The 144,179-nt window shown below is 44.7% G+C and overlaps 1 protein-coding gene across 1 annotated transcript; it reads left to right on the top strand.

Moving 5' to 3' along the window:
- The first annotated feature begins 7,936 nt into the window (after positions 1–7,936).
- ATP6V0D2 (ATPase H+ transporting V0 subunit d2) lies at positions 7,937–83,647 on the top strand. Its single transcript, XM_077270777.1, has 8 exons — positions 7,937–8,154; positions 45,126–45,297; positions 65,405–65,583; positions 70,292–70,371; positions 72,177–72,254; positions 80,473–80,649; positions 81,126–81,203; positions 82,016–83,647. The coding sequence occupies exons 1-8, from the start codon at positions 8,028–8,030 to the stop codon at positions 82,175–82,177; spliced, it is 1,053 nt and encodes a 350-aa protein (XP_077126892.1). The 5' UTR covers positions 7,937–8,027; the 3' UTR covers positions 82,178–83,647.
- Positions 83,648–144,179: the final 60,532 nt, after the last annotated feature.

Raw genomic sequence — 144,179 nt, forward strand, 5'->3', positions numbered from 1 at the left:
TTTATTAGTGAAAACACAATGTTATATATCTCCTGTAAGGGGGCTCGGTTAGCTCTAAAAGGGGAGTGATCGGATGTATTTCATTGGTTAGTGGGTTGGGCATGAGCAAGTCCATGGGCGGATCCATGAGGTCATCAGGGTGGGTTGGTCCGTGAGGTCATCAGGGTGGGCGTCGCTGTGGGTGGATCCATGAGGTCATCAGGGTGGGCGTCATCTTGGATACCAGAGCACACGGTCTGCTGGTACAGGAAATGGCGGCCATCTTTAGTGTCTTCATTGTTCATCTTGGATACCAGAGCACATGGATCTGATACAGGAGATGGCAGCCATCTTCAGTGTCTCACTTTGTCTGAGGAAAACTTATGTAAGGTTAAACAATACATGCTATGGGTTGCTTCTCTCAATTACCTTATGTGTTGAGGTTAATTAAGTATTTGATCTTATGGCTCTCCTCAACAGTCCCCCCTAAATACTTTATTAACCTTTTCTTTTATCTTGATCCCACCGTGGTTCCCTAACCCACCAATGTTAAGTGTTATTATGACATCAGAAGCTTCATGACAATATGGATGCTATAGACACCAGAGAATGTGTGACCAATTATGGGTATACTGCGGAGGTATATCGAAGCGCGTTACCCATGTCCTCGGGACTTCCCTACCTGCTGGATCTATTATTCTCCAATCTCCCATTTCCATGGTTACTTACAGTAAAATACACATGTGACTAACCCTGATGTACACATCCTAGATCTGACCGTCTTGCCCGGGAGGGGGAATTGGAGTTTTCACCAGTTTGAGACAAGTTTTCCCTTGTGGAAAACCTCCCTTTGTAGCTGGACTTTGACAAGCAGGTCAGATCCTACTCTGTCCCTAACTGTCTAACAAATTTATAATGTGAGAGATGGATCCAGGAGGCGCTCAGCAACCCTGACTGAAATAGGAGTAGTCAGGAGCACTTGGTAGGGACCCTCAAATCTCGACTCCAGGAATGTCTTTCTGATGAACGTCTTTACCAGCATGTAGTCACCAGGTTAGAAAGTATGGGTACCGTCACTGGAATCTGGACCTTGAATGGATGATAAAACTTGTACATGTGTTATTGACAGTTCTTTAGTAACAACAATTGCATAATTTACAAGAGTATCACTTCCTAAGGCTAGCTGTTGTGGAAAATATTGACCCAATCTTGGAGGCCCCCCAAAAAGAATCTCGTATGGTGTGAGTTTGGTGGGACCCCTTGGAGTGTTTATGACTGAGTATAAGGCAACGGGCAAAATGTCTGTCCAAGTCTGACCTCCTAACTGGCTTTCAGTATTTTATTTTTGAAGGCGTCATTCAGTCTTTCTACTTTCCCACTGCTCTGTGGGTGATATGGAGTATGTAAACCCAAATCAGCTCCCACCAATGTCCATAGTTCCTTAGTCAGAGCAGCAATGAATACGGGTACTTGGTCACTCTCAATTACTCTGGGACCCCATATCTGCAGACTACTTCAGTCATCAGTCTCTTAACAGTCACTCTGGCAGTCATGTTTGTTACTGGATAGGCTTCGGGCCACCCTGAGAACATGTCAGTCACTACCAGTACATACTCGTACTTCCCTACTTTTGGCATTCGAATGTGGTCAATCTGAAAGGGATAAAGTGGTTTAGCCAAATGTTTCTGAGTAACTTTCTGAGGCGGTGCTGGATTGCATGCTGCACACACAAGGCAGGACTTGAAATAATTTTGGGTGACAGTAGAGATCCCAGGTGCCATATAAATCTTCCAAATCAGGTCATTCATCCGATTCTTGCCTCTGTGGGTGATACCGTGTGCCCATTCTGTCACTGAGGGGTACAGATTACGGGGTAGACCTTTGTGTTCACCCTCCAGACTCCATCTTCATCCTTTTTTAGCTCCTCCTTCTTGCCATGACTTCTTTTCATCATCTGATGTCTTGTCTTGATGTAGATGGATAATCCTCATAAGAGAGGCTTTAGTCCCTTCTTCAGTGTCTTGTGACACGTACACCGCTGCTTTCTCTTTCCTAAATGGATCCACAGCATAGGTTTTTGCTGTTTTGTCAGCAAAGAAGTTCCCCCTTGCTTCTGGAGAATCCAGTCTCCGGTGAGCTTTGATCTTGATCACTGCAACCTTTGAAGGTAGATCCAGAGTGACCACAAGTTCTTGCATGGTAGCAGCATGTTTTAGATGAGTTCCACTGGACGTTAGGTATCCTCTGGCTGCCCAGATACTGCCGAAGTCATGAGCCACTCCAAAAGCGTATCTTGAATCCGTGTAGATGTTGACCACCTTCTCCGTCGCTTCCTGACAAACCAACGTCAATGCTTTAAGTTCCGCTTCTTGTGCAGACGTGCGGTGGTAGGGATCCGGCTGAGATGACCTGGTCATGTGTAACCATGGCATATCCCATATGGAACCTTCCTGTTTCATCTGAAAATCTGGAACCATCAGTGAAGAACGTCACGTCAGCATGTGGGAGTGGGTCTTCAGACACGTTTTTCTGGGAGGCTACTTCTTCATGCATTTGTTCAAGACAGTCATAATCCTCTGAGTGAGTAGAGGCATCTTCTCCGAGAGCATCAGTATCATCCACATCCCCCCTGGAAAGAGGAAGCAGCGTGGACAGTTTGAAGATGCTGCAGCGGACAAGAGTGACATTATCCGGAACCAAGAGCCAACATTGGAGTCTCATATGATGCTGCACCAACAGATGTTTAGGTTCCAACAATAGCAATTATGTCGTGTGGAGCCATTTAAGAGAACTGGATGTCCTCAGATGATATCAGGATTTGTGATTCCAAGAGCTGGTGCAGACTGTATGGCCTGTTTAAGAGCGTAGAAAGCTTCCACTGATTTTGTTCATAGTGGAAACGCTGACGTCTTGAGGTCATCGTACAATGGCTGCATCAGCTTTGAGGCATCTGGAAACCTTTTGCGACAATAATAATTGATAGGTCAGCCAACTCATCCGAGGCCCTTGTCTTAGGTTCTTGGCAGAACTCAACACCAGAGTCCCATGTCTCGTCATGCTCCTGTAGAAAGGCATCGGCTGTTTTTCTGGATCTAGAACTTGGTTCAACAGAGTAGCAGCTTGCTGGGGTGTAAACTTGACATAGATGGTGGGCTCCTCAGACATGAGCATTGGCACTGTTGGCGGTGGCACCTGAGGCGGGAGTAGAGATGGCACCGGGAGTGCAGATGTAGTCCCTTGTGTATAAGGAGCCGGAGGAGGTAACAGTCCTGGAATGAGGGGCTCTATTTGGGCAGCTCCAGTATCATGGTGTGGGCTCCAGGTGACGCAGGCAGTCTTAAAAGCTTTAACAGTCCTGTCCTCATTAATGCGAGTTATTGCTGCATGAAGTTGTTGAGCACTAACGTCTGGATGAATAGGGTCATAAGTAGGGGTCACAGTGTGTATGATCATTCTACACAGGAGATTGCCAGCTTTAGTCACCGCTATGTCCCCAACAGCTATCTGACCACGTGACTCAGCAATGATTTGACTGTCAGCTTGAATAGTCGCCCCTCCTGCTTTCACTATAGCTCTAGCTACACCTCCATTGTGTCCTAACCGAGAATTGGCAGCATTAACAATAGCATCTGTCTCCATTGTTGTTATGTCACCCTTTCCCACCACTAACAAGGGTCCCTCAGAAAGTTCTTTTTCAAAAATAGGTTGCCAATATTCCCTCCCCTTTGTGCTTCCTCTGCTAATGGTATCCCCCTCCCACATTGAGCCCCCCCTTGTTACAGTTGCCACCGTCCCATACAGGTGTGCGCTTGGCTGCGAGACAGCCTGTGAGGTACCAGGTATAGGGTTATGTAGACTGCGTGAGAGTGCTGTTGTGGAAGCATTGGGAGGAGAGGTCGCTGCTTGGAGCATCTCATGTGGGTGTGCGGCTAAATTGGCAGTGGAAGTGACAGTAGAAAGGGTAGGTGCCGGGGACGATCCAGGTGAGAGTATTGCTGGATTCCAGACAGGAGTGATAGGGGAAAGGGTCGGTGCCCCACTGGAAACCACTGAGACGGGAAACATGGGTAAAGCCTGTTCACTTCCCGAAGGAATATAGTATTGGCCATCAGTGGTCATTACTGGGTAACAAGGATTTGGTGATGTGGTGTGTAGCCTTAATCTGAGATGTTCACCACCAGGAGCAGCACATTCGCCATCCACAACATGGCTGCCGTCAGAATTACATTTGCCATCCACAACATGGCCGCCGTCAGAATTATATTTACCACCAACAAAATGGCCGCCGTCAGAATTATATTTACCACCAACAAAATGGCCGCCGTCAGAATTATATTTACCACCAACAAAATGGCCGCCGTCAGAATTATATCTACCACCAACAAAATGGCCACCGTCAGAATTATATCTACCACCAACAAAATGGCCACCGTCAGAATTATATTTACCACCAACAAAATGGCCGCCATTACATTTAGCACATGGCTCTGGGCCACCATTTTGGCTGCTATTACATTTAACACATTCACCATCAACAAAATGGCCGCCATTACATTTAGCACATGGCTCTGGGCCACCATTTTGGCTGCTATTACATTTAACACATTCGCCATCAACAAAATGGCCGCCATTACATTTAGCACATGGCTCTGGGCCACCATTATACGGTGGTGGCCGCTCACAGGATATATTTTTGTAATACACAACTCAAAACTCTATTCTTTCTATTCCTTTTCTCTTCTACCCAATTTCCAATTTTTATTTATTTTATTTATTTATTTTTTTTAAATACAGACTTTCAGAGACTCTTTCTCCTGCCCTAGCAATAGACAACAATCCATTATCTTGTAGGATACCTTTTCTTTCTTTCTTTTTTTTTTTTTTTTTTTTCTAAGACAATCTTCCACTCCAGGGGCTGTAACCATCCCCCCTCCTGGCATTCCACACAATTTCCACTAATGTGCATGAGTCTAACTTGCCATCTGAATTTGGCTTAGTGCCCATACGGCAGAACTGCATTAATTTCTCCATCTTTCTATAGATATACAGTATATCTATCTATCAAGATAACAAACACCAAACAAACAATAAGACGGGGGAGATGACTCAAACCTGAGATTCTAAAGGGAACTGAGTCTGCAGTACTCAGTTCCTATTGCTTCTTGTCACGTGGTCCCTGTCTGACTTCCGTGCTCCGTACTTTACAAACCAATTATTCCCTACTTTGTCAAATTGCTCCCTAACTTACCGGTCCCCGTGCAGAGTCACTCACTCGATGTCACGGGGCAAAAACTATAAGTTTAATTATTTGGCTCAAACTGAGTCAATCACTCCAAGTTTTTAATGAGCCGCTACACAATTTATTATGCCCGAACTGAGTCAATCACTCCAAGCTTTACCGGGCCCCCCTAGGCCGAGTCAATCACTCCAGGTCCTAGTCTCTCTTATACAGAACTGAAAATCTTATCACAGGCGACAACCGTATACCACAGACAAAAATTATTTATTTATTTATTTATTTATTTTATTTTTTTTTTTCTACTTGCTTGCTTTCCTTCTCTAAAAACAAACTTGTTTTTCCCGTCCTACCACATGCTTTTCCTTCTGTAAACACTTGCTTATTCTTTCCTAGAAACCTGTCCTGTTCCAAACACAATGCTTTTCCTAACTACCAGTCATCTCCTTCTGTAAAAACCTGTTTTTCCTGTTTATCACTTGCCTATCCCTCTGTAAGTGAAAAAAAAACAAAAAAAAAACCTTGCTTCTTTTTAACTACTAGTCATCTCCCCTCTTCACAACATGTAACAGGCAGTAGGCAACTAAAACGTGACGGTTCTTGCAATTAAATGACCAGCAGCGGAGATACCCTTTCTGCCGTCTTACAGATACCAAGAAAACCGGACACGGTCAGGCAATCTGCACAGGATACCCCGAAGGACACAGGTAAAGACTACAGATTATAAAAAATCAGCAGACTTACCGTGTTCTGTTAAGGAGGTGATCAGTCTCCAGGTTCGGGGTACTCAATGCATCCAGCCGTTCCACTCGCCGGTTCTCAGGGTTCAGGGCTCTCCTCTGCTGGCCCCAGGTTGGGCAGCCAAATATTAGGGTTGAACAATTAATAAAATGTTCAATTCTCTAGTTGCCTACTCCTGGCCTAATAGATATTGATCATGTGCACTAAAGAAATACACCAGACACAGTCAGCTGTAACTCTCCTTGATCAATGTGTGGCTCAGCTCCAAGAAGGGATTTTATTAGTGAAAACACAATGTTTTATATCTCCTGTAAGGGGGCTCGGTTAGCTCTAAAAGGGGAGTGATCGGATGTATTTCATTGGTTAGTGGGTTGGGCATGAGCAAGTCCATGGGCGGATCCATGAGGTCATCAGGGTGGGTTGGTCCGTGAGGTCATCAGGGTGGGCGTCGCTGTGGGTGGATCCATGAGGTCATCAGGGTGGGCGTCATCTTGGATACCAGAGCACACGGTCTGCTGGTACAGGAAATGGCGGCCATCTTTAGTGTCTTCATTGTTCATCTTGGATACCAGAGCACATGGATCTGATACAGGAGATGGCAGCCATCTTCAGTGTCTCACTTTGTCTGAGGAAAACTTATGTAAGGTTAAACAATACATGTTATGGGTTGCTTCTCTCAATTACCTTATGTGTTGAGGTTAATTAAGTATTTGATCTTATGGCTCTCCTCAACACTAGTGCCCCGTCCTCCAGAAGACGATTCTAGGTTATTTTATTTTGGTTTGTTACATAATTATTGTTACCCTGATACAATAAACAGAAACAATATCTCTCTACTGGTATTACCAATTGTCATCCTTATCTTCTATACAGGAAAATCTTCTGAAAATTCTTACTCACGGAATATGATTAGAATTGACAATTTGGATGGTTAATCTGACTATTTCAGGTTAGGATAGCAAAAAAGTACAACAAAGATGAAAGTGGCAAGTTGATGATTGTCAACTTACCAACACTGTCGCTAACTATCTCCATTAATGGGTTATCCAATAATACATTTATAGCCTTCCTCATTTATACACCAATCTTCCATCTTTATTGGTTATGTTACAAGCTCAAACTCGAGCACATGGACCGCCAGGACACCATTTTCCTGCCGATGACCTTATCACCACTGTATGGACATTTTCAAATCTAGCAGATTTGACCACAAAAAAGAGGAAAAATCCAACATACGCGGGAAAAATAGGTATATGTTCTCTGCATGCTTGCGTGGGGTTCCTCCTGGTACTCCGGTTTCCTCCCACACGCCAATGTAGATTGTGAGTCCTCAATAGGGACAGTGATGAATTGATGGTGCTACATATGTAAGTAAAATAGATAAAAAGAATGACTTTATTTGTGACCATTAAAAACAGACAATAAAAATTCACACGGAGATATGAAGGGGTAGTGACAAACAGACACAGGTCTACGCGTCTCTGGACTAAGAGCGGTTAGGCTTGAAACGCGTAGACCTGCGTCAATTTTTCACTGTCCCTGTATGTCTCCCATGTGAATTTTTATTGATCGCAAATAAATTAATGTTTTAATATACATACAATTCTTCCTGCGGATGCTGGATTCTTCCTTTTCCTGCAATACTCATTACCCAGAAGTCGGTCTGGGGTCCTAGTCATGGCATTTTCCTGCACTTGGTGAACTGATGACTTTTCCATTTTCTGCATATCGGAGGAGATGGCTTTATGAATACTCTCATTTTTTTTTGTATATGTTTTATTTGTGACTGATTTGTTGCATTGTGTACGTTCTTATGTTGATCTATTGGGCACCTGTCCTGATTTTATTTTATTGAATAGTCCCTTTTCGTGCTGTTCTAGAAATAACTCCAGCTGGTTAGCTGCGGATCTAAGCCTGATGTTTGCACAATAAACAACGGGGAACGGCTTTAACTGTAGTGAAACAGGAACACAGTGGTTATTATGTGTCACACTGGAAATTACAGCCTGGAAGAGTACAGTCAGTGTGTGTGACCCACCAAAGTAGGAAGAAGGACAAGGTCAGCTCCACCATGTCTGGGTCCGAGTTTAATTTCAATGTGGATTGCGGCTATTTGGAGGGATTAGTCCGAGGATTTAAGGGTGGAATCCTGAAGTCCGGGGACTACGTCAACCTGGCACAATGTGAAACCCTTGAGGGTAAATTATTATTATTTTATTTTATTGCATTTGAGACTTACAATGAACTAGCCTTGACATGTAAAATATAAATTACCTGATTCTGTTTGCTATGAACTATTTTATTACTTATTGTTTTGCCATTATATACTTTGTGCCAATTTGCCTGTGAGTTTATTAGTAGTAACACTTAGTATAATTAGTATTAATTATTATGTACATGTATACGGTGAGTGACTAGGAGTGTATAGATTCTCACGCATAGGGCTCGTACACACAATCGATTATATCGGGGAGTGCTATCTGTGGTCTTCACGTACAGCATTCATATCCTTGATATTCTACTAGGTTGAGCATATATCTGATTTTTTTCATTGGACCAAGTGGTCCAACGTAAAAGTCGGAGACGTGTCCTATTTTGATCCAAGTGTCAAATCAAAATCAACAATGCAAATCTATGGGTCAGTGAAAAACATCAGACTGCACTCAGATTACATCCAGATGTGGTGCAATTTTCACACAACGGAGAGGGTGGAAAATTCTTTTTTTTTTCTATCCACCTCCGAGAAAAACTGATGCATATGTGATCAAACTCTGACCCAGTTGTGATCAAAGTTTGATCAGAATAATCCAAGCATTTTTCTCGGAAGGAGAGAAAACTGCCGTGTGCACCTACCCATAGCTTTAGGCCTGGCAACAAATTGAAGCAATGATTCAGTTCCTATTCTCTGGTGAAAACAAGTTATCACTTACATGTCTAACCGTTGGGACCCGCATTGATCTTCATAACCAGGCCTTCTTATTCTTGATGGGCACTTTTATCCCCATTAGAGATTGGATGCCCGACCACTGCTGAGGGTTGTCAATCTGATTTTACTTTTTGTCTAGTTACGAAAAATCACGGACACCCAACCTTTTTTATGTACATATTGGAAAACCATAATAAATCAATAAGATTATAAGCGAGACATGTCTACAGCCCATAGTTCTGATATGAAGGCATTAGCTGCATTCACTGTGAACTTTAAAATGATGATAAAAAATATGAATAAGCTTCTCTAGTTTCCAAAAAATCATGTACACCTCCATTTTTTTATGGACAGAGGCAATAAGTGCCCCATTTTTACAGGCTATCCAGGAATATCTGGATGGTTGACAACCCTGTCATCACTCCATTCTTTCTCTATGGGGCTTCCAGAAAAAAGCCAAGCGAAAGAATGGAGCAGCGGTCAAGCATACGCACCGCTGTTAATTTTAATGAGTTTAAAAGTGCCCTATTCCGCCTATTCGCGCGGGTCCCAGCTGTTGCACCTCAACCTAGGTGATAACTTATTTTTACCGGACTAGTTGACCATTATAATAGTACACCCAAAATTGCCCACAGTACAGTTACGGTAACCAATGTTATGTGTACAACCTCACTATTCTACGCTGCAATGTTGCATGCCCAACCTATTTGTGCAGTTGTACATATGATGTTTAAAGCACCACTCCAGCAGGGTTTTTTTTTATTATGACGTGGAGTGGTGCTACTAATGTAATGTCCCTGCACTTAGTCTTATACTTACTTGTCGCCCCTGCTGTCAGTCTCCAGCAGTTTGTGACCTGGCGGATCACTGCAGTGTTTGCTGGTGCGAACCGAGGGTCGCTTTTCAATGAAGGTCTATGAAAGCCACATTCGGCTCCCATAGACTTGCATTGAGATCTGGTGACCGTTACCTTTAATTTCTGGTCACTCTGAAGTTGCGGTCACAAGATGACGGAGTAGCATTGGGAACAGCTGCAGGTGATGAGTATAATACTAGGTACAGGGACCTTAGCTTCCTTTCATACAAGCATAAACTGACCATTTGGGCATTAGGGTGTTACCCAAGAAATGAATGTTCAGAATATAATAAACGAGATCAATATTTCTTTACTATAACATTCAGCACTCAGCAGTGCTCCAACCATGAGAAGTTATGCTGCATACTGCACAGTGTCATGTCACCATGCCTGCTTGACCACACTTCTGTGTATCCACTCTAGTTCCTCCCATTACTGCTATACAATGTAAGCGTCATATATCAGGTCATTGTAACCAGCCAGTAGCACCGTACTCCATATTTCTATCAAATACATTGAAATTTTATTGTGACTCCAAACACAAAACCCAGAGATAAGTTACAACAGCGGTGGTAATGTCTTATCTCTCCCTTTATTTTCAGAAATATGTTATCACCAGACTACACTTTGAGGCTACATTCATCCATAAGATGAGCTAGATTTCATTTAGACTTGCACCTTTATCGCACATGACAAATTTATTGAAGATTTATGAAATCCGCCTAAAGGTTCACTCACATCAGCATATTAAAAATTGCTCCGATGTTCATACCGCAAAATTCCAAGTGGAATCCATATGGTTTACCTTTTAGTTATGCGAGTGTGCATTTATTTTTCCCGGCTTGCAACAGTATAACATCCGTATGCACTGCGTTTGACATCATATTTTACGTACTATAATGCTCTATGTAAACTTAAAGCTAGTTGGAAAAAATAATAAAACAATCATCTATAAAGTGTGACAAAGTCACTGGTAATGTAACTGGGTGTTACCGGGAGATCCTAAATTATTGTAGGTCCTGCCCACCTGCCAGATAATCACTCCCTCTACTCACATCCGAAGTCCCCTAGTTCCGTTACCTGTGATAGAGGTGATAGAGGTCCCATTTGAGAGGATTGCCATGGATCAAATGGGTCCTCTAGTTAAATCTGCACGAGGGCACCAATACATCTTAGCGGTCATGGACTATGTGACCCAGTACCCTGAATCATCACCATTAAGAAACTCCTCGGCCAAGAGTATCACCTGGGAACTTGTTAATATTTTCTCACAGAGAGGTCTGCCGAAGGAAATTTTGACAGACCAGGGAACCCCTTTCATGAGTAAGGTAGTGAGGGAGTTGTTTAAGGTCCTTCAGATTGCCCAGCTGCGAACCTCAGTCTACCATCTGCAGACAGACGGCCTAGTAGAGCGTTTCAATAAGACCTTGAAGGTGATGCTCAAGAAGGTAATTGAAAAGGATGGTCGAGACTGGGACTACGTGCTTCTGTTTCTGTTCTTCTCAATCAGAGCAGTTCCAAAAGCCTCTACTGGCTTCTCGCTGTTCGAGCCCCTGTATGGTCAACATCTGCGAGGGATCCTAGACATCTCCAAAGAAACCTGGGAAGCTGAGGTCACGCCACACCGGAGCGTCATAGAGCATGTCGCCCAGTTACAGGAGAGGATGGCGAAAGTAATGCCCTTCATGAAGTAGCATCTTCTCCATGCACAGGAGGCACAGGCAAGGGTGCATAACTGTTCAGCGAGAGTGAGGCAGTTCCAGCCTGGGGACCGCATGCTAGTGCTTATCCCCATGGTGGCGAGCAAGTTCCTAGCCAAGTAGAAAGGCCCATATGAGGAGGTGGAAAAACTGAGCAAGGTGAAATACAAGGTACACTAGCCAGGCTGAAGGAACCCGCACCAAATGTACCATGTGAACTTGCTCAAGCCATGGCGAGATCGGGAGTCGCTGGAAACCCCTTGCCTGGGAGCCAATCGCAAAGAAACAGTGGACGATGTCACCGTCGCAGAGACTTTAACGCTGGTCCAGATGCCACAGTGTCGGGAACTACTGCAGCAGAACCGTGTCCTGTTTTTGGAGTTACCAGTACACACGCAGGTGGTCAAGCATGCCATGTTGATAGATCCACAAGGGTGAACCTCAGGCCCTATAGATTTCCTGAAGCACATCATAAGGTAATAGCCAATGAGGTAAAGAGGATGTTAGACCTTTGGGTGATTGAGGAGTCAAAAAGTGGATGGCCGAATCCCATCATCTTCGACAGTGAGTGGCGATTTTGCAATGATTTCCGCAAACAAAATGAGGTATCCAAATGTGATGCATATCCTATGCCCCCTGGGGACGAACTCATTGAGAGACTGGGAACCGTGAGGTAAATTACCACCCTCGACCTGACAAAGGGCGACTGGCTAATCCCCATGTACCAGAGTGCCAAGGAGAAGACTGACTTCTCGACACCTGATGGGTGTTTTCAATAAACCACAATGTCCTTCGGACTGCAGGGGGCCCCAGCAACCTTCCAGAGGGTGATGGATCAGGTCCTGGCTCCCCATAAGAAGTATACCACAGCCTACCTAGATGACATGGTTTTCAGCCCTGACTGGGGTTGTCATCTACCAAAGGTACAGGCAGTTCTGGATGAGTTGAGGAATGCAGGGTTCACTATAAGCCCCAAACAATGTGCCATATGGAAGGAGGAGGCCTAATACCTAGGCTATGTCATTGGGAGGGGAAAAATCAAGCCCCAGATGAACAAGATTGGCAATCCATAAATGGCCACAAACGCTTTCCACGAAGCAAGTGAGGGTGTTTCTTGGAATTGTGGGTTACTCCCGGCGGTTTATCCCATGGTTTGCCATGATTGCTGCGCCGTTGACAGACCTCCTTCAAGGCACAAGATCATCATTGATTAAATGGGCTGCTGAGACTGAGATGGCTTTCAAGGAGATGAAGCAGGCTTTGTGTAAACATCCAGCTCTGGTAGCACCAGACTTGAGGAAGGAGGTTGTGGCCCAGACAGAAGTGTCAGAAGTGAACTTGGGAGCTGTGCTGTCTCTGGAAGGGAATGGGGGGAAGCATCCCATCCTGAGCCGGAAGCTCTCATGTGAGACAAACTATGCTATTGTCCAGAAAGAGTGCTTAGACATGAAATACCCTGAAGAACTACCTGCTAGGCCGTAGGTTTAAGCCGGTATCTGACCATGGCCCTCTGAGATAGTTGAGGGAAAAGAAGGGTAAAATGCTTGAGTAACTAGATGGTTCTTATGCCTCTAAGATTTCCCTTTTCACGTCAAGCATAGGCCTGGAAAGTCACATGGGAATGCAGATGCCCTGTCCAGACTCCACTGCTTAGCGAGTGAAGGTGCCAAAAACCCTGGCTTACAGAGGGGATATGTGTCACTGCGCTTAATGGCATCAGTGATATTAAACCAGAGTATTTTCCTCCAGCACGCTATGTGTTGTGATGGTTAAGTAAAATTGCATAATGGTCAGTTGAGAGCTGACATTATCAGGCTGGGAAAGTCTCTGGTTAGTGGACTCCTCCCAGCCTAAAAATACCAGCCCACAGCTGCCCCAGAAGTGGTGTATTATATTAGATATGCGAATTCTGGTGCTTCACCTTTTCTCTTCTCGATTCCCCTGGTGCAGTGACATTCGGGAGTATGGGGCTTCGGGTTGATGTCAGTTGTGATTTGTCCAAAATCACAGCTGATATCAAACCCTGGGGTGAGTAATGGAGAGGTGTCTATCAGACACCCTCTTTACTAACACAGCAATAAAAAAAAAACGTGCACACACACACAAATACTTTATGTGAATAAACACTCCCCTACACTTTCCCTGGTTCACCAATGTATATAAAAAAAAAAGCAAGCAGGTCCGATGTAGTTCAGGGAATCCAATGTAGTCCACAAAAGAATACCTGAAAAATATAAAAAGAGAAATAGAAAAACCCACTGTCCCTCTTTCAGCAATTTATTAGAAAATAAGAGTCCCACACAGGTCCAACACAGTCCAGCACTTCCCATGACATTTCCTGATTCCATCATTTAAAGCCTATAGGCTTTTAGCAGCAACCACTCCAAGTTCACGCTGCGCTCCACGAGACCCGGTGGTTCTTTAGATAAGTGACATTAACGATCTCATCAAAGCTGACTGCTTTAGCTTTTCTGGTTGCATAAAATAGGGGGGGGGGGGGGCATTTTATTTATTTATTTGGTTAAACAAGCCTAAAAACTGTAGAATAAACTCCACATGAAAGACACTAAAGGGTGCATGTTTATAATATGTAGGGGGTTGTGAAATTATCTATCTATCTATCTATCTATCTATCTATCTATCTATCTATCTATCTATCTTTCTATTCTCAAGGTTCTGGCTGTGAACTTCCTATACATGGCTGATGAAATTTTGCATTTCCTTTGAGATGTGTGCATAGAAATCAGATGGCATATGCATGGTCCTTGTGCTATCTGTTTTTTTTCTCGAACCAGTTGGCTGGCATTGTAGTGCGTCGTCCGATATACTCGTACAACTTGGCGGCAGATTGGGTCTTACTTTGGTATAAAGTTGAGTGCTTTCAGGAGTGATTAGGAGAACTTATCAAAAGTTTTCACACCAACTTCTACGTGTATATATAAATAAATATAAATACATCATGAAATCACCAGTCTGAGGTTCCCCACTCTCTTATTAAATAAGGGCACCCCCAGACTGATTGCAAGTACTCTCTAATGGGTGGGAGAAGCTTTGGATTTTTTTTTTTCATGTCATATGAGAAAAAAATTAAATAATAATATTAAAAACACGAATTAAACCGGCCCCATGAGGGAGCGAGGCCCGCCGCCCCATATTCAGCTGAAGGTGCATCCTTTCAAATGAAATGTATTGCCACGCAGAGGACCACCCGCTGCCTGCGGCAGAATATCCTGAGTGGCTGCCGTCTTCTCAGAGTCTGGCAGCTGATGTCAGCGAGCCTTCCGCATGATGTCACTTCCATGCACCGCCCCCCCACTTCCTGTGCCAGTAATTGAGAAGGAAAAGGATGCAGATTGACGCAGAAGCGAGGAAAGGTAAGAATTATAATTTTTTTTTTACGTGTAATTATGTTTCATGCAAGCGCTGGGAGGGGGATCATTATTACATGATGGGAGCCATTATCAAACAAAGGCCATAAAATGGGGGGCATTATTTCTAGATGGGGCTATGATGGGGGATGTTATTACAGAATAGGGGCCATTATTCAACATTAGGGGCTAGGATGGGAGACATTATTTCATAAGTGACCCAGGGCAGGAGGCATTAATACAGGATGGGGGCATTATTACAGGATGGGGCACAGAATGGAGGATATTTTTACAGGAAGAGAAAAGAATGGTGGACATTATTAAATAAAGGAGCCAGGATAGGGAACATCATTACAGGAAGGGACCAGGACAGAAGCCATTACTACAGGAAAGGGCCCAAGAAGGAGGACTGTACTATAGGAATGGGTCAGAATGGGGTACAGTATTAAAGAGGCCAGTACAGGAGCCATTGTTACAGGATGGTGCCAGGATGGGTGGCTTTATTACAAAACAGGGAACATTATTATAGGATGGGGCACAGTATAGGGAATATTACTACAGGATTGGGCCCAGGACAAGGGACATTATTTCAGGATGGGGGACATTAATACAGAATAGGGTACATTACTACTGGATTGGGCCCAGGACAAGGGACATTATTTCAGGATGGAGGACATTATTACAGAATATGGTACATTACTACTGGATTGGGCCCAAGACAAGGGACATTATTTCAGGATGGAGGACATTATTACAGAATAGGGTACATTACTACTGGATTGGGCCCAAGACAAGGGACATTATTACAGGATGGGGGACATTATTACAGAATAGGGTACATTACTACAGGATTGGGCCCAAGACAAGGGACATTATTACAGGATGGGGGACATTATTACAGAATAAGGTATATTACTACAGGATTGGGCCCAGGACAAGGGACATTATTACAGGATGGGGACAGTAATTCAGAATATGGTATATTACTACAGGATTGGGACCAGGACAAGGGGCATTATTGCAGGATAGGGGCCAGGATGAAGAACATTATTACAGTGGCCCATAGATCTAACCAACATGTTGATGGGGGAACCAGTCCAAATTTTGCATCTGGGCTCCTGTTATGCCACTGGGCTTTAGTGTATATACAGTGGACTTTATTCGCTCAAATATTCATAACGGATTTCATAAAAATATACTGGATCCTTTGTACAATGGTCAACCTGCTGGGCCCTGTGTAGTCCTGTATTTTTGTATCATATAATAGGCTCAAATTGAGGCTTTAACTTGAATAAGGAAGCGCACTAAAACAGGAAGACAGGATGAATCATCGTCCCATGGGCTTATTACCATGTGCAGGGTATAACATTGAGCAGTGTTTCAATATTAAAACTAAGTCATTTGGGATCAGTCTGAATGAAACAACAGATAAACTGAAAAACACCTGTGTATTTACAAGTATCTCCCAATATATTTGTAAGATTGTTTAACCCCTTCACCCCAGGATGATTTTCCATTTTTTTCCTCCACTTCTTCCATTTTTTCATTTTTCCAGTCATATCGCTGTGAGGGCTTTTTTTTAATGTGAGACAAGTTGTACTTTGAATGATAACATTCATTCTGCCACATAGTGTACTGTAAAATGGGGAAAACATTCCAAGTGCAGTGAAATTGCAAAAAAAAAAAGTGCAATTCACACAAATTTTTTTTTTGGGGGGGTGGGGTTATTTACCATGCTAATTATTTGATAAATCTGACCTGGTGATATCATTCCCCATGTCAGTACAAGTACACAGACACCAAACATGTATAGTTTTTTGTTTTCGTTTTTTTTAAGTGGTAAAAAAAAATTCAGAAATTTGTAAAAAAAAAAAAAAAAATTTCTTTTGTTGCCATTTTCCGAGACCCATAACTTTCTTATTTTTCAGGATTTGGGGCTGTGTCAATGGCTTATTGTTTGCACCCTTAGTTGACGTTTTTATTCATACCATTTTGGAGTAAATACGATGTTTTCATTACCTTTCATTGCATTTGATTGAAATGCGGCGGTGCCCCCCAAAAATGTAATTCTGGCATTTTGATTTCTTTCTCGCTACGCGGATTATCGTAATTTATTTTATATTTTGATAGATTGGACATTTCCGAACTTGGCGATACCTAATATGTGTATTTTTTTTTTTTTCAAATTGTTTTATTTTTTTATTTTTTTTGTAAATTCTTTATTTATGAAAAAACATAGAAGCGATGACAAATAAGCACGTAATATAGGCATATACTTTCAAAACCAGTAATGTAATCTTCAGATATCACGTTATTAAATGGAAAGAGGTAAGAGGAATGAAAGGGGAAAAAAGGGGAAATTAAGGGTGGGGGTAGTGAAAGGTAGGAAAGGGAAAGGGAGAACAAGGGGAAAGTCAGGGGAGGAAAAATAACAGGGGGGGGGATTTAAACGAGTACATCATGAAATGGTACTATATATAGAGTGAAAGCCGGTGAAAAATATATTCTGTGGGCAAACATCAAGTCATAACCAATAACAACAAGGGCATGTGTTGGGGAGCAAGAGTGGATTAAGTATTCCCGTTGGCTCGCAACTCTTTCCAGGGGGCCCAAACTTTAACATATAGTTCATGACTGCTCATTTCCCAACTAGATAATTCCTCAAGCCTAGAGATTTGGTCAACCTTGGAAAACCACTCAGCCATGGTTGGAGGAGAAGCATCTTTCCATTGTAATGTGATTAAATGTTTGGCTGCACTTATTAGTAATGGTAAGAGTCTATGTTTCTTAGGTCTAAAATTAATAGATGGGCAGGGAAGTAGGACTTCGAAAGCCTGAAGATTAGTCTTGATTAGATTAAGTTTCTTAAGGATCCCATTGATCCCTCCCCAAAATTTTGACAAATTAGGACACTCCCAAAAAATATGGGTGTGATGGCCAAGGGACCCGTGGCAACGCTAACAGGAGCTGTCCTCTATCAGACCTAGATGAAACAGTTTGGCAGGCGTTAAGTGCCACCTGGTCAAAATTTTGTAGGAGTTTTCCTGAAGTAGTATGCAGCGAGAAAACCCTCGTGCAAAAGCAAGAATTTTAGAAATTTGCGTCTCAGTGAAAACAACACCCATCTCTAGCTCCCAGGAATGAATAACTGTAGGCTTAGATTGATTATTGATAGAGCCTAGCTGGGCGTAGACACGAGAGACACCCTTCATTTCGGGGTGCGGGATTTTAACCATTATGTCAAGCCATGACCAAGTAGAGCCGTGGGGGAACTTCTTTTTAAAGTTAAGGAGCGTGCTTCTGAAATGTTGTAGTTGTAGAAAGTTTTTGGGCTGAGTCTGGGAGTTTGGGGGCCAGGTTCCTCTATATAAGATTGTGTCATTATAGAAGTTCTTCAGAGGTTCCAAATTGTTTTATTTTTAATGGGCAGGGACATGGCCAATGACGTAAATATACGTCATCGGTCGTGAAGGGGTTTTAATATACACTATTTGGACAAAAGTATTGGGATACAATCACCCAGACATTACAGCTACAGGAGCTTTTATGACCTCACGTTCCAAATCTAAAGGGATTAATATGGACCATTTTCCACTATCGTGGGTAGGCTTTTGTACAAGATTTTAGAGTTGTTTGTGTGAGGTCGGGTGAATTTTTGCCCATTCGTCCAGAAGATCATTTGTGAGATCTGATGTTGGATGAGAGGACCAGGCTCACAACTTCCATTTTTGATCATCCCAAAGAGATTGGTTGGAGTTAAGATTATAGTGCTGTGATGGCCAATCAATTGTTCCTCCAATCTGTGATGCTAGTCACTTCTCATCGCCAAGCCGTGAGTCAGAGTGGTCAAGGAGTTCAAGGTCAGACGCCATGAGGGTAAATGGAAGGAAGAGACAAAAGCGAGGTCAGGTAACGTTCCGAGGTCAGAGTACCGGGAGGATAACGGATCAGAGCAGAAGGGGTTAAACAGGCGGATGGTCAGAACGAAGTCCAAGGTTAGGTAACAGATCAAGCAAACTGAACTCAAGGCACAGGAAAGCACAAACCTCAAAAGCTGAATGTATGTCTGGTAGAGTTCTGGGAAACACAGCTCACTTAAGAAGCATGGCAATTAACTGGAATAATGAACACATGGAGACAGCCGACACCTCACAGTCTCAGATTGGATAGCTGAGCTGTTGATCAACACATTGACAGCTCAGCATGCTCCTGTACCAGATTGGATGGCCAATCTATCAATCAAAGTGCTGACAGCTTCAGCACACCTCTATACCAGATTGGACGGCTGAGCTGTCAGTAACTGCATCCCAGTCACACTGAGGGGTGGAACCGTGACACAATCTAAACTCACCTAACCATGTTGACCTTACTTTGTGATGTACAATCATGCTGGAAAGTAGAAGGCCTCAGAGTCTTCCCACAAAGTTGGAGACTACAATTGTCCTAAGGTCTCATACTCATCTGTGTATAAATCAGACAAGTTCAATTAGATAAAAAATCAAATTGCACTCTGACTAATGTTATTGAACGATTCTGTGTTCATTTGCAATTTTTTTCTCAGAAAGTCCTCACACTTTGAGCAGTGATGTCAGTAAGGTTAAAGCAGTTCACAGCTGGCGGATCATACAGAGTTTACAGTGAGAACTGCTGGCTGTTGCAATAACCTTAATGACGTCGCCACTCGACACTGCAGCGGGTTCTCATGCTACTCTCATTGTGTTCCAACAGCTGTGGTGGTGGTACCTTCTTATTATGGATTTATGGCGGACCCCTGTGGATTACTTTTATTTCTAGCAATAAATGGGGAGTGTTTTTTGCAATTAAAAGACATTTCTTTGTATGTGTTTAGTTATTTTGACTACGGGGTTAGTAATGGGGGTGTCTAACAGCCGCTTCTCCATTACTAACTCCTGGGCTTGATGTCAGCGTACATTACACAGCTGACATAAACCCCAAAACATTACCCCGATTTCCACCATACCAGGGCAATCGGGAAGAGCTGAGGCTAAGCGTCAGAATTCTCGCATCTAATGGATGCAACCCTTCCTGGTCGGCTGGTGCTATGATCAATATCCATAGCCTCTTACCAGCCTATTAATATCTGCCCACCACTGTCTGCTTAGCCTTTGCTGGTTTTTTTAAAAAAAGGGGGGTGACCCCACATCATTTTTGGGGGGTCCCCTTTATAATAACCAGTAGAGGCTAAGCAGCCACCTGTAAGCTGATATTTATTGGCTTTGAAGATGCATGGATATTGTCCCCTTCCCATACTATTAACTCCAGCCCCCAGTTGTCTGCTTTCCCTCAGCTGGTTATTAAAAAATAAAGGGGAATCCAAGCCATTTTTTCTTTTATTTATTAGAAATAAGTACAGAAAACTACACACGCAAACCACTGTTTACATATATCACTGACATCTATCTATCTACTGTATCTACCTACCTATCTATAAGCTATTTATCTATATCTGTGTATACGATTGTTTTATTAGTTAGAAAACTAGCTTGAAATGACAGTGAATTACTGTATGTAAAAGATGATGTTAAAACGCATTGCATACCGATGTCAGACATATGACTTACGGATGTCATACAGATGTTACTTGAGAAACATTGCATTATACTCGCATGCCACTCATGGTAGTCTTCAGGAACAACATTGGAGCGATTTTATTTATACAGATGATTGCGAACTCTAAATGTCTTTTCTGCTAAAGCATTAAGATTTCCCTTCACTGAAACTAAGGAGCCTTGACCAACCCATGAAAAACAACCCAATAGAATTATCCCTCATAGAGCAAATTTTACAGTTGGCACAATGCAGTCAAGAAGGTAACATTCCCCTGGCATTCACCAAACCCACACTTTTCCATTAGATTGCTAGATAGAGAAGCGTAATTTGTTATTCAACAGAAGACATTTCCACTAACCCAGAGTCTAGTGATGATACGCTACGACATTGTGCTTGGTGATGTAAAGCTTGCATGCAGAACTGAATGGAAAACATGAATTCAAGAAATAAGATATGTCTATCAATACTTTATCTTGATCGCTCATAAATACAAAACAAAATTGCTTTAAATTTGACTTCTACCCAATATTATTTGTCCTGTTTTAAATGTTTTAAACTCTGTGTGACTGCAGACTTTTCAATCCCACCATCGAATGTACTGTGCACTGTTAAGATTCGCCAGTTTCTGCCCCGGGAGCAGTGGTGATGTATGTGATATGCATACTCACGGGCAGAAGTCATCTAGTGGACACAACCTTGATCCATATAGTGTATGGAATGAGGTTGTGCCCATTTAATGGCCGCATCCACTGGATAGCCACACCCAGTAGAAGACTGCGTGCTTGCTCCATACACTTGTATGGGGTGAGGCCATGTCTACTAGACAACTTCTGCATAACGCATACATCAGCCTCCCTTGGGGCAGAAACTGGCGAATCCTCGCAAAACACAGTGCTTGCGCTGGGGGGAGTCAATAGTCCGCAGTCACACAGAGTGACTGCAGACTTTTCACTTTAGTTTAGACAACCCTTTTAAAGCAAGTATGAAACAGACAGACTAGCCATAGATCTATCTGCTATCTTCCAAGGTACATCTCATATCCATGTATTTCTTCATTTGTCATTTAATGTCTCAGCTTAATGACACAGAACCTTGTGCATCAGCTCGGTCACTACTCCCAGGCATCTCAAGCAGTGCGACCTTTGCTGTGTTTTGGCAACAGAGTCCTAAACTGGCGGCGTGCAGTCCTTGATTAGAGGATAAACATTTCTTACAGCTGAAGCAGTTTGCGCTGGTACTGTTCGGTATGATGTAGTAATATCTTGAGAAGCTCATCTAACCCTGCTGAGATGAATGACATTTATTTGGCTGAGAAGTCTTTGCCAGACACTCAACTCTCAACTTCTTGTTAACTTTTCTTGACTTCTTGAGATCATTACTGTATATCTAAAATCAAAAGTTGTCCTTCAATTTATTTTTAAGACCCCTATACACATTAGCCTAATCTCTGCTAACCCCGCTAATATCGATGGGTAAGACCTACGGTCTAATGTGTATGGGGGCACCGGCCAACTGATGGTCGGAGAGATGTCAGACATGTCCGATTTCAGACTGCCAATCACATTGTTCGTCTGACGTGTCAACCGATGACTTACTCCTAGAAAACACAGGAGCAGTCGGCCGAACAAGCACTCATGTGTATGGGAGTGTCAGCTGAGTCCAATTACTAAAAGCCTTGTTATTAATCCGTTCATTAAAGCCAATAATTATAGGTACACATTAAACATGTTGGAACGTAGTATGAGTTGAGGTTTACATCCCCCACAGATTGCCAGATTGAGCTCCATTGCTAATTTCTGTAATGTCCCTTTCAGGGGCTGGACTAGTCCCTGCATGCTTCGGTTGTCAATTCTGATGGGTGTTCAGTAAGAGCTTGTCACTGTGAACTGTTTTTCTCAGTGCACAGTGACAATGCTCTCTCTCACAGGCTCTGATCAGTAGTGATAAGCCCACAACAGAGCGCACTGTCACTGTACATTATAAGAGGAAAACAAGTGAGCAGAGACCAGCGTCACCCACAGGCAGTGACTGCAGTATCTGCCCCCTGACGACTCGTTTGAGTATCCTAGCATGCACTGGGATTCTCAAACGAAGCATCATCACAACAGAAGAAGTAAAAAAAAATAAAGCAGATAGATAGGTGAGGGAAAGATAGGGAAATTTTAGTGAAAGTATATTAGAAAAAAATAAGATTATGACATTAAATATATAGAGATTTACGATTAAAAATAAAATTTAGTTTTGGACCAACCCTTTAAGAATTGCAATATATCCATGGAAATCGGACGTAATCTATGATTAGTATAGGATCCAATTTGTTTTGCACAGCTATAGACTTGAATAGGAGAGTGTCATCCAAAATACAGAAAAAACTAATGTATGTTGCAATTTTTTTTCCTGGCAGACAGCACTTGTACAAATAATGTGCTTATCTAATCATGACCTAAAAAGTTGTAGAAAAGCTTGGACATGTTTGCATTGCCTTTGAAATTCTTAGAACAGCTCATATTGTGAGAGAAGTTATGGCAATATATTTTCCTATAGCGCCTCTACAGGAGCATTGTAGTATTACAATCTGGCCAACTGAATGAAACGTTGGCCATTTTATTCACGTCTAGGCCTGCTTCTCTTTTTTGGTGGCTCTCTTATCTGGCTAATAGAAGTTGGTGTTTTGTACCGTTCTCTGATTTTATGTCACTTAATGCGGCATCGCAAAATAATTGACAGCAACAACAATTTATTACAAATATTACAGCTGCAAATACATAACCTATACTTTTATTTCTACTATTTTAAGACTGCATGTTGAATCCCACATTGTAAACTTCCAGTGATCCATACAGTCCTTCAATAATATCTTCATTCCCTCAGGTTGTTTTTTTCAGAATAATGAATATACAGTATATATATATATATATATATATATATATATATATATATATATATATATATATATATATATAGTTTGGACACACCTTCTCATTTAAAGATTTTTCTGTATTTTCATGACTATGAAAATTGTATATTCACACTGAAGGCATCAAAACTATGAATTAACACATGTGGAATTGTATACTAAACAAAAAATGTGAAACAACTGAAAATATGTCTTGTATTCTAGGTTCTTCAAAGTAGCCACCTTTTGCTTTGATGACTGCTTTTCACACTCTTGGCATTCTCTTGATGAGCTTCAAGAGGTAGTCACCGGGAATGGTTTTCACTTCACAGGTGTGCCCTGTCAGGTTTAATAAGTGGGATTTCTTGCCTTATAAATGGGGTTGGGACCATCAGTTGTGCAGAAGTCTGGTGGATACACAGCTGATAGTCCTACTGAATAGACTGTTGGAATTTGTATTATGGCAAGAAAAAAGCAGCTAAGTAAAGAAAAATTAGTGTCCATCATTACTTTAAGAAATGAAGGTCAGTCAGTCCGAAAAATTGGGAAAACTTTGAAAGTGTCCCCCAAGTGCAGTTGCAAAAACCATCAAGCGCTACAAAAAAACTGGCTCACATGAGGACTGCCCCAGGAAAGGAAGACCAAGAGTCACCTCTGCTTCTGAGGATAAGTTTATCCGAGTCACCAGCCTCAGAAATCGCAGGTTAACAGCAACTCAGATTAGAGACCAGGTCAATGCCACACAGAGTTCTAGCAGCAGACACATCTCTACAACAACTGTTAAGAGGAGACTTTGCGCAGCAGGCCTTCATTATTATTATTATTATTATACATTTTTATAGCACCATTTATTCCATGGCGCTTTACATGTGAACGGGGCAAATATAGACAAGTACAATAAACAGGAGTAAAACAAGGCACACACAAGTACAGGAGGAGAGAGGACCCTGCCCGCGAGGGCTCACAGTCTACAGGGGATGGGTGAGGATACACTAGGAGAGGGTAGAGCTGGCCAAGCGGCGGTTCAGTAGACTGGGGATCACTGCAGGTTGTAGGCTTGCCGGAAGAGGTGTGTCTTCAGGTTCCTTTTGAAGGTTTCCGTGGTAGGCGAGAGTCTGATGTGTTGGGGTAGAGAGTTCCAGTGTATAGGGGAAGCACGGGAGAAGTCTTGGATGCGGTTGTGGGAGGAAGAGATGAGAGAGGAGTAGAGCAAGAGATCATGAGATGATCGAAGGTTGCGTGTAGGTAGGTAATGGAAGACCATATCACAGATATATGGAGGAGTCAGGTTGTGAATGGCTTTGCATGTCATTGTTAGTGTTTTGAACTGTAGCCTCTGGGCAATAGGAAGCCAGTGAAGGGCCTGGCAGAGAGGAGAGGCTGGGGAGTAACGGGGAGACAGGTGGATTAGTCGATCAGCAGAGTGTAGGATGGATTGGAGTGGTGCCAGAGTGCTAGAGGGGAGGCCAGAGAGTAGGAGGTTGCAGTAGTCGAGGCGGGAGATGATAAGGGCATGTACTAGTGTTTTTGTGGTTTTATAATCAAGGAATGCACGGATCCGGGAAATGTTTTTGAGTTGGAATCGGCAAGAGGAGGCAAGGGCCTGAATATGTGGCTTGAAAGAGAGGGTAGAGTGAAGGATCACCCCGAGGAACCGAGCGTGCGGGACCGGGGAAAGTGAGCAGCCATTGAGTAAGGTGGGGGAAAGATGATGAATTCTGTTTTGTCCATGTTCAGTTTTAGAAAATGAGCAGAAAAGAAGGATGAAATAGCAGACAGACATTGTGGGATTTTGGCCAGTAAGGAAGTGAGGTCGGGTCCAGATAGGTAGATCTGCGTGTCATCAGCGTAGAGATGATATTGTAAACTGTGGGATTCTATGAGCTGTCCCAGGCCGAAGGTGTAGATGGAGAAGAGTAGGGGTCCTAGAACTGAGCCTTGGGGAACACCGACAGACAGGGGGCGAGATGAGGAGGTGGTCTGGGAGAGGGAGACACTGAATGTCCGGTCTGTTAGATATGATGAGATCCAGGATAGGGCCAAGTCTGTGATGCCAAGAGATGAGAGAATCTTTAACAGGAGGGAGTGGTCCACAGTATCGAAGGCAGGAGACAGATCCAGGAGGAGGAGGACAGAGCTTGTGTCGCTTGCTCTTTGCGGTTAGTATGTCATTGGTGACTTTAGTCAGGGCAGTTTCAGTTGAGTGATGTGGTCGGAAGCCAGATTGTAACTGGTCAAAGAGAGAGCAGGAGGAGAGGTGGGAGGACAGTTCAAAATGGACATGCTGTTTCAGTAGTTTTGAGGCATAAGGGAGATGGGATATCGGGCGATAGCTGGACACAGAGGATGGGTCGAGGGAGGGTTTTTTGAGGATAGGTGTGTTTGAAGGATGAGGGGAAGACACCATTTGTAAGTGAGAGGTTGAAGAGGTGTGTTAGGGTTGGGATGAAGACTTTTGCGAGGTTAGGGATGAGGTGGGACGGGAGCGGGTCAAGCGTGCAAGTGGTGAGATGTGATCTTGACAGAAAGATGGAGAGCTGATCATCTGTCATGGTGGAGAAGCTGGCTTTGGAACAGGGCTGAGAAGTCGAGAGGAGGGGCATTGGGGGCTGCGGGCCAAAGCTTTGTCTGATGTTATCGATCTTCTGCTTAAAGAAGGAGGCAAATTCTTCAGCCGAAATGAGAGGGGAGGGAGGAGATGCTGGGGACGGAGTAGAGAATTGAAAGTGTTGAAGAGCTGTTTAGGGTTGTGAGTCAGGGAGGATATGAGAGAAGAGAAGTAAGTTTGTTCTGTGGCAGTGAGCATTGACTTGAAGCTGGCAAGGTACTGCTTGTATGCAGTGAAGTGCTCAGCAGAATGAGATCTCTTTCATCGCTGTTCAGCGATCCTGGAAGCCCGTCTTAGTTCTTTGGTCATGGTTCGTTACCCAGGGCTGCCTGTTGATTCTACGAGTTTTGCTGTGCATGAGCGGGGCAGCCAAATCGAGTGTTGCTGTTATTGTGGTGTTATAAAAAGTGGCAGCAGCATCTGTGTCATGGAAGGAAGCTATGTCTGTAGGAGGGAGAAGGGACTCAGAGAGTGAGTGTAGATTCAGGTGTTTGAGATTTCTGCAAGGGTGAATGAGTTTGTGGAGTGGAGGTTGCGCACTAGGAGGGGAGAAGGAAGAAAATGTCAGTAGGTTGTGGTCAGACGGGGAGGGGTGAGTTGGTGAGATTAGTAAGGGAACAGAGGCGGGTGAAGATGAGGTCTAATGTGTGACCATATTTATGGGTGGCTGCGGATGACCATTAAGTGAGACCGAAGGAGGCAGTGAGCGATAGAAGTTTAGAGGCGGCTGAGGTGGAAGTGTCAATGGGGATATTGAAGTCACCCATGATGATAGTGGGGATGTCGGCTGAGAGGAAATGAAGTAGCCAGGTGGCGAAGTGGTCAAGAAAGGTGGAGATGGCTAGTTCTGGGGAGCGGTAGGGTTTGAGGGGGAGTAGATGCGGACAGAGTGCATCTCGAACGAGGGAAGAGTAGTGGAGGGTGGTAGTGGAATTGGGGTAAAGGAGCAGGTGTCAGACAGGAGCAAGCCAACCCCTCCACCACGTTTGTTGCTGGGGCGAGGGGTGTGAGAGAGGTGGAATCCACCATAGGAAAGCGCGGCTGGAGAGGCTGAGTCAGAGGGGGTGAGCCAGGTTTCAGTGATGCCGAGGAAGGAGAGTTTGCTATTGATAATGAGGTCGTGGATAAATGACATTTTATTGCAGACAGAGCGTGCGTTCCATAGAGCTCCAGGTAGGGGGATTGGGTGAGTGGGGGCTGGATGAATGGGTATGAGGTTACTGTGGTTGCGAAGATGTGTAGAGGATCATGGCAGGGGACTAGAAATGAGTGTGGGGATGTGTTGAGGAGGGCCAGGATTAGGGGATATGTCGCCAGCAATGAGGAGCAGCAGACAGAGCGTTAGAAGGTGTGAGTTGGATAGGACATGATGTGGCCGTGTGTGTCTGGAGAAAAAGGATTGCATATGGAGGAACAGTTCTGTGGAGGAGGTGAGGTGGCTGGGGAGGATGGAAGAAGAAATGACTAGTTCCTTACTGGGTGGAGGGATTACAGGAGATAGGAAGAAATAAAGTAGTATGGGGGTGAATGTTAAGAAACCAAAACATTATAGTAGTTTTCTATTCTTTTACCTTCCAGTCAATTCCAGTCCAATTCAAGTCTAATACATAGTAATTAATCTGTAATTTAAAAGATGCAATTTCAAAGATGGTCAGACACATCTGGTCAGACTCATGGCTATGAATTTATGGTAAAATATGGTAAATATGGTATGGTATGGTATGGTAAAATAGCTGCTAGGAAACCACTGCTAAGGACAGGCAACAAGCAGAAGAGACTTGTTTGGCTAAAGAACACAAGGAATGGACATTAGACCAGTGGAAATCTGTGCTTTGGTCTGATGAGTCCAAATTTGAGATCTTTGGTTCCAACCACCGTGTCTTTGTGCGACGCAGAAAAGGTGAACGGATGGACTCTACATGCCTGGTTCCTACAGTGAAGCATGGAGGAGGAGGTGTGATGGTGTGGGGGTGCTTTGCTGGTGACACTGTTGGGGATTTATTCAAAATTGAAGGCATACTGAACCAGCATGGCTACCACAGCATCTTGCAGCGGCATCCGGTTTGCGTTTAGTTGGACCATCATTTATTTTTCAACAGGACAATGACCCCAAACACACCTCCAGGCTGTGTAAGGGCTATTTGACCAAGACGGAGAGTAATGGGGTGCTATGCCAGATGACCTGGCCTCCACAGTCACCAGACCTGAACCCAATCGAGATGGTTTGGGGTGAGCTGGACCGCAGAGTGAAGGCAAAAGGGCCAACAAGTGCTAAGCATCTTTGGGAACTCCTTCAAGATTGTTGGAAGACCATTTCCGGTGTCTACCTCTTGAAGCTCATCAAGAGAATGCAAAGAATGTGCAAAGCAGTCATCAAAGCAAAGGTGGCTACTTTGAAGAACCTAGAACATAAGACATATTTTCAGTTGTTTCACACTTTTTTGTTAAGTATATAATTCCACATGTGTTAATTCATGAGAAAGAGAAAGAGGGACGGTACCCTTGAAACGCGTCGGGATTGGCCCCTGCTTGTGTCCGTTTCACGGACAGGTGACGTCACCGTCAAGCCACTCCCCTACGCCACTGTTCGGCGGCGCCATCGGCCGAGGCACCTGCCGTTTACTCCAGCGGCGAGCGGTGTGAGGATTTCTGCACTACGGGAGGACGCTCCCTGCAGATTTGTATAGTATCGACACCAGAGTCCTGTGAACAGCAAGCAGGACGTCTTTACAGCAGCTGACCTCCGCATCAAGGAGACACGCCGACTTCCGTCTGTATGGTAGGGGAGTGGGAGTCTTTAACTTTTTAGCTACAATTTTACTTTCCAGCGCGGCACCCTCATTTAATTAACCGTATCTATGTGTTAATTCATAGTTTTGATGCTTTCAGTGTGAATTTACAATTTTCATAGTCATGAAAATACAGAAAATCTTTAAATGAGAAGGTGTGTTCAAACTTTTGGTCTGTACTGTATATTAAACATTAAAGAAGCACTCCTCCTCCCATATAAAGTTTTTATTATTATTATTTATTTATATAGCACCATTGATTCCATGGTGCTGTACATGAGAAAAGGGGTTACGTACAGGGTTTTAGATAACGTTTACAGTAAACAAATTTACACTGACAGACTATCCTCTTAATACTCTTAATATATTGCAATCGTCATATTATATAGCACTATGTACTCACAATTGCTCATTTTGCCTTTCTACCCAAATAATTCTTCTGTTTTCTATTAGGGCTTTGATATCATGAGGGAGGTCAATTTTCCCTGTATGAGTGATAAGTCACTGAAAAAGTCCCTGGCGGGGGGGGGGGGGGTGTTTCGGGAGCAGCTGGGCCAGGAGTTGAAGAGGGGAATGATAACTGCAGGGACAAGAAACTTTCTGTTTCTACATCGAGCAGAGAAAAGAGAGGATTTATCTGGGTAGAAAGGAAAAATGAGCAATTGTAAGTGCACAGTGCTGTATAATATGATGATTGCAATATATTAAGAGGATAAAAACTGTGATGGGGGAAGCCCTTCTTTATACTCTACAGAAATTCAGTATTTAGCTTAGCAGTTTTTTCCTTTACATTTAAAAAAAAGTGTCTTAAGTTGTTCTTTTTCTGACTAAGGTTAATTATAGTAAAAATAATAAATATTTCCAGTGATAATCATCTAGTATTTATAGCCTAAAGCGATCACTCTGAATAAGTCAACCAAACAACTGTGAACTAGATCTCAGAGCGTTAATTTCCAGGTTCAAGAAACAAATGAGTCAATAACTCAAAGTCCCTGTCTTGTGGTCACTAAGATTAGTAAAGACATCTTTCATGAAACATTCATTAACTGGAAATTATAGCACTGGTCTCCTTATTTCTTAAAGAGATATTCTCAAGATTAGAAGATATCCCCTATCCATGGGATAGGAGATAACTTCTCGAATGCTGGGGTCTGACCACTGAGGCCCACACCTCTACCGATAACTGAGACTCTGAAGAGCACTCTGTGAATGGAAACGTTTGTTGATCATGTGCTCTGCCATTGCATTATTCGTAATGGAACCGTCAGAGAATGCCAAGTTCTACGCTCAGCCTGTCTTTGGAGCTGGCTCCATTTAATGAATGGAGTGGCATGATCGAGAACCACTCCATTCGCACAGAGCTCTTCAGAGCCAGGTTTCTTGGGATCAGTGGGGATTCTAACGGTAGTACCCCCAAAATCTGGCTGCTATCTCCTATCTTGAGGATATGGATTAACTTCCAAACTTGAGAAAACTCAATGGGTTGTCCAATACTAAGACAACCCCTTCTTAAACAGAATGTTCGTCCCCGATAAAATAATAACGCTCTTACTCGCCTCCCGTGCCGACTTTGTTCCAGCAGTGTCAGCACTCAGGGTCCTGGGCTGTGATGCGATGGAATGACACGTGACGCCTGGCGCCCAATCAGTGCTGGTGTCACTGACTGTGCCTTCGTACAAGCTGAACATGAAGAGGAAGTCCGTGATGAGCTGTAGCCCTCTTCATGTTCAGTTTGTAAGAAGGAGGAGACAGTGACGACTGGGCTGATTGGGCGCCGGCTTCTTGTGTCACAACACCACATCACAGCCCCGGGGAGAGCGAGTGCTAACACCGCGGGAATGGCGCTGGCACAGTAGGTGAGTATAGGCTTTATCATTTTATTGGGGCAAAACATTTAGTTTAAGAAGGCGTTGTCCTAGTAATGCACAACCTCTTTAAGTTTGCTGTTTGTTTTATGGTTAGCTTCAAGTTCTAATAGAATATCCAAGGCTGGAAATAAAACGGGTTAATATTTTTGAATCAAACCTGTGTCCAAATGCTTTATATGCTTTATACCTAGTTTGAGGCTTCATTCATTAATCCAGGTTATCTTGGGCCTGATTTACACATCTATATGTGTTTTTCACAGACAGAACATGTACCCTATACCATCTATGGGACTGCTTACACGTCTGTGGTTTTTTGGAGATCAGAGCCTTTTGCGTGTCGTCTGAGTGCTCTCTGTGTGGTCTGAGTGCTGTCTGTGTCGTCTGAGTGCTGTCTGTGTGGTCTGAGTGCTGTCTGTGTCGTCTGAGTGCTGTCTGTGCCGTCTGAATGCTGTCTGTGTGGTCTGAGTGCTCTCTGTGTCGTCTGAGTGCTGTCTGTGCCATCTGAGTGCTGTCTGTGTCGTCTGAGTGCTGTCTGTGTGGTTTGAGTGCTGTCGTGCCATCTGAGTGCTGTCTGTGTGGTCTGAGTGCTGTCTGTGTGGTCTGAGTGCTGTCTGTATCGTCTGAGTGCTGTCTGTGTTGTCTGAGTGTTGTCTGTGTGGTCTGAGTGCTCTCTGTATCGTCTGAGTGCTGTATGTGCCATCTGAGTGCTGTCTGTGCCATCTGAGTGCTGTCTGTGTGGTCTTAGTGCTGTCTGTGTTGTCTGAGTGCTGTTATGCCGTCTGAGTGCTGTCTGTGTGGTCTGAGTGCTGTCTGTGTGGTCTGAGTGCTCTCTGTATCGTCTGAGTGCTGTATGTGCCATCTGAGTGCTGTCTGTGCCATCTGAGTGCTGTCTGTGTGGTCTTAGTGCTGTCTGTGTTGTCTGAGTGCTGTTATGCCGTCTGAGTGCTGTCTGTGTGGTCTGAGTGCTGTCTGTGTGGTCTGAGTGCTGTCTGTATCATCTGAGTGCTGTCTGTGTCGTCTTAGTGCTGTCTGTGTTGTCTGAGTGCTGTCCGTGTCGTCTGAGTGCAGTCTGTGTTGTCTGAGTGCTGTCTGTGTGGTCTGAGTGCTGTCTGTATCATCTGAGTGCTGTCTGTGTCGTCTTAGTGCTGTCTGTGTTGACTGAGTGCTGTCCGTGTCGTCTGACTGCAGTCTGTGTGGTCTGAGTGCTGTCTGTGTGGTCTGAGTTCTGTCTGTATCGTCTGAGAGCTGTCTGTGTCGTCTTAGTGCTGTCTGTGTCGTCTGAGTGCTGTTGTGTCGTCTGAGTTCTGTCTGTGTGGTCTGAGTGCTGTCTGTGTGGTCTGAGTGCTGACTGTGTCGTCTTAGTGCTTTCTGTGTTGTCTGAGTGCTGTCTGTATCGTCTGAGTGATGTCTGTGTCGTCTGAGTGCTGTCTGTGTGGTCTGAGTGCTGTCTGTGTCGTCTGAGTGCTGTCTGTTTCGTCTGAGTGCTGTATGTGCCGTCTGAGTGCTGTTTCTGTGGTCTTAGTGCTGTCTGTGTCGTCTGAGTGCTGTCTGTGTGGTCTTAGTGCTGTCGTATAGTCTGAGTATTGTCTGTGTCGTCTGAGTGCTGTCTGTTTTTACTGTTTAATGTGTTGAATAAGCTTGTAATTTTTTTTTTTGCATATTAAAAAATGGATGCCCCACTGATGGTAAAAATGAAAAGATGAACAATAAATGGATGAAAATCGGATCTAAAACTATCCAGTTTTATTTGTTTAAAAAAAAAACATAGGTATGTCTGAATGAGGCACTGGGACAAGCAATACATGTTTTTATATAAATGCTAATTACTAAAATCCACTATTGATAGGCCAGGTATGTATTTTGACACTCACATAATCTTTACAATCCAAGAAGGGATTTTGTCGTACCATTCCCACCTAAAAAAAACAATTTTCTTACCAACCCATTTAAATGAGCACACGACTGCTTGAAACTTGGGTTAAATGGCCACAGCAGACTTTTATTAAATATTAGACACAAACTGAGGCAACCACAACAATGGCGCCCAGAACATTATAAGCAATAGCAATGTAAATATTACATATATAATAACAATTGATAAGTCTGGCACAGAAACAAACCCCAATGGGTATTCCAACACACCAGCCCAGGGATGAAGTATCAATATCCCATAATTAATACCCCAACCCTGCAGGACCTATGCCAGCAAGTTACCTTGGCCTGTAACACAAGTCACTATTCCCCACTAGTGACTTCCCACCAAAACGTACATTACCAATAAACCAGCCTCTAAATCAGATCTATCCTCCTGCCGCTGTAATACTAAATTCACTTTTTTGTTTTTACTTAATCGCAGGTGGGTGGACATCTTTGTCCTCGGAAGCAAGAGGAGGTAACCGTCCCATTCACCTCCTTTTGTCCCCTCTTATCCCTGCCCCCAAACTGTCCCCTACAATCACAAACCCCCACACGTATGTAAGGAGGTGAAACACAAGAACAGTCTGGGGCCGGTTAACTTCTCGGCTCTGTGCCTGGAACCATTGAGCTGTGCTGCAGGTTCTCCAGGGGGCAGACTTAGAGACTGGGACAGAAAGGAAGCGGGCAGAGAGCGGCAAAGGCATGCATGCAAGAGACAGAGCAACGTGAGCAGCGGTCAGAGCAGGGTGCAGCTGCGCTCTAGGAGAGAGAGAGCTCCCGGTCTGAGGACAAATACAGGGAGACTGCCCAGAAAGACTGCATCTTGTGACTACATGAAAGCGGACTCTGCTGTGACTGGAGAGGGTTGCTTTGAGACCCATGTAGAGACATTGGCCCATGCAGAGACTTCGACCCCCTGGTCCCCACGGTATCAGTACAGAGACTGTGATTCCTGGTACAGAGACTTAACAGTGCAGAGCCCCTGATTCCTGGCTGTGCTGTAAAAGCTAAAGACTCAGAGCCTGTGCATATCACATTAACTCCCGAAACCCCAGGCAGCGGGCTCCTAGAGACTACTCAGCCCACGGACAACAGAGGGACTACAAGTGCCGCTGTTTCTCGGCGCCTACGTTGGAGAAGACGACCCTTCAAGCAAGTCCTCATCAGACTGATAAGTGTTCTTTTCTCAAGAAATCTTGCTTACTTTTGTTACATTGTTTGACTCCCATATTTTTGCACTGTTTTATTGCTAGTTATTTTCCATTGCTTCCTCCCTGCGAGGAGAACCTGATTCCTGTTATTAAACCCCTCAACTGTTGGTCTGTCTGTTCCGTGGTGACATACTCAGTACCTGCATACTATTACAATTGGCGTAGTCGGCAGGATGTCACACGGTAGCGCGGACAGGGCAGACCAAGCAGCTGGGGAAGTTCCCAGGTCTAGCATTTCCCTGGGAGCCATGTTGAATAATTTGCCAAGGTTCACTGGGAACAATGTAATGCCGTGGAGTTGGACGGAGCGTATCCGGGGAATGATGGGGATGCATCCCATGACACCAGCCCTGGAGGCAGAAATTGCATTGATGGCCCTGGAGGGGGAGGCGTGGGATTCTGTCATGCATAGGTCCCCCCAAGAGAGAGATACCCTGGACATAGTGCTGCGCATACTTGAGGAGACGCATGGGGACCCCACTGACGTAGGGGAACTTCGCATGTGACTGTTTCACCGGGTACAACGGGAGGGGGAGACCGTGACCCAATTCATGAACGCCCTACAAGAGCTTCACACTGCTATCAGACGAAAGGACGGTGTAGGGGTTGGGTCAGTTGATGTGGTCTTCCGACAAGCCTACAACCTGCAGTAACCACCGATCAACCAAACTGCTGCATGACCAGCTCTATCCTCACCTACTGTATTCTCACCCATCCCTTGTAGATTGTGAGCCTTCGCGGGCAGGGTCCTCTCTCCTCCTGTACCAGTTATGACTTGTATTGTTTAAGATTATTGTACTTGTTTTTATTATGTATACCCCTCCTCACATGTAAAGTGCCATGGAATAAATTTCGCTATAACAATAAATAATAATGTAGTGCTCAGAGATCAGCTGGTGACGGGACTGTGTGACACAATGATGAAACAGGCACTGCGAGAGCGCATGTGAGTAAAGCCAGACATGACTTTCTCTGAGGTTGGCAGTGAGGCACGTGTGCAAGAACAAGAACAGGGAGTGATGGGGCTGGTGGGAAGGGTGCAGAGCAGGGAGGTAACCACCACTGCAGGCAATATCCCCCAGTGGGTGGAGGACCTGAGAATAGAGATTAGACAGGTCCGTGAAGAAATGGCGGCCTCCAGAAGAACTCTGGCAGAAGAGCCCGGCCCTCTGGAGCGAGACAGAGAAGCTGCCCCCCGAAGGGAGGGTGAAACTACCAGGAGGAGAAGCCCTCTTACATGCTACACTTGTGGAGAATCCGGCCACATTGCTCGATGGTGTCCCCGGCAGAGCCGACCATCCCCGCGCCCTCCTTTAAACTAGGCGGCTCTGAGCTTGAGGGGCACCACTCAGAGCGTGAAGAACAGAGGAGGAGTAGTAAAAGTCCCCACAGCTTGTTTCCACATGCCCCCTGGTCTGGGTAGAAATCAATGGAAGAGCAGTGCGGTGCTTGATAGACACCGGCTCACAAGTGACCATCATGCCTGAAAGATATTTTCGTCGTCACTTCAGAGGCGCTACGGCCCGAATGGGGCCCTGTGATCAAACTTATGGCGGCCAATCACTTTCCCGGTCGCAGGGGTGGTATGGATGAACATAGAGGTCTGCGGAAAAGACCTCGGGAGAAGTGGAGTGGTACTGGTGGATGGAGAGGTAGCTAAATACCATACCGTGACCCTGGGCATGAATGTGTTAAAAGACCTCGGAAGCCTGGTTTTCAACGAGTCCCCGGAACAGTTCCTGCAACAATGGAGCGACCAAACCCCCCAGAGAAGGGTCTTTCAACAACTGATACGGACCGCCCAGGTCCGGGAAGCATACAGCGATGGAAAGGAACTCGGCAAAGTCGTCGCCCCCACCTCAATCAATCGAGTGTTGCCCCCTGGGCAGACAGTGCTTCTCCTGCCTATACGAGCTGGCATCCCGCTGGAAGGGGTCGAAGTCCAAATTGAGCCCAGCAGAGCCGACCAGCTGCCGTCAGGAATATTGGTCGCACGGTCCCTGGCTACAGTGCGGGATGGAACTGTCCTTGTGCGCTGCATAAATTTGGGGGAGACAGATACAACTTTGCCCCCTAGAAGAGAAGTCACTCAAGTCCTGGGCCTCCCAGATGAGTTGGTCCCCACTGAGGCGGTACAGCTGACAGCAAGGCCAGAAGATCCGTGGCTGGTGACCGTCAAAGCGGAGGCAGCTCCGGACCCCAGATTACTGCAAGAAGGGCTCCAGATACTGGAACGCATGAGGGCGGAGCTCTCAGAACTTACTCCGCAGCCGGTACTTCAGCTGGAAGCCGTATTGGGGAAATTTCAGGATGTGTTCGCCAAAGATGAAGATGACTTTGGACGTACCACGGCCATCACCCACGAGATACCCACCTGGGATGCGGCACCAATCCGGGAACGGTACCGCCAAATACCCCACAGATGTACCAGGAGGTGAAGGGAATGCTGTCACACATGCTGAAGAAGGGATTTATACGTGAGAGTCAGAACCCGTGGGCTGCCCCTATAGTCTTGGTGAGAAAGAAAGATGGGTCCTTGCGGTTCTGTGTGGACTATCACCGGCTCAACGCTTGCACAGTGCGGGACTCGTACCCACTGCCCAGGATAGAGGAGTCCCTGACGGCACTAGGGAATGCCAGATATTTCTCCACGTTAGACTTGGCCAGTGGCTACTGGCAGGTGCCCATGTCTGAGCAAGACCGGGGCAAGACCGCTTTCATCCTTCCGATGGGACTGTATGAGTTCGACCGGATGCCTTTCGGCCTAGCAAACGCCCCAGGAACATTTCAGCGACTCATGGAGAGATGTCTGGGAGACCTGAACTTTGAAGCCACTTTGATCTACTTGGATGATATCATCATCTTTGCCCCCACCTTTGAGGAACATCTGCAGAGACTAGAGCAAGTTCTGAGTCGGCTACAGAAGTATGGCTTGAAAGTGAAACCCCAGAAATGTCACCTCTTCCGTACCGAGATTGAATACGTGGGACACGTTGTCTCCGCTGCGGTACAAGAGTGGCCAACTCCAAAAACTGTGAAAGATGTGCGTGCATTCCTGGGACTCACAGAATACTTCAGACGCTTTGTAAAAGACTTTACCCACCTTGCTAATCCACTCCAGGAGTTATTGAGGGGAGTGCCCTCTTGTGCCAAAAACAGGAACATACAGTGGGGGAAGCGTCAGGAGGAGGCATTCTTGGCTTTGAAGAAGGCCTTGACGGAGGCCCTCATGCTGGCCTACGCTGACTTCACACAACCATTCATCTTGCACACTGATGGGAGCCTGCAGGGCCTCGGGGCCATACTATCGCAGATGCAGGGTGGGAAAGAGCGTGCCATCGCATACGCCAGTCGGTCTTAGCATGACTCGGAAAGGAATCCAGAAAACTACAGTTCATTTAAGCTGGAGTTGTTGGCGCTGGTGTGGGCAATGACTGAGAAGTTCGCGGAATATCTGGCTGGCTCAGAAGTTCATGTACGCACTGATAACAATACATTGGCCCATCTCGAGAATGCCACGTTAGGTGCCCTAGAACAACTTTGGGTAGCCCGAATGGCCAAGTTCCGATACAGAATTTCGTATAAAAGAGGAGCTGAGAATGTTCATGCGGATGCCCTCTCCCGAGTAAACTATCGCAAACCAGCACCCAGCCAGGATGAAGAACTGGAAGATGTGGAGGTTCCAGGTTTTGGAGAGACTGCCAGGATGGTGGCAGCGGAGCGGTAAATTGAACAGGAAGAGGCCTGTGTGAATTTGCTGGAGCAGCCCCGTGATGAGTGGCTCCGAGTGCAGCAGGAGGATCCGGAGCTAGGTCAGTTGAGAAGGTGGGTCGTGTCTGAACAAATGCCCGATCGGCACGAGAGGAGGTCTATGTCACCTGAAGTACTGAAGATGCTACGCCAGTGGGAGAGGCTCCAGTTGCGGGATGGTATCCTGTACCGGAAGGTATTCCTGCAAGCAGAACTCAGTCTTGTATGGCAGACGGTGATTCCCTCGTCCTTGATAGACCAGGTGGCTAAGGAAGCACATGAGAAAGGAGCACACTTTGGGCCAGAAAAAACTTTCCAGTGGTTACAGCGCCTATTTTATCATCCCCACTTAAGGAACATTGTGGAGAAAGTATGTCAGCAATGCAGAAGTTGTGAGCTGGTCAAACCACCAGAACAACGAGCAGCCACAGAGACGGTGAGGTCTTCTGGCCCCATGGACCTACTGGCAATAGATTACTTGACAATTGGACCAGCACACCAAGGCTATGAGCATTGTTTAGTGATGATAGACCACTTTACTAAATTTGCCGTAGTGACGCTCACGCGGGACCAGACTGCCGAGTCTGCTGCTCACGCAATCTGCAAACACTTCATACAGGTGTACGGGTGTCCCAAGCTCATCCATTCTGATCAAGGGGCCTGCTTCCTCGGAAGAGTGATGGAGGAGCTGCACCAGCTGTACAAAATCGATAAGTCCCAGACCACCCCTTATCATCCACAGGGGAATGGGGCTTGTGAAAGATTTAACCGCACTCTGATTCAAATGCTTAGGACCCTGGAAGAGGACCAGAAGGCGAAGTGGACTGAGTCCGTCCCTGAATTGGTGTGGGTGTATAACAATCGGAAACACAGCACCACCAGATTCACCCCCTACTCTTTGTTCTTTGGCCGACCCGGGAAGGGGCTGGCAGAGCTGGCGCTGGAACCCGAGGAGGACTACCCACGGACGGTGGTGTACTCCTGGGTACAAGAACATCGTCGTCGGCTGCGGACGATTCAACGTCTAGTGCAGAACCGGCTGCAAGAATTGGAGCATCCCCAGGTAGCTCCTCAAAAGGGGACAGCCCTGCGGCCTGGAGACCGAGTCTTAGTGAGGGAAATGCACCCACACAACAAACTAGAGTACCGGTGGGAGAAAAGGCCGTACCAAGTGAAGCGGCGGCTCGGCAACGGGGGTCCCGTTTATGAGGTCCAGCCCAAAACGGAAGAGGGGACTCCCACCTGCACACTGCACAGGAATATGTTGCGACCATGTTTGTCTCGAGATCCTGAATCAGTCCAATTGGCTCCAGCGCCCCCACCGGCTGCGCCAGTGGTCAATGTAGATGTGGAAGACGAGGACGACTTCCAATCCCTCCCACGGACGGGGGTGTACTCCTGGGTACAAGAACATCGTTGTCGGCTGCGGACGATTCAACGTCTAGTGCAGAACCGGCTGCAAGAATTGGAGCATCCCCAGGTAGCTCCTCAAAAGGGGACAGCCCTGCGGCCTGGAGACCGAGTCTTAGTGAGGGAAAAGCACCCACACAACAAACTAGAGTACCGGTGGGAGAAAAGGCCGTACCAAGTGAAGCGGTGGCTCGGCAACGGGGGTCCCGTTTATGAGGTCCAGCCCAAAACGGAAGAGGGGACTCCCACCTGCACACTGCACAGGAATATGTTGCGACCATGTTTGTCTCGAGATCCTGAATCAGTCCAATTGGCTCCAGCGCCCCCACCGGCTGCGCCAGTGGTCAATGTAGATGTGGAAGATGAGGAAGACTTCCAATCCCTCCCAGGGAACCCAGGAACAGGGCTGGTGCCTGAAACTACCAACGTATCGGAGGAAGCCTCGACTCCTCCCACAGTTGTTGACACCACTGCCCCTGCTGATTTGAGACGCTCTGAAAGTTCAACGGCTGGTGTACCCCCTGTTCGCTACAATCAGGACAAGTTCATCTGGCAGCAGATTGTGCAAGGACTGGAAGATTGCCAACAGGAACTCGTGTAAATCTCGCACGTGGAATGGCAAGCAGAAAGAGGGGGGAATGTAAGGAGGTGAAACACAAGAAGAGTCTGGGGGCAGTTACCTTCTTGGCTCTGTGCCTGGAACCATTGAGCTGTGCTGCAGGTTCTCCAGGGGGCAGACTTAGAGACTGGGACAGGAAGGAAGCGGGCAGAGAGCGGGAAAGGCACGCGTGCAAGAGACAGAGCAGCGTGAGCAGCGGTCAGAGCAGGGTGCAGCTGCGCTCCGGGAGAGAGAGAGAGCTCCCGGTCTGAGGACAAATACAGGGAGACTGCCCAGAAAGACTGCATCTTGTGAGTACATGAAAGCGGACTCCGCTGTGACTGGAGAGGGGCACTTTGAGACCCATGTAGAGACATTGGCCCGTGCAGAGACTTCGACCCCCTGGTCCCTACGGTATCAGTACAGAGACTGTGATTCCTGGTACAGAGACTTAAGTGCAGAGCCCTTGATTCCTGGCTGTGCTGTAAAAGCTAAAGACTCAGAGCCTGTGCATATCACATTAACTCCCGAAACCCCAGGCAGCGGGCTCCTAGAGACTACTTAGCCCACGGACAACAGAGAGACTACAAGTGCCGCTGTTTCTCGGCGCCTACGCTGGAGAAGATGACCCTTCAAGCAAGTCCTCATCAGACTGATAAGTGTTCTTTTCTCAAGAAATCTTGCTTACTTCTGTTACATTGTTTGACTCCCATATTTTTGCACTGTTTTATTGCTAGTTATTTTCCATTGCTTCCTCCCTGCGAGGAGAACCTGATTCCTGTTATTAAACCCCTCAACTGTTGGTCTGTCTGTTCCGTGGTGACATACTCAGTACCTGCATACTATTACACGTACACCTACTATACCATTAACATTCTTAACCCTTTACTCCCCACCCTCTGTATTGTCATGTGGCTTGTACACCTATGGGGTGCCCCAGCCTTTCTTTACAATAAAATTAATTTAAAAATATTTATTGATCACATCTTGATTCGTGACGAATTTAGGCTCTGTAAAGAATTCCAGGAACCAGGGCACCAGACGTCCTCCTTTGGTAGTTTTATTAGTACAGAAAAATCACAATGTTTCGGCTACGCTGTGCGTTTATTAAGCTATAGAATAAGAGAGATATCCTTCTATTGGTTCCTGGATTTCTCTGTATTGCTACAACCTTGTGAAGGGCTGAACCAAGTGTGCAAGGACAAGAGTGGTGAACGAGCCTCATCTATTGCAAGCACACGGAGACTCTGTGATGTTTCAGTCACAGGCATCATGGACCCAGGTGAGGTGCCAGTCAGATTTTTGTATATGGTAATTAGATAATTAAAGGGTACTTGGACAGCCTCCTCTTAGCATTGCGGCTTTAAGTCTCCTCATCTTGGCATGCTTAACATGTCACTCTCTGCAAGGAGAAACGATACTTCTTGGATCCCGGTCAGACGCCTCTCACACAGCCAAACCAGATCTCACACTTTGCACTGATGAGGGGCAGTACCCCAAAACACAGTGTCTGCAAATTGAGATTCTGGTTTTGACTTTTATCCTAAGTCATGTGACAAGGCTCGTTAAAGGGTCAACACTGACTTCTAGGATTGCTACTTCCAATAGGTGGCACTAGAGTTCTAGTCCTCTTCCTCTCTGAAGAGACAATTTGCACATTGTCTGGCTACAAAAACTGTTGCAAACTGTGATACTTACAAAAGGGAGTACTACTAGGCAGTATCGGACTGGGGTGCCAAGGGTCCACCAATAACCATCCAAGGCCCCCCTTTTCAGCTACATGCAAAAGTGACATTATCCTCAATCACAAATTTATATAACAATGAACTGGGTAGATTGTAAAATGAATAAGATGCTGCCTATGTCTGTACATAGTGATTCAAGTATATTGTGCCAAGTACTGCTCATATAAGAGGGTAGTGGTCCACTCCTGCAAAGGGGCTCACCGGCGGATTCTCCTGTTCTCCTGTGGGCCAGTCCAAGCCTGCTACTAGTTACTAACCATGCAGGGTGCCCAAACTTTTCCATTGGCCCATTTTCCTGATTGCAGCCAGACAAGAGTCAATCAATTCTTGTTTGAGGGAATTTCATCTATTCTTCCTTGGAAAAGTCTTCCAGTTCTGTCAGATTCCTGGGTCATCATGTATGCACTATTTTGAGGTCAACCCCCAGATTTTCAATGATGTTCAGATGAGGGGACTGTGAGGGACATAGTAAAACCTTCAGCTTGTGCCATTTGAGTTAATCTTTTGTGGATTTCGACATGTGTTTAGGATCATTATGCATTTGTAAAAGCCATCCTCATCTCAACTTCAGCTTTTTTACAGATGGTGTTATGTTTGCATCAAGAATTTGTTGACATATCATTGAATCCACTCTTCCCTCTAATTGCAAAATGTTCCCCGTGCCATTGGCTGGAACACAACCCCAAAACATGCTTGATCCACCCCCATGCTTAATGGTTGGCGAGATGTTCTTTTCTGTGCCTGTTTTTTCTCCACACATACCTTTGATCAGTGTGACCAAAGAGTTTTGTTTCAACCTCATCGGTCAAAAGAACTTGTTTCCAAAATGCATCAGGATTGTTTAGATGTTCTTTTGCATATTTCTGACGCTGAATGTTACAGTGAGGACGCAGGACAGATTTTCTTTTGATGACTCTTCTATGAAGGCCATATTTGTGCAAGTGTCTCTGAACAGTAGAGCAATGTGCCACAACTCCAGAGTCTGCTAAATGCTTCTGAAGGTCTTTTGCAGTCAAGCTGGGTTTCTGATTGGCCTCTCTAGCAATCTTACAAGCAGCTCTCTCTAAAATTTAGCTTGGTCTTCCAGACCTTATCTTGACCTCCACTGTTCCAGTTAACTAACATTCTTAATTACATTTCAAACTGAGGAAAGGGCAACTTGAAAACACTTTGCTATCTTCAAGTCTCTAAGGGTGCCAAAACTTTAGCATCAGCCTATTTTCCTTTTTGTAGTTTTTAAAATGAAAAACATATATATCATTTTTGCTTTTGACTAAAATACAGTACAAAGGAAATGTGTCATCTTTAACTTTAGGCCTTTTAGAGATTATTTCATCTTCAACTTGCTTAAAGGTACCATCACACTCAGCGACGCTGCAGCGATATAGACAACGAGCCGACCTAAACTAGATCGCTGGAGCGTCGCTGTTTAGGTCGCTGTAGAGACGTCAAACACAGCAACTCCAGAACGATGCAGGAGCGATCCAGTGATGTAACGGCGACTCACTTCTCGTTATCGCTGGTTGTTAGCTCCATGTCAAACAGCCGGAGTGTACCGACAGGCTAAAAGGAGATGCTGCGATGCCCCCTATGCTCGTTGCTGGCGTCGTTGCTCTTGATGTCAAACATGACGATACACGCCGACCTGGCGACAAAATAAAGTTCTGGACTTCTAGCTCCGACCAGCGATGGCACAGCGGGATCCAGATCGCTGCTGCGTGTCAAACACAATGAGATCGCTATCCAGGACGCTGCAACGTCACGGATTGTTGTCGTTCTCTTTGCGAAGTTGCTGAGTGTGATGGTACCTTAACTGTTCACATTAACGGTAATAGTGACCAAGGGGGCCCAGACTTTTACATGCCATTGTATGTGTATGTCTTTGGTAGAGAAATTAGATTGTGAACTTCCACAGTCATGGGAATGGTTGCAATCTCTGTGCAGTGCTGTGTAATATGCTGGCACTATGTAATCAATCGGAAATAAAAACAGAAAGAAATATATGAAGAGTAGGAAACCTGAATTTCATATTTACAAAAAATCTGAGTAATGGGGCTTGGTAATAATATTCCACATATCAGATAAAGAATGTCACAAATAATAGTGTTCACCAGGTAACTATTCTTCCCACCAAATAAATCTTTGGTGGTTTTCTCAGTATTAGGCCGCTTTCACACGTCAGTGGCTCCGGTACATGAGGTGACAGTTTCCTCACGTACCAGAGCCACTGACACACGTAGACACATTGAAATCAATGCATCTGTGCAGATTAGTGTTGAGCTATACCTTCCGATATTTGAAAGTATCGGTATCGGATGGTATCGGCCGATATCCGAAAAATATCGGATATCGCCGATACCGATACCAATACAAGTCAATGGGACACAAGTATCGGAAGGTATCCTGGATGGTTCCCAGGGTCTGAAGGAGAGGAGACTCTCCTTCAGGCCCTGGGATCCATATTCATGTGTAAAATAAAGAATAAAAATTAAAAATAGGGATATACTCACCACCTGACGCACCCTGGTAGTAACCGCTGTAACCGGGAGCCTCCGTTCCTAAGAATGAGCGAGTGAAAGACCTGCGATGACGTCGCGGCTTGTGATTGGTCGTGTGACCGCTCATGTGACTGCTCACGCAACCAATCACAAGCTGCGACGTCATCGCAGGTCCTTCACTCGCTCATTCTTAGGAACGGAGGCTGCCGGTTGCACGTCTGAGGTCCAGGCTCCGTCGGAGGGGTGAGTATATCCATATTTTTTATTTTTATTCTTTATTTTTTACATGAATATGGATCCCAGGGCCTGAAGGAGAGTCTCCTCTCCTCCAGACCCTGGGAACCATACACTGGGAACTTCTGATTCCGATTTCCGATATCACAAAAATATCGGAACTCGGTATCGGAATTCCGATACCGCAAATATCGGCCGATACCCGATACTTGCGGTATCGGAATGCTCAACACTAGTGCAGATGTCATTGATTTTTTGCGGACCGTGTCTCCATGTGCCAAACACGGAGACATGTCAGTGTTCATGGGAGCGCACGTATTACACGGACCCATTAAAGTCAATGGGTCCGTGTAAAACACGTACCGCACACGGACGTTGTCCGTGTGCAGTCTGTGTGCCGTGCAGGAGACAGCGCTACAGTAAGCGCTGTCCCCCCCACGTGGTGCTGAAGCCGCCATTCATATCTTCTCTGCAGCAGCGTTTGACTGTAGAGAAGATATGAATAATCCTTTTTTTTTTTTTGTTTCTCGTGTTTAACATAAAGATCCATGTCCCCACCCCCCTCCCACCCCCTGTGCGCCCGCCCGCTGTTATTAAAATACCCGCCTCCCTCGCAGTGTCCTGTCCTGGCCGCAGCTTCTCCTGTATGCGGTCACGTGGGGCCGCCCATTACAGAAATGAATATGCGGCTCCACCCCTATGGGAGGTGGAGCCGCATATTCATGACTGTAATCGGCGGCCCCACGTGACCGCTCATACAGTAGAAGGTGCGGCCAGGACAGGACACTGCGAGGGAGGCGGGTGAGTATTTTAATAACAGCGGGCGGGCGCACAGGGGGTGGGAGGGGGGTGGGGAGATGGATCTTTATGTTAAACATGAGAAACAAAAAAAAAAGGATCATTCATATCTTCTCTACTGCAAACGCTGCTGCAGAGAAGATATGAATGGCGGCTTCAGCACCACGTGGGGGGGACAGCGTTTATCTCTAGCACTGTCTCCTGCACGGTGCGTGTGGTACCCAGTCGGCACACGGGCGGCACACGTGTGCCGCACGTGTGCCACACTGATGTGCCACAGAAACGCACGGGCACACGGACACGCATAATTCCGGTACCAATTTTTCTGGTACCGGAATTATCTGGACGTGTGAGACTGGCCTTAGTATCAGTATGCTATTTTCTGGCGTGTGGCATGTCACTTATCTCTGTATTCTACTATTTTAGACCTGAAGCTGCATTTACAGTCCACAGACTATGGACACTTCTTGGCAAACGAGACTGGACAACTGACAGTATCTACAGTTGATGAAAGGCTGAAAGAAAAGCTTATGATTGAATTCCACTACTTCAGAAACCACGCTTTTGAACCACTTGCAACATTTCTAGATTTTATCACGTGAGTAGTAGATCCAAATAGTCTTAAAATTATAGATTTCCAGTAGTTTAAAAAGTACATAAAAGGGAATCTGTCACCAGGTGTTTGCTCCCTAATCTGAAAGCAGCATAATGTAGGGACAAAGACACTGATTCCAGCCATGTGTCACTTACTGGGCTGCTTGCTGTAGTTTTGATGAAATCACTGTTTTATCAGCAGAAAATTATCTCTACAGGACTAATATACCTGCTGCCATGTAGTCCTCCATATTCATAAGCTCTGAATAACCCCACCCCCACCAGTGATTGTCAGCTTTCTGCCTATGCACAGTGTACACAGAAAGCAACCAATCAGTGGTGTGGTCGGGGTTATACAGAGAGAATTGGTACATGTGCAGCAGAGAAAACAATGATTGTATCAAAATGATAGCATGCAGACCAGCAAGTGACAAATCGCTGGAATCAGGGTATCTGCCCCTACATTATTGTGCTCTCAAATGGATTAGTAAAAACTTGGTGACAGATTCCATTTAAGCAGGATCCGATTATAGTGAAAGCTTGTGTGTCAGATGTCCTTGGGCCTCCACCATTCACCCCCAAAGCCTCTAATAGCTGTTTGGTGGCCTAACATGCATGTGCCTTCTTTTTTAACCCCTTATGATTCAGCCAATTAACATTTTTGTATTTACATTTTTTTCTTTTTCTTTTCATAAGAGCCATAACTTTTAAAGTTTTTCGTTTGACATAGCCACATAAGGGCTTGTTTTTTTTGTGAGACGAGTTGTACTTTTGAAAAACAATATTTATTTTATCATATAATGTACTGAAAAATGGTTAAAAAAAAATTCCAAGCAGGGTGAAATGGTGAAAACAAGCAATGCCATTGATTTTGGGGTTTTGTTTTCACGGAACCTGGCAACACAATCTTTCAGGTGAGTATGACTCCGATGGATGAGTGTAACATTTTTTATTTTTCTATCTAAGGAGCTCTACAATGGCTTACTTTTGCCATTTTTTCACTTACTTTTAGATGAAAAAATAGGGAATGGTTTCAGCGTTTATGTTTTCCTTGGAGTTTTTGTTTATGTTTCTTGTTAATCTTTTTTTTAATCATTTTTTTTTTACTTTTCACTGTATTTTCTAGCCTCCCTAGAGGATATGAAACTAAAATAGTTTGATCATTTGTACTATACAATGCAAAATTTTAGACCCCCAGCAGCCATGTTAATCCATGATTGCGCAGCAGAGAGGAAATTGGTTCCTGAACGGAAACCCCACCAAGGCTGCTTCACTTAAAGGGAACCTGTCACGTGAAGAAACACTATTAACCAGCAGATATGGGGTTAATCTGCAGGTTAATGTCATGAATCCCCAATGGCTAGGGATAGCACAGGACAAACAAAGTACAAATAAATAACGGACGAGCTCTAGGGTGATGGAACCTGGGCTGACCGCTGCCCTACGCCTGACAAACACAACTAGAGATAGCCAGGGAGCGTGCCTACGTTGGTTCTAGACGCCACGCACCAGCCTAAGAGCTAACTAGTACTGCAGAGAAAATAAGACCTCACTTGCCTCCAGAGGAATGAACCCCAAAAGATATAGTTGCCCCCTCACATGTATTGACGGTGAAATGAGAGGAAGGCACACACATAGAGATGATATATATAGCTTTAGCAAATTGAGGCCCGCTGTAAACTAGAAAGCAGAAAGATACAAAAGGGGACTGAGCGGTCAGCAAAAAACCCTAATCAAAAATACCATCCTGAGATTACAAGAACCCATGTGCCAACTCATGGCACATGGGGAGAACCTCAGTCCACTAGAGCTACCAGCTAGCATAGAGACATAATAAGCAAGCTGGACAAAAAACCAAACAACTGAAAATCAGCACTTAGCTTATCCTGAAAGATCTGGGAGCAGGTAGGCAGGAACCAAACAGAGCACATCTGAATACATTGATAGCCGGCAAGGGAATGACAGAAAGGCCAGGTAAAATAGGAAACACCCAGCCTCTGATGGACAGGTGGAAACCAAAGGCCGCAACCCACCAAAGTCACCCAATACCAGCAGCAACCACCAGAGGGAGCCCACAAACAGAATCCACAACAGTACCCCCCCCTTGAGGAGGGGTCACCGAACCCTCACGAGAACCCCCAGGGCGATCAGGGTGAGCTCTATGGAAGGCGCGGACCAAATCAGTCGCATGAACATCGGAGGCGACCACCCAGGAATTATCCTCCTGACCATAACCCTTCCACTTAACCAAATACTGGAGTTTGCGTCTGGAAACACGAGAATCCAAGATCTTCTCAACAACATACTCCAATTCTCCCTCCACCAGCACCGGAGCAGGAGGCTCAACCGAAGGAACAACGGGTACCTCATACCTCCGCAACAACGACCGATGGAACACATTATGAATAGCAAACGATGCTGGGAGATCCAAACGAAAAGATACAGGGTTAAGAATCTCCGAGATCCTATAAGGACCGATGAACCGAGGCTTGAACTTAGGAGAAGAGACCTTTATAGGGACAAAACGAGAAGACAACCACACCAAATCCCCAACAAGAAGTCGGGGACCCACGCGGCGACGGCGATTAGCAAACTGCTGAGTCTTCTCCTGAGATAACTTCAAATTGTCCACCACCTGATTCCAAATCTGATGTAGCCTGTCCACCACCACGTCCACTCCAGGACAATCCGAAGACTCCACCTGACCAGAGGAAAAACGAGGATGAAACCCCGAATTACAAAAAAAAGGAGAGACCAACGTGGCAGAACTAGCCCGATTATTAAGAGCAAATTCGGCCAGTGGCAAAAAAGCAACCCAGTCATCTTGATCAGCAGAAACAAAACACCTCAAATAAGTTTCCAAGGTCTGATTAGTTCACTCCGTCTGGCCATTCGTCTGAGGATGGAATGCAGACGAAAAAGACAAATCAATGCCCATCTTGGCACAAAACGTCCGCCAAAATCTAGACACAAACTGGGATCCCCTGTCAGAAACGATATTCTCCGGAATCCCATGCAAACGAACCACGTTCTGAAAAAATAACGGGACCAACTCAGAGGAGGAGGGCAACTTAGGCAAGGGCACCAAATGAACCATCTTAGAAAAGCGGTCACACACAACCCAGATAACGGACATTTTCTGTGAAACCGGGAGATCAGAAATAAAATCCATGGAAATGTGCGTCCAAGGCCTCTTCGGGCTGGGCAAGGATAACAACAACCCACTGGCCCGAGAACAGCAAGGCTTAGCTCGAGCACACACTTCACAAGACTGCACAAAGGTACGCACATCCCTAGACAAGGAAGGCCACCAAAAAGACCTGGCCACCAAGTCTCTAGTACCAAATATTCCAGGATGGCCAGCCAACACAGAAGAATGGACCTCGGAGATGACTCTACTGGTCCAATCATCCGGGACAAACAGTCTTTCTGGTGGACAACGATCCGGTTTATCCACCTGAAACTCCTGCAATGCACGTCGCAAGTCTGGGGATACGGCGGACAATATTACCCCATCCCTAAGGATACCAGTAGGCCCAGAGTCTCCAGGAGAGTCAGGCACAAAACTCCTGGAAAGAGCATCTGCCTTTACATTCTTTGAACCTGGCAGGTATGAAACCACGAAATTGAAACGAGAAAAAAACAACGACCAACGAGCCTGTCTAGGATTCAAACGCCTGGCAGACTCAAGGTAAATGAGATTCTTGTGATCAGTCAAGACCACCACACGATGTTTAGCACCCTCAAGCCAATGACGCCACTCCTCAAATGCCCACTTCATGGCCAAAAGCTCCCGATTACCCACATCATAATTGCGCTCGGCGGGCGAGAATTTTCTAGAGAAGAATGCACATGGCTTCATCACCGAGCCATTAGAACTTCTCTGCGACAAAACCGCCCCCGCTCCAATCTCGGAAGCATCAACCTCAACCTGAAAAGGAAGTGAAACATCTGGTTGACACAACACAGGAGCAGAAGAAAACCGGCGCTTAAGTTCCTGAAAGGCCTCCACAGCCGCAGGAGACCAATCAGCAACATCAGCACCCTTTTTAGTCAAATCAGTCAAAGGTTTAACAATACTGGAAAAATTAGCAATGAACCGACGATAAAAATTAGCAAACCCCAAGAACTTCTGAAGGCTCTTAACAGATGTAGGTTGTGTCCAGTCACAAATAGCCTGAACCTTGACGGGATCCATCTCAATAGTAGAAGGAGAAAAAATGTACCCCAAAAAAGAAATCTTCTGGACTCCGAAGAGACACTTTGAGCCCTTCACAAACAGAGAATTGGCCCGCAGAACCTGAAACACCTTCCTGACCTGTAGAACATGAGACTCCCAGTCATCAGAAAACACCAAAATATCATCCAAATACACAATCATAAACTTATCCAGATATTCACGGAAAATATTGTGCATAAAGGACTGAAAGACTGACGGAGCATTGGAGAGTCCAAAAGGCATTACCAAATACTCAAAATGGCCCTCAGGCGTATTAAATGCGGTTTTCCACTCATCACCCTGTTTTATCCGCACCAGATTATACGCACCGCGAAGATCTATCTTAGTGAACCACCTAGCCCCCTTAATGCGAGCAAACAAATCAGTTAATAATGGCAATGGATACTGATATTTGACTGTAATCTTATTCAAAAGGCGATAATCTATACAAGGCCTCAGGGAACCATCTTTTTTTGCCACGAAAAAAAAACCTGCTCCCAGAGGGGACGAAGATGGACGAATATGTCCCTTTTCCAAGGACTCCTTAATATAATTCCGCATAGCAGTATGCTCTGGCAGTGACAGATTAAATAAACGACCCTTAGGGAACTTACTGCCAGGAATCAATTCTATAGCACAGTCACAATCTCTATGAGGAGGGAGCGAATTGAGCTTAGGCTCCTCAAAAACATCCCTATAGTCAGACAAAAACGCAGGGATCTCAGAAGGAGTAGATGAAGCAATTGAAATCGGAGGTGCATCACCATGAACCCCCTGACATCCCCAGCTTAACACAGACATTGTTTTCCAGTCCAGGACAGGATTATGAGTTTGTAACCATGGCAGACCAAGCACTAGTACATCATGTAAATTATACAGTACAAGGAAGCGAATCACCTCCTGATGAACGGGAGTCATGCGCATGGTCACTTGTGTCCAGTACTGCGGTTTATTCATAGCCAATGGTGTAGAGTCAATTCCCTTCAGAGGAATAGGAACTTCCAGAGACTCCAGACTAAAACCGCAGCGTTTAGCAAATGACCAATCCATAAGACTCAGGGCAGCGCCCGAATCCACATAGGCATCGACGGAAATGGAAGACAGTGAAAAAAATCAGAGTCACAGACAAAATGAACTTAGGCTGCAGAGTACCAATGGCAAAAGATTTATCAACCCTTTTTGTGCGTTTAGAGCATGCTGATATAACATGAGCTGAATCACCACAATAAAAACACAATCCATTTTTCCGCCTATAATTTTGCCGTTCACTTCTGGACTGAATTCTATCACATTGCATAGTCTCAGGTGCCTGTTCAGAAGACACCGCCAACTGGTGCACGGGTTTGCGCTCCCGTAAACGCCGATCAATCTGAATGGCCATAGCCATAGACTCATTCAGACCTGTAGGCGTAGGGAACCCCACCATAATATCCTTAATGGCCTCAGAAAGACCATTTCTGAAGTTTGCAGCCAGGGCGCACTCATTCCACTGAGTAAGCACCGACCATTTCCGAAATTTTTGACAATATATTTCCGCTTCATCATGCCCCTGAGAGAGGGCTAATAAAGCCTTTTCAGCCTGAATCTCCAGGTTAGGTTCCTCATAGAGCAATCCCAATGCCAGAAAAAACGCATCCACACTGAGCAATGCAGGATCCCCTGGTGCCAATGCAAATGCCCAATTCTGAGGGTCTCCCCGCAGGAAAGATATTACAATCTTGACCTGTTGAGCAGGGTCTCCAGAGGAGCGAGATTTTAAAGAAAGAAACAATTTACAATTGTTCCTGAAATTCAGGAAGGTAGATCTATCTCCAGAAAAGAACTCTGGAATAGGAATTCTAGGTTCAGACATGGGAGTGTGAACAACAAAATCCTGTATGTTTTGAACTTTTGCCGCGAGATTACTCAGGCTGGAAGCCAAACTCTGGACATCCATGTTAAACAGCTAAGATCAGAGCCATTCAAGGGTTAAGAGGAGGTAAGAAGCAGCTAGACAGCAATTAAGGGCTAGGCAGTAGTGTTGAGCGATACTTTCCGATATTGGAAAGTATCGGTATCGGAAAGTATCGGCCGATACCGTCAAAATATCGGATCCAATCCGATACCGATACCCGATCCCAATGCAAGTCAATGGGACGAAAATATCGGAATTAAAATAAACCCTTTATACACTTGTAGGTTCATTCTACATGAAGGAAAACAACTAAGAATAATGTAGGATGTATTGGGGGACGTGGCGGAGACATTAAAGGCACAGAGGTTTAGCCCAATGTAATAGAATAGCAGGTTTTTTTTTTTTTTGGATGACGTTCGGCGTTAGAAAGAATTTGACTATGTTAATTTTTTTTTTTTTTTTTATGCCACATATTGATGTTTCACTACTTCAACGCCCTTCACCTTCTTTTTTTCTTCTCCCACGCTTTCTTCTTCATTATCCTCATCATCAGCTTCTTTGACATCAACTTCTTCACCTTATTCATCTTCTTCTTCATCTTCTACCTATTATTTTTTGGGTTACATTGTTCATATTCTTTTTATTTTACTATTATCTTCATCATATTCTACTTCTTCATCATATTCTTATTTGTGACAGGCATTCCTGTAGTTGTTATCTATAAAAGTTTGAAGATTACACCTTCCGTTCTGCCTGTCACAAAACAGTTACATTTGTCCGCGTTCAGTTTGGCCTGCAGCATCAGGCTTTATCCAGGGGCACCACGAGGAGGAACGGACTCACCCCCATACACTGCTTAGTCTTCTTCTGCTTATAATTTAGATAATATTTTTTGCTCTGATATTTAGTGTTATGCTTAATGTTCTTCTGCTCTTTGTTCTGCAGCCTCTTGTTCTTCTGCTTCTCGGTCTTCCAGGTCGTCGTCGTCTCCAGGGTCGTCGTCTCCAGGGTCGTCGTCTCCCGGGTCGTCGTCATCGGGGTGGTCTTCAGGGTCGTCGTCTCCGGGGTCGTCGTCATCACGGTGGTCTTCAGGGTCATCGTCTCCAGGGTCGTCGTCATCACGGTGGTTGTCGTCTCTGGTGTCGTCGTCATCTTAGGGGTGTTCTTCCGGGTCATCGTGTTTAGTCTCTTGAACTTGGAAATGTAGCAGAAGGTACAAGAAGGCTGAGAAAATGCCGAGAACCAGCTGATGGAACTGGAACTCGGATGGCTACCCAAAGGTCCAAGAGCCAATGGAACTACCGAGGACCAGCTGACGTTACTGGAACCCGGTTACTAAGCAGGAGGTACCCGTGCCTGAAAGCACTACCAAGGACCACCTGACGTTGGTGGAATTCGGATACCCAGAGGGAGGCACCTAAGCCAAAGGCTCTGCCCGGAACCAGCTGACGGTACTGGAACCAAGATGGGGAGCAGAAGGTACAAGAGCAAAAGACAGTGCCGAGAACCAGCTGACGGTGCTGGAACCCGGATGGGTAGCCGAAGGTCCAAGAGCCAATGGAACTACCGAGGACCAGCTGACGTTACTGGAACCCGGTTACTAAGCAGGAGGTACCCGTGCCTGAAAGCACTACCAAGGACCACCTGACGTTGGTGGAACTCGGATACCCAGAGGGAGGCACCTAAGCCAAAGGCTCTGCCCGGAACCAGCTGACGGTACTGGAACCAGGATGGGGAGCAGAAGGTACAAGAGCAAGTGTCTGCGTGGCTTTTGCAGGACACGATGCCGGCTGCACAGCAGGGGAACAGCTGGCGGTGCTGAACCCCACTGACACATTGGCGAGGTGTTTTTCTCTGTGCAGCTAGCAGTACCGGGCCCCAACTGGCGGTGTTGGAGCCCGGGGTCAGCAGGAGGAGGAGAGGGAGCAGAGTGTAGGCCGAAGCCTGCACTGGCGGCAGCTTTGGGTCTGTTGTGCCTGCGTGGCTGTTGCAGGACACGTTGCCGGCTGCACAGCAGGGGAACAGCTGGCGGTGCTGAACCCCACTGACACATTGGCGAGGTGTTTTTCTCTGTGCAGCTAGCAGTACCGGGCCCCAACTGGCGGTGTTGGAGCCCGGGCTCTGCAGGGGGAGCAGAGTGTAGGCCGAAGCCTAATCGAACCAATTTCAAAGGTAACCTTTAACCCCCCCTCAGGGGTTACAAAGTAGAAGAGCCACAGCTTATGCAGCAGTAGTGGTGCACAAGTCAAAGGTTGCTCTTTTAATTTGGCTCCTTGCACACGCTGAATGGAACACGTATAACATTTAGCCCTTTATACAGTCAAACTGTGTTGGAGGCGCGAGTTCCCTTTGTAATGAGACGCAGCACAGATGTCAAGAATCCCACCTTGGTGCTGGGTGCAGCCTCCTGAGCGTTGTTATTTGCTGTACAGGAGTCTGCGCTGTCGTGTTATCCCCTGGCCTAGCGCTGTTAGCGCTGCCCATCTTCTGACCTCATTTAATGTTGGCTGGTGCGGTTCGCGATGCCCATGAATCACAGCCCCGCAGTGTATTGACATAGTTAAAACACTGCGGGGCTGGGATTCATGGCCTGGCGCAGTACATATGTTCGCCTCTCGCTTGGGTTCTTACACCTGCTTCAGACTATGTGGCGTCAGCTGATCCCTTATCGCATGCCACGGCCATGAAGCCGCACAGTCTGAAGAAGGCGGAAGGAGATGAGGGACAGGCGAACTGATGCACTGCTCATGCCCATCAAACACACCCTCGCAGTCCCAAGAAATAAGACACCGAGGGGCGTTGTGTGGGTCAGGGCGGCCGCAGAGGCGCAGGCAGCCAAACAATGATGCCAGAAGACGGGCAGCGCTACCAAGGGGGTTGCAGCGTGTCATTACAAAGGAAAGTCACACCACCGGGACGGTTAAATGGTCACACAGAGGACACATTTTAGACGTGTTTTCCGTTCCACATGTGCGAGGAGAATACGTTTATGAGCCACCTTGCACACATGCAGCATTACCGCTGTACAAGGTGGCCTTAAAAACGTACAAACGCCTGGGGGAGGGGGGACAGGTTCCCTTCAATTTCAGTTCTGGTGTCTGCGTGGCTTTTGCAGGACACGATGCCGGCTGCACAGCAGGGGAACAGCTGGCGGTGCTGAACCCCACTGACACATTGGCGAGGTGTTTTTCTCTGTGCAGCTAGCAGTACCGGGCCCCAACTGGCGGTGTTGGAGCCCAGGGTCAGCAGGAGGAGGAGAGGGAGCAGAGTGTAGGCCGAAGCCTGCACTGGAGCAAGTTGAAAGGAAACCTTTAACCCCCCCCCCCAGGCGTTTGTAGCTGGAAGAGCCATCGTGTACAGCACTAATGCTGGAAAAGGTAAACTTAGCTCTTTTAATTATGGTCCTTGCAGATGCTGAACCTAACACTTATGAAATGTGTCCCCTCACAGCGTTCAACCGTCCGGTAGGTGGAACTTTCCTTTGTCATGTGACGCAGCACAGCCGTCATTTTTACCCCCTTGTCGCCGTGCGCCGCCTCCTCAGCGTTGTTTGAATCTGTCCCGGAGCCTGCGCTGTTAGGTTACCCCTTGGCCATGCACACATTTTGCGCTGCCCGTCTTCTGACATCATTTGCTGTCAGGCTGGCTGCGCCTGTGCGGGTGCGCTGTCCGAGATTCAGCCTCGCGGTGTCGTCTAATGTAATCCCACCGCGGGCCTGGGATCCGTGTCCATGCGCAGTGCATATCCTCGCCTCTCACACCCCTCCCAACGGCTTCTTAAGACTGTGCGGTGTCACGGCCGTGGCATGCTATTAGGGATCAGCTGACACCGAACAGTCTTTAGAAGCCGTAGGGAGGGGAGTGAGAGGCGAGGATATGCACTGCGCATGGACACGGATCCCAGGCCCGCGGTGGGATTACATTAGACGACACCGCGAGGCTGAATCTCGGACAGCGCACCCGCACAGGCGCAGCCAGCCTGACAGCAAATGATGTCAGAAGACGGGCAGCGCAAAATGTGTGCATGGCCAAGGGGTAACCTAACAGCGCAGGCTCCGGGACAGATTCAAACAACGCTGAGGAGGCGGCGCACGGCGACAAGGGGGTAAAAATGACGGCTGTGCTGCGTCACATGACAAAGGAAAGTTCCACCTACCGGACGGTTGAACGCTGTGAGGGGACACATTTCATAAGTGTTAGGTTCAGCATCTGCAAGGAGCACCACGAAAAGAGGCACTTTTTCCCTTTGCATCATTACTGCTGCACAAGGTGGCTCCTTCAGTAACAAACGCCTGGGGGGGGGGGACAGGTTCCCTTAAATTTAACTTGTTGTGCCTGCGTGGCGGTCGCAGTACACGTTGCCGTATACACAGCAGGGGAACAGCTGGCGGTGCTGAACCCCACTAACACATTGGCGAGGTGTTTGGCTCTGTGCGTACAGCACTTCTGGACGGCAACTGGCGGTGTTGGAGCCCAGGGACAGGTGGAGGAGGAGGAGGTTGGAGGAGGTAGGAGGGATTGCCACACACACAGCAGGGGAACAGCTGACGTTACTGAACCCCAATAACAGAGGAGGGACTGTTGACTGTGCGTACAGCACTTCTGGACGGCAACTGGCGGTGTTGGAGCCCAGGGGCAGGTGGAGGAGGAGGAGGTTGGAGGAGGTAGGAGGGATTGCCACACACACAGCAGGGGAACAGCTGACGTTACTGAACCCCAATAACAGAGGAGGGACTGTTGACTGTGCGTACAGCACTTCTGGACGGCAACTGGCGGTGTTGGAGCCCAGGGGCAGGTGGAGGAGGAGGAGGTTGGAGGAGGTAGGAGGGATTGCCACACACACAGCAGGGGAACAGCTGACGTTACTGAACCCCAATAACAGAGGAGGGACTGTTGACTGTGCGTACAGCACTTCTGGACGGCAACTGGCGGTGTTGGAGCCCAGGGGCAGGTGGAGGAGGAGGAGGTTGGAGGAGGTAGGAGGGATTGCCACACACACAGCAGGGGAACAGCTGACGTTACTGAACCCCAATAACAGAGGAGGGACTGTTGACTGTGCGTACAGCACTTCTGGACGGCAACTGGCGGTGTTGGAGCCCAGGGGCAGGTGGAGGAGGAGGAGGTTGGAGGAGGTAGGAGGGATTGCCACACACACAGCAGGGGAACAGCTGACGTTACTGAACCCCAATAACAGAGGAGGGACTGTTGACTGTGCGTACAGCACTTCTGGACGGCAACTGGCGGTGTTGGAGCCCAGGGGCAGGTGGAGGAGGAGGAGGTTGGAGGAGGTAGGAGGGATTGCCACACACACAGCAGGGGAACAGCTGACGTTACTGAACCCCAATAACAGAGGAGGGACTGTTGACTGTGCGTACAGCACTTCTGGACGGCAACTGGCGGTGTTGGAGCCCAGGGGCAGGTGGAGGAGGAGGAGGTTGGAGGAGGTAGGGGGGATTGCCACACACACAGCAGGGGAACAGCTGACGTTACTGAACCCCAATAACAGAGGAGGGACTGTTGACTGTGCGTACAGCACTTCTGGACGGCAACTGGCGGTGTTGGAGCCCAGGGGCAGGTGGAGGAGGAGGAGGTTGGAGGAGGTAGGAGGGATTGCCACACACACAGCAGGGGAACAGCTGACGTTACTGAACCCCAATAACAGAGGAGGGACTGTTGACTGTGCATACAGCACTTCTGGACGGCAACTGGCGGTGTTGGAGCCCAGGGGCAGGTGGAGGAGGAGGAGGTTGGAGGAGGTAGGAGGGATTGCCACACACACAGCAGGGGAACAGCTGATGTTACTGAACCCCAATAACAGAGGAGGGACTGTTGACTGTGCGTACAGCACTTCTGGACGGCAACTGGCGGTGTTGGAGCCCAGGGGCAGGTGGAGGAGGAGGAGGTTGGAGGAGGTAGGAGGGATTGCCACACACACAGCAGGGGAACAGCTGACGTTACTGAACCCCAATAACAGAGGAGGGACTGTTGACTGTGCGTACAGCACTTCTGGACGGCAACTGGCGGTGTTGGAGCCCAGGGGCAGGTGGAGGAGGAGGAGGTTGGAGGAGGTAGGAGGGATTGCCACACACACAGCAGGGGAACAGCTGACGTTACTGAACCCCAATAACAGAGGAGGGACTGTTGACTGTGCGTACAGCACTTCTGGACGGCAACTGGCGGTGTTGGAGCCCAGGGACAGGTGGAAAAGCAGAGGAACACAATGTAGGCCGAAGCCTGAGAAAGTCGAAAGGGAACCTTTAACCCCCCCCCAAGGCGTTTGTAGCTGAAAGAGCCAGCTTGTGCAGCACAAAAGATGCAAAAGGAAAAGGTGGCTCTTTTCATCATGCTCCTTGCAAACACAGAACTAAACACTTATAAAATGTGTCCCCTGCAACCGTAAAACCGTCCCGGAGGTGGGACTTTCCTTCGTAATGTGACGCAGCACAGCCGTCATTCCTACCCCCCCGGCGCCGCGCACCGGCTCCTCAGCGTTGGTTTATTCCGTCCCGGAGCCTGCGCTGTTATGTTATCCCGTGGCCAGGCACACTTAGCGCTGCCCGTCTTCTGGCATCATTTGGTGTCAGGATGGCTGCGCCTGTGCGGCCGCGCTGGAAGAGAGCCCGCCTCGCAGTGTCTTCTGATTTAATCCCACTGGGGGCCTGGGATCCGTGTCCATGCGCAGTGCATATCCTCGCCTCTCACTCCCCTCCCTACGGCTTCTTAAGACTGTGCGGTGTCACGGCCGTGGCATGCTATTAGGGACCAGCTGACACCGAACAGTCTGAAGAAGCCATAGGGAAATGAGTGAGAGGTGGAGGTTCAGATATGCACTGCGCATGTCCATGGATCCCAGGCCCCCAGTGGGATTAAATCAGAAGACACTGCGAGGCGGGCTCTCTGCCAGCGCGGCCGCACAGGCGCAGCCATCCTGACACCAAATGATGCCAGAAGACGGGCAGCGCTAAGTGTGCCTGGCCACGGGATAACATAACAGCGCAGGCTCCGGGACGGAATAAAACAACGCTGAGGAGCCGGTGCGCGGCGCCGTGGGGGTAGGAATGACGGCTGTGCTGCGTCACATTACGAAGGAAAGTCCCACCTCCGGGACGGTTTTACGGTATCAGTGGACACATTTTATAAGTGTTAAGTTCTGCGTGTGCAAGGAGCTAAACAAAAATAGCTACCTTTTCCTTGTGCAGCATTACTGCTGCACAAGGTGGCTCTTTCAGTAACAAACGCCTTGGGGGGGGGGGGACAGATTCCCTTACATTTCAGTTGTTGTGTCAGCGTGGCGGTCGCATGACACATTGCCGGCTACACAGCTGGGGATCAGCTGACGTTACTGAAACCCAATAACACTGGGTCGTATGTTTTGACTGTGCAGACGGCACTTCTGAGCCTCAACTGGCGGTGTTGGAGCACAGGAATTTAAGTTCAGGTGGTAGAAAGATGAACACAACAGGAGACCTGGATAACGTATACAGTGACCTAATTATTTAATCAGGAGGAGGAGTGGCAAATTCCTGCGAGATCCAGGCCTTGTTCATTTTCAGGAAAGTAAGCCGGTCAACGTTATCGGAGGATAGTCGCATGCGACGGTCAGTTAGTACACCACCTGCAGCACTAAAGACACGTTCCGATAATACACTGGCCGCAGGGCAAGACAGCACCTCCAATGCATACTGGCTTAGCTCTGGCCATGTATCCAGCTTTGAGACCCAAAACTTGAAAGGGGAAGAGCCGTCTGGGAGTACAGCAAGAGGGCAAGACATGTAGTCTGTCACCATCTGACGGAACCGTTGCCTCCTGCTGACTGGAGCCGTCTGTGATGGTGTAGACTTTTGTGGGGGGCACAGAAAACTGTGCCACAGTTGGGCCATACTGGTCTTGCCTTCGGCAGAGGCACTGCTTCTGCTCCCTCTTTGTGCAGAGCCTCCTCCACTGCCTGGACGCACTGAGCTGCTTTGTAATGCACTAGCAGCACTTCTCTCAGTTGGAATGGAGAAGATGATGGAATTGACCAGTGTGTCTTGGTACTCCCGCATTTTTCGCTCCCGGTTCAACGGTGTGATGAGGCTTTCTACGTTGTCCCGGTAGCGAGGATCGAGGAGGGTGAACACCCAATAATCAGACATGTTGAGAATGTGGGCGATGCGGCGGTCGTTTCTCAGGCACTGCAGCATGTAATCCACCATGTGCTGCAGACTGCCAACTGCCCAAGAAACGCTGTCCCCTGCTGGAGGCGTGATCTCTGCCTGCTCGTCATCACCCCACCCTCGCTGTACACACTGAGTACTGGACAATTCGGTAACTCCCTCCTCTGGACGGACGTCTTCCTCCTCCATTGACTCCTCCTCATCCTCCTCACAAACTGTCCCCTGCCTACGCGTTTGTGAGGAACCACGTGGCGCTGACTGTCCAGAAGATGATGGAAATGGTGAATCCTCATCCTCCACCTCTTCCACAACATCATCCCTTAGCGCTTGCAGTGATTTTTCAAGCAGGCAGATAAGGGGGACAGTCATGCTGACTAGTGCATCATCTGCACTCGCCATCCGCGTGGAATAATCAAAGGGATGCAAAACCTGGCAGACGTCATTCATAGTGGCCCACTCTGTGGTTGTGAAGTCTGTACGGCGCTGACTGCGACTTTTTTGCGCCTGAAGCAGCTGGTACTCCATTACAGCTTGCTGCTGCTCACACAACCGCTCCAACATATGTAACGTGGAATTCCACCTGGTAGGTAGGTCACATATGATGCGATGTTCCGGCAGGCGGTGTCGGCGCTGCAGAGCCGCAATGCGCGCTTTTGCCGTGCTGGAACGCCGCAAGTGAGCACACTCTAGGCGGACCTTGTGCAGCAGTGCATCAAGATCCGGATAGTCCCTCAAAAAGCTCTGCACGACCAAATTGAGCACATGTGCCAGACATGGGATGTGAGTGAGGTTGCCGAGGCCCAGAGCTGCCACCAGATTTCGGCCATTATCACACACTACCATGCCTGGCTGGAGATTCGCTGGCACAAACCACACATCGCTCTCCTGCTTGATGGCATTCCAGAGCTCCTGCGCTGTGTGGCTACGATTCCCCAAAAAAATTAATTTCAAGACGGCCTGTTGACGTTTGGCCACGGCTGTGCTCATGTCGGTCGTAACAGGTACACGTTCATCACGGGTCCATGTGGAGGTGGACTGTGACGGCTCCTGCAGCGATGATTCTGAGGAACTGGTGTAAGAGGAGGAGTCAATGCGTACAGAATGGATTCCTGCAATCCTTGGAGTGGGCAGGACACGTCCTGCGCCACTCGCACGGTCTGTACCTGGCTCAACGACATTAACCCAATGGGCAGTGAGGGAAAGGTATCGCCCCTGTCCATGTTGACTGGTCCACGCATCGGTGGTGAGGTGGACCTTGCTACTGACGGCGTTCAGAAGCGCGTGTTTTATGTGTCCCTCCACATGCTTGTGCAGGGCAGGGACGGCTTGCCTGCTGAAGTAAAAGCGGCTGGGCACATTGTACTGTGGGACTGCCAATGACATCAAGTCACGGAAGCTGTCAGTCTCCACCAGCCTGAATGACAGCATTTCCAGTGACAGCAGTTTGGCAATGCCTGCAGTCAGAGCCTGTGCTCGTGGGTGGTTTGACGAGAAAGGCCGCCTTTTCTCCCATGCCTGTACTACCGATGGCTGTAGACTGGGCTGGGAGTGTGTGGATGACTGGGAAAGTGGTGCTGCGGGTGGAATTACAGCGGGTCTCTGGACAACAGGGCCAGAGGTTCTTCCACGGCGATCCTGGGAGGAAGCCGAACCAGCTGCGTGTGAGCTAGAGGAAGAGGCAACACGAGCTGAAGAGGTGGTAGCTGCCGCTGTTGGTTGGCCTACCTCTTCAGTGTGTTTTTCTAACTCCGCCGGGTGCCTGTTGCGCACATGTTTCCACATGTTGGAGGTATTGAGGTTGCTGACATTTCGACCTCTTTTGACTTTTTGATGACACACGTTGCATCTGACATAGCAAATGTCATCTGCAACTGTGTCAAAAAAGGACCAGGCACTGCAAGTCTTGGGAGCGCCCTTTTTGGCTTTTGGAAGAGACATGCTCCTAACGGGTGCCAAAGCGGAGGCTGCAGGATCCGCGGTCTTCCCCCTCCTTCTCCCTCTTTGGGCCGTACGGGGAATCTCTTCCTCAGAGCTGCTCCCACCACCTTCCTGTCCCTCACGCCAAGATGGGTCGAGGACCTCATCATCTACACTACCCTCTGCCCCCAACTGCTCCTCCTGGGTAGTCTCAGCAGCAGAGCACGCACCAGTAAGTGGCACCTGAGTGTCATCATCAGCTGATGCGGCCTGCGATGTGGTGACCGGAGCCACTGGCCCACCCGCCTCTTCAGAGGAAGACAGAAAAAGCTGTTGGGCATCACTGCACCCTGCCTCTTCTTCCATTTCTCCAATGCTGCTTGGCTGGCCCCCTGTTTCCAAGCCAAGAGATTCAGAGAACAGAAGTAGAGACGACTCCTGTCCTGGGCTCTCTGTCTGCCTGGGCAATTTGGCAGGTGGTGAAGAGACAGATGGCTGCTCTCCAGTGCTCTGTGTCTGAGAGGATGTGGCACTAATGGAAGTTGATGCATTAGCTGCCATCCATCCGACAACAGCTTCAATTTGGTCTTGACGCAGCAGCGGTGTACGGCGCTCTGACACAAAGCTGCGCATGAACGACTGTTGCCTGGTGAAAGTGGGTGCTGATGAGTCACCGGTGCCCGCAGCAGGCACAGAATCCCCACGTCCCCTCCCTGCTCCGCGCCCACGCCCACGCCCACGTGCCTTACTCACTGCCTTCTTCATCTTGGTTGACTGATAAAGATAAGCAGAAAAGTACTAACGGATTTGTGTGCTTATTCCTGAGCAACTCCTCCTAACAGGTATAAGAAACACTAATTTTCTAAAGTGTGGACTAGACTTTAATATGAGCTAATGTGGCCTACAGAAATGTAAAGTGGTGTAACTGGTGTGTTTGGTGAACTTTATTATTTATTTCTTTTTTGGGGGCTGAACTGACAACAGATAGAGCTGCAGTCACACAGAGACCGTGCAGACAGACGTAAACGGCGCTGCAAGGCCCAAAAACCCTCCTCTACTTTATCCTATGTAGTGTTTTTCCACAAATTAGCTGGAGACGGGTGGAAAGACACTAATAGGATTTTTTTAAATTAATTAGCAGCAGACTACACTACTTGAAAAAAAATTAAAATTGATTTGGCGGTATGACGCAGTGAACAACCCTGAGCTGGAGACAACCAGGCTACGGCTGCTCACAGACTACAGGGCGAGCTGCAGTCACACGGAGACCGTGCAGACAGCCGTAAACGGCGCTGCAAGGCCCAAAAACCCTCCTCTACTTTATCCTATGTAGTGTTTTTCCACAAATTAGCTGGAGACGGGTGGAAAGACACTAATAGGATTTTTTTAAATTAATTAGCAGCAGACTACACTACTTGAAAAAAAATTAAAATTGATTTGGCGGTATGACGCAGTGAACAACCCTGAGCTGGAGACAACCAGGCTACGGCTGCTCACAGACTACAGGGCGAGCTGCAGTCACACGGAGACCGTGCAAACAGCCGTAAACGGCGCTGCAAGGCCCAAAAACCCTCCTCTACTTTATCCTATGTAGTGTTTTTCCACAAATTAGCTGGAGACGGGTGGAAAGACACTAATAGGATTTTTTTGAATAAATTAGCAGCAGACTACACTACTTGAAAAAAAAAAAAAAAAGAACAGTATGAGGCAATGAACCACCCTCCCTGAACTGAATACAACCAGCTATGGATGGCCTATGTGGCTGCACTCAGACTAGAGAGTGGGCTGCACTCACACACACACACACACACACAGACCTTGCAGATCGCTGTGAAAACAGCGCTACAAGGCAAAAGCAAGGTGAATAGTAGGTGAACACAGCGGTTGCTAAATTAGCCTTTGGAAAGCACAAAGAAGCAAATCGCTATCTCTAAACTGTCCCTCAGTCAGCAAACAGCGTCCTGTCACTAACTGAATTCACAGCAGAGTGATCGCAAAATGGCGCCAGCGACTTTTAAACTGCATCATGACATCATTTCAGCAGCCAATCACAGCCTTGCCAGTAGTTTCATGCCCTCCATGCTAAACAGGATGTGCCCACACTTGGAATCATTCTCATTGGCTGAATTTCGGAATTTTGAATCTGGGAACTTCCGATTCCGGTATCCGATACGCGGCAAGTATCGGAATCCCGGTATCGGAATTCCGATACCGCAAGTATCGGCCGATACCCGATACTTGCGGTATCGGAATGCTCAACACTACTAGGCAGCAAAACTCTGAAGGGAAAAAAAAAAAAAAAAAAAAAATTCCCTTAAACACTTCTATTTCTCCTGCTTCAGCCCAAAATATTAACACTTTGTGGGCCGGCTATACTGTCATGAATCCCCAATGGCTAGGGATAGCACAGGACAAACAAAGTACAAATAAATAACGGACGAGCTCTAGGGTGATGGAACCTGGGCTGACCGCTGCCCTACGCCTGACAAACGCAACTAGAGATAGCCAGGGAGCGTGCCTACGTTGGTTCTAGACGCCACGCACCAGCCTAAGAGCTAACTAGTACTGCAGAGAAAATAAGACCTCACTTGCCTCCAGAGGAATGAACCCCAAAAGATATAGTTGCCCCCTCACATGTATTGACGGTGAAATGAGAGGAAGGCACACACATAGAGATGATATATATAGCTTTAGCAAATTGAGGCCCGCTGTAAACTAGAAAGCAGAAAGATACAAAAGGGGACTGAGCGGTCAGCAAAAAACCCTAATCAAAAATACCATCCTGAGATTACAAGAACCCATGTGCCAACTCATGGCACATGGGGAGAACCTCAGTCCACTAGAGCTACCAGCTAGCATAGAGACATAATAAGCAAGCTGGACAAAAAACCAAACAACTGAAAATCAGCACTTAGCTTATCCTGAAAGATCTGGGAGCAGGTAGGCAGGAACCAAACAGAGCACATCTGAATACATTGATAGCCGGCAAGGGAATGACAGAAAGGCCAGGTAAAATAGGAAACACCCAGCCTCTGATGGACAGGTGGAAACCAAAGGCCGCAACCCACCAAAGTCACCCAGTACCAGCAGCAACCACCAGAGGGAGCCCACAAACAGAATCCACAACAGGTTAATAGTGTTCTGAATCTGCCCAGTGCCCACAATTAGAGCCCCACTGCTGGGAGGAAATTATGAATTTTATTTCCCCCAGCAGAGTTCGAGTTTTAGTCACGGGGCGGCATCGGCGCGCGTTCAGTCACCGCTCATTCAGTCACCACTCGTTCAGTCACCGCTCTGTGTATAGAGAGCAGCGGTTGTAACAGCACCCCGGCACTGACCACCATCCGGCCCCAATGCTGGGCAGCAATCGTAGCATATTGTCTTGTTGCAGTCACTGTCACTGTCAGAGGCAGTAGCCGACATCTGACTTCTGTGGTGCAGGCTCAGCTGCTGAGCAAGCTCCATATATAATATTACATCAAGGGAACCGAAAGTGTTAACTTCTTTTGGACATACTGGATCAGTTGTCTCCAAAATGTTCATACATTTCAGTAGACAGCCACTTCTTCCTAATAAATGTGTAGCTTAATTTTTTTTATAGACTGTGGGATTTGTGATACATTTATAGGTTCAAATGTGCAGAATTCTTAACCTACAGAAATGGCATAACTGTGTTGTTATAATCTCCAATAGCCAAGACATTTCATGAAATGGAATCTAAATGTATGTATTGTTGTGTGTCTAGGGAACCTTTTCTTGGGTTAATGACCCTTGATGTCTGAAAAGCATAAGTAAATTCTATGGACTATGTTGTAATATAGGAATATCATAGACAAGATGAATAACTCGCTTCCTTTACAAAGTGACACGCGGTAAATAGGTTTGGCTCTGATGAACATTGACATTTTCTCATTATTATCTGTAGGTACAGCTACATGATTGATAACATCATCCTACTCATCACAGGAACTTTACACCAGAGACCTATTTCTGAACTGGTTCCTAAGTGCCATCCCCTGGGCAGCTTTGACCAGATGGAAGCAGTCAACATTGCCCAGACTCCTGCGGACCTATTCAATGCGATCATTGTGGACACTCCTCTTGGTTTGTGCAACTTATTACCTAGTTTATAATATATAATACTCTGCAAATAAAACCATTTTAACATATTCATTACAGACGCATGTAATATTTTATAATTTTTTGAAAATTTCCTGGTCTCTCATAAAACCATTAAGGGAAGAGAGCAGAAATAGGATAACCTTGTCCTAGCTTTTAAGGTGAAAGTAGACATTAGTCCATCGAATTCAACCTATGACCTAATATGTTGATCCAGAGGAAGGCAGAAGTCCCATGAGGAAGATGCCAATTGCCACATTTTAGGGGAAAAATTCCTTCCCGACTCCAGAAACGGCAATCAGACTAGTTACCTGCATCAGCGCACCATCGCGGAATTCAGTGCCCATAACCTGTAATATGTTTATTAAAAATGGCATCCGAATACTCCTTGTACTTTTTTTTTTGTGTGAATTAACCATTACAACATCTTGCAGTAGAGACTTCCATAATCTCAGTGCTCGCATAATAAAGAATTCATAGTCTCATTACTTTCACAGTAAAGAATCGCTGTCTGTCATTATAATTAAACCCTAGTTTCTTTAGACATAAAAGATACCTCCGTGTCCCCATTGCTGGCCTAGTTGTAAAAAGATTATTAAAAAGATATCTCTACTGTCCTTTCATATATTTGTACATTGCGATAAGATGACCCCTAAACCTTCTTTTTTCCATACTAAATAACAAGTTTGATATCCTTTTTTGGTTCTGCAGTTCACCCATTCCCTTAGTACCCCTGGTCGCTCGTCTCTGCACTCCCTGTTGTTCAGCTATCTCTTTCTTATACACTAGAGAGCCCAAAAACGAAAGCAGAGTGGCCTGACTAGTGACATTTATTAAGGCAAAATTCTCTTCTCTAAGGCATCCAAGTCTTTTTAATGCAGCTAATGATTTTATGTGCCTTGGCAGCAGCTGCCTGGCACTGGTCTCTAAAAATTATAGTTTGCTCCCACCCATACACCAAAGTCTTCTTTCAGTGACAGTCTTACACAGAATTTTACATTTAGCAATTAAATGTACATTTTATCTCCTCAGTTCAAATTCATGACCTTACAATTATCTATATTAAACTACAATTACCATTTCTCCATCCCAAACCTCCAGCTTATATACAGTAAATCTCACTGTAATATTAAGTTATTCTTCTGTGCTGAGTAATTTGCAGTGTTTAGTATCATCTGCATATATTGACATTTTACTCTATATGCCCTCTTTCAAGGTCATTAATAAATATATTTTTTTTTTTTTAAAGAAGGCCCAATACTGACCCCTGGGCTACCTCTTGTTAGCTGTGATCCACTCAGAATGTGTTCCATTTGTTTCCTATCATGTAACCAGTTGCTATCCTGATTATACATATTTTACCTTTGTCCAATCGTACTCATTTTTGGTATCAACATTTTATATGGCACCATATTGAATGCCATTGAAAAGTCCAGATAGAGGACATTCACACCCTTATCCTGGTTCAGTCTTGAACTTACCTTCTTATCGAAGCATTTTAGATTAGTTTCAGGACCGATCCTTTATATTGATTTTGGGTCATGAGGTTATTTTTAGTGAGAAACTTAAAAATAGCATCTATGAGAAAACCTTCAAAGATTTTTCCCACAGTAGAGATTAAGCATTCCAGCCTTTAATTTCCAAGCTCAGTTTTTGCCCCCTTTTTTGAATTTTGACACCTCATTTGCTATGCGCCAGTCCTCTGGTACAGACTCTGCTATTATAGAATCTGTGAATATTACAACTAATTGTCTGTCTACCACGGTACTTAATCCTGCTCGCAGGAGTATGCCATTAGTGTTTTTGAGGCGACAATGTACTTGCTGCTGGGTTAAGCAGGTGACATTCAATGTAGAATTTATAGTGTGGAAGCAAGGAGGAGAAATCCAGCACCACAAACATAAAAATCTTCTTTATTGGTACATATTAAAATACCAATAACATCCATATTGGCTTAGAGCAATAAAAAACACTGATGCGTTTCTTGTGCGTCAAGCACCTTTAGTCATGGTAGGAGAAACTTCGGTAAAGATGCTGAGGTCAAAACATGGAACACATACACTATGAGAGCAGAGAACACAGACCTTAACCAGAGGAGCACAAAAGTATATCTGGCAGCTTCCAGCAGTAAGCTGGAAGCTATAGTAGGCTGTGATGCTTTCCAATTGGCCGAAGAAAGGAGTTGATAAGTTAATAAAAAAATCTATGAAAATGAACAAATGAAAGTCAGACATTGCTTTTCACCCATGCTTCCACAGAATTAAAAAAAAAATAAAATTCATGAAATAGGCCTGGACAGAAATGATGGTACCCCTGAAAAATAATGTGACAAAAGGGACATCACAATCACGGTGTGTCCACTAATTAGCATCACAAGTGTCTACAATCTTGGAATCAGTGAGGGAGGCTGTATATAGAGCTACAGATACTCACTGTGCTGTTTGGTGACATGGTGTGTATCACACTCAACATGGACCAGAGGAAGCCAAGGAAAGAGTTATCTCAGGAGATTAGAAAGAAAATTATAGACAAACATGTTAAAGGTAAAACTTATAAGACCATCTCCAAGCAGCTTGATGTTCCTGTGCCTACAGTTGCACATATTATTCAGAAATTTAAGATCCGTGGGACTGTAGCCAACTTCCCTGGACGTGGGCGCAGGAGGAAAATTGATGACAAATCAAAGAGACAGAATACGAATGGTAACAAAAGAGCCCAGAAAAACTTACAGACTAAAGGTGAACTTCACGCTCAAGGAACATCATTGTCAGATCACACCATCTGTCGTTGTATGAGCCAAAGTGGACTTCATGGGAGACAACCAAGGAGGATACCATTGTTGTAAAAAAATCATAAGAAAGCCAGACTGGAATTTGCCAAACTACATGTTGACAGGCCACAAAGCTTCAGAGAGAATGTCCTCTGGACAGATGAGACAAAAGTTTAAATTTTTGGCAAGGCACATCAGCTCTATGTTCACAGACAGGAAAATGAAGCATATCAAAAAAAGAACACGGTCCCTATTGTGAAACATGGAGGAGGCTCTGTTATGTTCTGGGGCTGCTTTGCTGCATCTGGCACAGGGTGTCTAGAATCTGTGCAGGGTACAATTAAATCTCAAGACTATCAAGGGATTCTAGAGAGAAATGTGCTGCCCAGTGTCAGAAAGCTTGGTTTCAGTGGCAGGTCATGGGTCATGCAACAGGATAATGACCCAAAACACACATCTAAAAACACCCAAGAATGGCTAAGAGGAAAAGATTGGACTATTCTGAAGTGGCCTACTATGAGCCCTGACCTAAATCCTATTGAGCATTTTTGGAAAGAGCTGAAACATGTTGTCTGGAAAAGGCAACCTTCAAACACGAGACAGCTGGAGCAGTTTGCTCTTGATGAGTAGGCCAAAATACCTGTCGAGATGGGCAGAAGTCTCATTGACAGTTACAGGACTCTTTTTATTGCAGTGATTGCCTCAAAAGGTTGTGCAACAAAATATAAAGCTAGTCATTTCTGTCCAGGTCTATTTCATGAGTTTTATTTATTTGTTTAATTTTGTGAAAGCATGGTTGAAAAGCAATGTCTGACTTTCATTTGTTCATTTTCATAGTTTTTTTTATTTATTATTACTTTTGTCAGATTCAAGTTATTTCTGTGACCATTGTGGGTTTTTCTGTCATTAAACGAGGGTTACCAACAATTTTGACCACGAGTGTACGTATTACAGGCTTTCCCAATACCCAGAGCATGTTAAACAAAATGGTTAAAAAAGAAAAAGAATGGTATAACCTCCTTTACAACTCACCTGCTCTGGTACCTTTTTGTCTTCCATTACTCTGCACTTGAGCTTCCTGTTCTGAGTAGGCCTCGGGTGACACCCAACATGATGACACAACATCAGGACCTTATACGGGGGCCTCGCCTGAAGCGATAACTGGGCAAACGTGTGTTGTCTGAAGCATACTCAGTGTAGGAAGGGATGGTGCAGAGTGAATGAAGACCAGAAGAGACTAGAGACGAAGGAATGCCCCAAATAACAGATGGGGAGCTGAAGTAACCCAAGCTGAGTGCACACCAATCTGAATTATTAGTAAAACTGATTATTTCATCTCTAGAACTTCTAATACTTATATATTAAGTGCCACAAAATCTGTCCAATAGAAAATTAATAGAGTGGCAGCCAATCATGTACACTACCATAGAATAAAGGTGCCCCATTCTTGTGATGAGTGGGTTCTGAGTGGTCGAACCACACACAACACAAATGGCTCTACTAGTAAGATAACACACAAAAATGAGGCATGAGAACTTTCTAAACAAAAGTATACCAATATATGAACATGATGTTCATACCTCCAATGAGGCTTAGATCCCGATGTGTTCCAGCAGCCTTCTGAAGGTGAAAAAAGTGCCCTCCAATAAGATGCTGTCCTAAACATTGACTTTTTGACACTGACAATTCATTGAAACTTTCATTGCAGAGAAATGGTAATAAAATATATTCCTTATGCTCCTCAGACGCCATTATACACTCATGAATGTGGCCTCGGTAAGGGAACATCCATGTTGATATCTCTGTGGACTTCCACTGCTGTTTGGAAATTACTTGTTTGTAGATGGTTCATAAAGTCTTATCATTGCTCATCCCAGGAATAACAACATTGTAAAGTTCTGTTGTTTTTTTTTTCATTTCTAGCTGACTTTTTCCAAGATTGCCTGTCAGAAAATGATATGGATGAGATGAATATTGAAATTATGCGAAACAAACTGTACAAGGTACGGTCTACTGGACATTGACAGCTAGACACTGATTTCATACCTGGCTGAGGAATGTTTAACTTTAAGTCTGTACTTTTGCATTGCTGTGCTTTTTTCCCTCCCCTTCTTCCGAGAGCCATATCAGCTTTTTTGTTTTTTTTCTGTAGACATAGTTGTATGAGGGCTTGTTTTCTACTGGATGAGTTGTAGCTTTGAAAAAAATCCAAATGTTTAGAACTGGTGAAAAAAAACGCAATTCCAGAAATGTTGCTTGAGTTTTATTGTTAGAGCATTCATGGTGTGGTACAAATGACCTGGCAACATGATTTTTCAGGTCAGTACAATTATAATGACACCAAACTCTTAAAGTATTTTTTCATATTGGTTAAAAAGTTGTTTTTCCGAGATCCTTAACGTTTTTATTTTCCCCTCGACGGGTTGTTTTTTCCGTGAGGATTTGACAGTTTGATTATTACCTCAATTTGTGGTACATGCAATGTTTTGAAAGGATTTTATTGCATTTTTGGAAGGGTGTGAGGTGCTTAATAAAGGTTATTCTCGCATTTCAATTTTTTTTCGTTTACATCTTTTACTACATTAATTTTATATTTTTTGCCATCGAACTGTGTTTTACTTAGATCTTTTACAGACATGGTAATATTATATATCTTTGTTTTTATTATTTTGTTAATTTGGAAAGTGGGGGCGATACAAACTTTTATGTTTTTTATGTTGTAATATTTTTTAAAACTTTTTTTTATTACTTTTAACTTAGAGGAACAGAACACGCGATAGTATTGTAGTATCTAGTGAAAAATCATGATTGACAATGAAGCCCAGCTACAGGCTGGGCTTCATATGAGTACAAAGGTGGCAATGATGGGATCCATCAGCAGGTCACGGGCTGCCATAGAAACCCATTGTAAACACGTGCGTGCATGGGGTAGGACAAAGGGCACTTAATGGGATATCCCATCAGGTAAAGGCTGTCTGATATTGATAGCTGCAGTTAACTGGTTAAACCGCAGCGATTGGGGTTAGTTCCAGACGCTAGTGTTAGAGTAGCTCTTTAACACATATGGCACATGTCATGTAAGGAGTATGGAGTGAACATCCAATGTCGTGAAGGGGTTATTGTGTACCTCCAATTTCAGTAACCTTTTGACATGCCATAATAAAAATTCTTAAGATTTGATCAGCTGGGTACCAAATACAGAAACCAACACTATTTGCTGAAACGAAGGAGCAGAAGTATTAAACTGAGCAAATTGACCCCCGGACTATATCGAGTGGTGTGCAGAAGCTCATGTACTATCTATAAGCCTGACCCCACCACTGAGGAGGGTAGAGACCAACACCGCCATATTGGCTCAGTGTTTCAGGGCTTCTCTCCTCGTCTTAGTAACTGGTGAGGGTTTTGGCATTCGGATCTTCCCAAGCTAAGCTTCTGACGTGTCACTATGTCATGTCAAACGTTTTCTGGATCTGAAAAAGTAAATATGGCACCTTATAATACAGGCAGTCAAAATGCTAATGAGGGGCCTAGCCTATTCCAGTGAATGAGTGCTGTTGCCCCTTCAGTGGGAGTCCTGAGGTTTGGACACTAATGGAATATTTCCAAAGAATTCCATCTGACCAGGGGAAAGCAACAAATAAGACAATGTAATACCATGATAGGTTAGATTGATGGTCTTGGAACAGCTATAAATTATGAGATTACTTACAAAGTGCTGGATGTTCTAATAAAACCACAAAATGCCTTTTTACGATATTATATGAAAAATTCCCTATACTCTATTTATTATGTCTGTTTTCTCTATCAGTCATATCTAGAGGCTTTCTACAAATTCTGCAAAGCTCTTGGAGGAACGACACAAGAAATAATGTGCCCTATTCTTGAGGTAAAAAAAAAATGCCTAAAGCATCCGGATTACCATTTTTGTATAGATTTGTAATTATAGGCACTTGGTAAAGGGAATCTGGAACCCATTTTTCTGCTTTCCCACCTGAGGACAGAATACAACTTGTTACAAAGCCCCTATACATAGCAATGTATTCCTTACTGTGTTGTGTGTGGTAGTCCTGATAAAATCCTTGCTTTTCTCCTTCAGGGATTTTGAGCTGAGGGTCCTCCCCAATAGCTATGCACCCCAGGGAGCCCTAAATATTTATGTCGGGAGCTACTGTACATACCGACCAACAGCTATCTCCCAATATACAGTATAGGAAAAACACTGTTAAGCAGTGAGAGAGGAAGAGTGGAGACACAGCTCAAGAATAAAAGGACTCAAAGACATGGTATATTAAACTAGTGACAGGCACCATCCAGTATAAAGATGCAATGCCGCATCCATTTTTCTCGTATTAAAAATAAAAATACTTCCAAAATTCTCCTACTCATTAAAGGGGTTGTCTGGCCTAGGCTACAAGTCTGCAGTCACTCTATATGTGACTGAAGACTTGTGATTCCTCACACTGCAAGTGATGTGCACTGTGAAGATTCTCCAGTCTGGCACTAGGAACAGCGGGATTGTGACTGCAAGTGCGTTATTTGCAACATTGTGGATTTTTTTGCACTAGCATAAAGTTGATATCAAAATTAACCTCCATTTATCCACACTATACTGCATGTAGAGGACAAGTCAGAAAAAGAGGAACAGTAGTTAAAATACTTGTATATGTGATCTTGGGCAGTATCTGTGCCGTATATCAGTTAATAAGGACACATTTTTTATACAGTGTGTCCGTAAAGTCGTGGTGCACTTTTGAACAGTCACAGGATCTATTTATAGTGTACATTTTGGTGCCCTTTCTCTGGCCCAATCATAAAGTGCTTGGCAGTTAGACAATGGCAGTTGGACAGGGCAGGAGACAGGTAAGTTTTTCATACAAACATGCTCCTTGGTCAGTCATACTATATTATGCATTGATCATATCAATCTGCTTCTTATTTGTTTTTACTTCTGCTTTCTCACAAATCGCCCAACCTTTAACACATTCTGTGCACTCTCTCCATATCCAGCCCTCCCTTCTCCCCTCTCCCATGTATAACTCTGAGGCTCTACTGACATTTCTTACCCACTGCAAACCATCCACTACCTCCATGCAACACTCAAAACATTCATACAAATCATCTCACCACTTGCTCTTCCTGTTTTTTTTCCTTTTACTAGTTGCAGGCGACATCTCCCCCAACCCTGGGCCTCCCTCCACCAGCATACATTACTCTCCTCCAGCTGCATATAGAAACCCTGCTAATCTTATTAACATTCAGTGTATGCCTTCTCCTATCGCTTTCCACTGTGCTCTCTGGAATGCACGGTCTGTGTGTAACAAAACTAACTTACATTCAAGATTTTTTCCTCTTTAACTCCCTTAACCTTCTGGCTATTACAGAAACCTGGATCCAGCATTCAGACACCACCGCCGCTGCTGCTTTCTCGCTTGGTGGATTTAAATTTTCACATACCGCCATACTTGAGAACAGAACAGACAGGGTGGAGGTGTTGGTTTGTTCCTTTCATCACAATGTGCATTCCAGGTCATCCCCCCGGTTCTCTCACTTACATTTTCTTCCTTTGAAGTCCATGCCGTCAGACTCTTTAAGCCCTTCTCCTTGCAAGTGGCGGTTGTTTATCGCCCTCCAGGCTCCTCCTGCCAGTTTCTAGACCATTTTGCCACCTGGCTTACTCACTTTCTATCCTGTGACATCCCCACCCTCATCATGGGAGACAATAACATCCCCATCAATGATCCCCTTTCCCAAACTGCCTCTCATCTTCTTTCTCTAACTTCTTCATTCGGCCTCTCACATTTTACTAATTCTCCTACGCATGAGGATGGGAATACTCTGGACCTGGTTTTCTCCCGTCCCGGCTCGCTGCACGAATTTACTAACTCCCCTCTCCCGCTCTCGGACCACAACCTTCTTCCTTCTCTGTCAGGAATTGGCTCCTCACCCGAGACACCCCCACTTACTACACTTATCGGAATACACGTACCATTAAGAAAGACCATTCAGAAATACCCGACACAGACAACGGCAGTCCTGGCACACAATGCAAACACGCTTTCTTCAGCGCTGCTCAAGGTGTGGAGAGCGGTAGTGGAGAAAATCATTCTTAGCAGAAGACTTCATCCACTATAAGTTCATGCTCAAAACTTATAACTCTGCCCTTCATCTGGCCAAACAATCCTACTTCACCACCCTCATCACCTCACTATCCAACAACCCAAAACGAGTTTTTGAAACCTTAAATTCCCTCCTGAAACCTAAAGTACAGGCCCCCATCACCAACCTCAGCGGTGAGGATCTGGCCACTTATTTCCTAGAAAAAATTAACCACATCCATCAGGATAACTGAGCCCAATCTTCTCAGTGCCTGGATCCCCTTCCCTGCCGCACCTCAAGCTCACTAGACATCATTGAGCCTGTTTCAGAAGAAGAAGTTTCCAAGCTCCTCGCTTCTGCTCGGAATACAACCTGCAACAGTGACCCCCATTCCTTCACCTCTTCTGCAGTCTCTCTCACCAGTGGTCACCACTTACCTGACTAAAATATTTGACCTCTCTCTTTCTTCATGTATCTTTCCCTCCTCATTTAAACATGCCATCATAACCCCTTTACTTAAAAAGCCATCCCTGGACCAGAACTGCACTGCTAAGTACAGTCCTATCTCTAACCTTTCTGGAGCGCCCCCACACCGCCGCAGGGCCTAGGGGTACCCGGCACCGGGCCTCTGGGTCTCAGTCCTGGGGTTGTCACGGTGGCTAGACCCGGTCCGTGGCCCTGTCCGTCAGTGGGGGACGTCCGGTAGGATAAGTGGTGGTGTAGCGGTGCAGTTGTGGGGTGCAGGTCGCGATAAATAACGAGGACACCAGGTTGCAGTCTCTTTACCTCTTTACTGGAGATCTCTGAGTCCTCAGTCCAGAATATGGTTCACCAGGCTGCGCAAGTCCGGTCGGTCCAATGGCACCTCCAGAGTTCACTTCACAGGTGGAAATCAGTGCCTTCCTTCTTAGCGCTATGTGTTGTAGTCCTTCCCTGCTATGCTTACGGAAAGTACCCCACAACTGTTGTGTCTGTTTCTTAAGTTCCCTCACAACAACTCGATTAACTGATCTTCTGCTAATCATCCGTCCCTTCCTGATGTTACAGTTAGAACGGCACCCGTTTGACGGGTAGGCCTGGAGTTCTTCCGGGACCCTAGAGTCGCCCCTCTCCCGCAATTGCCTCCCAAGACTTCATAGGTGATTTAGGTGAGACAGCCTGCCTTAGACTGACTGTCCTGCCGCTGTTTAGAGTATTGCTTGAAGCTGGATATTATGATACTCTCTCGGCGTTCCGGCCACCGGTTGTGCGCCTCAGTAGAATGTTGCCTCGGTCTTACAGCACGACTCCTACTGGTATTCTCCTATCGCTTTGATCTCGTTTCTCACTCAGCACAATCTATCTCTCTTCTAATCCTTTCTTGGGCACCGCCGCTACCCGGAGCAGGCACGGTCCCGTTACGTTCGTTCTCGTTGCCAAGCCTCTGTCAGGATCCCACCCCTAACAGAGACCCTACTGTCTCTTCCCCTACAACACCCTCTGCCACAAGGTGTTGCCTGGTTCCAACCCAGTCAGCTTTCTCTCTAACTTCCTGCCTGACCCCCAGTTTTACCAGTCTGTGAGGAGTGGCCTAATGAATAGAACCCTTAGCTCCCCCTGAAGGCCCGGCGGTGAAATGAATTGGTGTCTGTGATACCTGATTAGATGAACTCCTTCAGTGCCATCAGATGCACCATAGCTCCCCATAGTGGCGGAGCCACAGCACTGCAACGACCAGGACTCTGGGGCGCTGCATTTCCTTCATCTCTAAACTCCTGGAACGCTTGGTCCACTCCCGTCTAACCCGCTATCTCTCGTATAACTCTCTTATCGACCCCTTACAATCTGGTTTCCGCTCTTTACACCCCACCGAAACTGCCCTCACTAAAGTCTCTAATGTTCTAATAACAGCTAAATCCAAAGGTCATTGCTCCCTGCTGATTCTCCTGGATCTCTCTGTCACATTTGACACTGTGGATCACCAGCTCCTCCTCACTATGCTCCGCTCAATAGGCCTCAAGGACACAGCCCTCTCCTGGTTCTCCTCCTACCTCTCTGAGCACTCCTTCACTGTATCTTTTGCTGGCTCCTCTTCCTCTCCTCGTCCCCTTACTAACGGGGTTCCGCAGGGCTCAGTCCTAGGCTCCCTCCTCTTCTCTCTATACACTGCCCCTATTGGACAAACAATCAGCAGATTTGGGTTCCAGTACCATCTCTATGCTGACGACACCCAATTATACACTTCTTCCCCTGACATCACCTCCACCCTAATTCAAAATACCAAGGATTGTCTGTCTACTGTCTCTAACATCATGTCCTCCCTCTATCTGAAACTAAATCTCTCCAAAACTGAACTTCTTGTGTTTCTCCCCTCTACTAACCTCACTCTACTTAACATCGAAATTACCCTGGAGGGTTCAACCATAACTCCCAAGAAGCATGCCCGCTGTCTTGGGGTCATATTCGACACCGAACTTTCATTTACTCCCTATATCCGTTCACTCACTCGCTCTTGTCACCTGCATCTTAAAAACATCTCCAGAGTCCGACCTTTTCTCACCTTTGAAACTGCTAAGACTCTTACTGTCGCTCTTATTCATTCTCGTCTGGACTACTGCAACTCTCTTCTGATCAGTCTCCCTCTTACTAAACTTTCTCCTCTCCAATCCATCTTGAATGCTGCAGCCAGGGTCATATTTCTGTCCAACTGCTTCACCGATGCCTCCATCTTGTGCCAGCCATTACACTGGCTACCCATTCCCTACAGGGTCCAGTATAAACTCATCTCTCTCACCCACAAAGCTCTCCACAGTTCTGCACCGCCTTATATCTCCTCTCTCGTCTCTGTCTATCGCCCTACACGTGCCCTCCTTTCTACAAATGACCTAAGACTAAGGCCATGTGCACACGTTCAGTATTTTTCGCGTTTTTTTCTCGTTTTTTCGCTGCCGCCATAGCCTGTAATGGTGAGCGCGTCGCTAGCGCCCACCCACATTGGGCGTGCGCTAGCGAGGTCGCGTCATTTGAGTGACGGTCCTCGGACGCTGCTTGCAGCGTCCGCGGCGCGCCCGAGGTCCGTTCCTCGCTAGTGCAGATCGGGGATCTGCGCTAGCGGGGACGCCGAACGCGGACCCTAGAGAAGCATTGCGTTAGCGCAATCCGCTAGCGCTATGCGCTTAACGGATTGCCCTAACGCAATGTGACCCTAGCCTAACACCCCTAAAGTGAACGTGTTGTGTGGCCTGATGCATGATAAGGTGATAGGCCCATTTTTTGTCACGAAGCGGTCTGTGATGGCAAACACGTATCTCGACATAATGGAATTGTATGCAGTGTCACAATGTCCAGAAGGTATCATCTTTCAACAGGGCAGCACTCCTCCACACTATGCTACCATTGTTCGTGAGTTTCTAGATAGAACATTCCCTCGGCGGTGGATAGGCAGGGGTTCTGTCAAGCCATGGCCACCATGATCCCCGGATCTGACACCTTAGACTTCTACTTTTGGGGTTATGTGAAGCAACATGTGTACATTGAACATATCAAAAACATTAATCACTTAAAACAGAGAATCACAGACGTTATTCACTCTGTTGGACCAGATGTCCTTCCCTGTGTGTGGCAAGAACTTCACTATCATTGGATGTGGGTAGGTCAACAAATGGAGCCCACATCGAACCGCATTGAATAGGTATGTGCTACACCCGCTAGGACCGTGGTGTACTCGGAACCGGGTCGGACGGTTCTTAAAGGGGTAGTCATGGCAGCAGTGACCTTGTCCGTGACCCTGGGCACTCAACAAAAGGGGAGGAGGGAATGTTTGTAGGGAATAAGGGAAATGTTCATGATGCCACCTGTAGTACTCAGTTATAGATGGCCGACGCTGCTTAAGGAAACATCTGGGGCTGATGGTGATACAGCTGAGTTGTTATATCTCTCCACAGGTAGAGCTTAGTCCCCAGGGCAGTTAAAGATGTTAAAGTTGGTGATGGTGGATGTAGTGCAGGGTAAATGGTGCAATAAAGAGAGAGGACACAGCAAGGTGCAGTTTTCACTTTTCACTCACAGTTCGAGTACGGTATCCAGCCGGGTGCTGCATCCTCCTGGTCAATGGGACAGCCAACTCTCCAGTAGCTTGGGGCACTTGTCCAGAACCCCTTCTTATGTGCCTTTTCCTAGCTGACTCTTTGCACTGGCTCCACCTCTCCTGCCCTGTGCTCCACACACAGTTTCCTAAGCTGGTAATCGCTGGTCCTGCTGGGTGACGTCCTCACTGTCCCCTTGACATCTGTGACTCCCTTTTTAGTGAGCTGTGTGTGGCTGTCACACATAAAGATACGACAGCCTCTGGTTTCCTAGCTGGGACCAGTAGTACCTCCACTAGTTCAGGGTCGGTCCCCCACTGCGACCTGGTCCCTCCACCTGACTACAGTCAGCGTGGATGCGGGCACCACGGGTGGTTTCCACACTTCCCGTGCCCCAAGGACCTCTTCGTTCCTTCTCTCCCCTCTGACTTTCTTCTTCTCTGTTCTCTCATGCTGGGACGAGCTCCTGTCAGCTCCAGTCCCTGGCTTCAACATCTTCTCACTCCACTTCATCAACTCCTCCTCTTCTCCTACTTTCTCCACCCACACCTTCTACCTATTCCCTCCCTGGCCTGGAGAGGTCTAGTGATGGGTGCAAGTGTTAGGGTTCTGTACATTGTCCCCTCCTTACCAGAGAGTTGGAGTACCACACCTCTGGCTGAGATGCAGTACCTCTGTGGCGACTGGACCCTCAGGGGCGCAACATATGAAACTGGAAGAGTTTTTCTTTTATTTGGAGCAGATTTCACATTTCTATCGTTTTTCGCTGAATTCCAGTGACTGGTCAAAAGTGCTCCATGACTTTACGGACACACTGTATATAGTACAACATCATAAAATCTGCTTTGTCTTTGGCTTTGGATTTCCATGAATGTAGGATAGTAAAGCATTATGATATTGACTACTAGATTTATTTTCTATACTCTTATATACTTTATTTAAAGGAGTTGTGCCACGAAGAAAAGTATATTTTAATCAATAGATCTTGGAATAAAAATAAGTTCCACAATTGAATGTGTTTAAAACATTTTTTCCTGTGCTGAGGTAATCTTATAAATGTGCCTCTGTGGAATGTCTGTGTCTGACCGTGCAGGAACATGGTTGGATATACCACAGCTACTGGCCAGTGGAGGAAGCAAAAGATTATACGCGCCAATCCTGCGCCAATCCTCTGGAATGCTCTACCCCAAGATATTAGGACCATCCACAACTTGCATAGCTTTAGGCGCTCACTCAAAACTCATTTGTTCAGAGCGGCCTATCGCGTTCCCTAATCAGTCATTTTATGTTTGTGTGTGTGTGTAGCCCATTCACTATCTCACCTACCCCCCACCCCCTGAAGATGGCTGGACCATCATTGTAAATACACACCTGTACTTTGTATCTCCCCACCTCATTGTAGATTGTAAGCTCTCACGAGCAGGGTCGTCTTATTTTGCTTTATTACTGTATTGTTAACATTGTTACCTATGACTGTTGTGTTTGAAACTGTTAAACTGTAAAGCGCTGCGGAATATGTTGGCGCTATATAAATAAAGATTATTATTATTATATTATTATATTATACAGATATTACAGCACGGGATCACAGCTAATTCTTTGAAGAAAAATATTGCTTAAAAACAGGCAGGGAAATGTTTTACTCACAAAAAGAATCTGCTGTGATCCTATGCTGTAATATCTGTATACTCTTTTGCTTCCTCCCCTGCCCAGGAGCTGTGGTATGATCAGACCATGTTCCTGCATAGTCAGATACAGCTATTGCCCAGTACACAGCAGGAGCACATTCATAAGATTATCTCAGCACAGGAACATTTTTTTTAAAACACATCCAATTGAGGAGTTTATTTTTATTCACAGATGTATTGTTTAAAATGTAATTTTGTTCTTGAGAAAACCACTTTAAATAAATGGCCACCATATATAATTCTCTCTCTCTCGCAGTTTGAAGCCGATAGACGAGCATTTATCATCACTATCAATTCATTTGGCACTGAGCTTAACAAAGAAGACCGGGAGACTTTGTACCCAACATGTGGCAAACTGTATCCAGAGGGACTACGACTACTTGCCAGCGCAGATGACTATGATCAAGTGAAGAACACAGCAGAATTCTACGCTGTATGTACAATCTCAATAGCATGTGTGCGGGCTTTAGATAGACATCATTTTATTTATCAAAACATTGAGAATATTTATATACTGAATTATTAATTACATTTAAAGAAACATAATGAAAATGATGGTTTATTATCAATATCAGAAAATATGAAAAACTCAGGATCAAATGCCGGTCATTGTGCACTTACAGTAATCGTGTAAGCTCTCCTTTCCAAAGGACTTCCAATCTCAAGACAGAAGTACCACCTCATATATTGATATGCCGGTAGAGTGTATACATGGGAAAACTGTGGAACAAGGGCATATAACATGATACTGACCTGAGTCTAAGGGGTCTGGTTATTTCACGGCAACATGAGAAAAGAAAAGTTTTTAGAAAGACCTCATACCTCTCCTGTCTTTGTAGCCAGGCCTGAATAGTCATCAGTTATGGTAGAGCAGTTGGTCCGAATACATTCTGGTTTGTCTTTTTGCAGGAGTACAGAGCACTGTTTGAAGGAGTTGGAAGCGGAACTGGAGAAAAGACTTTAGAAGACAAGTTTTTTGAACATGAGGTAGGGCATAAAGTAAAAATGTGCTCTTAGTCAAGATTTGGTATCCTGTGAAATGGGACCTGACCGTTGGTATAAGCTGCCCAAACCAAACTGCCAGTAGGTATCAGACACTGTCTCTGTCATTTTGACAGTTATATTTTACTCTCCGCTTGCCCTGGACCATGCGGCTCAGGTGACCAGATCCAGATCATAGTCTCCGGCGATGTCTACTGTCCTGCTCCCCTTGAGTGACAGGTCTCTCCTTATACATAGACATGCAGAGAAACCTGTCATTCAAGGGGTGATTAACACATAGAAGCCGGCCTCTTGGACCAGTCACTGAAGCCACCGGCTCCTACATGTATGTTTTCTCTGAAACTATGCACAGTAAAACATTAGTGGCTGAGATTATGGAGTCAGTGTGTGATACCTCTGCCCGTGGTTCAGGCAGCATGTAGCAGCTGTATGGGTATGTTTAATGTCCCTAAAGAGTTAATGTTCTGGTGAACAAACAACAGTTCATAAATTTAATAGATGGCCATTAATGTAAATGTAATGTAAAAGTGGTTGAGCCACAGTCACAATGTATCAGCTATCCACTGTATAAGTGATCGCAGGGATCCCACCCTCAGTGCGTCCCCCATTTGATTGAAGCAGCTGTCGCACCCGTGCGCGGATGCTCCATTCACTGACGATGGGACTGATGAAGGTAGCCAAGAATAGATGGGACCCTCGGTGATCAGGCACTTATCACCTATCTGCTGGATCAGTGACAAGTTCTAATTATCAGATGTCACACAGAGTAATTAGTTTATTTTGTTCTTTGTTCCCAGGTGAAGATGAACGTGCTGGCATTTAACAATCAGTTCCACTTCGGGGTCTTTTACGCCTACATTAAGTTGAAGGAGCAGGAATGCCGTAATGTCGTGTGGATTGCTGAGTGTATTTCTCAAAGGCACAGAACAAAAATTAATAACTACATCCCTATTCTGTAAACTGTCTATTCATCCACAACGTTGATGGTTATAGTACTCAGGCATTTTTCTTATAATATTGCATTTATCAAATTACTGAAAATTCCAAATTATGTTTTGATCAAGTATCTGGAACATAAGAAAGAATATGTTTAATATGGAGTAGAATGTGTTATATTTAAAGACGGCAATGTGGGGAAAGCATGGTTGGAAGAAAATCTAAAGGCTGAACATTGTTATTTTGTTAATCTCTGTAGTACCCTAAATATCTGCTTACAGCAAGGAACCTCCGTTGAAGGAGTCAGTATCATACAAAGGCGTACATGCTTGTAAGGAGGAACTGTTCATAGTTTTATAGCTTTGAGGTTGAGAGAAGACCATCAAGTTCCACCATCAACCTGACATTTTGATCAAGAGAAAGACAAAAAATCTACTTGCCACATACTAGGAGAAAAATTTCTTCCCGACTCCACATACGGCAACCAGACTTGTTCCATGTATCAACGTTCCATCACAGAATCTACAGGGTGGGACATGTATATGGATACACCCTAAATAAAATGGGAATGGTTGGTGATATCAACTTCCTGTTTGCAGCACATTAGTATATGGGAGGAGGAAACTTTTCAAGATGGTTGGTGACCATGGCGGCCATTTTGAAGTTGGCCATTTTGGATCCAACTTTATTTTTTCCAAAGGGAAGAGGGTCATGTGACACATCAAACTTATTGAGAATTTCACAAGAAAAACAATGGTGTGCTTGGGTTTAACGTAACTTTATTCTTCCATGAGTTATTTACAAGCTTCTCTTTGTTAACAGCCATTGATATGTCGCACAGGTTAAGACGTAAGGAGTGGATAGAAATTGTGTTGATGTCTGGTGAACGCAGTATCCGGGTCATTGCCGCAGATTTCAATGCAAGACACCCTATGCAAGAAACTGTCACCATTCCCATGTTATTTAGTTGTATCCATATAAATGGCCAACCCAAAAACGTTTGCCTCATCACTAAACATAATGTTCTGTGTAAACTGATGGTCCCATTCAAATTTTTGTTTTGACCATTCTGCAAATTCAGCTCACGGATCTGGGTCATCCTCGGATTTTGTAAGGGTTCAATTTGTGAGTAGCTAATATCCGCCAAAGGCATGTTCAACTGATGCCAGATCGGCGTGCTGAATTGGCAGAATGGGCAAAACAAAAATTGGCAATGCCAATCAAGCAGCAGAGGCCTCTTTGGGCAGGCGGGAGTGAAGAGGTGAACCGTCACCCCCACTAGTGCACTTGTAGTGAAATTTGCTGATGTTTAGACAACTTCATTTTGATGAAAAGGATCACTGCATTGTAAAAAATAAGTATGGCAGCCATTGTTGCACACTGCCCTATCTTGCACTATCTCTTCTCATAGCAAAAATGTTTCTGACGAGTTTCCTTTATGATTGTGGTATATAAATGTTCTGCATTTGCTTAATAAACATAGCTGTATGTGATCGACATTTCCCAATGAACGTATGTTATAGAACCTTTCGATTTAGTGGTAACCATTACATGATCTGTTTAAGTTTTGGCAATACTTTGTTTCATTTAATGAAATTCTCAACAATATCCGGAGTTCTGCAAACATAATAATAATTTATAAACTCATATACTATCTTAGTCACTCTTCAGCAAACAAGGAATTAAAGGGATTATCAAAGATTGTAAATTATCCCGTATCCATGGAATATTGGATAACTTACTGATCACTGCGAATCTGACCCCTGAACCTGAGACTAGGACCCTGTAGAGTCTAATTTAAAAAAAATGGAGGCCAAACATTCGCATCATGACTCCATTCATTGGATATGTGTCTGCTGGATAGCCATTCATTGTCTATGGTACTATTGGAGACAGTTGAATAACTCCATTCTCGGGATTGGTGGGTGTCCCAAGTCATACCCAAGGGAATCACAAACTTTTCCCTTATCCTCTGATACAATCCTATCATAATTCCCCATGACTCCTCCTGGTCCCAAGGTTACCCTCCATTAACATGTACAGAAGGGATATTCACAATATCACACTGTTTTGTCAGCAATTACCACTATCCAATTCGGTTGATGGCTGGCACAGTAGTGTTCAGTGATATAGCATGGGGAAGATTTACATAACTATTGTCAGCTCAGTCGCGACATGGGGCCTTCGGAGAGTTGCTGCCCTGACCTGGTGGGCACCATGCTCTTTTCTACTATACATAGAACCTCTCCACGAACTGGATAAAAAGCAATGCAAAAGGGTGGGAGGGAAAAATGACTCCTGGCACATCTGTGCTGAGTGGCAAAACAAAGCCCTATAATGGAAGCCCCACTTTGCTATATCGTCCAATATTTTATATAAGCCAATGACCACAAAATGTGAAGGAAAACATAATTCTGTAGCCATGAAGGGCACCACCAGCAATACTGCACATGGGAGGGTAACAACAAGTTTTCAGTGCTGGACCATTTTATTTTTCAAGTACAGTTGTGCTCAAAAGTTTACATACCCCAGCAGAATTTTTGCTTTCTTGGCCTTTTATTCAGAGAATATGAATGATAACACCAAAACTTTTTCTCCACTCATGGTTAGTGGTTGGGTGAAGCCATTTATTGTCAAACTACTGTGTTTGAGTGGAGAAAAAGTTTTGGTGTTATCGTTCATATTTTCTGAAAAAAGGCCAAAAAAGCAAAAATTCTGCCAGGGTGTGTAAACTTTTGAGCACAACTGTATATATTTGAAGAGTAACTATGAACTTTAATACTATAGTTCAATAAAGAAAATGAGACACTTAATTTTTATTGAGAGTCTACCGAGGGTCTGGTGGTATGTATTACATGAATATCAGGGGATTTAGTGATTTAGTAGTTAAATAATAATCCTCAGAATATCTTCCTTTTTTTTTTAGGAAATCACAATAATTGTGCCTATATCTATTACAATACTGTCACTTAGAAACTGTCAATATAACAGATAATCAAAAGTGACTTATTATTATAGCTATGCATATCTCAATACAAATGTAGTTATTATAATATTAATAGACATTACCATGTTGAGCAAAAATTAAGAATTTTAGAGAAATATCTACAGAGGTTAGACTTATGATTAGGTTTAAAATAGACTAAACTGTACAATCAGGGGTAGGGTTGAGCGACTTTTATTTTTATAGGATCGGGTCGGGTTTCACGAAACCCGACTTTCTCAAAAGTCGGGTCGAGTGAAATCGGCCGATCCTATAAAAAAGTCGGAGTTGGGGTCGGCCGAAACACGAAACCCAATGCAGTGCAATGGGATACTATGGTTCCCAGGGTCTGAAGGAGAGGAAACTCTCCTTCAGGCCCTGGGATCCATATTAATGTGTAAAATAAAGAATCAAAATAAAAAATATTGATATACTCACCCTCGGATGCGCCCTGGTACTAACCGGCAGCCTTCCTTCCTAAGAATGAGCGCGTGAATGACCTGCGGTGACGTCGCGGCTTGTGATTGGTCGCGAGCGGTCACATGGGCGGTCACGCGACCAATCACAAGCCGCGACGTCATCTAAGGTCCTTCACGCGCTCATTCTTAGGAAGGAAGGCTGCCGGAAAGAAGCAGGGCGCGTCCGAGGGTGAGTATATTCCTCGGACATACAAGGCATTGTTGTGAATGACAGCTGGCGGCAGTATTACTGTTAACAGGAGAAGCAGGTGGGCCCGCTCTGCTGCACGCATGTGATATGACAGTCAAACGGGCCTCCCTTCCTCACCTCTTAGCATTCATTATGCTGCTGTGCGGCCGGCTGTCACTGGTGCGGTCTGCGGTGAGGTGACGGGTGGCAGACGCTGAAACAGGAAGAGAGGACGGAGTGAGGGAGGGGGAGGGCCTCTCAGTGAGTCACTGAAGCAGGCGTGCGCACGCTTCCCAGAGCCTCAGTGATCCGCGGGACTGGGTCCTTACATTACACATGAAAATAGGGGGGGGGGAGGGGAGGTGTGAATGAAATTAATCACTGGTCTAGGTAGGGGAAGGGCCGGACCGCCTGGAATAAATGTATTAAAATGATTGAGCATGCACTCTAGAGGGATGCCGCCCTGGGATATAAATCTACAGAGCGCCCCCTGGTACATACATGTAAGGTTATATGGAGTGCACAGTGACATTTGTGCATGCTTACCTCTCAGCCAGTCACAGACTTTGCCTTACAAGCATATCTGTGATTGGCTGACAGGGGATGATCTGCAAGTGTCTTCTGTGCACTGGAGCCGCAGCTTGGAGCGGGAAGCTGCCGCAGAGGACGAGTGTGGACCAGCCTGACAGGATCTTTGCTGCCTTGTGGACATTTTGTAAGCATACAATACAGTATTGTTTTGAAAAATAAAGAAACAACAATTTATATATGAACCACCATGTTGGGAGTAGTGGTTACAATACTGGTCATGAGCGAGCATGTTTGGATAAGGTGGGTAGTTAGCAACTACCTGCCTATCAGTTCATAGGTTCAGAGTTAAATAATAAAACTGTCCTGGACAACCCGTTTACGTTTTGAAAAAAATAAAATCCTCCTCACTACAGTGTTATTTCCTCCAGTTTATAAAGTAATAACAGTCTGTGCTGCTTGATAAGTCATAGGCAGGGCCGGACTGGCCATAGGGCACTTCTGGCAAATGCCAGAAGGGCCGGTGCCAGTGGTGGGCCGCTCAATCCGCCGCCCCCGCCGTCGCATTCAACTATACCGGCGTATAGACGCCGGTACAGTTGAATGCAATGATGGAGGAGAGAGCGTCTACAGACGCTCCTCTCCCATCATTCCCCGTTCTGCCTCTGACACTGCGGGTGCGCGATGACGTCATATCATCGCGCACCTGCTGTGTCCCGGGCAGACTGCAGCTGCTGAGACAGGAGCAGGAACCAGGAAGCAACGCTGGGCACGAGGAGAGGTGAGGAGAGTTGTTTTTTTTTCTGGACTGTGGGGCCATTCTCGGAGGAGGTGAGGGGAGGAAGAGAAGAGATGTGGGCTGTATATAGTTCTCTGTGGGCTGTGCTCTGTGCTGTATACTGCTGTGGGCTGTATATAGTTCTCTGTGGGCTGTGCTCTGTGCTGTATACTGCTGTGGGCTGTATATAGTTCTCTGTGGGCTGTGCTCTGTGCTGTATACTACTGTGGGCTGTATATAGTTCTCTGTGGGCTGTGCTCTGTGCTGTATACTGCTGTGGGCTGTATATAGCTCTCTGTGGGCTGTGCTCTGTGCTGTATACTGCTGTGGGCTGTATATAGTTCTCTGTGGGCTGTGCTCTGTGCTGTATACTACTGTGGGCTGTATATAGTTCTCTGTGGGCTGTGCTCTGTGCTGTATACTACTGTGGGCTGTATATAGTTCTCTGTGGGCTGTGCTCTGTGCTGTATACTGCTGTGGGCTGTATATAGTTCTCTGTGGGCTGTGCTCTGTGCTGTATACTGCTGTGGGCTGTATATAGTTCTCTGTGGGCTGTGCTCTGTGCTGTATACTACTGTGGGCTGTATATAGTTCTCTGTGGGCTGTGCTCTGTGCTGTATACTGCTGTGGGCTGTATATAGCTCTCTGTGGGCTGTGCTCTGTGCTGTATACTACTGTGTGCTGTATATAGTTCTCTGTGGGCTGTGCTGTATATAGTACTCTGTGGGCTGTGCTGTATATAGTACTCTGTGGGCTGTGCTGTATATAGTACTCTGTGGGCTGTGCTGTATATAGTACTCTGTGGGCTGTGCTGTGTATAGTACTCTGTGGGCTGTGCTGTATATAGTACTCTGTGGGCTGTGCTGTATATAGTACTCTCTGGGCTGTGCTGTATATAGTACTCTCTGGGCTGTGCTGTATATAGTACTCTCTGGGCTGTGCTTTATATAGTACTCTGGGCTGTGCTGTATATAGTACTCTGGGCTGTGCTTTATATAGTTCTCTGTGGGCTGTGCTGTATATAGTTCTCTGTGGGCTGTGCTGTATATAGTTCTCTGTGGGCTGTGCTGTATATATTACTTTGTGGGCTGTGCTGTATATATTACTTTGTGGGCTGTGCTGTATATATTACTCTGTGGGCTGTGCTGTATACTACTGTGTGGACTGTGCTGTATACTTCTACGTGGGCTGTGCTGTATACTACTGTGTGGTCTGTGCTGTATACTACTGTGTGATCTGTGCTGAATACTGCTGTGTGGGCTGTGTTATCTACTACGCGAGCTGTGCTATAGTATGCAGGCTGTGCTGTATACTATGCGGTTTGTGCTATATAATATGCGGGCTTTGCTATATACTATGGGGAGTATATTATATTCTATGGGGGAGGCCATGTTATGTACTATGTGGCTGTGTTATATACTATTGTGGGGGTATATTATATTCTATGGGGGAGGCTGCGTTATATACTATGGGGGGCTGCATTATATTCTATGGGGGGCTACATTATATATTATGGGGAGGTGGGCTGTATTATATTCTATGGGGGTTACATATCTGGGGTGGCTGCATTATACTCTGTGGGGTGGCTGCATTATACTCTGGGGTGGCTGCATTATACTCTGGGGTGGCTGCATTATACTATATGTGGGCTGCATTATACTGTATCGAGGACTATGGGGAATACGTTATACTATATGAAGAACTATGGGGTGCATTATACTATGGAAAGTGAATTGTACTACATGGATGACTGTGGCGGTGCATTATACTATATGGAGCACTATGAGGATTGTATTATGCTATATGGAGGACTATGAGGATTGTATTATGCTATATGGAGGACTATGAGGAGTGTATTATACTATGTGGAGGACTGAGCAGTGTATTTTAATATATGGAGGACTATAGGGAGTGTATTATACTATATGGAGGACTATGGAGCACATTATAATATATGGAGGACTATGGGGTGTATTTTACTAAACAAGTAAAATGCTGCATATTCGGATTGTTTTTGCTGGAACAAAAAGCCTTGTTGTCAGCAGCACATTGCCAGTGTAAACTGTAGATGTGCTGCTGAAAACATGATACTGTATGGTGATCTATTAGTGATCGTTCTGTCTCATCATTATTCCTCAGCTGGTGGAAAGAGGCCGGGAAACAAGCGTTGAACAACTTCAGTATTGTGGATCAAACTCGTTTAGCGGCCTGAACTCAGCGCACGTAAATACAACAGAAAGGCTTCTGTGTGATGTGCAATATGTTAGCATTTGGGGACGCATTTTAAACTTTGCCTAGGGCCCCACTTTGCCTAAAACCGGCCCTGCCTACAAGTGTACAAAGATATTATACAGTCACCATGTGACAAGTGGGCCTGTGTAACTTTAAATGCCAGGGCTGAATTTTAGTCCCAGTCCGGCCCTGGCTGCATTATACTGTATCGAGGACTATGGGGAATACGTTATACTATATGAAGAACTACGGGGTGCATTATACTATGGGAAGTGAATTGTACTACATGGATGACTGTGGCGGTGCATTATACTATATGGAGCACTATGAGGATTGTATTATGCTATATGGAGGACTATGAGGATTGTATTATGCTATATGGAGGACTATGAGGAGTGTATTATACTATGTGGAGGACTGAGCAGTGTATTTTAATATATGGAGGACTATAGGGAGTGTATTATACTATATGGAGGACTATGGAGCACATTATAATATATGGAGGACTATGGGGTGTATTTTATTAAACAAGTAAAATGCTGCATATTCGGATTGTTTTTGCTGGAACAAAAAGCCTTGTTGTCAGCAGCACATTGCCAGTGTAAACTGTAGATGTGCTGCTGAAAACATGATACTGTATGGTGATCTATTAGTGATCGTTCTGTCTCATCATTATTCCTCAGCTGGTGGAAAGAGGCCGGGAAACAAGCGTTGAACAACTTCAGTATTGTCGATCAAACTCGTTTAGCGGCCTGAACTCAGCGCACGTAAATACAACAGAAAGGCTTCTGTGTGATGTGCAATATGTTAGCATTTGGGGACGCATTTTAAACTTTGCCTAGGGCCCCACTTTGCCTAAAACCGGCCCTGCCTACAAGTGTACAAAGATATTATACAGTCACCATGTGACAAGTGGGCCTGTGTAACTTCAAATGCCAGGGCTGAATTTTAGTCCCAGTCCGGCCCTGGTCATAGGCCACAATAAGCACACCCAGATTTGCCAGATATGACATCAATTGCATGACTGCTATGTGTTACATTCAGTTGTTAAATATGGAACTTAAATTTATTATTTAGAGTTGATAGTTGTGTTCTAAACTGATAATAAATATATGTTTACATAACTTCGTTGTGGTATGGGGGGGAAGGCGGGAACATTTCTTACACAGGGGCCCTCTGCAGTCTGTGTCCGGCCCTGTATAAATCATAGGTTTCATAGCAGAAGTCCTAATTGCCTTCCTCGCTCACAACTTTGCGGTCCTCACAAAAGTAATTTTGCTCCCACTGAAGCCCCTTAGTGTTTCCACATACTAAGATACCCATTGTAATTGCCCCCATAAATTGTGATGCCAACAATAGTGTTCCCCCAAAAAAGGTATGATACACCCACAGTGAATTCCTCACAGTACCTTCCATATACACAGTATGTTGACCCCAAATTACCCCCCGGCAAAGTATGATACCCTTGTAATAGAGTGCAGGGTTGCGTATGTCACCACGGAACAGACAGACAAACTGTTGAGGGGAATTTATTAACAGGAGTAGATTCTCCTCGCAGGGAGTAAACAGGGGGTTAATAGAGGTAAATCAATAGTAAACAGTTAAACGGAAACGAAAGGGTTAACGAGTGTTCTTGTAACTTATCAGTCCAGGGAGGTCCTGACTGAAGGGTCCTTATTCCAATGTGGGTACAGTCACCAGCAGCACTTGAAAAGTCTGAAGTCTTTCCTGCCTTCTGAGAACTGGAGACTCCTGAAGACTCCGGGGTTAAACTTTTGCAGCCTGTTCTTCTCAAAGTGAAACTGGAACCAGGAAATAGCACAGTCTCCGTCGCTGCTGCAAGAGCCTCTGTGCACCAGGCCGACAGTCTCTCTGTAGTAACGCTGTCACACACACACTGAGTAGTTACTTATCACACTCAGGGATCTTTGCTTGTCACTGCGGTCACCAGGGCTGCACAGTCACTGTCTCTGATTCTGGAGGCTTCCAAATCTACACCCCCACATCCAGCCTTCACTCTGGTGGGTATCTCAGCCTCAGTGCCCTCACGGGGAGCACTACTTTTAGGGGAGCGCGGTGCTGCAGCCTGCCCTCTCTTTGGCGCGCTGCCTTCTCTCTGCTCTCCCGCTCTTTTCTGACCACACCTCTCTCTTCCCAGCAGTCACCTCATCCCCTCTGTCCAGGGCAGAAAGTCTTCCCCCCAACAACCCAGCTGTCTGACTATGTGGTTCCAGGCAAGGAGCAGGGAAAGCAACCTCCTTACACCCTCACAGTGACTCCAACACAGTATGATGGCCCCACTGTCCCCCACATACAGTATGATGACCCCTACTGCCCTCAATACAGTATTGTGGCCTTCCATATAGTATAACGATGCTCTACAAAGTATAATAACCCCCACACATCTTCACACAGTATTATGGCACTTAACACAGTATAATGTCCCCCATATAGCCCTACAAACAACATAACATAATGGCTCCCACATAGCCCTCCAAATATTATAGTGGCTCCCACATAGCCCTCCAAATATTAAAATGGCTCCCACATAGCCCTCCAAATAGTATAATGGCTGCCACATAGCCCTCCAACGGTATAATTTCTCCCTCATAGCCCCCAAAACAGCATAATGGCCCTCACACAGCCCTCCAAACAGTATAAAGGTCCCAACATAGCCATCCTACCAGTACAATGCCCCCCAGTGTACTCATTGATTTAAAAAAAAAAAAAACTCTCCCCATTCTTTTGCTGCTCCAGTCTCTGTAGTCTGGTCTGAAGCTCTGAACAGCTCTGCATAGCTGGTGTGTGAAGTAGTGACATCATTGTGCCGGTTCCAATGAGATGTCGGAGCATCAGACTCACAGGGAGATTGATGGAGGAGGGAGCTGATGGCTCGCTGCTTCATCATTGTTTACAACTGTAGCAGATACGGGTTGAAAGTGTGATGCCGGGCGGGCGCCGGACCCACCCAAACGACTCAAGGGCCCAATTAAAGCGGCTTTATGTGCCACTGTGTATGAGATCCAAAATTCACCCATGCAAACCTGAGCAAATGTGAGGCCCACTGGGCTTGTAACATGCTCTATGCTTGTCCAGGAAGTGGCGAGCTACCCTTTGGACTCAATGTGACTGCAGCAACGAGGTACCATAACTGTCTTGGTCCTGAAATCACAATATACCAATGGTAAAGCTATCAGTTATTAATAGTGATGAGCAAGCGTGCTGGGATAACATGTTATCCAGGCACGTTCGCGTGTTATCCGTGCATCTGAGTGTGCTCGTACGTATATTATTTTCAAGTCCCTGAGAGCTGGATGATTTGCGGCTGTTAGACAGCCTGAACACATGCAGGCATTGCCTGTTTGTTATGCAGCCGCAGGGACTCACACATAATATACGAGCACTTTCAGATGCTCGGACAACACCCTAGCGTGCTCGGATGAGACGTTATCAGGGCACATTCGCTCATCACTAGTTATTACTCTATGTCATGGCTCGATTTGGGGATTCAATCTGGTGACCATGGCTTTGTGCTCGGTTATCTTGTTTGCTGAGCAATTGCTCTTTTCTTCCCTGTCCTTATGCTGATGGTTCCTGTACATATATATATATATATATATATGTATATATATATATATACTCCCTTCTCTACACTTCCTTGCTGGCTATACTTCTAAGTGGATTAGTGCATTGAGGAGATTTTCCCTGCTAGTCAAACACCATTTACATTTCTGCTGTGTGTTTGTTTGTCTGCCTTCCCAGCACCTTTCCTTTCATTTCTTATTCTCCTTAGTTCTCCTTATTTCCCCTTCGCGCACATGCTTTAAATTTTCTCACCCTGGGTCCTCATATCTCTCTGCACCCTCTACTGGTTAGCTGTGCACAGCGGCCTCCCCTCTGGTTCGTCAGGAGCAACAAACTCCTCAATGATCTTTTAGAGAGTCAGGTCTGAAGTGGTGCTTTTAGTTGTGCGCCTAGGGATTGTCTAGTCTTTACCGCAACCAATAGGGTGTGGATGCAGCTTCTCTGCATTAGGCTTCATTATTCTCGTTACCCGTGTATGAGTGAGGTATGTGCATAACACTCAGATTAATTATTCCTCGTATGTTGTACACTTGATTTACCTATTTTGGAATATATTTTTTGTGATGTAATTTGTCTTTTTGCCACTAGATGGCGATATGTGTGCACTATTTCTTACAAATCAGTTTAAAAATAGAAAAATCAGAAAAGTCACAAAATACAAAATCATTTTATCATTTTCACGCCATCGGCAGAACCTGAAGAAAAAGTTAAAACAAGCAAATAAAAATAAAAAAGAAATGGTACTAAGTAATGATACCACAGTATATTTAATGGTCCATAGTTACCATTTTTTTCAATACTATAGATTAGATCAGAGGTGGGGAACCTTTTTTCCTGCCACGGGCCATTTGGATACTTATACCATCATTCGGGGCCCTGCAAAATGATCAACTTGTAGCTTATCCTGCTATACTTTGTCAAACAATTAATTAACTCACCCCTAGTAGCTGGGGCTACTCTTTGGTGCAGTGTATGATGTTAGGTGATATTATTGATGTTCCTGCTTGCAACCTCTTTTCCAGGTTTGTGTCGGTCTGGACCGTAGCCGACACTTTTCAATAAGTCTTGTAAAAAAAAGGCTCACATTAGTAAGTAGTTCCAAACACTGATGCATATTACACTGAAGGACTGCTCACGGGGAATTTATCACTGCTCACATTACATTTATAGAAATCAAGCTGTATACATCACATAGGAAACACAGAGACAGCTGTATACATCATATGGGAGGCACCAAGACTACTGTGTGTACATCTCATAGGAGACACTGAGGCTGCTGTATACACATCACATAGTAGACACTGGGGCCACTGTATACACATCATGTAAAATACATTGAAACTCCTGTAAACACACCTCATAGGAGACACTGAAACAGCTGAATATATCACACAGGAGTCATCAAGACTGCTGAATATATATCACACAGGAGACACTCATATTGCTGTATACATCACATAGGATATATTCGGGCTGCTGTATACACATCACCAAGGATTATAGAATGTTAGAGTTGGAAGGGATCTCAAAGGTCATCGTGTCCAACTCTCTGAACAATGCAGCATTCACTAAACCATCTCAGTCAGATGTCTATCCAGCCTCTGAAGACTTCCATTGAAGGAGAACTCACCGACGCTGGTGCATATTCATTAACTAGGAGACACTGCTACCTTCATCATCAGGACAGGAGCGTGCTAACTCCACCTGCAAAAGTACATTGTGACACTGGCCAGCAACAGAACGTAATCCTTCACTGTATGCGCCGCAGCATTCAGTAGTGCTCTCACTACAAAGGGAAATTAAAGGCCCAGCAAAAGGCATCGGCCGGCCCAAGCAGTGTGGTCCCTGGGAATCTCTCTGGGGGTCAGAGTCAATGACATCATGGACCACAAATGGCTCGCAGGCCAGAGGTTCCCCACACCTGGATTAGATGGATAGTTAGATAGGTACATGTTACATAGACACCGGATGCATTTTTCTGCATTAGAACGTTGAATATCAACAAAGCCTCGCAGATTCGCAACTATATCAGGCTTAAAAAATGGACACCAAAAGAAAGAAGACCTAGCAGAGTCCAAATATTCATGCTTTAGACTACGTTTGACTAATTAACCCCTGAAGAAGTGGGCATTTTTATGGTTTCAGGGTTATTTCTCCCCTTCCAAGAGCTATAATTTTTTTATTTTCCATCAACATAACCCTATAAGGGATTGTCCTTTGCGGGATGAGCTGTAGTTTTGAATGACACAACCTCATCTAACAATAGCAGTACAGGGATACATCAAATTAACTAATCTTAAAGGAATTGTCCAAAACCCCTTAATAATAAATCTAAGGTGCTGCATAAATTGAGAATAAATTTATGCTCACTTTCTGGACCGTCACCCCTCCTCCTGTCAGCGATGTGTCTACTGCCAGTATCTTTATATAAACAATGTCACATGACCACTGCAGCCAATCAGTGGCCGCTGATCAACTACAGTGTTCACATTTCAATTTGAAAGGAAGAAACTGTTTGTCTGCTCAGACATAACTGTGAGGGCTGAGAGTGGAAAAGTGGTGCCCATCTGGGAGGTAAGTATAGATTTTTTTATTTATGGAGCACCCTAAGGCCTTTAACAAGGGGTTATCCGGTGTGCAATAGCCTTATAGCGTGCAATGGATTATGTTACATGTTTTTTTCTGCTGGATTTGTAAGAATTAAACAGAAGAACCTGGGTATTATTCTGTATTATATCGGCGACACATAGTGTAGAGTTGAGCTGACAAGCACTACCAACTGACACCACACATCATTGCCATGGAGACTGAACAAGTTAAAGGAGTTAGGGATTTTCTTAAGATCAATCTTCAGGAGCACTCCGCTCCCCTGCCTTACAGCTTCCTGCTTGTTGAAGGGAGGAGAACTGCTGATGATTGCCTATTTGGACCAATGTAGAGCCATTGGTCTGAACTCTGCTGGAAGAGATAGCTTTATGGGCCTCCAGTATTGGTCTTCTCGCGTATGTCAAGAGGACTTTTTCCCCCACCTCGCCTCACTGGGCCCTGAGGACCAGGTGTGAGTGCAAACCCTGCAACCAGCATATTTACACCTCTGTAAATGGCAATTAAATGTATGCAGAACGTATTGACAGACCCCCCCAATGCTCTCCCAGGTTAATTTGCATGTGGCTTCAATGCTAAAATTCTCAGCACTGGTAGATAGTATTAAAGAGGTTGTTCCAGGGCTGGACTGGCCATCTGGCAATTCTGGCAAATGCCTGAAAGGCCTGTCTGGTAGTAGGCTGCCTTGTCTGCTATGTTATTGTAGGAGGATGGACCGGGACAGTGATGCCTCTCTCGTGTCGGTTCCGGAACTATTGGGCTGTCACCATTGTTGCTGGGGGGACAGCTTTCTGACCCGGACAGACCTTTGCACTCGACTGTAGGGGGAGTGTCAGGGATAAAAGGCACAGTGCGTGGGAAAGCGAGACATTTGGCGGGAAGACAGAGTGCGCAGCAAGAGAAGGTTGACTCACTCTCCGTGGGAGTACGCGATAGTACAGGCCTGCGCTGCAGCTCCTCGGCCTTTGCGCACACTGACCGTGAGGGACGTGGATTCGTGTGTCCACTCACCCCTGCAACTGAGGGTCTGATCCGCATCGTTCTGCTGACTGCTGTGAGTGTGCGGCCTAAAACTGTCCAGGCGAATCATCTAGAGTCGGGTAGCTTTATTCCCACCACCACCACTGAACTGAGAAGCTTTCTGGTGGTGTCAGAGACTGCTACACACCACATACGTCATTCCGGGAGCCAGGTTATGCCTCTTCCGTCAAAAAACAGTGCATCAACTTCCAGAGACTTCACGCGTCACCTACGGCGCCACCGTGGGATTTCAAGCTTCCACAGCCCGCAAACCATCAGACTGATAAGTTTAAAAGTTTCATAACCATTTGTTCTCACCCTGACACTATACCCAGTTTTACTCCCCTCTTAACCCCGTCTCTCCCTGTGAGGAGTATCCCTTGTAATAAACCCTTTAACGCTTGTTCTGCCTCCTGCTCGTCACTGCCTCCTGCGTTCCTGCTATTCTACATTATTAACAGAATCGGTGTTCTCAAGACACTCATGCTGTTAAGAGTTGTGACTGAACACCAAGTAGCTGACTCCATCACTTACCCCAGCAGGCCACTGGTATCATTAGAAATATTGGTCTTGTAGTAGATCTTGCTTTTCCCCATCTAGGGTAATATTAGTTATATATTCTATCTGATCCTTGGGGACAGTGACAGCATGGGCCTGTGTGATTTCAAATTGCAGGGATGAATTGCAGTCCCAGTCTGCACCTGGGTTGTTCCCTTTAATAAAATATTAATCCCTAGCTGCAGGTTACATGGAACAAACTGCACTGTACTCATCTTCCATGTGGCAACTGGGAAGTCTTGACGCTTCTCCCGGTCGGCGGCACTGGTTGCGGCGCTGATGTCAAGCAAACAGTGAGCTCAGCAGCTCTGAGAGGGGCGTTCCATCTACATGGGCAGAGCTGCTGAGCTCACTGATTGGGTGTCAGGCTGCCGACATGAAGGCAGTCCCAAAGCTGTAAATCCAGATACTCGGGAGCAGCGGCAAAAGTCGCCGCGTAGGGTGAGTACAGCAGAGTTTTTTCAGAGTTACCTGCCGCTCAGGATAAAAATTTACCGAAAGGGAACAATCTACTAGTTTTAGTAGTAAAATCGTCCTAACGGGTTCCTTTAGATACAATACACAGGTATCTGCTTAAAGTGAGCGAATCAGCAGCAAAAGTCCAGGCCAGGTTCTGTAATGCTGTTTAATAAAGTAACCTGAAGTGCCCTTCTTTCCAACACAGAACCGTAATATAATGTGGAGCAGAATATTTGATAATCCAGCACTTGTCCATAAAGGAATTTTATTGAACCTAACATTTTGCTTAAAAATGTCTGTAAATGTAAATAGAAATCAGCTCTGCAGCCACCAGATAAACATTTATTGCTGACACAACATAAAAAATATCTCATCCAACCTGTTCCTTAAATCAGGTTTGGGAACCGGCCAAATGCCACAATCGTGACTGACAAGAATATGTATTCGCCCATTACAATCCATGTGAATACAACACTCGAAGGCTCCGTCTAGTACGTCAGTCATTTTACGCACACACAAAAACTGGCTGATTTTCATCCGTGATTTTGATCAGTTTTCCATCAGGGTGTCAGCATTTGCCATTAGAGCTTCATCAGTTTTCTTTCATATGAAAAAAATGAAGGTTTCTCAAACTTCTCTTATCAAATAGTCAGTGAAAATCGGACAGCTCACAGATGGCATCCGACTCTGATCCAATTTTTTGTCACAGACTCATTGACTTCCATTGATGAGTTTGATAAGTGACTCAGGCATGTATCTGAGTTTTGGTGCGGACCACTTGGACCGCAAAAATACACGGAAATGTAAACATCCCCATAGACTATAATAGGTCCAAATTGTATTTGTGAGAAACAGATAGAACTCATACATGAAAACCTGACATGTGAATGAGGCCTAAGGGGAACTAACAGATCATCCTGACAATAGACCTCCCCTACATCCTGTGGTATGCCATAAATGTCTGAGATGGGAATACCTCTTTAAAGGCACCTATACACATTAGCCGTCAATCAGCCGAACCTTCCTACATAGTGGGATTGTCCTTCAGTCTCTAGTGCGTGGGGGCTTCCCAACTCTACCCCGACAGATGACATTGGGAAAGAGAAGGATTCTGCATTTTCATTTCCAACCACCAATCCATTTGTTCTCCAGGAGAAGAGTCTATCAGTGCTCCTGTGTACTTACATATAGCTTGCATCTGATCGATCACTGAGCCGGCAGCCATCTAATGTGTATGGGCGCAGGGCAGAACAGGCAGGTAGTCAGTCACATAGCAAAAAATAACCTCAAGTTCCCGGATAATCCTTTTAAATAATTATTTCTAGTTCAAATGTGCCATCTTTTGTGCCCTATACAGTATGGGCTCTTCAGACGAATGAGTCCATGTGCTGTGCGTATGCAAAACTCATAACATATGGACAGCACATTGACGAATGCAAGTCAACATGGTAGTTCACATAAACAAACAAAATCGCAATATGCACTACTGTGATCCGTATTTTGAATAAAAATCTCCCATTATATTTTAATAGTTGGGTAAAAAATGGATCACATACAAGTTACCATCCGTACTTCACACGTTTATCATGGCTATATTACAATTATTAAGATAAGAAAATGAATTTGACCTTTATTAGACCTAGTATACAGGTCCCCAATTCTATTATATATAGTGGGTGTGGAAAGTATTTAGACCCCTTTAAATTTTTCACTCTTTGTTTCATTGCAGCCATTTGATAAATTCAAAAAAGTTCATTTTTTTCACATTAATGTACACTCAGCACCCCATCTTGACTGAAAAAAAAACAGAAATGTAGAAATGTTTGCAAATTTAATAAAAAATAAAACTGAAATATCACATGGTCATACGTTTTCAGACCCTTTGCTCAGACACTCATATTTAAGTGAGATGCTGTCCATTTCCCTGTGACCCTCCTTGAGATGGTTCTACTCCTTCATTGGAGTCCAGCTGTGTTTAATTAAACTGATTGGACTTGATTTAGAAAGGCGCACACCTGTCTATATAAGACCTCACAGCTCACAGTGCATGTCAGACCAAATGAGAATCATGAGGTCAAAGTAACTGGCCAAGGAGCTCAGAGACAGAATTGTGGCAAGGCACAGATCTGGCCAAGGTTACAACAGAAATTCTGCAGTACTCAAGGTTCCTAAGAGCACAGTGGCCTCCATAATCCTTAAATAGAAGAAGTTTGGGACCACCAGAAGTCTTCCTAGACCTGGCCATCCAGCCAAACTGAGCAATCGTGGGAGAAGAGCCTTGGTGAGAAAGGTAAAGAAGAACCTCAAGATCACTGTGGCTGTGCTCCAGAGATGCAGTAGGGAGATGGGAGAAAGTTCCACAAAGTCAACTATAAACTGGACCCTCCACCAGTCGGGCCTTTATGTCAGAGTGGCTCGACAGAAGCCTCTCCTCAGTGCAAGACATATGAAAGCCCGCATGGAGTTTGCAAAAAAAACACATGAAGGACGCCCAGACAATTAGAAATAAGATTCTCTGCTCTGATGAGATGAAGATAGACCTTTTTGGGGATAATTCTAAGCTGTATATGTGGAGAAAACCAGGCACTGCTCATCACCTGCCCAATGCAATCCCAACAGTGAAACATGGTGGTGGCAGCATCATGCTATGGGGGTTTTTTTCAACTGCAGGGACAAGACGACTGGTTGCAATTGAAGGAAACATGAATGCGGCCAAGTACAGAGATATCCTGGATGAAAACCTCTTCCAGAGTGCTCTGGACTTCAGACTTGGCCAAAGGTTCACCTTCCAACAAGGCAATGACCCTAAGCACACAGCTAAAATAACAAAGGAGTGGCTTCAGAACATCTCTATGACCATTCTTGACTGGCCCAGCCAGAGCCCTGACCTAAACCCAATTGAGCATCTCTGGAGAGACCTGAAAATGGCTGTCCTCCAACATTCACCATGCAACCTGACGGAACTGGAGAGGATCTGCAAGGAAGAATGGCAGAGGATCCCCAAATCCAGGTGTGAAAAACTTGTTGCATCTTATAATAATAATAATAATAATAATAATAATAATAATAATTTTTATTTATTTATAGCGCCAACATATTCCGCAGCGCTTTACAACTTATAGAGGGGACTTGTACAGACAATAGACATTACAGCATAACAGAAATCACAGTTCAAAATAGATACCAGGAGGAATGAGGGCCCTGCTCGCAAGCTTACAAACTATGAGGAAAAGGGGAGACACGAGAGGTGGATGGTAACAATTGCTTTAGTTATTTGGACCAGCCATAGTGTAAGGCTCGGGTGTTCATGTAAAGCTGCATGAACCAGTTAACAGCCTAAGTATGTAGCAGTACAGACACAGAGGACTATTAACTGCATAAAGTGTATGAGAACACGATGCAAGGAACCTGATTATGTGTTTTGTTTTTTTTCTATTTTTAATAGGCCACACAGGGATAGTTAGGTTAATGCGTTGAGGCGGTAGGCCAGTCTGAACAAATGCGTTTTTAGGGCACGCTTAAAACTGTGGGGATTGGGGATTAATCGTATTAACCTAGGTAGTGCATTCCAAAGAATCGGCGCAGCACGTGTAAAGTCTTGGAGACGGGAGTGGGAGGTTCTGATTATTGAGGATGCTAACCTGAGGTCATTAGCGGAGCGGAGGGCACGGGTAGGGTGGTAGACTGAGACCAGAGAGGAGATGTAGGGTGGTGCTGAGCCATGGAGTGCTTTGTGGATGAGGGTAGTAGTTTTGTACTGGATTCTGGAGTGGATGGGTAACCAGTGTAATGACTGGCACAGGGTAGAGGCATCGGTGTAACGGTTGGTGAGGAATATGATCCTGGCAGCAGCATTCAGGACAGATTGGAGCGGGGAGAGTTTGGTAAGAGGGAGGCCGATTAGTAGAGAGTTACAATACTCCAGACGAGAATGAATAAGTGAGACAGTAAGAGTTTTTGCAGAGTCGAAAGTAAGAAATGGGCGAATTCTAGAAATGTTTTTGAGATGCAGATAAGAAGAGCGAGCCAGTGATCGGATGTGGGGGTTGAATGAAAGCTCGGAATCAAGGATGACCCCAAGGCAGCGGGCATGTTGCTTTGGAGTAATGATTGAACCGCACATGGAGATGGCAATGTCAGGCAAAGGTAGGTTAGTAGAGGGAGAGAACACGAGGAGTTCAGTTTTTGACAGGTTCAGTTTCAGATAGAGGGAGGACATGATGTTAGAGACAGCGGTAAGACAATCACTGGTGTTTTCTAAGAAGGTCGGAGTGAAAGCAGGAGAAGAGGTGTATAATTGGGTGTCGTCAGCATAGAGATGGTACTGGAACCCAAATCTACTGATTGTTTGTCCAATAGGGGCAGTATACAAAGAGAAGAGGAGGGGGCTTAGGACTGATCCTTGAGGAACCCCAACAGTAAGGGGAAGGGGAGAGGAGGAACCAGCAAAACATTCAGTGAAGGATCGGTCAGAGAGATAGGAGGAGAACCAAGAGAGAACGGTGTCCTTGATGCCGATGGAGCGGAGCATAGTGAGGAGGAGCTGATGATCCACAGTGTCGAATGCTGCGGAAAGATCCAATAGAATTAGCATGGAGTAGTGACCATTAGATTTAGCTGTTAGTAGGTCATTAAAGACTTTAGTGAGGGCAGTTTCAGTAGAGTGTAAAGAGCGGAAGCCAGATTGAAGAGGGTCGAGAAGAGAGTTATCTGAGAGATAGCGGGTAAGACGGGAGTGGACCAGGCGTTCCAGGAGTTTAGAGATGAAGGGAAGATTAGAGACAGGTCTATAATTAGCGGCACAGTTTTGGTCGAGGGAGGGTTTTTTAAGTAATGGATGTATGATGGCATGCTTAAATGAGGAGGGAAAAATACCGGAAGTGAGGGAAAGGTTGAATATTTTTGTTATGTGAGAGGTGACAGCCAGGGAAAGGGACTGGAGGAGATGTGACGGAATGGGGTCACTGGTGCAAGTGGTCGGGCGAGAAGATGCAAGGAGCCTGCTTACTTCTTCTTCTGTAACTGGCTCAAAGTCAGAGAGTGAACTAGATGCAGTGGGGGAGGGAGGACAGTGCCTGGTATGAAGAGATTGGGAGATGATTTCCTGTCGAATGTGGTCCATTTTTTCTTTGAAGTAATTGGCCAGATCGTCAGCGCGGAGATCTGTGGTTGGGGCCTGCTCTCTTGGGTTGAGTAGGGACTGGAAAGTGTCGAAGAGACGTTTAGGGTTATTGGACAGTGAGGTGATGAGGGTGTTGAAATAGGTTTGTTTGGAGAGGTGAAGGGCAGAGTTGTATGTTTTTAGCATGAACTTATAATGGATGAAATCTTCGGGTAGATTAGATTTTCTCCACAGACGTTCGGCGCACCTGGAGCATCGCTGCAGGAAGCGTGTTTGCATCTTTCCCAAGAAGACTCATGGCTGTACTAGCTCAAAAAGGTGCTTCTACTCAATACTGAGGAAAGGGTCTGAATACCTATGACCATGTGATATTTCAGTTTTTCTTTTTTCATAAATTTGCATAATAGATACAAAATAAATAAATACATTTCTGTTTTTTTCAATCAAGATGGGGTGCAGAGTGTACATTAATGAGAAAAAATGAACTTTTTTGAATTTACCAAATGGCTGCAATGAAACAAAGAGTGAAAAATGTAATGGGGTCTGAATACTTTCCGTACCCACTGTATATCCTGGTCTTATTTCTGCTATATATGTCCCCCATCCTTGGCCCATCCTGGTACATATGTTCCCCATCCTGGTATATATGACCTCCAGCCTGATATATATGTTCCCAGTCCTGGTATATATTTTCCCCATCCTGGTATATATGTCCTCTATCCTGGGCCCCATCCAGGTGTGTGAAAACGTGTTTGCCCCTTGCTCATTTCCTATTGTTGTGCATGTCTGTCACACTTAAATGTTTCAGATCACCAAATACATTTAAATATTAGACAAATGTAGCGCCCCCACCGCCGCAGGGCCGAGGGGTACCCGGTACCGAGCCTCTGAGTCTCTGCTCTGGGGTTGTCACGGTGGCTAGGCCCCGGTCCGTGACCCTGCCGAGGGGCGCACAGTGAACGTTATGATGTATGTGGATAGTGGTAGTGGTGTGGTGTAATGCCGGTCGCAGCAAATAACGAGGACACCAGTTTGCAGTCTCTTTACCTCTTTACTGAAGGTCTCTGGGTCCTCAGTCCGGAATACAGTTCACCAGGCTGCGCAAGTCCGGCCGGTCCAATGGCTGGTTGCGGGGCCTTGTGCTGCGGCGTTGTCATCTCTGCATGCAGCATACCGCTTTCCGGCAGGGCCTTGCTTTCCAGCTTCGGACCAAGCGAGGCTGCCGACAGGCGTCTGGTGAGGCTCCCGATGATGGTCTTCTTTTACCCGGCCTCAGTGCTCAGCTGCGTCTGCAGGAGTTGGTGGGTCAGCTCGTCCGCTCCGATCTGCAGGAGGTCAGCGTCAGCTGCGGAGGTCTGGCTGCGGTGCCTCTCCGGGTAGCTGGGGGAGTCCTCGGCTCCGACCCCACGCTCCGGCTCCAGGCGGCTGGCCATGGCATCCTCCATGTCGTTGACTTCTTCTTCCTGGTCCTTTTCCCGCTCTCTCCTTCGTGGGCGGTTTCGTTTTCGTTGTCTCTGCCCACCATTGAGGATCAGGAGGCGGATCTCGGCTGCTGATGGACACGTCCTCAAGGGGCCGAGATATTTAGACTGGGCGGCCATTGTCTTTCGCGCTCTTCAGCTTGTTCACGCCCACTTCCACGCCCTTCTTCTTCTCCTGCGCTCTCCTTAGCGCTGTAATGGCGGCAGTTTTGGCGGGAACTTTTGGCGGCAAGTGGCAATCCACAGTCTTTGCAATAAGTCACAGTCCAAATATAATAAATCACAGTTCCAAGGCACACATGACCTGATTCTTCAGGCTTAAGTAGATCCTGTTCGTGACGCCAAGTTTTGTAGCGCCCCCACCGCCGCAGGGCCGAGGGGTACCCGGTACCGGGCCTCTGAGTCTCTGCTCTGGGGTTGTCATGGTGGCTAGGCCCCGGTCCGTGACCCTGCCGAGGGGTGCACAGTGAACGTTATGATGTATGTGGATAGTGGTAGTGGTGCGGTGTAATGCCGGTCGCAGCAAATAACGAGGACACCAGTTTGCAGTCTCTTTACCTCTTTACTGAAGGTCTCTGGGTCCTCAGTCCGGAATACGGTTCACCAGGCTGCGCAAGTCCGGCCGGTCCAATGGCACCTCCAGAGTTCTCTTTGCAGGTGGAAATCTGTGCCTTCCTGCTAGCGCTATGTGTTGCGGTCCTTCCCTGCTGTGCTTACGGAAAGTCCCCACAACTGTTGTGTCTGTTTCTTAAGTTCCCTCACAACTCGATTAGATGATGTTCTGCTAATCTTCTGTCCCTCCCTGATGTTGCGGTTGAGACGGCACCCGTTTGACGGGTAGGCTCGGAGCTCTTCCGGGACCCTAGAGTCGCCCCTCTCCACAAGTTGCCCCCCAAGACTGCATAGGTGATTTAGGTGAGACAGCCCGCCTGAGACTGACTGTCCTGCCGTAGGTTTGAAGTATTGCCTGAAGCTGTATATAGAAATACTTCCTCGGCGTTCCGGCCACCGGTGGTTTGCGCCTCAGTAGGATGTTGCCTCGGTCTTACAGCACGACTCCTACTGGTATTCTCCTTGTTGCTTTGATCTCATTTCTCACTCAGCACAATCTATCTCGCTTCTAATCCTTCCTTGGGCACCGCCGCTATACTGAGCAGGCACGGTCCCGTTACGTTCCTTCCTGTAGCCAGGCCTCTGTCAGGATCCCACCCCTGACAGGGACCCTACTGAATCTTCTCCCACAACACCCTCTGCCACAAGGTGTTGCCTGGTTCCAACCCAGTCAGCTTTCTCCCTAACTTCCTGCCTGACCCCCAGTTTTACCAGTATGTGAGGAGTGGCCTAATGAATAGAACCCTTAGCTCCCCCTGGAGGCCCGGCTGTGAAATGTATTGGTGTCTGTGATACCTGGTCAGATGAACTCCTTCAGTGCCATCAGACGTACCATAGCCACCCTTAGTGGCGGAGCCATAGTACTGCAACGACCAGGACTCTGGGGCGCTGCACAAAGAAAATACAAGTAATCACAAAATGCCATTTTTAAATGAAGGTCTTTATTATTAAGAGAAAAAGAAAATCCAAACCTACAGGGACTGTGGGAAAAAGTAATTCCCCCTAAACATAATAACTGGTCGGGTCACCCTTAGCAGCAACAACTGCAGTCAAGCATTTACATAACTGCCAATGAGTATTTTACAGCGCAGTGGAGGAATTTGGGCCCACTCATCTTTGTATAATTGTTGTTATTCAGCCACATTGGAGGGTTTCCGAGCATGAACCGCCTCTTTAAGGTCATGCCATAGTATCTCAATCAGATTAAGGTCAGGACTTTTACTAGGCCACACCAAAGTCTTAATATTCTTTTTCTTAAGCCATTCAGAGGTGGATTTGCTGGTGTGTTTTGGATCATTGTCCGGATGCATAACTCAAGTGCACTTCAGCTTGAGGTCACGAACAGATGGCTAGATATTCTCCTTCAGGATTTTTTGGTAGACAACAGAATTCTTCAAAAGTTCAACTTTTGGCTTTTCAGTCCACTAAGTATTCTCCCAAAAGTCTTGGGGATCATCAAGATGTTTTTTGGCAAAACCGAGACAAGCTTTTAAGTTGTAATTGCTCAGCAGTGGTTTTTGACATGGATCTCTGCCATGCAGGCCATTTTCCAAGTCTCTTTCTTATTGTGAAGTCTTGAACACTGAGCTTAACTGAAGCAAACGAGGCCTGGAGTTCTTTGGATGTTGTTGTGGGGTCTTTTGTGACCTCTTGGATTAGTCATCACTGTGCTCTTGGGGCAATTTTCGTCGGCTGACCGCTCCTGGGAAGGTTCACCACTGTTCCATATTTTCTCCGTTTGTGGATAATCGCTCTCACTGTGGTTTGCTGGAGTCTCAAAGCTTTAGAAATGGCTTTATAACCTTTTAAACACTGATAGATCGATAGATTACTTTGTTTCTCATTTGTTACAGATTTTTTTTGCAGCGCGGCATGATGTCTAGCTTTTGAAAATCTTTTGGTATGCTCCAATATGTCAGGCAGGTCCTTTTTAAGTGATTCCTTGATTGAGAACAGGTGTGGCAGTAATCAGGCCTGTGTGTGGCTAGAGAATCTGAACTCAGCTTCCAAAAGATGTGATAAACCACAGTTAATTTATACTTTAAGGCGAGGGCAATCACTTTTTCACACAGGGCCTTGTAGATTTCGATTAATTTTTCCCTTAATATTAAAGACCTTCATTTAAGAACTGCATTTTGTGTTTACTTGTGTCATCTTTATCTAATATTTTAATTTGTTTGGTGTTCTGAAACATTTAAGTTTTACAAACATGCAAAAGAATTGGAAATCAGGAAGGGGGCAAACACTTTTTCACACAAATGCATATCCTCCATACTGGTAAATATGTCCCCCATCCTGGACACATCCTGGTATATATGTCCCTTATGCTGCGCCCCATACTGATATATATATCCCTTATCCTGAGCCTCTTCCTGGTATATATGCCTTGGTATATGTCCCTTACACTGGGCCCGATACTAGCACACACAGTGCCTTGCGAAAGTATTCGGCCCCCTGGAACTTTTCAACCTTTTCCCACATATCATGCTTGAAATATAAAGATACCAAATGTAAATTTTTGGTGAAGAATCAACAACAAGTGGAACACATTTGTGAAGTTGAACGAAATGTATTGGTTATTTTAAATTTTTGTGGAAATTCAATAACTGAACAGTGGGGCGTGCAATATTATTCGGCCCATTATGCTGCTCTCAGTTGAGAACAGTTTCCCTTTAATAGTTTGTCGTTGTCCCCTTTCAGGTAATGTTCTGTGTTGGCTGCAGTTTGTTAAAAAATAATGAATGGCACTGTTCTTATAATCACCCGGTCCACCGGTGATTCTCTGCCACTGCTCCCGGAGTCTGGCGTTGACTTCAGCGCTGACGTCGTGTCAACAGCATGACAGTGATGATAATCACTAAGCCCTGTAGTTCTGAAGGGGACTTTGCCAACTACATGGGCAGAGCCACTGAGCTTAGCGATTGAGTGCTGCGCCACAACCAATGCCAGACACTGAGTGCAGTCTGTGGACCCAGGGATGGTGAGTATATCTATCACATTGTTGTTTTTTTTAATAAACTGCAGCCGCAGCAGAATATTGTCTGAAAGGGGACAACTCCTTTAAGTATTGCATCTTTACATACCCACTGGCAGTATTGGCAAACAGCAGCGTGCTACAACACAGTTCCAAAACATTTCTTTTTACCTCCGATGTCTCATTATGAGTTATTTAGCTGTGTTAGTAACACTATAAACCATCCATTACCAAACCTATACTTATAGAAACTTACATAAACTTCTTTACCCAAGCAGGGAAAGAAAACGTGGCTCCTCCTCGCCTTCACGTGTAGAGAATAAAAGCTGAATAATCTTCTGCATTCCGCTGCTACTCAAGTGACATTTTGCTTAACAAGCATTGTAGGTAATTACAGAACGAGGAGTCAATACTGAGAAAAACAGAATTGGTGAACTTGACAGACTTGCACAATTTGTCGTGATCCGAATCCGGATCTGCTGCCAAGTTTAGAATCTCAGTCAAATATGCTCAGAGTCACACTGGGTGCCAAGCTGTGCCATGTTTGTTCTGTGTCTGCGGAGTTTAGCTGAAAGGAAGTGGTGACATTCTATTGTTCAGATATGGGAGAATAAGCCACTGTCACAGCTTTCATCACCTTAAAGGAGTATTAAGTTGCTAAACTAGACAGCATGAAAATAAGCAAGTTTGCAACTGACTTGCTTTTTCCATCTGCTGCTATCAAAGCTTGTATCCTACATAGTGTACAACTTATTGCCAAGAAGAAGACCACTGGAGCCTGGCCCAATGTGTGCATTAGTTACATTTCAGGCTGAGGAGTTAACTCTTGAGATACTAGTCTTTTTTTCTCCAGCAAAGTTAGGTGCTCACATCCCACCTTCTCCCACTCAGCTCCTAAACAAGCTGCTGTTATCAATCCTGCATAATCATAATCTCAAACCCTCAGCATCAGCAGTTTCCAGAATTCCTGATCTCTCTTGAGCTTGTTTAAGTGCCCGTAATCTCTATATGCAAATAGTAGAAGAAAACTAACCTGAACTGTCACTCAAGGAGGTGTGCTCAACTACACCCCCTCCAGCAACCAGGAAGTAAGGAGACTGCAGAGCTGAGAGCTGCTCAACTGATAACTTGAAAGTGCCCCTTTAATTATCAAACATTAATGCATTTCACAGACAAAAGTCATCCTCTTCTGCATACAGTCATCTTCTGCAACCATACTATGTCAGCTCACTACTCTTAAATGGAATCTGTCACCAGGTATTTGCTACCTCATCTGGGAGCAACATGATCTAGAGACAAAGACCCTAATTCCAGTGATGTGTCCATTACTGGGCTGCTTGCAACTGTTTTAATAAATTCACCATTTTATTTTCTGCATATCTACTGGTTATCTGAGTGCTGAGCTCTGTGTAACCCCATTCACATCACTGATTGACAGTTTTCTGTGTTCACTGTGCATGAGCAGAAAGCTGAGGGAGGGTTTATACAGAGCTCAAGAAAATGGAGGCAGCAGGTTTGCTAGTCTTCTAGAGTTAATCTCCTGCTGTTAGAACAACATCAGTCCAGTAAGTGACACATCGCTGGAATCAGGGTCTTTGTCTCTACATTATGCTGCACTCAGATCAGGTGGCAAAAACCTAGTGACAACTTAAGTGGCAACAAATTCAGGTTAGCTCACTGTCTGCTATTTGTTGCATCTTGCAGGTTTTGCTCAGAGATTATACCTCTTGCATTTCGAGTATACCATCGCTTATACCCTAACTGCAAGGAACACTCTGGGGCTATAATACTTTTTAAGACGACCGTTGGAAGAAAATCACTTGGCATAATTCTATACATGTTGAGGACACTGACAAAATTATATTTAAACAGGCATTCTGGAACATTTTTAATTGCTAAATGGGGCATTATTACTTATAGAACGTAGAGATTATTATTAGTTTATAAGGGGATCTTGGGGTATAATTTCTCCATAAGGGGCACACAAGGGGCATTTTTACTGTTTACAGGGCAAAAAAGGGGTTGCTGTTACTTTTTAGGGCACACATAGACAGTATTGCTATTTTTAAAGGAAATTTTCACTGTCAAAAGAGCACAAAGGAGGCAGTACTACTTTATTAGTTACACAATGGTGGGTTTTATTGTGTTGGGTTAGTAACTAAGATAAACACTGTTACTGTTTTGGGGAACTGCAAAGATCATGGACATAGCGATTGCGGATGTGACCACGACCGGGCTCGTGGTGGTAATGGGCCCACCGACGCCAATGAAAACTTCAACTGGATGTGCGTCCTTGGATGCACATTAGGCTGATGTGTATTGAGGTGCAGGTGTCCAAGTGCTGCAATACATTCTACTGGCCAATCAGAGGCCTGCAGCTGACATCAGTATGCCCGTCATGGCAGTGAAGTCAGGTGCCAGCGTCAGAAGAGGACGCCGCGTGGCAGGGGATCTGGAGGAAGGTGAATAGAATAATTTATTTTTTTCTATGTATTAAAGAACATACGCAGAGTGGGGGATATGTACACCAGGATGGGAAACATACATACTGGGTTGGGCCCCAGGACAGGAGAAATATATACCAGGATGAGGGATATATACCAGGATGGGCCAAGGATAAGGGAGATATATACCAGGAAGGGGCCCAGGATAAAGGACATATATACCAGGAAGGGTCTCAGGATAAGGAACATACAGTGCCTTGCGAAAGTATTTGGCTCCCTGGTACTTTTCAACCTTTTCCCACCATAATTTGCCAAATAAATCTTGCCAAATCAGACAAGATGATTTTCTGGATTTGTTTTCTCATTTTGACTCTCATAGTTGAGGTCTACCTATGATGTCAATTACAGGCCTCTCTCATCTTCTTAAGTGGGAGAACTTGCACAATTGGTGGCTGACTAAATACTTTTTTTACCCACTGTATCATATGCCGGAGAACCCTATTAATTAGATGAGTCAACAATGGGAGAATGAGCGTTTGTAAGATCACTAGTATCTGATAATCGCTCCATGTAATCCAGGTGGCGAGCATCATGCCAGAATAAAACACTTGATCGCTGGGTGATTGGATTCTTTAACATAGGCTCCTATGAAGTGGATGCTTACTAAGATCTCTACTGTTTGTACAGTAAATGTACCAATTCAAGACACTAGTATGGATGATAGTGTATACTAATTTACATTATTACTGCAGCTCTACTGCTTTGTTGTTTTGGGCATATTTCAGTATAGAACTACAGTTGAACTCAGTATATTTAGTCACTATTGAGATCTTTGCTCAAGGTCTTAAATTGCTAAATTAAACATTTGACGCCATAATTGTACTTGAAATTGTTTGCATGAAAACATTCTTAGCCTTATACCTCTCATAGTTTGGCAAGATGTTTCCAGGTATTACATAGTATCAGCTGGTAAAACTAAACTCACACACTTCCCTCCAAGAACAGAGCGGCGCAGGCTGGTTCCTATGATACTGAACGTTGCTGTATTGGATTCCGATGTCATATTTCAGCATTATCATCACATCGGCATGACTGCATCATGGATCCATGTAATCTGAGGGTTGTAAGAAACAATATTAGAAAGCCCATTGTCGCACTGGAGTGCCAAGGGCCCACCAGGAACATTGACTCTGGAGGCCCACTGTTTAGCTGCATCCAAATATTGCATTACCCTCCTTCACAAATTCGGCTATGCTTCTATATTATAACCTTAGTAGGTTGTTATAGTATTGCAAACTTTTGCTCATGTAGAGGGGCCCATCGGGGAGTTCACCTGTTCCCCTTTGGCCAGTCCGAGCCTGATGGAGCCCACAGAACTGGCATGATTTATTCAATCTTATGACATGGCACTAAGGCGTTATTCATCAGAAACATTACTTCTTGACAAGATTATTTCTGACATACGTTACCACAAGAGAATAGCAGTTGATCTGCAGTACTAGGCAGTGACTGCTACTCAGTGCAACTCTATTCAATGTTTACACACGGCTGCTATGGGAGCCAATAACAACTATTTGTAGGGGTGCTGGATGTCAGACCCTGACCGATCCGATATTGATGACCTATCCTAACGACACTTACTAAATTATGTTTTCCAGTGCACCTAGAAAAGGGAAACTTATGCGCTAAGCTTTCTCAATTTTTCATATTTCTAGTGCAGTAATGCAATTCAATTTTCATATTTCATGTTTTCAAGCTATCGCGCTACAGAGTGCTGCCTTATTTATTTTATTGCCTATGAGTTGGTGACTCTAGGCAAGCACCTGTTCACACCTAGTCTAGGTTTGGATGTGACGGTCTTTTTTTTAATTTGTATTCATTAGCCTTCTGACTGAGGACTCCTCCTTTTAGCCTCTGGCCTTTTTAATCAAAGCAGGACCCTACCCCTCCACAGAGATATAGATTTCAGTCTAAAAGAGGATTCCCAGGTTCCCATACAGATGAAGACTTTATTCTAAGAGAGGATGGGCATTGTTAGGTCCTGGAAACGAGAAACGCCTTAACGTGGCTTCCAGGTATACATGAATTGGCCAATTTATGTCCTAAACTTTCTCAATTTTTCATATTTCTAGTGCAGTAATGCAATTCAATTTTCATATTTCATGTTTTCAAGCTATGGCGCTACAGAGTGCGGCCTTATTTATTTTATTGCATATGAGTTGGAGACTCTAGGTAAGCACCTGTTCATACCTAGTCTATGTTTGGATGTGACGGTCAGTTTTTTTAAATCAATATAACGGTGACAGAACAACCCCTTTATATCCCTACCAATGTTGGCATCGACCACAGATGAGAGTAAATAATAAGAGTGTGTATAGCTAGAATAAAGAGTTACACTTTACTTGTATGACAGGAAAGAGAAAATAACTGAGGTTGCCCAAATTGTGCCATGGCAGTGCGGCGTCATATACTGTCCGGCCCAATGACAGGAATGACATTATGTCCAAAAACATAGATTAACCCAAATCAACCGTGATGACTTGTATTGTATGTCATAGGTTCATGCAGCGAAGGTCATGTTCATATGTTGCTGAAAATTTATGTTGGGGATTTGTTTGCAAATACACAGTGAATCTGCAGGCAGAATCCGCTGTGTTACTTGTGGATTTCATTGTGGATTTTACTCTTCTCCATTACCAAGCGTTCAATATTGTAAAATCCACAATGAAAAGCTGCAGATTAATGGCTCTGCTGCCAGTTTGGAATCTACACCATGCTTTCATTTTCATGCGGGTATAAATCCACAAGTGAATGCAATTTTGTAAATCCCATTTACTGGTGCAAAATTTGTATCGCAAATCCATGACAAATCTGCCATGTGTGAACTTGGCCTAAGGGTCATATTCAGTTGTCAATGCTACAAGACAACATTGTGAGAAATAATGATGAAACGTAAAAAATGGGAGAGATGTATCAAACCAACAGTAGTTCATTAGTTGCCCATAGCAACCAATTCGATTGCTGCTTTTATTTTGCAAATGGCATCTGAAGAATGAGAGATGCAATCTGATTGGATGCTGTGGACATCGACTCCACTCTTCATGATTTATAGATCTCCCCCAACATGTTGCATGAAAAAGTATTATTTATGGTGGGGAGATCGAAAAAGAAACAAACACTAAAACTAAAAAAAAATACACCCAGCAGTGACTATATACAGAGGGGAAAATAAGTATTTGATACACTGCCGATTTTGCAAGTTTTTGGACCTACAAAGAATGGAGAGGTCTGTCATTTTTATTGTAGGTACACTTCAACTTTGAGAGACAGAATCTAAAAATAAAAATACAGAAAATCACATCGTATGTGACACGGGGTTACCGTGATAGTGTGGGCGCCAGAAGACCACAGCGTCTGATTGCTCCTAGTCCGGCGTTGAGAAGAAGCATTTCTCCTTAGTTTTAAATGTGTTTATTCCTTCTGGCAGAACAGGCGTTAATCAGCTGTGTTCGGTTAGCCACTCCTTTCCCCTTTATAATTTGGGCTTTGTTACAAATTCTTGTCAGAGCTAGCATTTGCTGCATGACTAACGGAGGAAGAGAAGTTCATATGAGAAGGAGAGTTGGAGGAGTTATCAGTGACTGTTGCTTGGTTTGTATGTGTGATAATTCCCTATCCTTCTCTATTTTGGTTAATTCCTCTACATATACAACCCGATGTATTCTTCTGTTATATGTGAGTGAATATTTTGTATGCCTGGGGTTTTCTGTTAACCCTTGTTTGTGTTGCCTTGTTTGTCGGGTTAGTGTACTTTGGTGCACAGTAGCACCCCTCTTCCCTGGGTGGGGGAAGTGAACAGATGGAGAAATAACTCAGGAGATAAGGCAACGGTGGAGGCCCCGGCATCTTCACCTTCAAAAGGATCCTGGGGAGTAATGTGAGCTAGGGCGCCCCCTAGTGTTAGGGACAGTGAAGGAGCCCCTGGTCCTGGGTTACCCGACCACTGTGTTGTGACAGTATGATTTTTACATAATTAATTTGCATTTTATTGCATGAAAAAAGTATCTGATCATGTACCAACCAGTAAGAATACTGGCTCTCAAAGACCTGTTAGTTTTCTTTAAGAAGCCCTACTACTCTGCACTCATTAATTGCACCTGTCACCGGTATAAAATACACCTGTCCACACACTCAATCAATCACACTACAGCATCTCCACCATGGCAAAGACCAAAGAGCTGGGTAAGGACACTAGGGACAAAATTGTAGACCTGCACAAGGCTGGGATGGGCTACAGCACAAAAGGCAAGGAGCTTGGTGAGAAAGCAACAACTGTTGCCACAATTATTAGAAAATGGAAGAAACACAACACAGATGACTGTCAATCTTCCTTGGTCTGGGGCTCCATGGAGGATCTCGCCTCATGGGGTAAGGATGACTCTGGGAAAGGTAAGAAATCAGACAAGAACTACACAGGAGGACTTGGTCAATGACCTCAAGAGAGCTAGGACCACAGTCTCAAACATTACCGTTAGTAACACACTATAACATCATGGATTAAAATCCTGCAGGACACACAGGGTCCCTCTGCTCATGCCAGCACATGTCCAGGCCCGTTTGTAGTTCGCCAGTGACCATCTGGATGATCCAGAGGAGCCATGCGATAAGGTCATGTGGCCAGATGAGTCCAAAATAGAACTTTTTTGGTATCAACTCCACTTGCCACGTTTGGAGGAAGAAGGATGAGTACAACCCCGATGAATGAACTGATTATTTTAATTAAGATCATCCATTGACAAGTGGAATTAGATAAGACATCCAGTAAGGGTATACATACAATGTTTTGTTCAACTTTTGAGCCATACAACTGCACTCTTCTTAAGACGTGTTGATTGTAAATACAACTACACTGTGACACAGTTGTTTGGGATTCAGTGCTGTGCTCTGCTTTTTTTTCTTCCAATGTGGCTGGCCCCCTCTGTGCTAGTTCATTACTATGGTAACCCAGCATGCATCTCTGATATCATCATCCAAAGCTAATGCAGGCAGCTCCACACTGCCTGAGTATTCAGGTAGTAGAATATGCTGCTAATACATGGTTTCCAGGAGTCAAGCCACTGCCTTCTCTGCTCCAATCAGGTGTCTGAATATCTATCTTTTGAGCTGCTCCTGAGTGCTATTAAGCAACCAGCTTCTACTACCAGCTCAGCTATTCCTGGTGCTGTCTGTACCCTCAACTCTGTTAAATCAACCTCAACTCTGTTAAATCAAGATACTGGTTAACCAATTTGTCATTGCTATTCCTGGTGCTGTCTGCATTCTCAACTCTGCTGAATTATGGTGCTGGTTAACCAACACATCTCTGCTATTCCTTGTCCTGTCAGTACTGTCTTCTGAGCTGCTTCTGAGCGCTATTCAACATCCAGTTTCTACTACCAGCTCAGCTATTCCTGGTGCTGTCTGTACCCTCAACTCTGTTGAATCAAAATATCTGTTAACCAACTCGCCATTGCCTTTCCTGGTGCTGTCTGAATTTGGGTGCCAGTTTGGGTACACACCTCTACTGCTCGTGTCTGCTACTGCACTCCTAGAACAAGATGCGTAATGCCTATGTAGCTTTGCTGTTCCTCTGCTGTCCATTTACTTAGCTGCATCTAGTACTTCTAGTTTTGTGATTTCATGATCCACCTGCCATTCTGCGTATCTAACTTCATAGGTCCTCGTTGTTCCACCTGCCATCTGGACAGTCCAGCTCTGCTGCATCAACGCCTCTGGTCCTTGCTGCTCAGCCTGACTTATAACTAATCAAATCCACCTTGCCAAGTGGGCCTATGACACACACAATCCCTAGGACGCACTATTACGTGCTGGGCAGTGGCGGGGGTAAACATGGAAGACGTCTTGTTAATTGTTAAATCCCACCATACAAATGATTGCTTTGATTGAGATCCATTTTGATCGCCTTTAGGCTAATGTGTGTATGCTAGTCTTCTGAACAATGATGAGAACATAGCTTTTGTCAATGGGGAGCAAATTGCATACAAATGACTCAGAACGGGTCTCTCCAGGATGTATGATACAAAAATAGGAGGCTGATGTAAATAATAATCAGTACATTTCCTTTATCAACTTGACAGGTAGAATTAGATAAGACATTCCCTAAGGGTATACATTTCTTAAGGTGATTCAGTTCAAATACCTACGTGACCAATAAATCTTTACCTACGGAACTGTTAGATGTCATATAATTATCTTGTCAGTCAGCTTTGTATCTAGGACGTTGATGTGGGAAATCGCATCCCTTGGTAAACGCCATACTTTTTGAGGATGGTCATATCACCATAGAATACTAATAGACTGGTTTCTAAACTGACTGATGTTTTTTTGAGCAGGCAGATGTAATAGAAAGTGATGATGAAGGATATTCTCCAGCAATTCACAATTCAGATGTTAAATAATAAATATACATTACAAAAGGAGGTACCCTAAAGGTCCGCATATGCATTAAATAAGAGACAGCCGGACCGGCAGACCATATAGTGTGTATGGAGGCCTCTACCAGAAGAGATAAGCCACTACCAGAAGAGTCGGGCAGACGGTTGGCCGGCTGAGCGTTCCAGTTTTCTCTAACATAGAGCAGCTCTCTGGTGGAGAAAACAAGAATGCTCAGCCGGCCAAGCGTTCCTTTATATGTGGGAGTGGAGAGAGATAAGCTGTCGGCCAACAGTTATCTAATGTGTATGGCCACCTAAAGAATATAAAGGGCAGCAAGTGCAAAGAATGTAAACAAGATTTATTCTGACATGTTGGAGGGAGAAAGAGATGCAAGTATTACATTGTGTGTTCAATTCAAAATGAAAAATAAAATAGTGAAAGGTATTCTTTAAAGGGTAATTACATTTTCATTGTGTGAACATACAGAATAACGCAATCTATAGCCATTATACGACATGTATCCTGCATTTTCACAAGTTTTCCGCTGTACAGGCTCTATCTCTAATATGCGATCCACTGGTGGCTGGAGGAGGAAGGAGATGGGCAGCAGTGATGTCTTCCATACACAGCACTGCATACAGAGAGGGATTCCTGCTCTTCATTCATTTTTTAACACATAGGGACAAACGGCGTAGAAGATATTATATAGCAGAGCTGAGCTGTGTAAATGTGAATCAGCTCTGAGGTGAGGTAAATGTATTGTTAGAAACTTCACGCTATTTCTATTTCTCCCTCTGCTTGTTTCCTCTTCCTGCTCCTCACTGCTTATCCCCCCTCCCTTCACCATAGAAAATAATAAACTTAGTAACATGACACCTGCAGTCCGTCTTGTCTGACCAAGACAGATTTGTGTTTTGTTATTTCATAGAAGATGATAAGTTTAGGATGACAAGTTTATGCAAAGTAATTTTATACGGGTATATTAAAACAGAACTGAATGTCCATAGTGGATATACAGTCATGGACAAAAAATGTTGTCAGACTTGAAATAATTCCAGAAAATTTGTGAAGATATGTCCACTTTGCCTTTTTGTTTTACAGTTTTGTTGTGTTGGTCCAATACACACAAGGGAAATAAACAGGTACAACAAAACATATGTAATTGCAATAATTTTCTGGGAGAAATACTTCACTTTCTGGAACAATTTCAAGGGTGACAACACTTTCGGCCATGACTGTAGACAAGGAATCGGGGCAAATTCTATGCACATTTGATTCTATGTAATGGAAAGGATGGACAGTATATCACACAAGTGAGTACACTCAGCCACAGCAGAAACACCTTTTTTTCCAGGTGTTTAGCTTCTCTTATCCTTGCTGCAGTCTCTTTTTTAGGATAACAGGTGTTTTCATTTATTCATTTGTCTGCCCTATCATATTTCAGGTGCGGCTTTATATACTTTCCCCCTGCTGGTGTTCCCTGCTGGTGATAGTCTCTTTTAGGTATCCAGCCATACTGCAGTAGTTTAAGCCAGTCAGTGAAAGACCAGCTAGGGTTTATCTCTCTGCTGTTTGTGTTCTTTACACTACACCTTTCTTCTGTTTCTTTTTAAGAAGTAGGCGGCATATTTTCTAACCGTACATACTTAATCCTTTATTTTGTATTTCATGGTTTGTTTTACTCATTCTGGGATCTCTTTCTATTTCAGCTGACTTTCCTTTTTGTAGGTAATTTGCACTTTGCTCTGCCCTCTGGTTCTTTAGGATGAACGTGAAGCGCTCAATGGCCTTTCAGGCAGCATAAGTCTAAGTTGCCATCGTCTAGTTTGTGATCAGGGTTATCTCAGCTCACACAGGAACCACTAGGATCACAATGTCTACTCTGTACAGGACCCGGCAGGGTCAGCTTCAGTTTTTAATGTGTTATCTATTTTCCCGAGTTGCTACACTATCATAACAACAGGATGTCAGTCAAGGAGCAGGGGAGAATGATGACAGCGTGGTCACTGTGTAGTGAGGTTCCCTATAAATTATGTAACTGTTCCAGCTCCCATTGGACCCCAGAAACCAGATCACCAGGTGCCAATATTTTGGAATAGCAGCCGGGGAATTACTGAAGGCCCCTGTTGCCACCATTCATGTACACTCATGAAGCCCTGCCAGCGCTAGGTTTCATAAATCCTCATTTCCACTCTATAATGCCACACTGTAATACTGCAGTACATAGCCCAAGCAATCAAATGATCTCAGGATCAAGTTCCCTAGAGAGAATTAAAAATACAATAAAAATTATTAAAAAGATCATTTTTAAAAATGTTTAAAAATGTTTCAATAGATTAAAACTTGTCTCTTTTCCCAATTAAAAAAAAGAAAGTAAATGGAAACTTAACATATTTGGTATTGTGTTCATAACAGTCCAAGCAGGAAAAATATAAAATTAAGTAACTCATACAGTAAAAGCTATAAAGAGAATGAAAAACAAAAACAGCACAATTTCCAATTTTTGTTGCGGCACCTCCCCTACTAAAAGCAAAACATCGGCTCACCACACAAAAAACAAGCTCTCATAAAATTCCATTAAATGTAAAACAGCTGACAGGAAGATGCAGACACAATTTTAATATAATGACCCTTTGTATATATGAATGTACACCCTCGTCATTTAAAGTCTCGCTACAAGGCCGTCTCAATGCCTTAGGTCTCAATGTGCAAATAAACAGCCGACACAAGCCCAACAGCTTCCAATACTTCATTATAAAGATACTGGAACTGAATTCTACTTGAATATTAAAAAAATCTGCATTTGAAAAAAATGTGGATTTTTAGTAATTTGCTAGTGTGTGGATTCAGCAAAATGGCGGGCACTCAAAGGACCATCAAAAGGTTACAAAATAAAAAAAATAGCTGCACTCCCCTCACTGCTCACCTCTCTGGCACCTCACCGTCACTTGTCCAGTCCTCATCGCATCTTCTTATCACCGTCTCTAGCACCGAATCCTCAGCCATCTTCATGCTAGGCCAGGGCTTCCAGCTCTGAGGACAGGGACAGTTTTGCCCATGTGCGCACAAGGTCATGATGTCATAACGCTTGCGTAGATCCGATCTGGGCCTTAGTAGAGCAGAAGTCCCAACCTAGCATGAAGAAACCTGAGGATTCAGCGGTCCAAACAGTGACAAGAAGATGCAACGAGGACCGGACGGGTGATGGTGGAGAGCGGATGGGCCGGAGAGGTGAGTGCTAAAGGTACCTTCACACTGAACAACTTAACAACGATAACGATAGCGATCCGTGACGTTGCAGCGTCCTGGATAGCGATATCGTTGTGTTTGACACGCTGCAGCGATCAGGATCCTGCTGTGATATCGTTGGTCGGAGCTAGAAGGCCAGCACCTTATTTTGTCGCTGGATCACCCGCTGACATCGTTGAATCGGCGTGTGTGACGCGGATTCAGGGATGTCTTCACTGGTAACCAGGGTAAACATCGGGTTACTAAGCGCAGGGCCGCGCTTAGTAACCCGATGTTTACCCTGGTTACCAATGTAAATGTAAAAAAAAACAAACACTACATACTTACATTCCGGTGTCTGTCGAGTCCCCCGGCGTCTGCTTTCCTGCACTGTGTAAGCCAGGGCCGTAAAGTGAAAGCAGAGCACAGCGGTGACGTCACCGCTGTGCTCTGCTTTACGGCCGGCGCTTACACAGTGCAGGGAAGAGGAAACCGGGGGACTCGACAGACACCGGAATGTAAGTATGTAGTGTTTGTTTTTTTTACATTTACATTGGTAACCAGGGGACTTCGGCATAGTTGGTCGCTGGAGAGCTGTCTGTATGACAGCTCTCCAGCGACCACACAACGGCGAAACAGCGACGCTGCAGCGATCGGCATCGTTGTCTATATCGCTGCAGCGTCGCTTAATGTGACAGTACCTTAAGATGATTCTAAGTAGGTTTTTTTGTTTACATCTTTCCTTTATTAATGACAATAATGACATTCAATTTATGGAGAATATATTCTAGGTGAATTGATTTTCCTGGGAAAATCCGCACCATCAGGCGAATTTGAATTGTGCCTGAAATATGCCTTGGATTTTCTGTAAGTGAATGAATCCATTGCGAACTTTCCACATAATTTGCTGTAAATGGGAGCTAAAGGACGAACTGAAAAGCATCAGATGATGTAAATTGTATCCCAGTCCTGGTGACAGCCATTTAACGCCAGTAGTTCCTCCATTCTCATGATGTTTGGCTTTCCAAAGTTGTGGAATTACAGCAAAAGGAAGTCAATCAAAACTAAAAGAAGAGCAAAAAAAAAAAAGAGGAATAAAAATCCTCCATAATCCGCCACTTCCAGATCGCGTGCACCCAGCCCCGGAACTAATGCACTCTCAGGATGCAACAAACCCAAGAGGGCGGCAGCACAGGTGCAAAATACTGATAATCCAACCACTCACAACCTACCAATCCATGGAGGGGGCGATGGCTTAGTGTTAAATTGGACAAAAGCTGCTTGTATAGGGTGCTGGTCACACATAGGTAATGCAGTGTCTGACTTACAGCCAATCAGTCGTACTGTTCAGCACTATATAAGTGCACCCCATGGGAACAGACACCCTAGTTTACAAGGCCAAAAATGATGGGCTTGGCTGCACCCTGAAAAATGGGTGTCACTAATAGACTGTAAGGAAGACACTGTGCATTACCTGCGCCCTATACAATAAATTAAATACTAATCGATCACCCCCTCCATGAATTGGTAGGCTGAGAGTGGTCGCCTCATCAGTTTTTGCACCTGTCCATCTTTACTACATGGGTTTGCTGCACCCTGAGAGTGCGTTAGTTCTGAGACCTGAGCAGGTAAATACTGCTGTCCCTTTTTTTGCTGTATTAACAAAACAAAGTATCAGGAACATCTTACTCCTGACTTCTCGAGTTTTATTATTCTCTCTTTAAACACGAATATGCCTGTTATCTCATTTTATGTGATTTTTTTTACAAGTCAATAAACAGATAAAATCAAGTCATGATGCAACGATGGTGTTCGTTATCATTTATTAGACTCGCCGTATAATAATAAAGCCAGGAAGCTGTGTGCTGCCTACAGTGGCTTGGGAAAGTATTCACCTCCCTTGGCATTTTTCATGCTTTGCTAAGTCTCAACCTGGAATTTCACTTTCTTTTTAGGGTTTGCATCAGTTCCTGTAAAGAACATGCCTGCAACTGTGAACATTTGATTTCCCTTTTATTGTGAAGCAAACAAAAAACAGGACAAAAGAACTACAAATTTTAGTGTGCATAACTATTCACCCCCTAAATTCAGCACTTTGTTGAGCCTCCTTTTACAGCAATTGAACAATTGAACCTGAAAATCACTTTGGATAAGTCTCTATGAGCTTTCCACATCTGTCCACTGGGATTTTTGCCCATTCCTCAAGGCAAACTGCTCCAACTCCTTCAAGTTTGACGGTTTCCTCTCGTAAACAGCAATCTTCAAGTCTGATCACAGATTCTCAATTGGATTAATGTCTGGGTTTGACTAGGCCACTACAAAACATTTACACGTTTCCCCTTGAACCACTCAAGTGTTGTTTTAGCAGTATGCTTTGAGTCCTTGTCTTGTTGGAAGGTGAAACTCCTTCCCAGTCTCAAATCACTGACAGACTGAAAAACGTTTTGCTCAAGAATATCCTTGGATTTCGCACCATCCATCTTCCCCTCAACTCGGACCAATTTCCATGTCCCTGCTGCCAATAAAACATATCCACAGCATGATCCTGCCACCACGTTTCACTGTGGGGATTGTGTTCTTGGGTTGATGAGCTGTGTTGGTTGATTTGGCACCAAACATGGCTTTACCTTGGTGGCCAAAAATTCCAATTTTGGTCTCATTTGACCACAGCACCTTCCTCCATACATTTTGGGAGTCTACCATGTGTCTTTTGGCAAACTAAAAACAAGCTTTACAATTTTTGTGTGTACCTAAAGGCTTTTATTTGTCCACTCTTTCATAAAGGTCATTAAGGAGTATACGGCTTATTGTAGTCATATGTAGAGACGAGCAATCTTGTTTGGAAAATGTTCGCCAATATCAAATTCAGCATGAACATTGCACATTTGGATTTGTGTTTGGATTCCCGAGCATTTTTCCTCAAAATCGGCAAAATTCGGCCAAAGCCACTGCAAAACACGCGTTGGGCACATGCAGGTCCGATGAGGGGTTTGTACTGACTGGTCATCACTATGTCATTTTCCTATGCATCAGCACTTTTTATGCACTAGCACCTTGTATGCATTAGCGCTTTATTATGCTGGCTATCTCTACCATATGTGATTTAGGTATCTGATTCTTTATGCTAATCCTGTGTTCCTTATCAGCAGTCCCTACTTAGGTTTGATAATAGGCTATACCTATACAATATTATTACTGCTTTCTATAACAGTAGATTATTAATCTGTGTGAACCCAGCAGCTGACCATATCATCACTACCATTATAAATTAATACATGTTAGAACACTCCATTTGAGATACACTTATGTTTCTACATCAGGGCACATTACCTTTGGTCTTATATATACTTTTATCCTTATATATATTTTTCTATAAAAATTACCAATGACATCAGTAAGGTGTTCCTTTGAGCACAATGTATGCGTTTGACTTAGATATTGCTGTGTGCTGTAATTTTCAGTAATATGTATACTTTCCGTATACATATACCCTGTTTGTTATCCTGCACTTTTTTGCCACCTGCTGTTTTTTTCAATACTACTACAATTGTTGACTATATTGTCTGCCAATAAATTATTTATTCCTTATATAATTTGGTTGTGTGTCATATTTGTAGGTATTTTAGTTCAGTGGATACACAACATTTGCATTTATTTATGAATTTCTGCTAGGATAGTGTTGATGTATGATGAGCGGGGGCGACATGTTTAATGAAGGGAGAGAGTGAAGAGAGGTCAGAGTAGCGGCACACTGTATTTTTTTTATTAACTTAATGTGTGGAGATTCCGCCAGCCAATCAGGACGCAGAAACCATCCACAAGATTGGGCTTCTGTATGTGGCTGCCGAAGTCACATGTCCCTCTCCATATAAAAGAGAGAGGCTGCTCCTGCTACTGCTACAAGTAGTCATATAATTCAGATAGGAAACTGTGTGAAATCAACTTTCCAGCATCTAAATCCTTTTTTGCGTGGGCCATACACCAAGCGTGTGGGCCATACACCAGGCCACATTTCAGAATCTAACTCGTTTGTGCTAATAGTGTTGTCCAGCCAGGCGCTCACATTCCAGAATCTAAATCCTTTCTGCTAATAATGTGAGCCATATACCAGGCCACATTTCAGACTCTAAATTGTTTGTGCTAATAGCAAAAGCTTTCCTGCATTAAGACTCTCAGCTGTTCACTGTTAGCCACTCCCATCTCCTATAAAATCTGGGCTCTGGCAAGCACACAGAGGCAGTAGCAGAAGGGCTCCCAGACCAACAGGCATGAACTTACTTTCAGTCAACTACCTGTGCTACTATCCTTAAATATTTCTAACAATAGTAGTCTACAAAGCTGATATTTGTGCCTCCTGAGTGTTGCTGAGCAGAAAAACAGTTTAAACTGATGAATGAGATGTCAGGGCTCCCAGCACAGCGGGGTTACACTATCTGACTGCTGCTGTGCAAATTTCTACTGTGGGTCAATTGATGCCACTTTTCCTGGTGCTGCCTCAAAATTTTGGAAATGTTTGGACACCAAGTTGGATCTCCTTCATGTGTGTTGCCTGAATTTCTCAGGGCTTTCAGAGGACCAGGCCTACACCTGTCACTCATCCACATGTTATTGATCAATGTTTAAGGTAAAACTGATGGTCCAAGCCCTGTCCCATGCATCCATGCTGAGCAATTATACTATTTGTACTCTGGGTCAATTGATGCCACTTTACCTGGTGTCTGCCTCAAATTTAAGCTGTTTTGGCAACTTTTGGTCTGTGCTGTACAACAGAGAGAAAAAACACAGATGCTGCACATTTAACTCTGCCAACCACATCCTTGATGTGGAGATTTGGTGAGTAGGGGTCCCACCCATCTCTCACCTACTCATCAAAAACCTAGTCCCTTATCTTGGCTGGTAAACCCCTTCAACACATAGCATGCTGGAGAGAAACTTATGGGTTTCAGATCATGGAAGAAAGCAATCTTCATGACACATATTTTCTCCACATACAGTGCCAGTGACCCTGTACCAAATGATAGACCATGTGAGGCATAGATTGCACATAGGTGGACTTCCTTTCACTAAGCATGTGACTTATGAAAGTAACTGCTTGCACCAAAAATTTCTAGCGGCTTCATAGCAAAAGCGGTGACTAGTGTTGAGCGATACCGTCCGATACTTGAAAGTATCGGTATCGGAAAGTATCGGCCGATACCGGCAAAGTATCGGATCCAATCCGATACCGATACCCGATACCAATACAAGTCAATGGGACTCAGGTATCGGACGGTATTCCTGATGGTTCCCAGGGTCTGAAGGAGAGGAAACTCTCCTTCAGGCCCTGGGAACCATATTAATGTGTAAAAGAAAGAATTAAAATAAAAAATATTGCTATACTCACCTGTCCGACGCAGCCGGGACCTCAGCGAGGGAACCGGCAGCGTTGTTTGTTTAAAATTCGCGCTTTTACTTGGTTACGTGAGGTCCCGGCTTGTGATTGGTCAGGGCGGCCATGTTGCCGGGACGCGGACCAATCACAGCAAGCCGTGACGAAATTACGTCACGGCTTGCTGTCATTGGTCCGCGTCCCGGCAACATGGCCGCCATTAACCAATCACAAGCCGTGACGTCACGGGAGGCTGGACATGCGCGTATTTTGAAAAGCGCGCGTGTCCAGCCTCCAGTGACGTCCCGGCTTATGATTGGTCACGGCGCCATGTTGCCGGGACGCGGACCAATCACAGCAAGCCGTGACGAAATTACGTCACGGCTTGCTGTGATTGGTCCGCGTCCCGGCAACATGGCCGCCATTAACCAATCACAAGCCGTGACGTCACGGGAGGCTGGACACGCGCGCTTTTCAAAATACGCGCATGTCCAGCCTCCCGTGACGTCCCGGCTTGTGATTGGTTAATGGCGGCCATGTTGCCGGGACGTCACTGGAGGCTGGACACGCGCGCTTTTCAAAATACGCGCATGTTCAGCCTCCCGTGACGTCACGGCTTGTGATTGGTTAATGGCGGCCATGTTGCCGGGACGCGGACCAATCACAGCAAGCCGTGATGTAATTTCGTCACGGCTTGCTGTGATTGGTCCGCGTCCCGGCAACATGGCCGCTCTGACCAATCACAAGCCGGGACTTCACGTAACCAAGTAAAAGCGCGAAATTTAAACAAACAACGCTGCCGGTTCCCTCGCTGAGGTCCCGGCTGCGTCGGACAGGTGAGTATAGCGATATTTTTTATTTTAATTCTCTTTTTTACACATTATTACATTAATGTTGTTGCGATACCCGATACCCGATACCACAAAAGTATCGGATCTCGGTATCGGAAATTCCGATACAGCAAGTATCGGCCGATACCCGATACTTGCAGTATCGGAATGCTCAACACTAGCGGTGACTACATATTGACATGCCGATTTTAGTTTCAGTCATTTGAAAAAGTGTTTGCCCCATTCCTGATTTCTTATTCTTTTGCTTGTTTGTCACACTTAAATGTTTCAGATCACCAAACAAATTTAAATATTAGACAAAGAAAACACAAGTAACACAAAATGCAGTTTCTAAATTAAGGTCTTAATTATTAAGGATAAAAGAAATCCAAACCTGCAAGGCCCTGTGTGAAAAAGGGATTGCCCACTAAACTTAATAACTGGTTGGGCCACCTTTAGCAGCAACAACTGCAACCAAGCATTTGTATTAACTGTCAATGAGTCTTTTACAACAGTTGGGATGAATTTTGGCCCATTCATCTTTGCAGAATTCAGCCACATTGGAGGGTTTCTAAGCATGAACTGCCTTTTTAAGGTCATGCTGCAGCATTTCAATTGGATTAAGGTCAGGACTTTGACTAGGCCACTCCAAAGTCTCTTAATTTTGATTTTCCTAAGCCATTCAGAGGTGGACTTGCTGTTGTGTTTTGGATCATTGTCCTGATGGATAACTCAAGTGTGTCTCAGCTTGAGGTCACTAATAGATGGCCATTCTCCTTCAGGATTTTTTGGTAGACAGCAGAATTTATGGTTCCATTTACCACAGCAAGTCTTCCAGGTCCTGAAGCAACAAAACAGCCCCAGACCATCACACTACCCCTACCATATTTTACTGTTGGTATGTTGTTCCTTTTCTGAAATGCTGTATTACTTCTAAGCCAGATGCTGTGGGACATATACATTCCAAAAAGGTCATTTTTTTGTTTTGTCAGTCAATATTGTATTGTTCCAAAAGTCTTGGGGATCATCAACATGTATTCTGTCAAAACTGAAATGAGCCTTTATGTTCTTATTGCTCAGCAGTGGTTTTCAACTTGGAACTCTGCCATGCAGGCCATTTCTGCCCAGTCTCTTTCTTATAGTGGAGTCAGGAACTTAAACTGAGGCAAGTGAGTTCTGAAGTTCTTAGGATGTTGCTGTGGGGTCTTTTGTGACCTCTTGGATGCGTCGTCGCTGCACACTTTGTTTAATTTTGGTCCGGCGTCCACTACTGGGAAGGCTCATAATTTTTCCATGTTTTCGCCATTTGTGGACAATGGCTCTCACTGTGGTTCACTGGAGTCCCAAAGCTTGAGAAATGACTCTATAACTTTTCCAGATTAATAGATCTCAATTACTTCGTTTCTCATTTTTTTCCAGAATTTCTTTGGATCGAGTCATGAAGTCTACCTTTTACAGGGCCCTGTAGGTTTGGATTTCTGTTTCCCTTAATAATGATGAGCTTCATTTATAAACTGCATTTTGTGTTTGCTTGTGTTACCTTTGTATAATGTTTAAATTTGTGTGGGATCTGAAACATTTAAGTGTGACAGACATGCAAAAGAAATGGAAATCAGGAAGGGGCAAACACTTTTTCCACACAACTGTATTTAATCCCATAAATTTAATTACCGTACTTAGATTATTTAGAGCTGATACATCACACACAAATTGGATTACAAAAATATAACACAAATTGTAATGTAACAAAATAGGTAGAAATCCACTGTACATAAATGTTATGATGTGTACCTCTGGTTGGCTGTAACAAATGGGATAATGTTTGATACAGTAAGAACACACCACGTTGGTTACTCTTCATATGCCATGGAGAGGGATATTTGGGCACGGTCACCAGTTTCTAATTTGATCGCATGATATCATTCATCCCACAGCAGTCAAGATGCCAACTGTCCTTGATTTCCAAGAAATCAATATCCTTGGAAAATTGTAACCTTGAAATGTCCTTGGTTTTTAGTATTCGCCCAACTTGCATTATTTTATAGCTTGTAGTTTATTTTTAAACAGTATAGCTTACCTATAAAAATGTTAAAAAATATAGTATTCAAATATATCTTCTCTACAGCTGCAACCATTATAGTCACCATGTGGAGCCATCTAAACGTATTAAACATGGACCCTATGCAGTGGCAGACATATTATTTGTGCATCCACACAGGGGCAAAAAAGGTAAGACGCCCACTTTTGCCTGCAAATCTGTAAGCAGGTTCTCTCACAGACACAGTTAGGAGCCCATATACTGTTCTTGCACAGGCCCTTTACCATTTGTGTCCACCACTGATGCTATGCACATTTTTATACAAAGCCTAAGGACGCACTGTGTAGATTGAATTCTGTGAAAATTATGTATCATAAATGATTGCCTCCAGATGACCAGAGAGTTATGTCACACAAAATAGTTAATAAATAACATTTCCCACATGTCTACTTTACACCAGCACAATTTTTTAAACATAATTTTTTTTTGTTAGGGAGTTAAAAGGGTTAAAAAGTGATAAACAAATTCAAATTTTTTCCACCAAAATTTACAAAACCATTTTTTAAACCATTTCTTAAAACCATTTTTTAGGGTCCACATCACATTTGAAGTGACTTTGGGGGGCCTATATGACAGAAAATACCCCAAAGTAACACCATTCTAAAAATGGCATCCCTCAAAATCACATTCAAGAAGCTACTGTGGTCAATTGATGCCACTTTTCCTGGTGTCTGACCCTAATTTTGGAAATGTTTGGACTTCAAGTTCTCTTTCATGTGTGTTGACTGTAGTAGTACAGCTCCCGGACCGGAAGGCCTGAACTCGCTTTCAGTCAACTACCTGTGTTACTACTATCCTTAAATGTTTCTAACAATAGTAGTCTAAGAAGCTGATATTTGTGTAGTTTGAGCTGTTGCATGAGGTATCAGGACTCCCAGCACAGCAGGGTTACACTAGTAGTCCATTACCCATCCCATCTTAATTTAATCTTAAATTCAAAGCTCTAAATGCTGGCCCAGACCCTGATACCTCATGCATGACCCATGACTGCCTGCTGCTGTGCCGTTATCAAATTTCTACTGTGGGTCAATAGATGCCACTTTTCCTGGTGTCTGACCCTAACTGTTGGAAATGTCTGGACTCCAAGTTGGGCCTCTTTCATGTGTCTTACCTGAATTTAGCATGTCTCTCAGAGCACCTGGCCTACACCTGTCATTCATCCACCTGTTGATTATCAATGTTTAAGCTAGAAATGCTGGTGCAAGCCCTGTCCCAGGCCCCGACCCATGCATCCATGCTGTGCAATATTTGTACTCTGGGTCAATTGATGCCACTTTTCCCTAATTTGAGATGGTTTGGCAGCTTTTTGGCCCCCTTGAAGGTGTTGTCTATGTGTTTGATTTTGTCCCCCATTGAATTCAAAGGGGTTCGGATATGTTCAGAGAACTGTTTGGCAAACATTGGAACGTTCACCAATCCAAATCGAACCTTGATAGGTCATCTAGTCATATGGACAGATACTCCAGTCTCTGATTAATGCCCTCCTTGTCCAGACTGAGAGTTTTGGTGGGTGGCGATCTCTCGGCAGGTTTGTTATGGCACGATATTCTTTGCATTTGATGATAATGGATTTGATGGTGCTTCCAGGGATCATCAGAGATTTGGGATTGTTATGCTGTAATGTCTATTGTCTGTAGAAGTCCCCTCTATAATGTAAAGTTCTGCAGAATATGTTGGCGCTATATAAAATTATTATTATTATTATGTTTATCACATGTAAATGGTTCAGATAACCAAATTTCAATATTAGACAAAGATAACACAAGTAACACAAAATGCAGTTTTTAAATGAAGGTTTTTATCATTAAGGGAAAAAGAAATCCAAACTCACAGCGTCCTGGAAAAAAAAGTGATTGCCCCTTAAACCTAATAGCTCGCTGGGCCACCATTAGCAGCAAGAATGGCAATCAAGCATTTATGATAACTGGTATTGAGTCTTTTACAACACGCTGGAGGAATTTTTGCCTACACGTCTTCAGCCACATTGGAGGGTTTCTGAGAATGAACACCACTTTTTTAAGGTCATAGAGCATCTCAATCGGATTAAGGTCAGGACTTTGACTAGGCCACTCCAAAGTCTTAATTTTGTTATTCTTAAGCCATTCAGAAGTAGACTTGCTGGTGTGTTTTGGATCATTGCCCTGCTGCATAACCCAAGTATGCTTCAGCTTAAGGTCATGAACAGATGGCAGGACATTCTCCTTCAGGATTTTTTGGTAGACAGTAGTGATGAGCGAGTGTACTTGTTGCTCGGATTTTCCCGAGCACGCTCGGGTGGTCTCCGAGTATTTGTAAGTGCTCGGAGATTTAGTTTTCATAGCCGCAGCTGAATGATTTACAGCTATTTGCCAGCCTAAGTACATGTGGGGGTTGCCTGGTTGCTAGGGAATCCCCACACTAGCCCCAAGCAGGCTAGTAGCTGTAAATCATTCAGCTGCTGTGATGAAAACTAAATCTCCAAGCAGTTACAAATATTCGGAGACCACCCGAGCGTGCTCGGGAATTCCCGAGCGACGAGTATACTCGCTCATCACTAGTAGACAACAGAATTCATGGTTCCATTTACCACAGCAAGTCTTCCATGTCCTGAAGCAGCAAAACAGACCCAGACTATCACACTACCGCCACCATATTTTAGAGGCTAATTAACCATTCAGGTGCTTTACAGGAATTAATGCAATGTGTAAGGAAAATATGAACATTTTACTTTTTTTCATAAAAATGTTACTTTAGCCCAATTTTTTTTTACTTTCACAAGGATAACAGGAAAAAATGGCCCCCAAAATTTATTGTGCTATTTCTCCTGAATATGGCAATACCCCATATCTGGGGAAAAATACTGTTTGGATGCATGTCAGGGCTTGGATGGGAAGGAGCACCATTTGACTTTTTGAAAGCAAAAATGGCTGTAATCGAGAGCAGACACCATGTCGCGTTTGGAGAGCTCCTGTTGTGTTTAAACAGTGGAAACTCTCCACAAGTGACCATATTTTGGAAACTACACCACACAAGGAATTGATCTAGATGTGCTGTGAGCACCTTGAACCCCCAGGTACTTCACAGAAGGTTATAATATTGAGCCATGAAAATAAAAAGTCAAATTTTTCCCACAAAAATGTTCTTTAATCCCCAAATTTTGCATTTTCACAAGGATAACAGGAGAAAGTGGACCATACATTTTGTTGTGCAATTTCTCTGATACCCAACATGTGAAGGAAAACTACTGTTTGGGCGTATGGCAGGGCTCGGAAGGGAAGAAGCGCCATTTGAGTTTTTGAATGTAAAAGTGCTGGAATCATAAGCAGACGCCATGTTGTATTGGGAGAGCCCCTGATGTACCTAAACAGTGGAAACCCACAGAAATGACTCCATTTTGGAAACCAGACCCTTCAAGGAATGTATCTAGATGTGTAGTGAGCACCTTGATTCCCCAAGTGTTTCACAGAAGTTTATAACATTGATCTGTGAAAATGTTTTTTTAGCCTCAATTTTTTTTATTTTCACAAGGGTAACAGGAGAAATTGCACCATACAATTTGTTGTGGAAATTCACCTGAGTACGCTGATACCCCATATGTGGGGGAAAACTACTGATTGGATGCTCTGTAAGGCTCGGAAGGGAAGGAGCACTAGTCGATTTTTTTAGCGTAAAATTTACTTGAATCGTTAGGGACGCCATGTTGAATTTGGAGAGACCCTAATGTGCCTAAACAGTGGAAAAACCCCACAAGTGATGCTATTTTGGAAACTAGACTCCTCAAGGAATTTATCTAGATGTGTGGGGAGCACTTTGAACCTCCAAGTGCTTCACAGAAGTTTATAACATTGAACTGTGAAATCTATTTTTCCATAATAAATGTTGGTTTTGCCCCAATTTTTTAATTTTCACAAGGGTAACAGGAGCACAATGGACCATACAATTTGTTGTGCAATGTCTCCTGAGTACACTGATACCCCATATGTGTTTGAAAACTACTTTTGAGGCACATTTCATAGCTCAAAGAGAAAAAAGGTCATACTGGAGTTCAAATTTTGCTGGAATGGTTTGAGGTTCCCATGTCACATTTGCAGTGCCCCTGAGGTGCCAGAACAGCAGAAACCCCCATAAGTTACATCATTTTACAAGCTACACCTCTCAATGAATTCATTTAGGGGTACAGTGATCATATTTACACCACGTGTGACTCATAGAATTTTATACCATTGGACGATGAAGAAGAATAATTACATTTTTACAGCTAAAATGTTGTTTTAGCCCCAAATTTTTTATTTTTTTTACAAGGGTTAATAAGGAAAAATGGACATCTCAGTTTGTTTTGATTTCTCCTGAGTACGCCAATATCCTACATACATCGGGAACTACTTTTAAGGCACAGTGTAAAACTCAGAAGGGAAGGAGCACCATAATTTAGTGCAGAGTTTACTGTTATGGTTTGCAGGTGCCATGACCCACTGGGGGAGCACCGGAGATGCCAGAACAGCAAAACCCCCCCATAAGTGACCCCATTTTACAAACTACAATTCTAAATAAATTCCTCTAAGGGTGGAGGGATCATATTGACACCGCAGGTGGGTCATACAATGTTATACCATTGAGCAGTGAAAAAAATTAATTACCACCAAAAAATTATTTTAGCCCCATCTGACATTTTCACAATGGAGAAATGAGTAAAAATGGCACCAAAATTTGTCACACAATTTCTGCTGAACATGGAAATACCCCATATGTGGCTGTAGAGCACTGCTTAGCTACATGGCGAGACTCGGGAGGGACAGAGCGCTATTTAGCTACTGGAGCACAGATTTTTGTAGAATAGTTCGCAGACTCTACGTACAGGGCCCCTAAGTGCTAGAAATGCAGAATACCCTCTTCAAACGACCCCATTTTGGAAATCATACCCCTTTGGGAATTTATCTACAAGTGTAATTATGATTTGACTCCATTGGTGTTTTCCAGAAACAAGCAATAGTGGATGTTGCTGAGTGAAAATTGCAAATTTGTTGTATTGCCCAGTACGTTATGCCCAGCTTATGCTTCTGGAGGCATGCACCTGTAAGTTAGGTGGGCTCTTATCGCTACAGAAATGCCAAACATGTGGACGCTAAATGTGGCTTAGGCACACTGGGGCTCAGAAGGGAGGGGGGACTTGTGAGTGCAGAATTGCTGGATTTCTTTTGAGGGGTAAGGGGCCATAGCGCTTTCCATGAGCCTTTGTGCTAACAGTAACGTGGAAGTCCCGTATATTTCCGATGATGGAACTGAGTGGGGACTTGCTTTTTTGTTAACTGAGTTAAAGCTTTTATTGAGAACATTTTACATAACGTTTGCGATCATTTTTATCTGGCGCTATACGCTGAGTACTTATATCGGGGTTTCCATCTACATCTCCGAATGATGTAATTCAGATGAAACCCCAGAGGGATCCATTCACTATAATGAGGCAGCAGAGTTGCTCTGGACCCCGTCTGGCCTCTGTTCAGCGGTGTTCTTCTTTTCAGAGGTGCACAAAACTGTGGCCGACCGTACTTTTATGCACACCTAAAAAGACGGACACTGCTGAATCACTGAATCATAGGCCAGACAACGTCCAGATTGCCTACATCTGCCTCATTACGGTATAGGGAATCTTCCATCGAGGGTTCCGTCTCAATCATGTATTTCAGAGATTTACACAGAAACCCCGGAGTAAGCGCTCAGCGTAGAGTGCAGGCTAAATGTGAGCCCAGCCTTAGGGCTCGCTCATACGAGTGTATAAATCGGATGAGTGCGATGGAAGAAAACATCGCATTCCACTCTGATCAATGTTATTCCATGAGTCAGTGCTCAGCTGTGAGTTTTTCCTCGGCTCTAATCGGACTGAGGAAAAAATCGCAGCATGCTTCGATTGGATGCGAGAATTGTGTCACACTTTTAATGTAAGTCAATGGGTGCGAGAAAAAAAAATTGGATGGCACACAGAGTGTCAGATTTTTTACGTACATATCTCAAAAGAAACCCGACATTTCATCAGCCAAGTGCAGTAAATTCGCAGCCAGAACCATCACAATATAGATATAGAATAGATAGATAGACATTTAATGTCACAAGACCCCTATGTATAATAAACTGGCATCCTATAATGCCTTTCATGTGGCAATAAAAGGTGTTTAGCCTTATATAACCTATTAAATAAATAATTTAAAAACAATGTGGGGTCCCCCCTATTTTGATAACCAGCAAAGATAAAGCAGACAGCTTATATTATCAGGCTGGTTATTGGGCCTTTCCCAGCCTAAAATTAACAGCCCACAGCTGCCCCAGAATTGGCGCATTAATCCAATAAATACATATATTTACGTGAAATCAATGCTTTTGGTTAGATCAGCGTCTCACAGACAGGGAGGAGGTGTGTCAGGTGTGTATAGGCCACCGTACCTGGGTGATCACATTCGCATTGTGCTGATCAGAGCAGAGGAAGTGCCCTATTTCTGCTATGCCGATCAATGTTACAACGATTGTAGGCATTGCTGCAGGGTGTCAACTCTAATATAGCGCCGACACACGCTTGTGATTGTACTAGCGCTTGGAGCAAGCCCGCGTGATCATCACGTCATACATGTATGGTAGTTTTCGAGAACGCACCTCCCGCAGCACTATACATGTATGGCGGATGTTGTGAAGGGGGTTAAAGGACTGTACAGGATGAAAAATCATACTTACTTTTCCTCAAGAGACAGCACCACATCTGCCCGCAGGTTGTGTGCAGTACTGCAGTTTAGCCCTATTCTCTTTAATAGAGCTTATTTGCAATATCAGACAATAGATCTAAGTTGCAATAGCGCACATAAACTGAAGACAGATGTGGCACTATTATTGAAGGAAACAATGCATTTCAGAGTCACACAGACTCCTTCTTCAGGACAACCGTACATACATCAGATTGTGTGCTTGTCCTGAAACGCGTTGACAATAAACCAACACTTTGAGGATTGTCATTTGTCCAGCAGCGCAGGATACTTCCTTTGACCTGGCAAAGGTAAACTGTCAGCTTATTCAGCTTGATTGAACTGCGAGAAGCAGGAATCAGAGCCTGGATGTATGACTGCAGACTGCCCTGCATCTCAGAATAATATATTTTAAAAATCCAGCCGGAGACCAGACTAGTCCGACGTTGCCCCAGACGGCTCTTCCCAGCGCTGCGGGCAGAGCAAAGTACTGCAGCGCGCAGGTGCCGGGAAAGGTCAGAGAGGCCCAGCGCCTGCGCACTGCAGTACTTTGCTCTGCCCTCAATAGGACAAAGTACGCCTGCGCCGGAGCCGCGACAGGAAGCAAAGAAGAGGATGACATAGTATGAAGATGGGAGGCCCCGGACCCAGACCGCAATGTCCATCGGACCGGACCGCAGCGGGACCGCCCCTGGGTGAGTATAATCTAACTTGTTTTTCTTATTTTTCAGGTTACATCGGGGGCTTATCTACAGCATTACAGAATGTTGTAGATAAGCCCCTGATGCCGGTGGCCGCAGCTTATATGCGAATTTTGGGGTGACAGATTCCCTTTAAAGCGCATTCTCTTCGAAACATTTCATTGGAGAATATTGTGCAGCCCGGATATGATTTATGCCGCCCGCAGTTTAGGCACAATGGATCAGATGACAGGTTGCCTTTAGTACACTCCCAGTGGTCAGATCAAAGTTTGCTGATTCTCCACCTAAAGCCACAGCATTAGAAATGCAAAAACATCCCAAAATCCCAAAGGTGTCTGTTACTAAGCAGTTGATGCAATATATTCAGGCTGGTGCTTAGCAAACAACTCGGCTAATAATTAATTCACTATGGAGTCTGTAGGACTCTCCAAAGAACAATTACAATAGGAATCACTAGCTACTAATAAAAAAAGATCACCCCTCAAAGGGAATCTGTCACCAGGTTTTTGCTTTCCCATCTGAGAGCAGCATGATGTGAGGGCAGAGACCCTGATTCCAGCAATGTGTCACGGACTGAGCTGCTTCCTGTGCTGTTGAATAAATCCCTGTTTTATCTGCTGCAGATCTAGCAGTTCTCTGAATGCTGAGTTGTGTATAACCCCGTCCACATCACTGATTGGCAGCTTTCAATGCACACTGTGCATAGGCAGAAAGCTGTGAATCATTGGTGGGGTCAGGGATATACAGAGATTATGATGAACATGGAAGACTACATGGCAGAAGGTTTACCAGTCCTTTCATCAAAATTACAGCCAGCAGCCCAGTAAGTGGAGTCAGGGTCTCTGACTCTCTGTTCAGGTGGCAAAAACCTGGTGGCAGAATCCCGCTAAAAAAGACCTGCCACGTGCCTGAAATATGAATTTTTCTAGACTAAAAACCACTGTTCTCGTGAACCATGCAATCCTTGTTGTCTTCTTCTTGTACCTCTCCATTCTTGAGATCTGGCCTGCTCTTTCTTTTAAAACATTAGTGTATTAAAATAAAGTTTCTAAATTACAGTTGAAAACCCCCCCAAAATTTCTATATATAAAACTAAGAGACAACCAGTCTGAGATTCGTTTACGCAGAGGAGGAGAACTGCCTTCCCAGGCATAAGCTTCCTCTCATTTTTCATGGACACTCTATCTCCAGTGTCCAGTAATGAATATTGGGGTTTGCATCAATCCAATATTTATGGGACCTATATTTTGGGCGTTGTTATGAAGGGACGAACAGAACGCATTCACTCACATCACTGTAATGCCATTCTAACGCCGCCAAGTTAATAACGCTCTGATAGATTATACTATCCAGGCACTGTCGGACTGGGGTGACAAGAGCCCGCCAATAACATTGACTTTGGGGGGGGCTCACTTTTCACCTGCATACAAATATTATACTGCCTTCCTTCACAAATTTACCTATATCTCTATATAATAAACTGGATAGTTTGGTTAATGAATGATGAGATGCTGCTTTTTTCTGTACAGAGTGAATTATGCCAAGTACTGCCCATACAGTGGGGTTGGGGGCCCAGATCTACACAGGGGCCCACCAGGGGATTCCCATTACCTGTGGGCCAGTCCGAGCCTGTTTGTTACACGTGGAGGAAAGACAGTTATGGCAGCTAAATAGGAAAGGGTTCTTTACAGTAAGAGCAATCAGACTGGAATGGCGACCACAAGAGCTAGTAATGGCAGTTACTATAACAACATTTAAAAAAGGTCTGGATGCTTTTTTAATAAAACATGAAATTGCGAGTTATAAATAATCTAGCAATATAAAATATATAACTTTGAAGATAGGTTGAACTTGATGGTCCTAGGTCTTTTTTCAGCCTATGTAATTATGTGAACTGTACATTAGGAAAATGCTTGAAATGTAATTCCCTATAATATTATTTTACAAGTAATTTCCCCTTATTTTTTCTGTGTACAGTGCTAGCTATAAATCCAATCTCTGGATTTAAAAAGTGCAAAAACCTCCTGAAACACTTGCATGTTTAATATGTATTTCCTATGATGCCTAAGGGAAGCCATAATGATAGGGGCCTGCTTGGTAAGAAGTGCAGTTATTTGCCTCTATAATGAAGTGAATTACCAATGTTGAAAGGGTTAATACTTGGGCCCTGCATCAGTAATAGCCCCTGCAGTAACCATGACAACTGTTATGAGGTCATAAACAAGTGTGATAAAGAAGATTCCATAATAGAAGGCCGCGCTGCCACAATCAGCGCCAATACTGATGCGCCTGAGGACGTTGAGCTTGACCACCCCACGTAATGTGCCGACCTTGATGAAATTTGGAGGTTCTAGCAGGGAAATGGGGTTTGTCTGCTTTAGACACCCCAGGGCATGGGAAGGTAACCAAGGGGGGTCCCCAGCACAGGATCCCCTTCTGTTACCCTGTACAAAGAGTTGCTCTTCTTTGGGAATTCATGGAAGCACCTATGACTTTAATGGGTGATAAATTGGGATGGGAGAAGGGGGAGGGGGTATTTCTCCTATTAGGGGTTATCCATTATGAACAATCCCTGTAACCAAAAGTTTAAATTTATGAGAGGTGGACCTGGATCTTTAAGGAAGAAATGGTTCATCCTTCTGGGCAATAAGATCAGCTAAATTGGGTCTAACAACCAATGTGGTGACCGATATCGCAGCCAGATCTCTCCCACATCCAGTTTATCACATTTATAGTCTATATTTATTATGTTGTTCTCTGTAAATCTGGTAAAATGTACAAATTTTAAGACTTGTTACATCTGTTATATATCAGCACTAACTCTCTAAGCCCAAGGGAAGGGCGATCCTCCAGCCATCGTTCCCTAGAGGTTTCCACCACAGGGGGTTTTTCCTCTCCTGAGTGCTGGAGGGTGACTCTTCGTGAGTCAGGGGTTGTGCCATTTTTGGTGTCATGTGAATGTAAATAAAATTGAGAACGTTTGACACCTAATTACAATGCTTTGTGTATTTATTTTGTGTGCGTCTGTGTGATTCATTTTGTTTGGGAGTCGGGGTCCATCACAGTTTTGCCCCAGGCGTTGCTCTTGCTCTGCTGAATATCATGGAGCAGAGAAGACAAGCAAGTGTGCCCTCATCATTGGAATAAGGACTTATATTACAGCAGGATTACAAGCAGCTTCCTCGCCTCATTCACACAGTGAGTATTTTGGCCAGTATTTTACATCAGTATTTGTCAGCTAAAAAAACAGACAGGAGCAAACACTGAGAAAAATAATAACTGAATGACTTTCACCTCTTTTGTGTTTTGGATCCACTCCTGGAGTCTGTTAACAAATACTGATGCAAAATACCTCCATGTAAAAGTGCTGCAAATCCTTACTGACTTCATCATTACATCGATGACAGCGCTGCAGCCAGTAACTTAGCTCAGTGACTCTGCTTGAGTTGACATCATAAGCTGCTGAGCTCACTAATTGTCTGCAGCGCTGTAAATGTGAAGTCAGCGCTGCAGACAATAACAGATACCATGGGTGGCACCAGAGATTCAGCAGCAGGGGAGAGTGTGTAAAGTACAGGGGAACAGAGATGTCACTTTCTGAATACCCTTCATAAAAACCGATGAATTTCGAACCAGGGCTAAGAACGGTGTAACAATTGAAACGCGTAGGTTCTTATAGAAAGTGTTCACTTCAACCTTTTGCAAAGTTTGTATATTTTTTCACTTTTTTTAATGGATTAAATTAAAAAATTATATTCTGAAAGCTGGATCCTTTATCGTTCGTGGACTTGTTTACTTTTTTTAATACTACAAAAATTGAGGTGTGTTGAACTTTTTAAATCTTGCGAATTATATGTGTTTTATTTGCGGGGTTTCCCCATACACTTTAATGAGATGCCGAATATTCGCATATAAAAAATTCATATAGGTTTTATTACATTTCAGCAGCAAAAAAATGGATGTAATCCACATGCACACATAACATTATCAATAAAGCATTATCAAAGCTCACAGTAAACAGGGAGTTTACAGAACAAAGTAATTTTAATTAAAAAAATATATTCAAAAAGAGCGAAACTGAAAAAAATGCAATAAAAACATGTAAAAAACACTCAAAAGGCAACGAAGAAGCACAAATAACCTAATCTGGCAAGATGAAGAATGAAATTCTGCAGGAAATCTACAGCGTCAAAATCTCACCAAATACTCATCGTAGAAACATAGCCTTAATTTCACTTATTGTGAGACGGGAGGTGAGAGACAAGTTTGCTGCCAATGGGAGAGAATTTGTGGTCTAAATTATGAGATTGTCCAGCTAAGAAAAAAGTGCACAAAAAACCCCAAAACAAAACATTTTGATATGGTATCTTGAAGAATACTAAGGAATATAGAGGTGTCCTTTGTCCGTGATCCTCGTGGTCAGTGTGGTTACAGAGAACATGTCTTGCTCTGTTATACCCTGCAGTAACTGACAAACCACGGATATGAATAAGCGCTGTATTGTGAGTGGCAGCCAGGGCCGTAGTCATGGCCCACATAGGTGTCTGCTTTAGCGTGCCCTGACCACCCGCGTCACATATATACAGTCCCACGGTCTCACTTGCCTGGTTCTCAGAGGCCTCCCTTAGACGCAGGGACACTTTTTCACAAAAAGAGACAGAGTCCAATTCCAGCTTAAAACGTAGAACTTTGCTTGTTTCCAATCACAGCACGTCCACATCAGTTACAGCATCAACAGAGTTCTGCACAGTTCACATCCTTCGCTTTCCCTGTGCTCTTCCCTATGTCCCTTAGGTTGTACATGGTTTGTCCCGTCTCGACCGGTACTGCAGCGTCTTCCCTGTTCAGCTTCGCAACGTTCAGGATTCCCTTGTCCGCTTTGACCCAGACATAAGGGCATCTGCCCAAGTAGAAAACTGCCACATTTTGGAGTGACCTGCGTTTCTGTTCTGCGGTGACTTCTGCTATCATCTCTGCTCTCACTTCAGCTGTTTCTTCTGCTCTCACTTCTGCTGTTTCTGCTGTTATCACTTCTGCTGTTTTTTTCTGCTCTCACTTCTGCTGCTCTCACTAATGCTGTTTCTACTGCTCTCACTTCTGCTGTCCTGCTGCTCACTTCTGCTATCACCTCTGCTCTCACTACTGCTGTCCTGCTGCTCTCACTTCTGCTATCACCTCTGCTGTCCTGCTGCTCTCACTTCTGCTCTCTTCTGCTGTTTCTTCTGCTCTCACCTCTGCTGTTTCTGCTGTTATCACTTAGGGTACGTTCACACAGGACTTTTTTGCTGCTTTTTTTTTGCTGCTTTTTTTTATGCTAATTTTCAGCTGCTTATAGGTGCGTTTTTGGTGCGTTTTTTTGGTGCGTTTTTGGTGCGTTTTTTTCATGCGTTTTTTTGTGGTATATGGTGAATCAAACATGTTTGATGACTACACCAAAGACACTCAGTTAGTACTCAAGCACGCTCACATAACACGTTATCAGAGCACGTTCACATCACTAGTATTTACCAACTACCTGGTCATTTAATTTGTTAGAAAAGGACATATGTTAAGTTTTTTATTTACCAATCTCCCAGTGGAGCTTAGCATCGCCTTCATCCCAGCGGGGGAACAATTTACGGCAGATTACATGCCATGCATCTGCCTTTTTTTGACGATCACTGTAGTTTGGGCAAGCTAAATCCCAAATTACAGGCATTGTTTCCACCTTGCAAAAATAAATGAAAAAGTAATTACCAAATGCAAGATGAAATGAAGCCAACATTCATGACAAGGAAGATACAGACATACACATGCAGAACACATGAACATGTACATAACAGCACATGAGCATCGCAAAGTGTACCATTGCAAACAATCGGATAGATAGATATATCACAAATTAAAAAAAATATTACCTCCATGATTAGTTGGGAAACATTAATGCCCATCCTCCTATACCAAGACATGGCTAACACCTCACTACCAGAAACTCCCTCACAATAGATCACAATCAGGACACCTCACAATGGCTCACAATGGCTCTTCACACCTCACTAACCACACCCCTAAGCTCTTGGCTGTGAGATCCCTTCCTGCTGGCCATGATTTTCTGCACAAAAAAAGCAGCAAATAATGCTACATGCGTTTTTGCAGCGTTTTTTTCATCACCCATTCAAGTCAATGGGTGAAAAAACGCTGCAAAAACGCAGCAAAAACGCTGAAAGAAGTGACATGCCCTATGTCCAAAAAAAGCAGCAAAGCAGAAAAAACTGATCAAACAAAAAACCAACGTGTGTGCATGAGATTTCTGAAATCTCATAGGCTTTACTGGTACTGTAAAAAGCAGCTGAAAATTAGCATAAAAAAAAAGCAGCAAAAAAAAGCAGCAAAAAAGTCCTGTGTGAACGTACCCTTATGCTGTTTCTGCTGCTCTCACGTCTGCTGTCCTGCTGCTCTCATGTCTGCTATTACCTCTGCTCTCACTTCTGCTGTCCTGCTGCTATCACTTCTGCTGTCCTGGACGACTGGGCTGCACACTTAACGTTACGTGGCCCACTGCTTAGCTGGGGGCCCCCAGGCCCAGCTGACCTGCCTGGGCTCTCTAGCCTGTCTTACCCACAGTTGGCCCCTCTAAAGTTAACTGTTAGGGTATGTGCACACGTTGCGGATTTCTTGCAGAAATTTCCTGAAGAAAACCGGAAATTTTCTGCAACAAATCCGCATTTTTTTTTTGCGTTTTTTTTCCGTTTTTTTCGCGTTTTTTTAGCATTCTGCAAGCGTAATTAGCTTGCAGAATGCTAAAGTTTTCCAAGCGATCTGTAGCATCGCTTGGAAAACTGACTGACAAGTTGGTCACACTTGTCAAACATACTGTTTGACAAGTGTGACCAACTTTTTACTATAGATGCAGCTTATGCAGCATCAATAGTAAAAGATAGAATGTTTAAAAATAATAAAAAAAATAAAAAAATGCTTATACTCACCCAGACATCTCATAAGCGGCGTCCGTTCGTCTTCCTATAGCTGGTCTGTGCGCACAGGGCCTTCCGTGACGTCACGGTCACGTGAGCGGTCACATGACCGCTCACGACCAATCACAGGACAGTGACGTCATCGGCAAGGTCCTTCGCCACACACCAGCTACAGGAACCGAACGGCAGCATGCAGTGGAGGCGGGAAGACATCGAGGGTGAGTATAGGACTGTTTTTTATTTTATTTCTTATTTTTTGACCAGTTATATGGTGCCCAGTCCGTGGAGGAGAGTCTCCTCTCCTCCACCCTGGGTACCAACCGCACATAATCTGCTTACTTCCCGCATGGTGTGCACAGCCCCGTGCGGGAAGTAAGCAGATCAATGGACTCCTAGGTGTGCGGAATCCCTGCAATTCCGCATTTTTAATGAACATGTTGCTTTTTTTTCCGCTATGCGATTTTTTCGCGGAAAAAATCGCAACATTTGCACAAAAAATGCGGAATACCTTGTAAATAATAGGAGGCATATGTAAGCGTTTTTTTCGCGTTTTTATCACGTTTTTATAGCGAAAAAACGCAAAAAAAACGCTAAAAATCCTGAACGTGTGCACATGGCCTTACTGTTCCTGAGTTCCTATCTCTAATCTCAGTGTGCTATAATGCATCTCGTTGCTAACCCTGACTCTTAGAGCTGCTTAAAATGTACAGAAACTGGCCAATACCCCACCAATTTTTTTTTACCAAAATTTAGAAAATGTAAGGGAAGTGATAGTTTAATAAAGAGACACAAGTCTCCTTTAGGAGCCTGGAAAAGCCAGCAATGGTCTTTGTCCAGCACCGGACAATGTAAAGTGCTAATGAATATATATGCCCTATCTAACCAACAATTTGTGAACAGACATATATGCTGACAAGGGACAACTGAACGCTGGACTGGACGTGGTTGCTGACTGTTGTGTCTGTTCATCTGCAGGTTGAGGGCAAGAGGCATCAGCGCCTCCTTCCTGGACAGCAAATTGGGAAGGGTGTAACTCAGGGGAATTGAATTACTCCATGCATTTAAATCAGGTAAATAAAGCACCTATCCGGAGTTATTTCATTGATGCAAGAAATGCAATTTGTAAACCAGTAACAGACCTACATAGTGTCCTGATGGCACCGGAAAATGCTATATTGACAGCATGGAATCTCATTTATTCAGGAAACTTTTTTCCTCTGAATACAGTATATTGCAATAATAATATTGTATATCACTGTGTACTTACAATTGCTCATTTTGCTTTTCTACCCAGCTAATTATTCTCTTTTCCATTAGCTCTATATCATGTGATGTAGAATTGTAGTTCTAATGATGACTCATGCAGGGAAGAGAGGCTTCCTGTCTCTACATAGAGCTTAGAAGGATTCAGCTGGTCTGTTTTTACTCACGTGATGTCATAGACCTAATAGAAAAGAAAATAATTAACTGGGAAGAAGGGAAAAATTAAGGGCAGAAGGGAAAAATGAGCAATTGTAAGTGCTGTGACAAAGCACTCCGGGATCGCCTTTGCTGGGGTCAAAGGTCACGTGGTTTGTGCATTGAACTCTGAGGCGACAGCAGGTTTCCAAGTTGACTGACCTCAGGTCAGGTTTATTAAAGTGAAAGCAAATACAGAAAACAAAACATAAAAATAAATCC

The sequence above is a fragment of the Ranitomeya variabilis genome, chromosome 6, assembly GCF_051348905.1.
Source record: "Ranitomeya variabilis isolate aRanVar5 chromosome 6, aRanVar5.hap1, whole genome shotgun sequence".
Taxonomy (NCBI): domain Eukaryota; kingdom Metazoa; phylum Chordata; class Amphibia; order Anura; family Dendrobatidae; genus Ranitomeya; species Ranitomeya variabilis.

Coding starts and splice junctions, on each gene's coding strand:
- ATP6V0D2 (XM_077270777.1), top strand. CDS start 8,028: ATGTCTGGGTCCGAGTTTAATTTCAATGTGGATTGCGGCTATTTGGAG. Junction 8,155..45,125: donor ACAATGTGAAACCCTTGAGG/GTAAATTATTAT, acceptor CTACTATTTTAG/ACCTGAAGCTGCATTTACAG. Junction 72,255..80,472: donor TAATGTGCCCTATTCTTGAG/GTAAAAAAAAAA, acceptor TCTCTCTCGCAG/TTTGAAGCCGATAGACGAGC.